This window comes from Myodes glareolus, chromosome 14, assembly GCF_982192425.1.
Source record: "Myodes glareolus chromosome 14, mMyoGla1.1, whole genome shotgun sequence".
Taxonomy (NCBI): domain Eukaryota; kingdom Metazoa; phylum Chordata; class Mammalia; order Rodentia; family Cricetidae; genus Myodes; species Myodes glareolus.
Window position 1 is genome coordinate 25,634,773 of NC_142039.1, and position 144,179 is coordinate 25,778,951.

General features: G+C 40.0%; 3 long non-coding RNA genes across 5 annotated transcripts; 2 read left to right on the plus strand and 1 right to left on the minus strand.

Annotated features, from left to right (window-relative positions):
• Positions 1 to 33,571: 33,571 nt before the first annotated feature.
• Positions 33,572 to 83,277, minus strand: LOC125417642 (uncharacterized). 3 transcript variants are annotated; one of them, XR_007237192.3, is made up of 5 exons: positions 81,080 to 83,277; positions 63,943 to 63,997; positions 56,565 to 56,770; positions 55,303 to 55,492; positions 33,572 to 37,494 (listed from the first exon to the last, which is right to left on the minus strand). It is a non-coding gene; the product is annotated as an uncharacterized LOC125417642 (long non-coding RNA). The 3 variants fall into 3 exon arrangements; XR_007237193.3 differs by lacking the exon at positions 81,080 to 83,277 and adding an exon at positions 64,399 to 64,564; XR_015005071.2 differs by lacking the exon at positions 33,572 to 37,494 and adding an exon at positions 47,042 to 47,117.
• Positions 48,970 to 54,896, plus strand: LOC125417643 (uncharacterized). The gene is made up of 3 exons (XR_007237194.3): positions 48,970 to 49,402; positions 49,660 to 49,926; positions 50,731 to 54,896. It is a non-coding gene; the product is annotated as an uncharacterized LOC125417643 (long non-coding RNA).
• LOC146891957 (uncharacterized) lies at positions 69,806 to 109,695 on the plus strand. The gene is made up of 5 exons (XR_015005068.2): positions 69,806 to 69,946; positions 102,855 to 102,988; positions 105,380 to 105,844; positions 106,448 to 106,678; positions 108,432 to 109,695. It is a non-coding gene; the product is annotated as an uncharacterized LOC146891957 (long non-coding RNA).
• Positions 109,696 to 144,179: the final 34,484 nt, after the last annotated feature.

Consider the following 144,179-nt stretch of genomic DNA (forward strand, 5'->3'; position numbering starts at 1 on the left):
GTCACAACTATTACTTTCCTCCAGAAAATAGTGTGCTATGGGAGACAAATAAAAACTGTTTCACTCTGCTGGATGCCACAAACCTCTCCCAACAAGCCCCTCCTTCTGAAAGCTGGGGTCTAGGTCAGGCTCTGCACCAAGGTAGACTTGGGTCTTAGTGAATGTTGCAACCTGTTGTCCTCAAAATCCCAGCTGCACATAGTGTGGCAACCATGAAAGTCCTTGCTACAGTTTGGATGTTAAATTTCTCACGCAGGCTGCTGTGATCATTCACTAGATCTCCAGCATGTGCTGATAGTTGGAGAGGTTGTAAAATCGCTGACCACTGGGACATGAGGCTTATAAAACATAATAATGAGAGAGACTTGAGTTATAACCCACTTCCAATCCGTTTATCTAGCTGCTTCTTGATCTTCCAAGATGTAAAACAGCATGCTTCCACCACCACTCCTCCATCCCACACAGTCATAATAGACTAACATTTCCTGAAACAGTTAGTTAAAATAAATTATCTTCCCTCTACTAGCTTCTTTAGGGTATGTTGTCATAGTGGTCAAGAGGAAGCCAACTGATAGTTTTAGCTGGTTTCCACTATTTCGATACTATTCTCTTCTAAAATTGACCCAAAGCTACAGGAACATGTAGACAAAGACTGTTTGATCATTTCCTGGCTTCCCAGACCCAAAATAATTATGCAGAAATTATAATAATTAAAGAATTGATTAGCCAATATCTTAGGCTTCTTATCAAGTAACACATATCTTAAATTAACCCATTTCTATTAATCTTTGTATTGCCTCATGGCTGTGGCCTACTGGTAAGTTTCCTGGTGTCTGTCTCCTTCGAATGCTACAAGGCATCTCTCTGACTCTGTCTCCTTTCTCTCTCTCTCTCTCTCTCTCTCTCTCTCTCTCTTTCTGTGTGTGTGTGTGTGTGTGTGTGTGTGTGTGTGTGTGTGTGTGTGTGTGTTTCCAGCCTGGCTATATTCTGTTAAGCCATTGGCTGAAAGCAACTTCTTTATTAACCAATGCCAATAAAACATATTCATAGAATACAGAGAGGAATCCCACATCAGGAACACAAAGTCATCTCCTGAAATTATTCCAGGAACAGCTGAAAGTGTTGCCCACAATTATTTAAATGCCTGATATTAGGTGACATTTTCTGGGACAGACTGAACACATTCATTCATCCCCAATAGAGAACTGACCACAGACCAAAGGTAAAATTCCATCCAAGTCTATATCGGTGAGCTGATGAGCTGACTGGAACATGAGTGATCCCAAGGCAGCCGTAGCACTGAAAAGTTCATCTTAGTACGGGATTGACTCAATGAAAGCCGTGTTCCAGGAGCTCTGTTCTTAGCTTGCAGGCAGGTTCCTCCGGGGAGACTTCTTTCTCCAGCCAGTGTTGCTGCATTTCTCTGTTTGGGAGGGACTTGCTGCCTCTTGTCAGAGGGTCAGTTCCAGCCAGTTCCAGCCATGTGTGTTCCAGTTATCTTCCTGAGTATTATGGGCATCCCAGGTCCCCCAAGGGTGAAATGTCACAGTCCGCTATATAGCCTGTGCAATGTCAGGATCTGAATGGATGAAGCAGAATTCACTTCTGAAACAAAGTCATCAGATCAGCAAAATCTGAAATTTTGCACATAGTTTAGCCAGAAAAGATGTTATAGACCAAGGTCGTCAGCTAACTGTTCCATCAGTTCAGTCAGTTTGCCAACTCAGCTCTGACTCTGAAATTCAAAATTACGGAAGGAAGGGGTTACTAATTAAGAATTTTATAAAACATAACAGGGTATAATTTACATAGAAGCAAAATACAGGTAATGAATCAACATCTATACCTGTCACCAAATTCTTAACTCCTATAAATGAGCCCAGAGGTACAATCCAATCTCCTGTAAATTACCTGTACTATACCTCTGACTGTAGAATGAAGAGATCATTTACTTCAGCTCCAGAAGGGACAAAGCATTTTCACACCAATGATTAGTTGGAGTAATACACACACACACACACACACACACACACACACACACACACACATGCTCATACACACAATGTTCATATACATATAAGGACATGCATACATACGTATGTGAATAAATGGATGCTTGCTCATTTGCTCTTTCAAATAGTGACTTAAACCATAGAGGCACAAAATATTATCTAACTGTGGGATTGATTTTTTTGAGGGAATAAAAAGTATGCCTATCAAGGGTTTGTCAGATACAGTTGTACATTTAGATAAACTGGATCATAGTTTTCTAATTTTAAGAACAATTATAAAGACGTGAATAGATACTGTATTGAGTTCCTGAGATCACATAATGCTGTGGAATAGCTTCCATAAAAGAAGAGCAAAAAAAAGCATTAAGCCTTTGCTATAGACGTACTAATAATTTCCAAGGTCAGATGAAAATGCCTCAGTTTGGACAGCAAAAATGAGGAAAAGAGTGTTAATTGTCCTATTATCCTTAACTTGGGAAGAATCTGAGGCTGAATTGCTGAGAAAGAAATTGTGTATATTATAACCCAGTCTATTCCAACTCAAGTAACAATAACAATTGCTTTCTAAATGCGAAATTGTAGAATTAGTTGCCGTTGCTGAGCAATTAGAAGAAGGTGCTCCTGAGGGAGCCAGGCTTTCATGCAGACCAGGGGCCACTGCTGTGTCTCTGTGTCCCTGAGCACTGACAGAAGGCATCTGTGTCTCCAGTCTGTCTTCTCTGCTCATAACCTCAGAAATAAAATATGCTTCTGAAAATTACTTAAAGACCTCTAGTAGAAAGGTGAAGAATTCCACTGACATCTTTATGGAGTCATATATTAAAGAAGTAAAGTCTACAGAGGGGGAAAGAGGCACTGCTTAGAAGTAAATGGCTTTGAAGACACCACCAAATTCAATGTAAATTAACACTAAATGTAATAACCTTGTGTCAGACCCTCCTAAAGGAAACACTTCTGTGAGTGTTTGAACTTGGAGCACACATTTACTGAAAGTACACAATAAAAGGCTACAGATAGTTGTGCATTTTGTATTTATAAGTTGTTGGTTTAAAATGTTGCAAGTATGGACAATCGATTAAGTTATAAAACATAAAACTGGGATTCATGGGCAAGTTATGTTCAAAACACCTGAGGTCATGCTGTAGGATTGATTTTATTTTTTCCTTTTAAAGACCATAAAACAAAGTTGTGGAGTTGGTCCCTAAAGCGAATGAAATCTCTAAAACTTCTTGGCTCAATAACTTGGTTTTCAAATTTCGGATGTGTACTCTTTACATTGAAAGAAACAATATTACTAAATTGACTTTCATTAATGAGTGTATTAAAACTTCCATATTCTCAGCCATATTGTACTCTTAAAGTTAATTAAGATAATTTTTAAGTAATTGATTTAAAAACACCTGTTGTAGTTTTGAAATAGGGGCTCTATAATCCCTTAACATTTCTCCCTTGATGAGGTATAGTCTATGTCTTCTACCTGACTCTGAGTGCTTGGAGAGCTTTATCAATAACTGATGACAGATGGGACACACCAGATCCTGATGCTGAGAAATTACCATCCATTCTACTCCTGTTAGAAGGAAGCACATGAAGGTCATGTAAGCAGATATCCCAAAGAAAAGAACCAAGGCTATCAACCATAGGTGAGCGCCAAGCAAACATGTAACAATGTGGTGGACCATGTTAGTCTGCAGTCTGGGAAGGATACATAAGTCGTCCTAGCTAATACTTGCAGTGACGATAAGCCTGTGCCTCCATCCAGGTCCTGCCTGGATTTCAAGCCCAGCACAGGGCGAACTGCCCATCTTTTTTTAAGTCGCTAAGATTAAAGTGATTTGGTAAACAACTTTAAGTCACTAGAAAGAGCTTGGGATATGGAACCTGGCTATGCTCTAACCAACAACTAAGGTAGGAGATCATGACTTTGGAGTGATGTCCATATCCTTGAGAAGACTCACAAAGAATCCTGAAGAGTGTCAATGTGGGTGTTAATGAAAACATGAAGGACCTCGAGGATAGTGTTAGCACAAGTCTCAGGTCTCATGGCAGCTATCTTTGGCAGTTGAGAGTTGTTAAGGAAATTGGAAGAAAAGGAAGTGTTGTGTTGAAGGAGTATAAAACTTAATATAGGGTTGGAGAGATGACTCAGCAGTTAGGAGCTCCTCTTGCAGATGACCTGAGTTCAATTCCTGGTATCCAGACTGAACAGCTTATGACTGCCTGGATCTTCAGCTCCAAGTGATCCGAAATCCTCTTTGGCTACCATATGCACTTGCACCACACACACGCATGCATGCACACACACACACATACACACACACACATGCACACACATATTTAATTTGAAAATAAAATCGATCTTAGGAAAATTTAACATGTCTTCTGCTTCCTAGGATCATATAAAACCACTAATTTTGCTGTCTGATCAAGATATTCCAGACTTAATGAGTGTATTTCCCACTTTCTCTTCTATAAGGTTCAGTGTGGCTGGCTTTATGTTGAGGTCTTTGATCCTTCTGGACTTGAGTTTTGTGCATGGTGTTAGATATGGTTCTATTTTCATTTTTTACATGTTGATATCCATGATTTTCTCATCCTTGCCATCTACAGATAATAAAAATATTCTCAGCAATAGAAATATCTCAGGTCAAGTCAGTTCTAGTGTAGGATGATAAGAACACTTATTAAGACCTAAGGCGGTTTTGAGACAAAACTTCACAGACTGCTTAGGTAGCCACATATGCTCAGAGGACATTCAGGGTACAGCGCTCACTAAACTGGATGGTGTTGAAGCATCTGCAAAGTTCTGATGCCATAGCACTTTCCCACCTAAAGGGCAAGAAGGGCTCGATGCACTTGTCTGTGCTCTGCTTTTCCTCTTTGCTCTGAATGCTCACCTGACTCACAACGCAGGAGGATTCTCACTATTGCTACTTCTGGCTGAACTGAACCTGGCTGAACCTGGCTATCAGCCATCTTCCTGGAGGAGGAAGATTGCATCTGAAACTTGCTGGAGACACACCTGCTAGAATCCAGTCACAGGCAGGGAAGCTTATTGGGGTTCATGCTCTTTTTTCACTGAGATATGCCATTCCTGCTTCCCAGATAGGGAATTTGCTCATTGTGGGCCCACTACTCCTACCTGGAGAGCTACTATGTTTTCTTCAGCGTTCATGAGCATCCGATTCAGCTGCAAACATTAGCTTTTTCCAGTCTTCATGGAGACATGACAGAGACAGGAGAATTGCCTCCTTTCCTTCCACAAATCCACAGGCTCCCTCTGCCAGGGTCTGCCCTTCTCTATAGCTGTGGCCTTTGCAGCTCTTCAGCGGGGCTCCCTGAAGCCTGCTGAGAACTTACCATTGTAACACCATGAAACTATTTCAGTGGGCATCTCGTTTCTACTTTCCCTTCAAACTTCCGCACTCCTTTTTAAATTTCTCCCATCTAGCAAATCAAACGTTTACTTGTATTTTTGTGGACTGTTTGTTTGTTTTGGTTTTGGTTTGTTTTATATCTTCACTCTATTCTTGGGAAGGTATGCCATGAACCCAATTGAAGAGTCTACTGTTTTATATGTACATATTTAAATTACATAGGCAAAGGTCAGAGATTGATGTCTAGGATCTTCCCCCAATCCCTTCTCCAGCTTTGATTTTGAGAGAGTCGTTAACTGAACTAACTGAGCTCAGCACTAATCCAGCTAGACTAGCCCGGCAGCAAACCCTGTAGATTCACCTGTTTGCTTCCTACAGAGTGGGGTTATAGGCACTCAGTTTTTATATAGGTGCTTGTGATTGAACTCACAGTCTCAAGATTGGATGGCAAATACTGTACTGACCTGCCCATCTTTCCACCCGCAGAAAAATATTAAATCTCTAATTCTCTAATTATTAAGTAGTTAATATGCAGTTTATATATATATATATATATGTATATATATATGACTTATCTGTCATAGCAATACCTATAGTAAGACAGAATTTTGTATATAATTTTGTATATAAGACAGTTTTTTATATAATTAAAATTGAGCCTGAAATTATTAATCACTATTGAGTCTGAAAGCATTAAATGGAATGCTAAAAGTCAATGTTGGTTTTGTATATATAATATGGCTTTCAGATTTGTATTTTTATGGGATTCTGAATGTGTGATCAAGTATGTCTCTGCCTCTTTATCTGTGTTTTGTGCCTTTTTATGGGTTCTTTTTCTTCTGTTGGTTTTGTCCTATCCTGACTTGTTAGATTTTGTTTTATCTTATTGTATCTTACTCTTATTCCTTAGATGCCTATTTGTTTTCTAATAAGAGACAGAAAGGGGTGGATCCATATAAATGGGGAGGAGAGAAGAAATTAGGGAGGAGTGGAAAGAAGGGAAACTATAATCAGACTATATTATATGACAAAATCTATTTCCAATAAAAGAAAAAATTAAAAATTAATATTTTAATCTAACTATGAGTAATATCTGTTGAGTTTGCCATCGCAAAGTTTATCTTTCATTGCTTGCTTTATTTTGGAAAACATTTTTGGTATCTTTACACAAAAATGGATTATGAAATATTCTGAGCAAAGCTTTCATTTCTGAGAGAAGAACTTCTGCGTGCAGAGCAGAAGATCAAGTCAGTCTGACTTCTCACTTGGGAATTACACAAAGTCCATCCAGACAAGGTTTCTATCGATCTGTTTCTGCATTGGAGGTTTCAGTGCAGAATTTCTTAGCTTCTTTGCTTTGGAGCCTATGGTGAGGCAACACGTGACAGCAGCAGTGCATGGCTCAGTCATTCACCAGGTGGCCAGGTTGGGAACGAGAGAGATAAGAAGAGACCAAAGTCTCTATCTCATGGAAGCACAGACCACCGACTCTGACGACCTCTCACTTGGCCAGCCCTCTCGAAGTTTCTTCTACCTCTCAATATCTCTGGGCTGCAAACAATCATTTAAGATTTGGGCGACTAGATGACATTGCTGATACACAAAACGGCAAATGCTGGCTTGAGCTGCTTTTTACTTGAGATAATCAGTACAAGCGGAATGAGACATCTGAAGTCAGCGCCACGAGAATGCAGCATGCTGCCTGAACAGACACAATGCTTAAATACAGTCAGAGTAGAACTAAAACAGCAGGATAATAATCCATAGGTCAGCTTGACCTGTAGATTTAGGTCATCTCTGAAGTGAATTTCTGTGTTAGAAAAGTTTCCTAAATATCTCCCCAACCTCCCCAGATTCCTGGGTTTGATGAGCATTGCTTCCCTTCTTGAGGCTACACACACATTTAAGCCAGTCCCAATTGCCTCTATATTGTAATTTGAGACAGAGTCTCAAGCATCTGAGGCTAGCTTCTAATTTTCTGTGCAACACAGCGTGACCTTGAATTTCTGATGCACCTACCTCTTCCTCATCACTGCTGGAATGATGGACACACAACACAAATCCCATTTATGGGATCCCAGGGTTCTATCCCAGGGCTTAGGCAAGCTAGGTAAGCATGCCACCTACTGAACTGCATCTCCCACCCCCCACCAGCTGACAGTCTTGAAGCAAATAACAAAATAGTAAGAAAAAGAAATGCGGGCAGAAAGAAATTGTAGGGCCTTCTCAATTGTAATAAGATTCATGACTGCTAACGATAAAAACAGTGAGGTAATATTTCAGAAAAAATACTTTAAAACAAAAATAAAAACACAAACAAGCAAGCAAAAACTCACAGATAGTATAAACATCAGGCATCTTGCTTAATAAGCACTCTTGTCCCTTCCTATGACCCAAAGCATCTCTACAGGACCTGTCCCAAATGAACCCAGAAAGCTGAGTGAGACACACTGGTCAAAATGTATGTGGAACGAGAGAAAAGGCGCAGAGAAACACAAGAGCTGAAAAGACAGTGGCAGGGATCTGTGAAGATCAGTGGGGTTCCACACTGATTTAGAGAAGCAGAGGTGGGGAGGGGAGCCAGAGCATGCAGCTGCAGGGGTGGCAGGAAGAGGCAGGGCTATCTTAAGGCCCACTTCCTAGATGCTGCCTGGACAGCATGATCCCTATCAGCTCTGGAGGAAGGGATGCAGCCCATATGCTTTCGATTCTCCAGCATTCTTCACTCTGCATTTCCTTATAACTGCCTCGCTATTTACATGACAAAGCCCATCGACCTGGGGTCACAGATGGAGGGGAGCTTATTACCAAGATTTAAAGCTACAGCAATGATTCCATCCCTCCCATTGATAAAAAGCTTCTAATCTGCATTTTGTTCTAGAAAGACAGACATATAGAATTGCCCTCACAATCTATAAAAAGAGAGGCATGGCCCTTTTGCTTTTTGGTGTTTGCCTTGCTTTTCCTTCCTGGATTGATTTCATTTCTTATCCTATCCTCAGCTTCCCTAACGTCTTCCTAACGTCTTCCCTAACATTGGATGTGGCATGTATCCTGTAAGGGATAAAACATAAGGGTGGAAAGACTTGTGAGGGACCACACGGAAAGGCAGGTTCAGAAGAGAACGTACTTAAAGAGATCTCACCCACAATGCCAGGCTCTGGAATCCACAGCAGCAGAGCTGTGACTCTCCAATATCTGGAGGTGCAGAGTTCACACCAAATGCTTCACACTGTGATCTGCTGAAGAAATCAAAGAGTCCTTTTCTGTCTGGCCTGGATTTCTGATTCCTCTTTAAAACTAGAATGCTGTGCTGGCAGGCAGCTACACCCCCCACCTTTTCCCCTCTCCTTTTTTTTAAAGTTATAAAAATAGATAGAGGGAAGAGGGAGAGCCCAAAATAGGATTTCATCATTTAATCAGAGAGAAATCCCACCAGCAGCCTGCCAGAATTCATATATGTACATTTCCCTCATAATCTTAAAAAAGCAAAAACAAAACAATCATAAAATCATAATTTGTATTTGACAAATTCTTTCTGAGCATGTCCTCTTGAAGCATTTAACAAGATATGGTCTTTTAAAAATTCCTACACTATCTAAAAGAAAGAACAGCTGGAGACTTTTTTTTTTTTACATAAAGGTGTTTAATTTTGTGTGCCAGGCAATAGCGATAGCAATTATAAAAGCTTCTATCATTAGAGGAAGAAACATCACAAACCAAGTTATTTTACAGCCGTTCAAAAGGTGGGTTACATTTATTCAACAATTGCTTTGCTAGAAAACTGCCTTTCAACATTTAAGATAATTTTTAATGTATTTTTTTCTTGGATTGCTAGTTCCTGAAATCTTTAAGATGAATTTTCCTACATGGCTGTTTACCGAATACTGTTCAGACTTTGTGGCAGTAAAAACTGCTCCCTTTGTGAGCTTCAGAAACATGTGGAATAAGGCACACAATTGGTTACTCTCCAAGGCAGTCGTAAGAAATGGCTTGGGTGGCATGTGCCACATGACTCCAAGTGTTTTACTTGCACCACCTCATTTATCCTTTACAGCAAACCACAAATGGATCCGTGTTTTTAATTTGCCCGTTTATGGGAGGGGGTGCTAAGACAGAGCAAGTGTCAATAAGACTCCTCAGTTCACAGACTTGACATGGTCAAGATGAGGAATTACACTCAGAAAGCAAACTCCGGAGAGTGTACTCCCATCCTGCAGGTGCCCTATTCATTCTCCCCCATTTATCCTCTGTAATAAGGAAGATTTTTCTCCATCTCATGGTTAAGTCCTCAGCCTCTCTCTGGCCCATATTTCACAATGAAACTAAAAGAATTACACGGAACAGGAAACCTTTGCTTCAAGGTAATAGAGTATGTGAGTCACTTTTCATTGTTGTGATGCTGCGTCTGAGAAAACGACTTAAGGGAATGTAGAGGGTTGAGTAAGAGTGGACCCCATAGACTCATAAATTTGAATGCTTAGTCACCAGGGAATAGAACTATTTGAAAGGATTAGAAGGATTAGAAGTGTGGCCTTGTTGGAATAAATGTGTTACTGGGGGCAGGCTTTAAGGTTTGAAAAGCCCATACTAGGCCCAGTGTCTCTCTCTCTGCCTGCAAATTAAGATGTAATTCCCTGTGACTGCTCTAGTACCATGATCCCTGACTTGATGATAATGGACAAAGCCTCTGAAACTATAAGCAAGCTTCCAGTTCAATACTGTCTTTGACAAGAGTTGCCTCTGTTATAGCAACTCTCCACAGCAATAGAACTGTGACCGAGACAGGGAAAGGGGCTTGTTTTGGCTTGCTGCTTCAGAGGTTTTAGTCCATGATCATTTGACCTCATTGCTTATGAACCCCTAAACAATGTGGGAGAACATCAGTGTGGCTTGTCTCTTGACAGATAAGGCACAAATAGAAAGATGGGAGCCAAGGACAAGACTAATCCTTCAATGCCATCCTTCCAGTAACCTACTTCCCTCAACCAGGTTCTACCACCTAAGAGAGCATGGGTATAGGAAGTCATCAATGGATTGATCCGTCAGTATAAACATTCAACAGTGAACTCAATGGACCAACCCATTGATGAAATTAGAGGTCTTGTGGACTTCCAATCACCTTGAAATTCTCACCAGCTAGCATGGAATTTTTCAGGTACGGCTTTAGAGTCAAACTACCACAATAGTCACATATCGTCCATTGCTGAGTATCACACCATTTCGTTTTGGGGATTCATCATACTGGTGCAGACATCCGTGGTTTGTTCTCCACGTATCCATCTCTGGAGCAGATATAAGCACAGTGGTCAGCTTATAGAGAGATAAGAGGGGATGTTGACTACAGGGCTGAGAGAAGATCTTTGTGGTGACTGAGACTGTTTCGGGTGGTGAAGGTACCTGGTTGTTACAGGTCAAATTCACTGATTTTTTTTTCCATTACCCTCTAAATTATTCCTCATTAAATAGAATGCAAGACAGGAAAAGGAGAGAAATCACTGTTTTACATTTGCTTATCTAAAATTCACCATACCCTACCTTCTTCTTCAGTCATATTTCCTATCAGTTTTCTGGCTTTCTACATCTTGTTTCAAACTCACTTGAAGGGTTTGTTTACACTCTAGGGTATTTAATTCTACTTTTCCATACAAATAGGCTCTTGTTCTCTCTGCTTTTCAGACCACAGGCCCACCTGCCCTATAAAAGCTAGCTTTTTGTTTACAACTTAGTGCTTACAGAAAATAAGAGTTTGGACCAGCAAAAGAACAACCAGCCCTGTGACTCAAGAAGGCCTTTCTCTGTGTCAGAGCTCGGCAAGTTTTGTTGTTGGTGCTGGGGGTTTGTTTGTTTGTTTGTTTGATACACGATTTTTGGAGCAGTTGTGGGTTCACAGAAAAATGTAAATTGTGACTCATCTCCCCCCTCAAAGTTTATGCCCAGCTTCCAGTACCCATACAAATAGTTTATGTTACTTCAGTGTCACCTTCCTTTCTAATCTCTGACTCCTCAAGGGCAAAAACTTTGCCAGTGTTTGTTCTATTATACCTCTATCCCCTTCTGTGGTACAGAGTCATTGATCAATGGGTATTTGACACTCGTCCCTTTGGTTTCTCAATTTAATCCTTAATCTAATTCAGTTTACAGGTCAGTAAGTTGCATTGGGATAACTAGTATTCATGTAAAAAGGTAATTAGTGTTTGTCAGGAAAAGATATAGCTACAAACACAAACAGTGGGTGGTTGATAAAGGTAGTCGTGCTAAGGATGGGGAATTGGAAGCTTTGAAGCTAAAAATGTCTTTTCTAACTAAATGAAAGACTATTTGAATCTATATTTCAACTATTGAAAAGGAGGGAAAGAGGAAGAAATGGAAGAAGAGAAGAAAAGAGGAACATAAGAAAGTAGGAAAGGAGGGAGGAAGAAGGGATGAGGAAATTCAAATTGTCTTATAAAATAATATATAAGATAATTTATGATATAGGCTATCTCCAGCCTCCATTAGAATCTTTAACTACATACATTGTTCACATATCCTCTCTTATACACATTATTAATACAAATTATATTCTCTCATATTTTCTATTTCATTTCAACCTGTTCAGTTATGTTATATAATGTAATATATCTTAATACTTGATGTTTTAGTCCATTTTTAACAGACTGCTTTGAAATCCACTAAATTAACAATATATGGGTTTTTTTTTAACCAATGTGCCTTTAATGAGAGAATTCACGCAATGTTGTAACTGGTATTTTGAACTAAAACCAGCTCAGACAAAAGTCTGGTTCAGTTGGTTTGTAGTCACTACGGAAACCAAACAGCCTTAATTTTAATTATGTATATTTCTATTCTAGAGTGACTTGTTTGATAGATAGAACTTTTTTTCCCAAGTTAGAGACTACAGTGATAGTAGAGGCTCAAAATAAATCTAATGGATAAATGCAGGAGAAACCTCCTCCAAAATGTTCTCTGAAGTTTGTTGCTACTCAAAGGAGCAGCTGTTCTCTCACTTCTGCTTAGAGGCAAAGGGTCCCTTTGCAGTCAAAAGGATAAAAAACCTTTAACTTGAATTATGCATCAGTTTAAAGCTCTACAATAAACAAAATATAAATCAGTTGTCGGATGAACTGCGTATTTTACTATCTGTTCCATCCTCCAAGACTCAGAGTCAGGTTCTGTCATAAGCCACCAACACTGTGACACCATAGCACAAGGACATTCGTGTGACCCGACCAAGTAGCTCTAGTGTGTAGAGGACCGCAACCACATTCACCATTCCAAGATGGCGCTGACATCCGGTTCCCCCGCCCGGTGAACAGGATAATGCGCATGTGTTGGTAAATTTCCAACGCTGTAGTCCCTGCCTCTCCCGAGGCGTCATCTGGGATGATGGGTAGCTGACCAATCTGAGAGTGACACGTCCGAGGCGGGGACTGTTTCCTATATAAGGGCTGGGTTCGCCTCGCTCTGGGTCTCCGCCATGTCGGCTTATGCTCTCGCTCTCAAGATGCATTAAAAGGCTGTTCTGCAGAAGGATCCTACGTGCCCTGCGTCGTTCTTGCTGGCAAGACAGTAGCACGGGACATCTGGTGCCGAATCCCTCGGGACGCTGAGGGACCCTGACAACTGCTCGCACCGCCGGAGACCCCTTGGACGCAAGGAGGATTCAGAACTGCAGGTCTGTATACTCAGAGAGATATGGCTTTTCCTGGATTTTTCGGTTTTGGGCTTGACTTGTTTCTGCATTGGGAAGGTTTCGTAGGGGCCTTGCTACCTCTTTTAGTAGTCCTCTTATTTTTCGCCAAAGACTGCTTAAAAGACGAATCCTGCCAGGCGGTTGCTGCAACGGAGGAAGTCCAGGATAGCATTTCAGAAACTGAGTACAGTGAGAGGTTAGGTGTGTGCACAGTCTCAAATAAGGAAAAAGGACCCTCCAGTGGTTTTAAGAAAATAAGAATGGGGGAGAAGACTGACTTACAAGGTCGAAAGATTTCTGAAACCAACAATAAGAAAAAAGGAAAGGACAGTAGTTTATATCCTCTGCAGGAGCTTGAAGCTCTGCAAATTGAAAGTGACCATGAAAGTGAGCATGAAAGTTCTGGCTCAGGAGAAGAGGCAGAAGAACTAAATACAGAGGAGGAGGCAGAATTAACCAGCGGTAGGGCCATGAGGTCATCCCAAAGGGCCCATCCGCCTCCTTACGAGCTGCGCCCTCGCCCGACTGCCCCTTCGGTGCCTCCTTATGAGGAACACCTTGGGCCAAAGACTTTTTCATTTATCCCTGACAAGGTCAAGAGAAAGCTGCACCTGGCCTTCCCCGTTTACGAAGGGGAAAATGGACAAGTGTATGCGCCTGTGGAGTATGATGTACTCATGTGTCATGAGGACTTACAGGAAGCCTACACATTGCTCATTAAGAGTTTACAGCTATGGGGTCTTCAAATAGCCGCTGAGAAGGTCCAGATTACAGACACTGGCCAATTCTTAGGTTCTGTTATTCTTCCTGAAAAGATTCTACCACAAAAAATAAAAATTTATAGGGACGATTTGCAAACATTAAATGATTTCCAAAAGTTGTTAGGAGATATTAATTGGCTGCGACCATTTTTAAAAATCCCCTCTGCTGATTTGAAGCCATTGTTTGATATCTTGGAAGGGGATACTCATATTACCTCCCCTCGGGCCTTGACGCCGGCAGCAGAAGCAGCCTTATTACTAGTGGAGGAATCCATTAAGGAGGCACAGCTGTGCCGTATTGATGAAACTCAACCATTTGTTCTATGTGTGTTTAAAACAAGAAAGCTACCCACTGCTGTGTTATGGCAGGATGGACCGTTACTGTGGATCCATCCGCATGCTTCTCCTAACAAAAGTATTGATTGGTATCCAGCTGCTATAGCTCAAATTGCCCTTAAAGGCCTTAAAATGTCTGTTAGTCATTTTGGTAAGCATCCAGTGGTTATGATAGTTCCCTATACCTCCTTTCAGATACAAACTTTGGCCGCCACCTCTGACGATTGGGCAATTTTGGTTACCACCTTTTCAGGAAAAATTGATAATCATTATCCCAAACACCCTCTGCTGCAGTTTGCTGCATGTCATCCCATTGTGTTTCCCCGAGTTACGTCTTCTACCCCGCTAAAAGACGGGGTGATGGTGTATACAGATGGCTCCAAAAATGGTGTGGGAGCCTATGTTGTGGATTCTAAAATATATACAAAGAACTTTTCTGCCACCTCACCCCAGGTGGTGGAATGCATGGTGGTTTTAGAGGTTCTTCAAAAATTTCATTGTCCTCTTAATATTGTTTCTGATTCTGCCTATGTGGTTAATGCTGTTAAATTATTAGAGACCGCTGGAATTATAAAACCTACTAGTACAGTGGCAGCTCTTTTCCAGAGGATACAGGACTGTTTACTAAATAGGAGAGCTCCATTTTTTATCACACACATAAGAGCACATTCGGAGCTCCCGGGCCCCATGAGTTTAGGTAATGATCTGGCTGATCGTGCTACGCAGCTTGCTGCGGTAGCTCTTGCCTCCCCTTTACAGACCGCTAAAACCTTTCATGATAATTTTCATGTTACAGCTGAAACCCTGCGCAAACGTTTTTCTCTTACCAGAAAGGAGGCTCGTGATATTGTAACCCAATGTCTCAATTGTTGCCAGTTTCTCCCTGTCAGACACACTGGCGTAAACCCCAGAGGGATTGCGCCTTTGCAAATATGGCAGATGGATGTGACTCATATCACTGCCTTTGGAAAACTTCAGTATGTGCATGTGTCAATTGACACATGCTCTGGCGTTATTCATGCCACACCACTTACAGGAGAAAAAACCTCTTATGTCATTCAACATTGTCTTGAGGCATGGAGTGCTTGGGGCAAGCCCACATCTTTAAAGACGGATAATGGGCCTGCCTATACTTCTCAAAAGTTTAAACAATTTTGTGCACAGATGCAAGTCACACACATTACAGGCCTGCCTTATAACCCCCAGGGGCAAGGTATTGTAGAGCGAGCACATCGCACACTCAAATCTTATCTACTTAAACAAAAAGGGGGAATATTGAAGGAATTACCCCCGACACCAAGAGTAGCCATTGCCATGGCTCTGTTCACTATAAATTTTTTAAATCTGGACGATAATGGCCAGAATGCTGCAACACGACATAGTTCGGATCCGCAGCGGCCTAAGGATTTGGTTATATGGAAAGATGTGTTTTCTAATGAATGGAAAGGCCCGGATCCCATCCTATTGAGATCCAGGGGAGCTGTTTGTGTGTTCCCACAGGACCAGGAAAATCCATTCTGGGTGCCAGAAAGACTGACCCAAACGGTGAGGGGTGACCCACAACACGCGGACTCGCCTGAAGATTTGGCTTCTGTTCCTCCTACCATTTTGCAGATGGATGACAACGGTTACAAAGGAGCAGCGATGGGGGATACTCTCAGCCTTCCTGAAGCCGACACCAGTCAGCCATAGAGTGGCAGTGTTTCCTCGTTTTTTTTTTATTTTGCAACCAATAAGACTCTGGGGCTCCCCTACCTTCTATTTATAAGCTTATAGGGTGGGGGTGGGAATGTTTGGAACAGCCCTATGCTGAGGATCAGTGTTTCTCCTCTGGATGGTCTGCTGACTCAAATCCCAAAGTCATAGGGACAAAGTGTGGTTATTGCACAAGCGCTGGCTGCCCTGGAACAGGGAACCTCTACTGATGTGGTTATCTATGCTGAAGCAGTAAGGTTTATGCCAACCAGCTCCTGCACCCCTAGGACACCTCTGTCCATTGCACAGGGTGGAGTGCTTGGCTTAGCTAGCCCTGAAGGTTGTCGAGCTAAAGAGCATCGCACAGAGAATGGCCCTCTCTGAGAGATATGTCGCCCTGCATAAGGGTTTCCTGCCGTATATTCCCTTTCCCAGAAAAATGGCAGAGGGCAGGCCGGATAAGTTCCAGGTGTCATGAACCTAGGGGCAGATTCCATGCAAGCCCATTATAATGTTTTCCACTTTGGGAAGTGCGACCTCTATCTTTGCCTTCTGAGGGAATTGCCTTTCTGCAAAGAAGTAAAAAAAAAAAAGGGGGGGGGGAGATGTAGAGGACCGTAACCACATTCGCCATTCCAAGATGGCGCTGACATCTGGTTCCCCCGCCCGGTGAACAGGATAATGCGCATGTGTTGGTAAATTTCCAACGCTGTAGTCCCTGCCTCTCCCGAGGCGTCATCTGGGATGATGGGTAGCTGACCAATCTGAGAGTGACACGTCCGAGGCGGGGACTGTTTCCTATATAAGGGCTGGGTTCGCCTCGCTCTGGGTCTCCGCCATGTCGGCTTATGCTCTCGCTCTCAAGATGCATTAAAAGGCTGTTCTGCAGAAAGATCCTACGTGCCCTGCGTCGTTCTTGCTGGCAAGACAGTAGCGCGGGACACTAGTGTACACATATGCGTTAGACACATTATCTGTGTGTTTCTATTGGATACCTGAGAAACTGACTCGATATCAACTGTTGCAGCAAGTATTTTCAGCAAGGACTTGGCTACCGTCTGAAGAATAAGGTTGAAATCATCTGTTTGGCTAACCTGAGACGTCTCTTAAGAAATAGAGGTGAGGAATCTCATATTAACTGATTTGAGGATTAATGGAGTATTTAGAACTCCATAAATGTCTCTAAAGTGGTTGACTGCATGTATTCATGATGAGATTGACTGCAGTTTTTAGATATCTGCAGGCAGACACGAATCTCAAATTCCTTCCCTTTAAAACCAACATCAGCTTGGAGAAAATGATCCTTCTACACTCGGCCTTTCTGAGTTCACAGGAAATCCTATCAAGAGTCATGAGTCTATTTATTTCTAATAAACTCTCTTCTGGGTCTCAGCATGCTGCTGCAAGATTATCGCTTCGAGAATTAAACTTAAGGAAACACTTAACTCTGACGATGGACTTTTAGGTGGGCATAGTGTATCGTCATCATTCTCTCTGTTCTCTTATTGCTGGATAAATATCTGTATGCTGCTCTTGTCTAGAAGTTTGCTCAAGGGCCACTTCCAAAGTGAATGCACTACACAACACAACTGACAAACCAGCCTCACACTTGATGAACAATTGAAGTATTTGTTTAGGAAGATACTCCATTGTATCACTGTCCCCGTTTCACTAACGTGGATTAATTGGCGCTATCTTCTCAAAAATAAACCCTCCCATTATGGTGTGGTCTGAAACGGTTGGCACATTTGGCTTCTCTGCAACTCATATAAAATTTCAAGTGAAATTTTATGCCCATAAAGAGATAGTAAATTGTGGAATCAGACAGGAAAGTGTGTATGGCCATATTGTTGAAATAGTTAATTCTATTCAATTTTTTAATGGGTTCTGAGGTCAATAATTTATCTCAAAAAATGTCTACTGAACGGTTCCAGCCCTGAGAGCTGGAAATGGACATGGGGTCCCACCCTAAGAAGCTATCTACAGTTGATTCCCACTAAAGAGGGGAAGTGCTCCTAGCTAGAAAGCATGCTTCCAGTTCTCATGACCACATCTCTGTCCTGAGTTTAGTCATCCTCTCTACAAAAGTTTGTTTCATTTGCCTGCTTCTTTTTTTTTAAATTAATGAGTTATTTAATTTACCTCTTTATGATGTTACTTGGGATTACTTCCAGAGCCTTGTATGTACCCTACCCCTGAGTTACACCTGCAACCCTCTGTTTAGTTTTTACTGGGACTGGGACTCTTCATGTTACCTTTGAACTCATTCTGTAGCCCAGGCAAGCCTCACTAAGTGATATACCCACCGGTGCCTCTACGGTAGCTGGGTTCATAGGCCAGACGCTACGTCTTTTATAAACACTTTAGCTTTGTGAAATTTCATTTCCACAGTTGACCACTCATTAGTTTCCCACTTGTCTTTGCGGTCTTAATTTCTATTAGAAGCTTCAGGCGGAATTTCTATCTCATCTGTTTTCCACTCCAACTGAGGAGCCCCCATTCTTCGTCCCGTGCTGTCAACACTGTGCTTTTCAGAATTCTGACACTAGCACCATACTCTTTTGCAAGCCTGCAGGTTTCATATCTGCTACACGTATCTGTCATTTCCTGTCATTTCCATGCCTTTACTTCTCTTCGATTTTCTTCCTTTCACCGTTTTCAGTCCTAGAAAATTAATTTCCCTGGCTTACCCTCCTTTCTTAGTTTCAGTGCTCAAATTTCACAGTTTTATGAATTCTAAAGTCACAGTAAACAACCCACACATCATTTTTAAGGTATTTTTAAAATTTTTTAAACAGTCTTTTTTATGTTACATACCAATCCCAATTCTCTCTCCCTCTGCTCCTTCCACTCCCCCACCTTCTCTCCACCCTAACCACAATCCATTCCTCAGAGAGGGTGAGGTCTCCCATGGGAGTCAACAAAGTCCAGCACATCAGTTGAGGCAGGACCAAGTCCCTCCTCCCTGTATCTAGGCTGATCAAGCATCCCTCCATAAGGAATGGGCTCCAAAAAGCCAGTTCATGCCCTAGGGATAAACACTGGTTCCACTGCTAGAGACCCCACAAATTGCTGAAGTCACATGACTGTCACCCACATTCAGACGGCCAAATTCAGTCCTATGCATGTTCCCCAGCCGTCAGTACAGAGTCAGTGAGCTCCCACTAACTTGGTTCTGCTGTTTCTGTGGGTTTGCCCATCAGGGTCTAAACCCTTTTGCTCATATTATCACTCTACCCTCTCTACTATTGGACTCCAAGAGCTAGGCCCAGTGCTTGGCTGTAGATCTCTGTATCTGCTTCCATCAGTAACTGGATGAAGGTTCTATGATGACAATTATAGTAGTCATCAATCTGCTTACAGGGAAAGGGCACTTAAGGCACCTTCCCTGTTATTGCTTAGATTCTTAGCTAGGGTCACTCTTGTGGATTGCTAAGAATTTTATTAGTGCCAGGTTTCTTGCTTACCCCATAATGGTTTCCAATATCAAGAAGATATCCCTTTCCTTGCTCTCCTTCTCTGTCCAACTCAACCTTCCTAATCCCTCATTTCTTCTCCCCCCTTCCCTTCTTTCCTCCCCTCTCCTCTTAAAACATCTCCCCTCCTCCTACTCTCCCACTTTACTTAGGAGATCTTGTCTATTTCCCCTTCCCAGGAAGATTTATGTATATCTCTCTTAGCGTCCTCCTCGTTTCCTGACTTCTCTGGGTTTGTGAATGATAGGCTGGTTATATTTTGTTTTATGGCTAATATCCACTGATGAGTGAGTATCTATCATGTTTGTCTTTCTGGGTCTGGATTACCTCACGCAGAAGATTTTTTCTAGTTCCTCTGTGGGATAATGCCCTCATACACTGTAAGGATTCATCACTTGTATCAGTTTAATAAAATGCTGATTGACCAATAATCAGGCAGGACATACAGGCAGGTCCACCACTAGGAGAATTCTCAGAAGAGGAAAGGTAGAGACACAGTCACCAGTCAGATGAAGAGGAAACAAAATGAGAATGCTTCACTGATAAAAAGGTACCAAGCCACGTGGCTAAACATAGACAAGAATCATGGGTTAATTTAACTTGTAAGAGCAAGTTAGTAATAAGCCTAAGCAATAAGCCAAACAGTTTATAATTAATGTAAGCCTCTGTGTCTTTATTTGGGCCTGAATGGTTGTGGGACTGTGTGGGACAGAAACTTCCGTCTATATAGTTCCATCCATTTGCCTGCAAATTTCCGGGTGTCATTTTTCTTTTACCACTTAGCAGTATTCTATTGTGTAAAAGTGTCACATTTTCTTTATCCATTCTTCAGGCATCTAGGCTGTTTCCAGATTCTGGATTTTTATGAATAATGCTGCTATGAAGAAATTGAACAAATATCCTTGTGGTATGAGTGTGCATCCTTTTGGTATATGTCTAAGAGTGGTATTGCTAGTGAGGTAGATTGATTCCCAATTTTTTAAGAGACTACCACATTGGCAGAGCCTGTCATTGGTTCCTGGCTACCCAGTCCCAAAATAATCACATGGAAACTTTATTGTGTGCAATAATGTTTGGCCAATAGCTTAAGCATATGTCTAGCTAGCTCTTACATTCTAAAGTAACTCATCTTCTTTAATCTGTGCATCAGCACAAGGTCATGGCCTACTGACAAAGTTTCAGTGTCTGTTTCCTATGGCAGCTACATGGCTTCTCATCAACTCTGCCTACTCTTTCCTCCTGTCTCCCCACGGCCCATGCTCAAAATAACCACACAGACACTATATTAATTAAATCACTGCTTGGCCTATGAGCTCTAGCTTCATATTGGCTAGCTCTTAGATCTTAAATTAACCCATATCAATTAATCCGTGTATCGCCATAAGACTATGGCTTTTTTTCCAAAGTGGCTTTACAAGTTTACATTTCAACTAGCAATAGAGAAATGTTCCCTTACTCTACATCCTCTCCAGCATAAACTATCATTAGTATTATTGTTCTTAGTCTTTCTGACTGGTATAAGATGGTATCTCAGAGTCATTTTGATTTGCATTTACCTGATGGCTAAAGATGTTGAACAATTCCTTAAATATCTTTTGGTCATTTGAGATTCCTCTGTTGAAAATTCTGCTTAATTCTATACCCCGCTTTTAGTCAAATTATTTTGTATTTTGATGTCTAGTTTCTTGAGTTCTTTGTATATTTTGGAGATCAGTCTTCTGTTCAATGTGTGGTTGGTGAAGATCTTCTCCTATTCTGTAAATTGCCTCTTCTTGTTGACTGTGCCCTTTGCCTCACAGAAACTTCTCAGTTTCAGGAAGTCCCATTTATTGTTTCTCTCAGTGTCTGTACTACTGGTGTTATATTCAGGAAGTGGTCTCCTGTGCCAATGTGTTCAAGGCTACTTCCCACTTTCTGTTCTGTAAGGTTCAGAGTAGCTGGATTTATATTGAGGTCTTTGATCCATTTGAACTTGAGTTTTGTTCATGTGGGTAGAGATGGATCTATTTGCACTTTTCTGCACGTTGACATTCAATTATGCCAGCACCATTTGCTGAAGATACTTTCATTTTTTGTTTTGTATAATTTTAGCTTCCTTGTCAAAAATCAGGTGTTCATCGGTGTGTGTGGATTAATATCAGGGTCTTCAATCTGGTTCCACTGGTCTACCTGTCTATTTTTGTGCCAGTACCAAGATGTTTTCATTACTATAGCACTATAGGAGAACTCAGTGTCAGGATGGTGATGCCTGCAGAAGTTCCTTTATTGTACAGGATTGTTTTGGCTATCCTTGGTTTTTTTGGTTTTCCACATGAAGTCAAGTATTGTCCAACCACACATCTTATCTATAATTTTGTGCCTTACTCTGAATCACTGTTACTCCTCTCACCTGGACAACAGGACATGCTTCATATCTGTGCAGATGTCTGCCTGCCAGTGTTCCTGCTTGTTCTTTCTACTGTCCCTTCCCTAGAAGATAAACATCCCAGGAGGTAGGTTGCTCTGGCATATTCCAACCCCACCTTTAAAGCATCTTTAGCTGAAGGAAGGAGCTTAGTATGTGCTCGTGTTCATCATTTCCCTAAAGATTAGCAAGAAGTCGGTGAACTTACAAAGCGTGTCATGTTGAATGTGAAGGCCTGCACATTCCCAGCCCTGCCAGCCCTTGTGAACCTATAAAATGAACGTGGCGAAATTGGTCAACATGCTGAGCACAGGAAGAATGTGCAGCTGTGGGGGTCCCTGGGTCTGAGAGGAGACATGGAGTAAAAGCAGCCTATCAGAGCCTCAGAAGTTTCAAAACAAAGCCATATATAACAACAACAGCAGCAAAAAAGAGCCTCAGAAGCAGAGTTAGAAGAGAGAGGGAAAGTGCCCTCCGCATGGCCAGTCCTGTACGTGTTAATAAATGCTGCAAGGAATACACACTGCTGGAATTTGGTCCTTGAATTTATTGTCCTCTTTAATGTGCCTTTGCTCTATTTAGCATTTGAAATTCATGGACAGTCATTCATTTTATTTTTATAAACATGTTTATTACACGCACCGCCCTTGTAAATGCATTGATGGTTCTATCTTTAGAGTCTGGGTCTTTCAAGTCTGTGCTAGGCCTTTTTAATGCTGTGAACCCTTTTCAAAGTCAATACTGAAAAAGAAATCAGCATCAGTTAATCACATTGTCTCTTTTATTTAACTTGTATTTGATGTATGAAATCTTTCCAGATGAATGGCAACATTTTGTTTTATTAGAGATTAGCTCCCACTACTGTTTTCAGAGAACTTTCCGGCTGGATTCTTTCCGCAGGAACTTGCTTTTAAATCAACCCTAGAGACTTCAAACTCCGAGTAGCTCAGCAAAGGGCAGGCGAAGCATCTGTCTGTTGCCGACTGAATCAGCGTTCTGCCTTTGAAGTCTTTCTGTTCTTGGACATATGCATCAGTCACCCCAGCACCTCCATAGCCTGGAACTAATGGGGCAGTATCATGCTATGAGATGCATACAGCAGAGAAATGGAAAGATTGCTTCTTGTTTTAAAAAAGCAGCAAAGTTCCCTTATTACAGTGACAGCTGCATCTTCAGGCTGCATACCCATAAGGGCATCTCCTCCAACACTCATCCATTTTGTCAAACTTTCTAGCTGCCTTCACCTGCCGCCGAAGTTAAAGCAGACCCAGGCTGGCTTCAAAGTTGCTACTCTCCTGTCTCAGTCCCTCAAGTGCGGGGTTACAGGGTTACAATACTGATGCACTCAGCTGTAGAAGACGGTAATAATTATTGCATTTTTCATCTTTATTGAGATACAATTAATGGAAATCATATGTAGTCACAATATATATTGTGATATATATGTATGCGTACACACATGAAATGATTACCACAGTCAAGCTAGTAAATACATCTGTTGTTCTATATTATTAACGTTGTGCGGAGGCACATGCAAATGCATGTGTGTGTGTAAAGCAAAATCCAGTCTTTTAGCAAACTTCATGAAGAACATATAGTATTTGCTCATTTTTATTATAAGCAGTATTTAATGTATGTGTGTGAGTGTGGACATGTTTACGGAGGTCAAAGGGCAAGTTTTGGTATCCCACAGTGGGATGTTGGGATCAAACTCAAGTCATTTGACTTGTACAGCAAGTCCTTTACCCACTGCGCCATCTCGTTGCCCCCCCCATCCACTATTATTCACCAGGGTCAGTATCATGAACATTAGTTCTCTGCAACATATTTTTCCTATAATTAAAATGTCTACCTGCTAATCAACATCTCCCCATCCTCCCCTCCCAAATCTTGATAGCCACCATTCTAAATTCTGCTTCTATGGATCAGTTTCTAGAACGTTAAGTTCAATAGGTAAGTAAAATCAACTGGAACTTGTCTCTCTATGCCTGACCTGTTTCTCTTACATAATGATAAGACTCTCCAGTGTCATCACAAATGACAAAATTCCCTTCATTAGTCAGACTGAATACTATTTTACTATGGGTAGACATTACAATAAGAAAACGTTTCTAAATGTCAACTAAAAAGAAAATGTACTCTCCAAAGGATTTATATCTAAGAATCATTTTTCATGTCGAGAAGGTTGGTAAACAGAGATGAAGATACTGATTTTATATTTTTTGTTCTGAACCTCGCTAGCCTGTAACAACTGAGCCATCTCTCCAGTTAAAGCTACTGATAATTGAAACAAAACAAAAAAACAAACAACAAACAAAAAACCAAGGATCAGTGTGAATGGAAATTGGATGTGTTTGTTTTTGTTTTGTTCGATATTCATAGATATATGCTCCTCAGTGGGCCAGCTGTGGGGTTCCTCTGAAATACTTTCTATGGTTGAAATAGGTAGGTCACTAATCCCACAGAAGCTCAGAGCACAGCTTGGACATACACGCTGTCTCATAGATGTCTTCATTGTGTAGAATTGGGCTTCCCAGCAGCGAGTCCTGGGCACCGCACGCTTTGTTCCTATAATGAAGAGAGTCCTGGGTGTCTGGGCCACTATGCCGACCCCATTCTATTTGTTCCTCATTCCGGAACTGCTAGGAAAGCGTCTTCACAATCTGTCACTGTAGTATGCAAACCCCAAACTTTCCAACAGGAAGAAGGCCGACCAATCTGGGCGGGATGAACAATGGCAGGCCTCTCACAGCTTTCCTTGTCCCTCAGCTGTTTGGATTCAAGGGCAAATAAGGTAACTTCCATGCCACTCCGAGCAAGACTGGGCAGTTGTGCCTCCAAAGATCAGCCCCTTACTGTTTCATTTTTCTCATACTGTGTCATATTTTAGCAACAAAGGAGACCGCTCCTACATTCTTCCACAGGACACCTGGAGTCCCGATCTACAGATTACGAGCCGGGCTCTAATTTGGACCAAGAGGGTCATCACACTGGACAGCAGGCAGCTTTCGCTGAATGTGATGACTGAAGAGCTGAAATAAAGAGGCAAAGCTGATCCTTTCTTTTCAGAGTGAAAATCCCCAGGTGGTGAAGAATCAAATGGCTAGGATTTTTTTTTCTACACAGATTAACTGAGGGCTACAGACATGATACAATAGCAATACCCATGAGTCCACACAGACGAAACTGGGGAAAGGAGAAACATCCATCTTGGTGGAAGGATGGGTAGAACTTGAAGAAGAAAGGGCACATGAGCAGAGACAGCCTCAGTAGCTCTGTCCAGCTGCTAGAAGGAGCAGAAGAGTGAGGGGATGGCTCTTGACAGGTAAGGCTGGAAACAGAATGCAGGTGTACGGTATCCAGTACGCGGGACTAGGAGCTAGAACCCAAGATCAGGATCAGATGAGCACTCTGGAACAGAAGCAGGACACTGGACCAGGAATAAGTCCAGAACACAGGAACAGTTTCTGGACCAAGACACAGGACCAGAAAGCTAGACAGGATACAAGGAACAGAACAGAGCCCATGGCTAGGGGGCAGGACCAGGATTGAGAACCAGTCAGGTCACTGGCCAGGACACATGACCAGGTTCCAGAAACTGGCATTGGATACATTCCAGGACTTCGTATCCAGGACCAGAACCATCAACTCAGGACCTGTGAACCAGGTCGCAGGACCTAGAATCCAGCAAGGAGTGAGAGGTGAGGAGGTTATAAACAGAAGATGTAGCTGCTAAAACTTGGAGGTGAATTAGAAGCCTGGGCCTCACTCCAAGGAAAAGACATCTTAGACAGAATCATAAACAAGGCTCTGAGGAAATGAATGGATCAGTGGGCAAAGCACATTCCTCAAGCATGAGGACCTGAATTAGACATCCAGAACCCACATAGAAAGTCATGGTGGTTTGTGTCTGTAACCCCAACACTGGGAGGGTTGAGACAGGAGGATCTCTGAGGCTTTCTGAACAGTCAGTCTAAGTCCAGGTTCAGTGAGAGACCCTGTCTCCATACAATAAAGGAAGAATAGCCAAGAAGACACCCAGCATCGACTTCTGGTCTCTCTGTGCTCATATAAACATATATACAGACACACACTTGTGCTTACATCCAACTGCACATGCGTGCAGGTGTGTACGAGCACACACACATGCACACATGCACAGCACACACGAGAAAGAGAATAAATAGAATCATAACAAGGAAAGAGCATTTCTTTTAGTTTTACAAACTGCTTGCTGAGTACAGCATACCTGAAGAGAATACAGGCATGGATGGCTATCTCTGAATTGATTTCAAGAAGACCTATTTGATTCTTTCGCAAGCACTTTGACCAGTCCTTGTAAACATACCATCAGATCTAAAATTCAAGGATAAGGCTCTTCTCCTCTCCCAGTTAGAGCCTACATTCTTAAAAAAAGAAAGAAAGAAAGAAAGAAAGAAAGAAAGAAAGAAAGAAAGAAAGAAAGAAAGAAAAAGAAAGAAAAGAAATACTAGGAGATAAAAAGAATGATACTTCAAATTTAGCACTGGATGTCTCTGAAGCAATAGCAAAGGAAATCAATAAAATGCCTAAATGGGTCTAATAGGATCTAGCAGCCAAACCCCATCATTTGTGTATTTTCTATGCTACAGTGGGTGGAAAGAACACTTTATAGCTGGCTGATTTCCCCCTCCTGTTCCTGTTAGAATTTTGTTCTTAGAGTAAACTTACACCCATCCCCTGGTGCCCTGGTTCAGGTTGTCTTGGCCTCTTCATTGCAGGTCATGTTTACCAAAGGTTTACAACTTGGCTGTAAATGCCAGTTGGCACCAAAACTGGAAAGTTGGCACGAAGAGTTTGGCATAAGCATTCCCGGAAGCATTTTTTTTTCTATCTAAATCCGAGAAAAACAGGCTCAGGTCATTTTCAAGTTATTTATGTTATTCATGCATAAATAAAGCCAAAGCCTGACAGCTTCAAACAGTTGTTTGCTTTTGCATGACTCAAAAATAGATTTGATCCAAGAAAAGTAACATTTGGTAAACAAATACTCCTTGACAAGCTGTTAAAAAAATGAAGGGAGGGGGGAAAGGTGGAATGAGATACACTAAAAAGAAGGGGAAAACAGAAATGCTTCAAGAGTCATTTTTTATATCAGAGAGCAAAGTCAAGAACATCACTGTTAAATGGTTACAAACATTTAGGGATTACCACAGACTCAAATTAAAAGTATAAATAAGCAAAACACAAACAAGTAATTTTTGTTAAGATCTAAGGGGCAGCTCATTCAAGCATACAAGATAAATAATATAGAATGATCCCAGGGGATGGAAACAAATGAATTTTAAATATGCTTTCTAAAAGCAATGGTATGTAAAAAGCATTTTAAAACTCAAGGAGAGAAGGAAGGAAAATGAGTAGGGAATTAAAGCATGTTGGTGTTATAAGGTTTTTTTTTTTAAGAGTTGTCAGTGTTTGAAGCCTTCCTTTGTCTTACCTCTATTAAATTAAGCTTAGAAATGCAATTTGTCGGCTATAAATTCCCACAGCCTGTGGCTGTGTTCTAAAGGGAGAAGGTGATGGTGTCAGCCGCTCCCCAAAGAACGTCTTTCTGGCAAACTTAAAAGTCAGCCTTGACGTCAAGTGACTCTGGACAAGAGTCCGCATTGAGTTCTGCGAAGTGTGGGCAGAGAGGACTTTCACTCTGGAAACCCTACTGGGGAGGAAGGACTGAAGAGACCGTTTAGGGAAAAATAAAGCCAAGCCAACTCAAACAGAAAGTAAAAATAAGTCAGCAGGGAAAGAATGTCAACTGTAGAAGAATGTAGCCAGTCTGCTGGGGCTCGTGTTCTGGAACACACGCTCTTTAGGCAAGGAAGGGTTTTCCCAAGCTTGCTTTGGTTGCTCTTTTCAAATGAGGTTTGAGCTATTGTTACTGCTCAAGTCAGGGGCAGTTAAATCTGTAGGCAAAATTCTTCTGGTATCCTCTACATAAGGTGATTTTGGCCGCACTGGGTGGAAGAATAGAATCATGCCATTCGATAATCGATTTGACCTAACAGCCTGTAGACTTAACCCAGGGCGTCTGCTCCAGTGCCAATTTAAGCTGAAAACACTTCTGGAACTGACTTCAAACTTGTGGCTCCCTTGAACTGAATATGCCAAGTTAATCTACAACTACATCTAGAATATGATAGATGTTCCTGGTGTTTGCTACCTCAGATAAAGTCTATAAATCTGTTTATTTATCCTACTATCAAGACTGTTGCCATGACAGTGCTGTGGTGCTGAGCATGCCAAGTCACATGATCTGTAGATCAGTGTTTATATCACAGAGCCACATAGTGCCATTGCGTACACTGAAAAGCACAAATACACACACAGGGTAATCCCTGGAGACTGTTATTTTCTATAAAGGAGAAGTTCTAGAGAATGTGGCCTGGACACCAGAGACCAGAGAATAAACACTTACTCAGCAGATAATAGGTTTCCTGGAATGGAGCCTGGAAGGCCGTCAGAATTTTCAGAATTGGCAATTAGTTCTCGTTATATTTTAAAAACGCATGTTTCACCTCAACTGACTAATCGTGGCTTCTTCAAGGACCTAAAATGGATTCACTTTTGAATTCTCAAGTCCTAGCACTGTGCCTGATATTGAACAGAGTTTCGGTAAACATTTGTTGAATGAATGAATCAGCAAGAGATACTATGGTATGACATCCTGAGTCCCACATCAATGCTATGATATTTGTGTCCAAGGATGAAGAGAGGGATACTTTGCTTTGACTTTTTTTGAAGTTTTTGTTTGTTGATTTTTCTTGTAATTTTTTTTTTATTTTAAAATGGTCTTTCAAGGCCCTTTGAACTTTGTATACACTCTAAGATCACCTTGAACTTCTGATTCTTTAAGTGCTGAAATCAGGTCTGTGCCACAGTGCGTGACTTTATAAAGCCCTAGGACAGTGGTTCTCAACCTGTGGGTTGCATCCCCTTTAGGAGAGTTCAACATTCCTTTCCCAGGGGTCGCACATCAGATATCCTGCATATCAGATATTCATATTATGATTCACAACAGCAGCAAAATTACAGTTGTGAAGAGGCAACAAAAATAATTTCATACAGATAAATATAAACCTATAAATATGAACATACACATATAATGATTGAAAAAGATATATCAAATTATCAATATATATTGATAGATGAGAATATAGCTATTGATAAATCAATCAATAGATAATAGTTGAGATATAACATAGATGATTAATATATATTAAAATGATTAGCAAATAGATGAGAGACAATAGATAGTAGATAAACAGATGTGTAATAGAAAGATAAATGGATAAGAGAGAGAGAGAGAGAAATGTTAGGTAAATAGGTGATTGGTAGATAGGTGAACAGATGTGTAATAGAAAGATAAATGGATGAGAGAGAGAGAGAGAGAGAGAGAGAGAGAGAGAAATGTTAGGTAAATAGATGATTGGTAGATAGGTGAGAGATGGTAGATAATAGATGTTTGATAGGCAGATAGATAGATAGATAGATAGATAGATAGATAGATAGATAGATAGATAGATAGCTTGTAGACCGCAATATTCTCAATGAAGATATTTTTAGAGACCATGATCAGACAGAACTAATAACTTGAGAGCTTCTAGGACAGTGTGCTTTCCAGCTAAATACTTCAAGGTCAAAAGAAGAGACATTTCCTGTAGACACTGAGTTTAAGTGAGTTAACAGCAATTAAGTGATTGATAATGGAAATTTGCAGAAGGAACCATCCTGGAGTGGAAGTTATCTTGTAAAAAATTTCTACCTCGTTTGTATACTGAGGGGAGAGGGTGTACATTTGAAACTGAACCCTAAGAAGTAAAGCTGAGAAAAGAAGGGCGGGACGTGCAGAGCATCAAAGGCCAGAGAACGGCATCTGGGAATAGTCTGCAGGATGCAGTCTGTGACTTATTCTCCAGAGCTGTGGACCTGTGAGTATGTGCCATGTGCAGGTATGTGGCAAGTATGTACTGGTACCTATGTTTATGTTCTCTCTGTCCAACCCCAGAGCATGGGAACCACAGAGAATTTGGCTGCCCCCAGATCAAAGTTCCAAAGGGGTTTTTTTGGTAACTTTCTTAGTGGTCCTTCAGTGTTACGCAGCACATCTTGGGAATTGAAAGAGAAAGTTAACTGCCATGTTTGTCTTGAAACAAACTTGAAAATGAAGAAAAGTTATGCAGAGAAATAACTTAGGTTTGGGAATCAGAGAAGCCTGGGCTCATGTTCTTCTGTGTTTGCAAAACTTGTCACTTTGAGCAAACTATATAATACGTGTGAGCCTCCAAAATGTGAGCTGTCAAATGAGGATCTTTATACCAACTCCTAGACAATTCGCAGGATGCCTCCAGCCAAAAATTAGTTATGAGCCCTCCTCCCCTCCTCTTATCCCATCTCTTCCAGCACCTATCTATTCTATCAGGAATTGTGTCACATTCTACTTCCCCTTCCCAATCTATGTGGAATCAGAATTAACAACTCCGCAACTTCCCCACCCTCTTCTAACAATTGTCTCTTTCCTGGACTGTGTTCTTATATTCCTGGCTCCTCCCTCTACTTCTCTTGCTTCTTCTGAACATACAAGTGGATAACGAGAGTAACGAGATCCTCTCTCTCTCTCTCTCTCTCTCTCTCTCTCTCTCTCTCTCTCTCTCTCTGTGTGTGTGTGTGTGTGTGTGTGTGTGTGTGTGTGTATGTGTGTGTGTGTTCACATTTGTGTGAGGGTGCTCTAGCTCATGTGTGCACATGAAAAGATCACAGGTCAATGTTCAGTATCTTCTTGTCTCACCCTCTTTTTTAATGTTTGAGACGGTCTTCCCACTATACGGGGCACTTGCCATTTTAACTAGACTGACTGGCTCACATGACCCCTGGGTCTTCTGTTGCCACCTCCCCCTATCCCAAGCTCTGGGGCTAGAGATGTATGCCCCATGCTCTGAGTTCTCATGGGTCCTAGTGATCCAAACACAAGTTCTCCTGCTGGCACAGCCTGCACTTTACCACCGAGCCACCTCCCTACTTTCTTAAACTTACAGGAAGTACGAGTTAGTGTCATCTGTAGAAAAGCAGAGCCTCACACAGGTGTATGTAACCTGCTTCACAGACAGGTGTGCCAGCGTAGGGAGCCTGTCGGAGCTTTTGTCTCTAGGTCAGTGCTGGGGGCTGTGAGGCTGCTGGAAAACAATTTGCTCTCTGAGCTTGTAATTTCAAGATAATCATATCTTTGCCCTGTAAATTATGAGATAACACGCTAGTTTAGACAGAAGAAAGATGAGGAGTAGAGAATGAGCTGTTGAGTTCCACAGTGGCTCCACTGTAGGGCTCGGATCATTGGCAGGCAGGTAGCGGCGCAAACCAATGACAGTGATTTGTGGAGAGGTTCAGCAAGGCTCCGGCAAGGTCGTATTTTCACAGCTTTATAAATGACTTTCTTCCTTTCGCATAAAAGCATTAATGATGTGAAGAGGTCACTTACATTTTATTGCATTTTAGGGGAAAATTATATATTACAATTGAATTTGCAAAGTTGGGTATTTTCAAAGGTCATAGAAGGCATGCCTCACAGCTGTGAGGAAGCATTATGAAGCAGGTGTTTTATTGGCAGTCTGAAGGTTGAATTTGGGTCTATTATCTACTTTTGATTTAATTCCTAGACTTTACATGTAGTCCGCCTCCCTTGGTCTTATTGCCTTGATGGCCTTTGATAGGGGTAAAGGCAATGAGCAGAATAAGAGTGTAAAACCAGTCACAATGTACCACCTCGGCCTAAGCCAGGGTAGGAGAACAGAGAACATTAATGAGACTGAGGTAGTAACTCCGTTTCCTCTGACAAAATGCAAGAGGGGAAAGATATGTGGTCTGAGCTGGAACCAATGTCTAAAGGATTCAGTCTGTTGAATATATAATACCTTGAATCATGTTTCCTGGCAACATGGTCAATTCTAAATTTTCCATGGCTATCTAATGTGTCCTGGCTACCTTTCCGGCAGTGTTACGTTTAAGCCACCCATCTTGCCAATAGTCTATGAGGGTTGAATTTCCTTTTAATAGATCAGGAAATTATAACTCATAGCCTAAGACAATACCAAGTAAGTACTTATGATAAGTGTCAAAGCAGGCCAGCAATTGCCGGTGTCAGTGACATGTAGGCAAAGAGAATAATGGACATTCACTGTCTTTATACCCTTGACACATGAATCAAAACATCAGCCCTATGGAACAGGTGCTATCATTATGCCCATTTTCCAGTGACATGGCACAGTTTGCAGAGTTTGAATGCAATCTGCCTACTTCAAGTCTAAAGCCCATGTAGTTCCTGGTTGCACGTAACTTAGAGTCATTGCGTTGCCCCCATGGAGCAGATCTAATTCCTCGGGATGCTGGTAAATACCACGTGCAGCTGATTCTGATTTAGGTTTTTGTATGTAGAAGAAAAGTCCAAGAAGAGCTACATCACAATCTCAGAGAAGACTCTTTGAAGATAGCAACTCATTTGGCTCTTGCTAAGAACCAAGCCAAAGGGAGGGAGGAGGGAACCACATATGCTTAGCAATCTGAATATATTTTCTGGTGAAAAGTACTGAATGGGCTATTGAAGTGCCTCTGCAGTCGAGCACAAGGCCTTCCCTCCCTCATCACTGTCATTCTGCTCCCCAGCAGCAATGTCTATACCTGCCTTATAATTCACGACTCCGTTTACTTCAGCCTGTTTTTGTTTGTTTGTGTGTTCATTTGTTTTTTTAACGGAGGATCTCTCATAGTTCCAGTTTGCTTCTGACCATCCTTTATTGAAGTGTACTTTTGAGCCCTTTATTTTTTCTTCCATTTCTACCTCCAAACTACTGGAATTTCAGGTGTGTGTCATCAGCTGGACTGCCCATTCCTCTAGAGCGCTGATGTCCTTCTGTTGATATAAATACTAAGATGAACTCAAACTTTGTGGCTTTTTAGCAAACACTGCAAGTTCAAGGGAGTCCTTTTCAGGTTCTTCTAGAGTAAAGATCTTTTTTTTTTTTTCTACTTCTTGCGGGCACATCATCTCGACAATATTTCCTCTGTGGTCATTTTACTCTAATTATCATACAGCTAACTTTGGTTTCCAAATGTTTCTGGTCCACATTCTCAGGAACATAAAGTCTTGAGAACCCTTCACAGAGCTGTCCCCAGTGACAGATATTAACTCCATCCCTAGTGTTCTAAGACCTTCCTTTCTTCATTGATCTCTTCTGCAATTATTGTTCTTTTCCTGGGAATATGGTTCATTTTGTTTAATGTATACTCAATTGCTTCTCCTTTGAGTAAAAAAATAATAATTCTTTCCCTTTTAACACTATGCCCAACGTAGACATTTAGTGCATGAGAATATTCAATGGAAATGAGCCAAGAAACTATGAAATCAGATTTGGAAAAATTCATCATTTTGGGGGTAAAAATGATTATATCTCTTCTGATCCAAGAAGGAAGGATGTTGATAAAGTCATCACAACATGAATTAATCAGATATTAAAACATGGATAAAGCATTTCTCCCAGATGAAACAAATTATGTAAGTTTTGCTTTCTGCTCCTAGCAGGCACAGTTCTAACTGGTCTTCTGAAACTGAAAGAGACAGTGACCCCCTTCCAAGGAAAATACATCCACACATCATTTTAAAAGTATACCTTCTGCTTTGCTCCCTCTTTTTTCTCCATTCTAGGATCCACCTATCCAACAAATTTATATGTTACTAAGAACTCTGTGTACTCTGAAGCCTCTTGAAGGAAAGTAGGTCTTTCATATTTATTTGTGAACCTACAAATTGTAAAAAAAAAAAATCTGATGGCTAGCAAGGCACGCTCTGTGTTTATTATTCATGACTGACATTTTTCTGCAGGTATTCTTTTTCATTTAGAATAACATCTTCAAGAATCACAATGATTTTTTTTATGTGTTATCCACAAGATACTTTGCAGAGAAAGCATGAAGAGATGGGAATTGCATTATATATTTAAAGGACACTGTGAAAAAATCTTTAAAGCATGTATAATTATATGTGACATGTATAAGGAGTCTAATTACACTCAAGTATAAAGTGTTATGGAAATCAATTATTGAAAGTTGGAAATATGCATCTAGTAATCCTGCTTTTGCTGTCAGGCACGTTGATTGCTTCTCTTTGATTGTTTAAAAATGGAATTGCTACTTTAGTCTTTAAAGGTTGTATACATTTTACACATGCACACACATGTTATTATTTCTTCCATTTAAACTTATTCAAAAGCTTAAAAGAATCAATGTCAAAGTAAAAAAAAAACTTTCTCCTTTGAGTGCTAACAAATGGACTAAAGGAACTAACGAAAATGCACCTGGTATAGCACCACAAGCATGGTTAATGTCATTTCGTTGGATATATAAAGACCATACCAGGTTACGTAAGGATGGGTTCTAAGCAAGGACTGACAAACTGAAAAGGTTACACATTGCATGTATGTACAAGCAGGCACAAAAACAGTAACGTGTGTGTTTATTTTTCTGAAAACAAATCAATAAATAGTAAATGCTTGATACTTTGGAGAGACAGTCTTTTTTTCTTTCTTTACCTTCATTGATTCTTTGTGGATTTCACATCATGCTTTCTGATCCCAGTTATTTTCCCGTCCGCTCATATTGACCCTCTGCCCTTGCAACGCCCCCCGCAAACAAAACCAAATTTAAAAGAAAAACCAAAGGCAAAACTAAACAAAGAACCAACATAAAAATTTAAAAAAAAAAATAATCTTGTCACGGAAGCTGTAGTGTGGCCCAGTGAGTCACACAGTGTACCTTTTAATTCATACATCTTTACTTGAAAGTGTTCATTGCTACGAGTTGGGTTCGAGGCCTTTAGTTTCTGCTACACCACTGGTAATGGGTTTTCTCTGGACACCTCTTGGATATCAGGTTGTTGTCCTGTGTCATGAAGATCCTGTTCTTCTGGATTTGTAGGTTTGTCCCTTTCACATGTTTCAACAGGTCATAGATTCAGTGGCTGCTGGATTGGGCCAACTCATAGCGCTGGTTCTGGGCCTGGGTGGTAGCTGAATTGGTCAGCTTTGTAGCTGAGAAAAGTCTCTCATCATCTCCGCCCAGATGAGCTCTCCAGCACTGCCTCAGCTAGCTCACCCAGCGCAGCCTACAGCCAAAAGCATGACCAGTTCTCTTGCTCTTGGACCCTCAGATCTGGGTCCCCCTAACTCATCACCAGGGACAGCACTATTTTGCCCTAGCAAGGTGCAGGGCCTTCTCTTCTGGTTGTTGTAGGGTGTGTCAGCTCTCCTGATCTCAGGCCCTCAGGGTCGGCTCACCTGAGTCCCCACAGCCACAGGCTGGCTCAGCTTAGGGTGATGCTTTCTCGTGCACTGCAGGAGAGGAGGAGTCTTAAGAGAGGTCATTTTATAGCTCTATCCTTCCTTTTGTTTCTTTTTTTCCCCTAATTTATCTGTAGAGGCCAGAAGCAGGTGTCAGACTCCCTCAAACTGGAGTTAAAGACGGTGTGGACTGCTGTGTGGGTACTGGGAATTGAACTCAGGTCCTCAGCAATAGCAGCCAGTGCTCTTCAGCACTGAATCATCTTCCCAGCCATACTCTATCTTATATATATAGGTCGCATGTTCTTAATTGTTAAAAATGTCAGAATTTATCTTAGTACAATCAATAACAACTTTTGTCTTTAACTCTATATTGAAAACACAAAACCAAGAAGATTTAAAAATATTTATGTCATGACTTTTTCTGGACTTTGATCAATAGATAAAAGTATAGCGTTTACTTTCATTTTGACTATCATATGAAGTTCTCAAAGTTTTATGCAAGTATTTTAACATCTTTTTCATACTTTTTAGACAAGCATCACTATTGTCTCCATTTCACTTGCAAATTGCTGTGTGATGTGAAGAAGCCACTTCAGGTTTAGATGTTCTATGCTGATGGAGATGTCTTTGGCGTCTTTAGCACAGGGATGTGGTAGGCAGGACATCCAGACTCCCAGTTTTCAGTGTAACAGGAATCACAACACATGGAAAGCACTTCAATGGGTACTTTTAAATTTTTTTTCTTTGAGACAGGGTTTCTCTGTAGCTTGGGATGCTGTCCTGAAACTGGCTGCTTTTAGACCAGGCTGGCCTCAAACTCACAGAGATCTGCCTACTTCTGCCTTCTTGTAACATGTTGGGCCTGCTTGTTTGTGTTTTCTGTCCCGGCCTGGTACCCCACAACCGGCAGGCCCCAGAGAAAATCAACCACACAAGAGGTCTCTATAAGTTATAATGCTGATTGGCCCATTAGGTCTGGCTACTTATTAGCTAACTCTCACATCTTGATTAACCCATTTTTCTGATCTATTTTAACCATGTGGCTCAGTACCTTTTTCAGTAGGGCAGCTTACATCCTGCTGCTTCAGTGGTCTGGGCAGGCGTGGGAGGAATCAACTTCCTCCTCCCCAGAATTCTCCTGCTCTTCTTGCATCATTTCCACTTCCTGTCTCGTTTTCCCACCTACACCTCCTGCCTGGCCAATCAGCGTTTATTTAAAACATGATTGACAGAATACAAAGAATTCTCCCGCACCACCTCCTGAGTGCTGGGATTAAAGGTGTGTGCCACCACCACCCAGCTTTTCAATGGATTCTTATCACCAAAATTATAGTCATCATTGTGGTCTCACCACTTGCAAACTGCACCTTCAATTTTTCAAGTTGAATTTTCTTTTTATTAAAAAACAAAAAAACTTTGAAAAGCAAAATAGTTTGGTGATGGTGGCACACACCTTTAATTCCAGCATTTGGGAGGCAGAGGCAAGTGGATCTCTCCTACTAGAGCTAGTTCTAGGACAGGCTCCAAAGCTACAGAGAAACCCTGTCTGAGGGGGAAAAAAAGAAAACAAAAGCAAAATGAAAAGATGCTCAAAAATGCTCAAATGGAGAAAAATGCTCACTGGTGTGCCTTCAAGATTTTAATGAGGAATTAATCTTGAGAAACACTTGCTTTCTGGGAACCTTATTGCCTTACCAGAACTAAACAATTTGAGGGTTTTTCTAATGGTTTCAGTCACAAGAACTTAGTACATCTTATGAGATCTTCATTCTCTTCAAATGAAGCCCCTCATGTGGGAACACTTCAGAAAAGTGCAACAGAAGGACGAGATAATTAAATTTTTAAAAAGATTTATACTTTTTTTAGTTGTGTGTGTGTGTGTGTGTGTGTGTGTGTGTATGTGTGTGTGTGTGTGTTTCTATGTTTGGTTATGTGCACAAAAGTGAAGATGACCAAAGAGGAGAAAAGAGAGTATCAGAATCCTGAATCTAAAGTTACAGGTGGTTTCAAGAGCCCAACATGGGTGTTTAAACTGAATTCTGATCCTCTGCAAGGCAGTGAACACTCGTAACTCCTGAGAAGTCTCTTGAGCCCCAAGGGTTCATTATTTCAGTATGGTTCTGTCTTCTTAAAAATACAACATACTATTTGACACAATTATGCCAGTTTGTCAACATTTTCAATTTCCTCACTTAAATTTGCTGATGATCCTTTGGCTATCAGATCTCTTCAGATCTTTTTCTTTGTTAAAAAGAAGGTGAGTGAACCATCTTGTTGCTCAGAATATAGATTTTTGAGATGGAAATTATGATTTTTGTACAGGAGCAGAGCCATCTTCCACTCATAGTTAGAGCCATACTCGCTTCCTAGAGAGACCTGGGAACCAAAAATAAAGAATTCAGGTAAAATTCACAAAGCATTCTTGTAGAAAAAAAAAAAAAACCTAGAATTCCCTACAAAAAATAACAGGCATAATATAGCCTCTTTGCTTCATAATCAGAGATTTTACAGGGTTTGGGGGCAAGAGAGTAGCTGTAGAGACAAGTACAGGTATTTCATAACATAGTCTACTACCAGCTACTGCTTTGTGTATTCATATCTATAATCATTTCATAACACTTTCCAGATTTCTTTTCCATTCATGAAACTTTCCAGAGGGCTCAGAAAGCAAGAATGAAAATTCAGAGCTACTCATAGATATGAAAACAAATAAAATATGGAGATAAATAATTAAACTACATAAAACCACCCATTTCATAAGAAAACCACGTATGCAAATTATGATTCAGTTTTGACCGATATCATAATTCTTGGCACCAAGAGAAGCCCCGGAGTCACGTAAATGAATTCAGAATCTTTCTCCACAGAACTCACTCCCTTCTTTCCCTTGAAGTCCTCTGTGCAGCAGCTGCCTGTCCCCAGCTCTGGAGTGACAAGAACCCAGGGCATTCCAGGCTCCCTGCTGCGTCCAAACCACCCCACCACTACCACCCCCTTCTTAGGTTTTCAGACCTTTGTGACTTCTCAAGTATGTGGCCCATCTGGATGCCACATTCTCAAAACTGAAAGCCACTCCTATCACTCTGGCTGAGTTCCACCCGGCTCCACACCCAGATACTTAAATTCCTTTGCAGTCCTGTTCTCAGAGACCCCTATTAATGGAATTTTACCTCAAAATCTGAAACTTTGGGCCATTTGCATATTCAGGACTGAGGATTATGCTACAGAAAACCAAGCCTTGTGTACATAGAAGGGAGGATAATTCAACAGAAAGAGGAAACCATAAAGGTCAATTTATTCCAGCTAATTTCACATTAAAGTGAAATACATAACCTGTTTTTATTTGGCATTTAGGTCATGCCACTTAGGAAATCCTAAGCACTTACAATATTGTAGCTTAATATATGACATTAAGAATATGTTTCTGTATAATATTTTATTCATACACACATACACACAAAGATGATGTGGGATCCTGCTCTGTATGCTGTGAATACCATTGGTTAATAAAGATGCTGCTTTGTGCCTATTGCAGCGCAGAATACGGCAAGGCAGGAGTTCCAAGCAGATAGAGGAGGAGAGAATAGGTGGATTCAAAGAGACGCCATGTAGCCACAGCAGGAGACAGACCCTGGAAGACAGACAGAACCTTATCAATAGGCCACAACCATGTGGCGATACACAGATTTATAGAAATGTGTAGCCAGGAATATACATAAGTGAATAGGTCAAGTAGTGTGGTAATTAATATAGTTTCTGTGTGGTTATTTTGAGTGTGAGTGGCTGGGAAACCAAAGAGCAGTCTCTACCAACACACAGTCTTGAAGATGAAAACTTACAAGTTTGAGAAATGTGATTTATAAGATTCATTTTAAAAGACTGATATTATTAATACATATTTTGCTTTTCCTAACACCTAAACTTGAGCTATGGCCAGGTAGGCCTAGCGGCATGTATCAGTAATCCTAGCACTTAAGAACCTTGAGTCATTATTATTATTACTATTATTATTATTATTATTATACTTTAAACAAGAGTCAAGAACCTACATACCATTGACAACCTAGGGACTTGGGAAGTCTTTTCCCCATAGAAAGACAAGTTTGTTTATAAATTAACCTTGGTAGAAATGCACAATCATTTTATACATATGCAACAGACACTGCATAATTCCATTTGTTCTGACCCATAAATGCAAAGGAACCTGGCTACTTCCCAAAAACAAGCCATGCTTTGACCTGGATAAATCAGAAGGACTAAACTGTGACTTTGAGAGACATCTAATTGTCCCATGTGTAAGTCCTTTTTGAGGTCACTGATCTTTGGATGAATAACTTTGTCTTTTTGACATACCTGAGCTAGCTGGGTAGAATTGGTGGCACAATCCAATCTAGGCAGAATCTAGTCTGTCTGCTGTGTCTTTCTGCTTCAGAAAAAACAACAACAACAACAAGAGCACAGTGAAGTGAAGGGTGAAGGAACAGCTAGACATGCATGGTCCTAGACACTGAAGATTTGACTGGAAGAATATGACAAACTGAATTTCTTGGAGAAAATTTGGTGACATTTTCTCATATCTGAAGACTTCAAGAAAGAAATGAGAATAAAAGGGGAGGAGGGAGGTCCTAAGTGTTTACATGAGCCTAGGACAGCTCATCTGAGGGTGAATTTTGGCCTGAGTCCAATGAACTGACCAGAAAGAAGAATGTATTCTCTCTGCAGCTTCTTCTCATACATGCCTCAAGAACCCAAGATAGATGACAGTGTTGGCTGTTTGGGGTCTTTGCCAATTCTCTCAACTTCTCCTTTTCTTATTTAGATAGGACTAAAATAATCTGCAATGGCCGTGCTCTCTCTAAATCCTGAATAGCCAAGCAAAGCACGAGGATATCAGGAACAGGGTATATACACACTGAGACCATGCCATGTCACATCTCAGAATAACAATTTCAAGAGTCTCCTATAAACAAATAGCAGAACTAAGATGAACATTAACGTTCCCATGACCTTTAAAAATAACAACTTTCAGCTTCTGGGACCTGATCATCTTCTATTTGGTCTAGTAAAAATGAGTAACAGCATTGCTTAGATATAAGGATAGGCTTGTGAACCATCATGGCCAGTCAAGGGTATGCCATTCACCCCTGCAGACAGCTATATAGCCACAAGTGAACCTATGACCCACAGTGAAGGAATATTAGCTGTACAAGGGGTCAGAATTGACAAGAAAGTATGAAATACCTTTTCCCGAGGCACTAAAAGCACAATACACTCGTCCTTTTCAACTGACAAAAAAAATCACATTTAGGAGCAAAGCCTGTGTTCCACGAAGCAGAATTCAGCGATTCATGTAGGGAAAGTGACTGTAACATGGCTGAACTTCTGTAGCTAGCTCTCTGACTCTGGGGATGCGCCGCGCCTAGAGTCACTACTTTACAAAAGCACAAACAGTTCTTTTTTGATTTATTCTAGTTTAAGCTGCATTTCTATCACATAGCTCCAAGACCTACAATTAGCACCCCACGATTTTTTTATGAAACAGCATGTTGTAGAAATCACATAATAACAAAAACTGCAGGCTATTTTCACAGAAGGTCAATATCAATCATGCAAAATGGCCCCTTATCAATTTACTACTCCTTAAATTCACACACACAGGAAATCAGTGCCCTGTTTTCTAAAATATCTTTGAGTTCTTGTAGGGAGGTCTTCTAATTAAATCATTATACAGTTTAATTAAAATGCCAGAAACTCATTGATTTGTCAAGAAGTCAATATGCATTTTAAAGCATTAATTTTTAAAAATTAGACAGAAAATCTAGAGTTTTCTTTTTTAAAATAAAAATACAGCATGGGATCTCCAAATTTGTGGGGTAGAATTATCATGTTCTATAATTCACAGGTGGCATCTATGCATATGAATGTTGTGACATCCAGAATGGCTTCTGAAGTTTTGATTTTGTTTTGTTGATTTGGTTGGTTATGTTGTTGTTTTTTTTTTTTGCTTGTTTGTTTTTTGTTTGTTTGTCTTTTTGCTTGGTTGAGTTTTTGCTGCTGTTGTTTTGAGACAGGATCGTATATCCAACTTACTATGTAACTGAGGATGAGGCTGAACCTCAAAGAATGACCCTCCTTTCCTCGACCACCAATGGGCTAGGACTACAGGTGTGTCTCCCATGACGAGTTTGATGCCAATCCTGACGAGCAGGTTATTTTCACAGAAACAAGAGATTATTTCATATAAACAGGGGGTGGGGTGGGGTGGGGATCAATCTGTCTCAAGCGAAGGTTTCTAAAGAGCAATTCTAGACGATAAAATCAACTGGAAGCTGCTGCAAATACCTTGGTGGAAAAGGGCTGTGGACACAGAAGACCTCCTCTCACATAGAAGCTAAGAAAATAGGAAGGCGGAATCAGGAAAGCAGAATGCAGGAATTGTGCTAACAGAGAAGAGAAAGGTCCTACCGAGATAAGAGAAAAGAAAGGGCGGGGGGAGGCAGTGTTGGTTAAAATCATTAACAGGAAATTCTCTATAAACCTTGTTGTGCCATTTCATACATAAAAGCATGGTTCAAAAGCTCCAGCAGGTAACTAAACACATGGAAATGTACGTATGACCGAGATTCCAAGGAGGGTAAGGAAGATCAAGGACGAGGGATGATTATATGGAAAATAGCTCATTGTAGAGAAATGTCCAACATGATCATAAAAGGGAAGAGAATTTACAAGGAGGACATGAGCTTTGTATTAGCATCATCCCAGGTAGCAATATTGAAGTGACTAACTAATTGTTATTAAAGTGCTACATTGCTACAGGCGACGTCAGGAGATGGAGCACCAGGGCACTTTATAAACTCTTCCCTTCACTCAGAGTTCTTTGAGATGAGGAGCCATCTGTGAAACTGCTTGCAGCTAAATGGGAGTCTTTAAACAGCTTATCTTTTGATAATGCTGGTTAATCTGGCCTAGCAAAGAATTTTTTTTATAACATTATACATGTATATATGTATCTATGTGTATCTATGCATATACATGCATACATACTCTTGCATATTTAGATCTTAAAAGTTTCAGAAGTGTGTGATTCATAAGCAGCATTTCAAAAGAGGAAATTTAGTAGTATCTTTGATTAACCCATAGTTTGCTTTTCCTAAAACTTCTGAGGAGAACTGAGTTATGACCAGGCACAGTAGCACACACCTGTAATCCTAGCACTTGAGAGACAAAGGCAGGAGAATCACTACAAATTTGACATCATTCTTATCAACACTGTAAAACCCAGGCTCAGAAACAAAACCACAGAGGACTGAGCTATGGGCTACTCCCTACACCTTTTTTTTCGAATGTGTGTGTTCAGATATGGATAAACACATGTATTTAGAAAATTCCTGCTTCACGTGTATGCAAAGCAGATTGGTGAGCAGGCTTACTGCAAATGCCATTTACATATGCTGTGTGTAGCTCCATTCTGGCAGCCTGATAACAGCCGAGCTTCCAAAGCTTAAGTATATTCTTGGAGTGACCCAATTCACTCAATCACTCCCCAGATACAATGAGAGGCTACTGAAGGGTCCCGGACTATAGCGGATTTGAGGTCTTTGTCCTTATTTCAGGATACCTTTGTTCCAGCAACAATAGGTGACATCCCACATAATACAGTGCCATTTGTACAACTGCCTGCTGAAACTTCCTGTTTAGAATGAGGCAGAGGGATTTCTGAAAAGCCAGGGGAGGCTAGTGAGAAAGAAAGACAAACAATGCTGCTATTTCCAGGATTTTCTCTTGCTGGAAATGAGACTAAATGTTTGGAAGTCAAGGGAAAGGACAGCGTTTGAAAGGAGAAACCAACATGACTAGGGACTTGTGGATTTCCACAAGTGCGGGTTGAGCAGCCTACTCAGGAGATCAGCATACATTCGAAGACAAGCGCATGCAAGCCTTCTGAGTAGCTCACATAGCAACCTGGTTAGTTTTCTTGAGATTTTAAGCTAGAAATAAAAGTGATAGTTTCCCAAAGATCATCAAGTATAAAAATAAAGCACAGCTTCACCTCAACAGTTTGTTTTCTCCCTTTTCCCTCTTCCCCTTGCTTCCCCTCCCTTCAAAACTTACTATGTTCTCAAGAAAGACTTTTAACTCCGGATCCTCCTTCCTATTTTCTGAAATTGGAAGGATATCCCGTGGTATCAGTGCATATGTTGCTGAGGACCGAATCGAGGACTTTATGCGCACATTATGCAAGCATTTAACCAACCAAGCTACACCACAGACCAAATTTTTAGAAATGTGGTTTTATACCATATTCTCTAGCATTTAAAACTTGTTAAATAAAGAGAGTGGAGCAAAATAAGGTTGTTGTTCTTTTTTTTTTTTTTTTTGCATGTGTACGTGTATGAGTGTCTCAGGGGGGAGCATATATGTATAGGTGACATCACAAGCCAGAAGAGGCTTAGATTCCCTAGAGCTAAAGGTGCATGTAGCTGTGAGCTCTCTGAGCCAATGTGGGTGTGGGGAACCAAACTCAAGTCCACTGGAAGAAGAGCAGGAGTTGGTAAGAGCTGAGCCACCTCTCTAGCCACAGGACAGCCTCTTAACAACTAGGAAAGAATAATGCATAGGATCTAAAGAGAGAGACAATATACATACTGATTCTTTAGTCTTCTAGTCTCGTGCCATAAAGGAATGCAAGAGATAATTTTCAGAAGATGGATCCTAATATGGGTTGGAAGTAATGAAAGATCACAGTTATTTCATTGTTGTATAGCCATGAGGCACTGGACATGAACTTTTGCTTCATTCTGCTTCATTAGTAGGAGGCAGATGACGTTAGTACCTGGTTCATTGAATGTGGAAAAAGGTCAATACGTAGAACAAATTTTCATCTTATCCCTTAAAAGTGAACAAAAGGGGCAAAAGAATTTTAAACATCCACTGAAAATTGTTGTATTAAAGCTTGATCCCCAGGGCAATAGTGTTTGGGAGTGGGGCTTTGGGAATGTAATGTTATCACAAGGGCTCTCACATGATAAATGGATTAATCCATTTACTGATTCATAACTTAATGGGGACTCATTCTTGACTTTTTGACTAATATAAAATATAACTTAATAGACTGCTGGGTGGTGATAGAAACAGTAGAATGTGGGACCTAGTTGGAAGAAAACTATTATTGGGGCATGCCCTTGAAGGTCATATGTTAAACCATTCTCTGTCTTTTCATCTTCCATCTCTCTTCCAGTCCCTTCCTCTCCTGGTTTTCATGAGATAAACTTCTCCCAGGATCTTTTTCTAACAAAGGTTCAGATTCAGTGGAGCCAAAGGACCGTGGGCTGAGATGTCTGAATCTGTTACTCAATTGCATTTATCCTTCTATAGTTTAAAATTTTAAGGTAATTTGTAATGGAAAGTTTGCTAGCACACCCATATTAATTTTGTTTGGAATCTTGGAATTTAGTTAAACTTGAAAATATTGGAGTATTTCCAATGTAATTTTCCAACAGAATTTTTTTAAAAATTTTTTTTGTGGATGATAACATGCATCTGACATCAAATGTGCCTCTGAAGTGGTTCTTGGTTTTATATGGAAAGCAAACAAAACTCAGTTGGGGTTTCTGGTGCAATAGAGATAAGTGAAACCATTAATCTGCTTCATTTTTATTTTAGGAGAGAATGTTCTTAAGATGGTGGCCCAGGAACACATACAGTTACAAAACAAGTTCCCTAACTCTCTGTAAGAGCTCTTGTTTATTTAGAAATTAGTATGTGACAGATACTGTTAATATTATAGTATCGATCGCTCCCACATCAATCCTTGAAGAGAGAAACCAACATTATTTTCATATAACAAATGAGAGAAAGTGGAGGCTGCCAGGAGGTCGAAATGCCTGCCCCAACCCACTCAGTGTAAAATGGAAAATAAGCAATAAAGCACAGATGGGAAACTCCAGATCTTCCATGGCTTCTCACCATGCTGGACTGCTTCCCAAGAAGGAATTTTCTTGTCAATTAGGATTTCATAAGCTGTGGATTCAGAAGACTGAGTCAAATCACACAGCTTCCAGCTAGGGGTTAGGATTACATGGTTGACATCTAAACTTCATGAAAGTTAAAAAATCTAGACCATTTAGACCTGGGTCAAGGCTTCCAAAGAGTTCCAGGCATATCTCCTGCTAACCACATGAAGATGTACAAGTAGAGTTTCTCTCTGAGTCACAGGAGCTCACCTATAAAATTAGGAAAATATGTTGAACTCTCTGAATGCTCAAGAAGATGAAAGACATCATTTACATATAGTGCTTAAAACACTGTGTCAAAAACAGGAAATGTTTTACACTCCTGGTACTCTTGTGTCCTAAATACCTACTAAGTGCCCATTGTGTGACTATGTTGGAAACCTCAAGTCACCTCTTTGCTTCACTCTAACATAATAGCCTCTAACTACAAAAATTTAAACACTTTTTTTTATCGCATTGGCTGTGTTCCATGGTGTAAACTCTCTCATCATGGCACATTGATGTTATCAATGGCGATTAGGAGACAACACAGCAGAAAGTAGTGAACAGTACTAAGCAGAAACTTCTTGGGTTTCCACACAATACACTCTTTCAGGTATTATTTTTAAGTAGAGCCTCTTCAATCAGTTCATCCATTCCTTTTTTTTAAGGTCTACTATTATTTAGTCAATAAACTCCATTCTTTACTTTGGGGATGGACGAGCTACAAGATAAATGTCTGCTTTCACGAAGCTTCAATTTCAATGGAAGACACCCACAACCCCCCACACCCAAGCGTGCACGTGCATGTATATGCATGCACACACACGAATGCAAACGTTTTATTGGTACGCTTCCAAGTTAGGGATCTATTTTGAAGACTGGGGAACCTTTAGGAGATGGAGTGAGGCTAGTGGAAGTAGGCCTCAAGGTGCATCTCTGAGTCCCACCTTTTTTCTCTTCTCTGATCTATTTTGTGTCATAGCTACCACTTCTTGCTCTTTCCAACAGGGATGTAATCTCTTTATACGTCCACTACTGCTACAGTGGAGACAGGGCTAAAATCCCTCTGCAGCCATAGATCAACACAAACCCTTCCCACTTAGGTTGCTATTGTCAGGTATTTAGTCAACATTGCACAAGAACACTAATAGTAGATCACAAATAAGTAAAGTGATGACTATCAGATCATTCGCTCGTAGGAAAGAATCTTGTATTATGACCTACTTTTAGACTATAAAAATGAAGCAGTCTTTCTTTCAGACTCCGTATTTATTAACTAATTCATTTTATGTATATAGTTGCTTTGTCTGCTTGCATGAATGTGTACCATGTACATGCCTCTCACCATGAATGATGGAAGGGGTAGAAGGTTAGATCCAGAGGGACTGATGCTACAGATGGTTGTGAGATACTCTGGGGTTTTAGGGAATTAAACCTGGGACCTCAGACAGAATATCCATTGCTCCCAATGCTTTCAGAAGCTGAACTATGTCTCCAGCACCCAGCTTCTATATTTTATGACACATAATCTCAAACTTCCTCCTACTGCAATGTGCCTTTCCTCTGAATCCATGCAAAAAGTTCATATCTTTTTCAACCAAATAATTTAGCCAAGGCAAAGTGTAGCTACCCTACACTTGAGCCTAAAACACAGAAGCTCTTCAGAGCCTCCATAAATTCCCTCTTGGTGCTGTGGGCAACAAGGTAGAAGGTGACCAGCATGTTCATGGCCAGAAACTTGGCTTCATTGACTGTATCAAATAGATTCCTTGCTAGAAAAATCAGAGTAAAGCTTATCAGAGGCAAAGAAACCAGGTACCCCAGGACACAAGAGAAGGCAGTGAATTGGCTTTTCTTGTATACAATAACCTATGTCCATGCCCAGAGAACACATCTGTGTTAATGAGTAAGTGAGAGACTACCATGAAGATGTCACAGAGTGAGTTGAATCAGAATCAGATGGAGTTGGTGGTTCTGTTGCTTGAAGAAGATGCTCTTTATTCACTTCAAAATGCAATCAGAAGCAAAAAGAAAAAAGCATTAGTGTAACCCAGTTAGAAGAAATTATTTGTGCATCTTAGAGAAAGGCCCTGAAGAGGCTTATCAGTTATTTGTTTTTTGGTCTCCTGAGAAACAACACTGGACAAAAAGAGTTGTGAGTACAGTCAATCATGGCTGGCAAAGCATAGAGTCAGAATGAAGCAGTTGGTCATATTGCAGCCACAGTGAAAAAGCAGAGAGAGATGAATGCTGGTAATTAGGTGTCTTTCTCTCTTTTATTCAGTCTTAGACTACAGCATATGCCATGGTGCCAACCACAATTGAGGTGAGTTCTCCCACCTCAGTAAACCTAATCTAGAAGATCTCTTACAAGCATACCCCAAAGTTTGTTTCCATGATAATTGTAAATAACATCAAACTGACAGTCAAGCAGGTATCACTTCAGTGAGACAGAGAGGATAAGGAGTCACCTTCAGGAGTAGTTAGAGGGCCCACGGTTTCAAAAGAAGAGCACAGTACACAGAGAGACTCTAACTTAACAATGGGTGCTGTCTAAACAAGAAATAAAGCCAGCAAACCAAAGCAAAGTAGACTCAGGGCATGGCTCGATGATGAGACTTATCAGCCAGGAATAAAAGTGAGGCTTGACTGAACCTTGCAACCATTCCTGTGTCTTGTCTGAACCCATCTTCAGATATTTTTCAATGGGATGCTATGGCTCAATAGAAGAGAAGCCAGAAGAAATAGGAAGCTTCTCAAGAAACTCCCAATCTGAATCATTGCTCTCACGTGTGAGAACCTTCTCTGTATCCTTCTCCTTAGACTTTGGATTCAGGGCTACCTCTTCAGAGGGAACATCAATAGTGATTTCTCCATGTGACCAAGGAAACTAAAGTCTGAATCAAAAGTTAGCAGACTCTAGATCTTAGGCAAAAGATGTTGGATGTCTGCTGCCAGTAAGCATTCTAACACACTATTTTAAATACGAAATAGTGTTAGACTAGCATCAATATTCCTAATTTGATACATAATGGGTGAATCAATAGAGTAGATGCATTTCACAGTTATACTTGTATAGCAGGTGAATAGAAGCCTAGCTATAAATAGTGAGTTGTGTTGGGCTACTAATTCCTTTTGTGTTCTAACAATATCATTACTCTACCTCAGGTTTCTCTGTAAATTCTACAATAATACATCAACAATCTAACAATGAAGAAGTACTCTAACTTGCATTTCTCAGGTTCTTCATGTACAAGATGGGATAATAATAATAAATGCTGTACCTTGCATTAAGAAGATTATATGAGTTACAATATTTTTTTACACTGCAGTACATGGCATCTATTAGTGTTAAATTTTAGCTAGTATATTTATTACAGATTATCACTCCTTATTCTTTATGGCACCCTCTTCCAAGACGTCAAGATCTTAAATACCCTCTACTATTATTCAAATCAAATTTCTGTCTCTAAGGAATTGTTTGGCTAAATGTACTAGTACAAATGGTTAAAGATCCTTCTAGAAGCTGTCCAACAAAGTTTTCAAGTTTGTCTTATTTCCTCCTGTTCAGTCCTCTGTAGAGAGGAGAAGGTCATAGCCAGTTCAGTCTACTCAAGGGCAGGGTATTCTGACTCTCAAGCTACCATGCTTTTGTGGTCTATTGCTCAACCACTGTTCGTCAATTTGCAGATCTCTCTGGGAAAACTAAGGTTTCTGTACATCGGTTTTCAAGGTTGGTGAAGAGAGACCAATCAGCACCAAACACTCTCTTCTGACAAAGGCAGCCTGTTGAAGAAGCCCCACCTCTGAGTCTGTGACTGTCCTTTTGGCTCCACCCCTATGCACACTGCTTCTACAGGGCACTTCCAACTCAGTTAGTTAGCTTCCTCTTTGATCTCCAGTTCTTCCAGGATCTTCACCAACCAAGTTCTTTCCTTGCCTTTTCATTTTTGTGTATTGACCCAGAGTTCATGTGTGTTTGTTTCAATGGCAAAATTATCCTTAACTGTTGGCTCAATCTTTTCCCTTGAAGACCACATGTCCTCTGAGAGCTAAGAAGTAAATGGCAGTCTGGAGGCTGGGAGGACCAACGTAAGTCAGATAAAATCCCTCAGCTTCTTGTGCTGCCCCTGGTGTAGGAACTACATTTGAACAGAACATGAAAGAGAAACAAGTCCTGGAAACAGAAACTAGTGGGTAGAAAGCTTTCTCGGAGATATGACTGGAAGCCCCGACTCTTCCCAGCAATCCATGCCTGTCCCTGTCTGCCACTGTCCAGTCAAGAACTGGTATGAATGAGCTCTCTCTCCCTCCCTCTCTCTCTTTCTCTCTCCCTTCCCTTCTAAATCTCCCTCTCTCTCCCCCTCTCTCTCCCTTCCCTATCCCACTCTCCCTTTCTCTTTATCTTATTTCTATTTCTTTCTCTTCTCTTCCTCCAAGAACTTCAGGCTCTTGATTTTTTAAAAGGTAAGGGGGAGGGGTCGATAGAATAAATCAATTTCCTTTTCATTTTTTTTTTTGAAAGGTTTGACCCATTGCTTTTCAGGAGAATCTTTTGAATGCAGGGATAATGGAAGCTTCTCCCTGCAGCCAAAGAAACTTGAGAATAAAAGCCAGTAGCAGACCTGCCGTTATGACTCTCTCCAATGGAGGTCAAGAAATAGAGAAACAAAAGGTCTCAATCAAGAGAAGCCATCTGAGAAGCTCCCTAACAAGCTCCCCGCTGCCATCAGTCTCCACGACAATATCTACTGTGCATGTACATAGGCAACAGTTGCAACACCAAAACCCATGACTCAGGTCATCATCTGTGGTAAGTTAATCAGAAAGAATCAAAACATTTAGGGAAAATAAGAAATATGACCCAGGTCTCCAGCTTGGTTCATTTTCTCAGTCACAGAAAGAAGGTCATGAATTCATAAGGAAATGCTGTGAGTTGGTGTGGCTTATCTCTCAATTTAAAGCAGTTCCCGGAGTTGGCTGAGAGAAGAAAAACATCACATCACCTATAAAATCCCCTCCCTCCTCTCCCTTGCAGAATTTCCTCACAGGTTATTCCATACCAAGAAAAACCAGGGCGCAAGGCAAGAGTGAGATAAATAGTTTTGAAGCAGTGGAAAGCAAATGAGGTATGAACATAGCCCCTAAAATAGAGAGAATTCAGACTTCCAAAGAGCTCATTGAACACAGGCACAGAGGAAAAGCCAAAGGGCTACAAAACAGAACGAATAAAGTAAAATGCAATTAAGGAATGTTTGATTTTATAGCCTTTTTAACATTTATATATTTATTTTGTATGAGGATGGGCATATTTATGACATGGTATGCATCTGGAGGTCAGAGGACAGCTTGCAGAAATTGCTTCTCTCTTCTCTCTTCCTACCTTCTCTCTTGTGACTTCCAGGGATGGAACTCCGATTGCCGAACTTGGCTGAAAGTGCCTTTACCCACTGAGCTGTCTCTCTCAGTTTAGAATTAAGCCAGGAACTGGTCATTCTCCATTTTAATTTTTTTTTTTTTGAGCTAGTCAAAATTAACCTCAATTGCAACAACTTATTTCCAGTGCTGGAAGACACACATGGCTCATTATCACTTATGGGCGTCTCTCCCTCCACAGATAAACTACTCTCTTGGCATCACCCATGCAAAGATCTCATCAGCACGTGGACGGCATGTGATATAAAGCACGTTCACAAGGGAAGGATTATCTTTTACTGGCAATCTGTGAGCACTATGGAAAAAGACGCTTCGTGATAGAATTATAAATGCTGGCCCATCAAACAAAAGCCTCATGTCTAAACCCTGGGTGAATATTGGATGCCATTTTTTTCCTGCTTGGCATTTTGATGTAACTATGCAATAATATCAAATAATTTCGTGTTTACATATGCCAGGTGACAAACTGCATATGTGCAATTACGGCACTTAGTAAAGAATTTTACAGGCATCTAATGCATAATGAAAATTCTGTATTGAAGTCTGTTTTTTCTCCTACAGTTTTATGTGTATTTGACACAGAATAGACAGGAGAGAGTCCTCCAATACTGGAAGCATTCACCAAGTCAGTTCTCCCATAACTTGCCACTGTGCATGAAGCCAGAGATGGAAGAAGCCTGCAGAATCACAAATGGAAAGCAGAAATAGGAAGGAATTGCAATGAATAGTATTGAAGTGAATTCTGTGGTATGAAAATTAATATTTTTGTTTGAAGCTACACTGGACAACAATTTTAGGTCAATCTGATCATTCAGAAATAAACCGATACCATTTAGAATACGATGACAGAGCATAGCACAGTGTGTTTAGCCTTGGCTTCCCAAAGTAAAATGAATGTAAACAATCATTTAAAGGAATCTACCTAGCAACGTGGAGCATATAAAAACTAAAAGAATCCCTTGATAAGTACCAGGTTTGTGTCTCAGAATTATCAAGATGATTGTTACAGATCTCTAAATGTGGCATGGTTGATTGATACTCTTCCTTGGCTGATTTAATTTTATTTATTCATTTAACATCAATATGTGCCTACCACTAAAGGAGGCTTTCTGATAATCAAAGAGCCTCTCTCCTGATACAATCTAAGATTTCTTTTTTTAATCTTTAATCCAAAGTCATGTAGTTTTATTTCCTAATATACATATTTTTCCAGTGGAGTATTTTCTAAAACATTTAAATAAATTTTATAATAATGGATCTGACAACAAATGCTCTAAGATATGCCTAAACCTGTTTACTTTAAACAAAGTTTATAAACTAAAAATTTTATATTGTTGAATAATTTCCTAAGATCTTAAAGAATTATTTGAAAATGTGATACATTCTAGTGTTTATTTATGTTATGACAGCTACACCTGAATTTTACATTTTCAAGCACATAAAATGTGGTTAGGAACTACCACCTGTATCAACAGTTGACAAGTGTCTGAGTTGTTTTCTGTACAGCAGGGTATATCAGTAGGCTTTCTACAGGAAATAGCATAAGCTGCTGTTCAAGAAGTTCTCAATGGTATTTTTAAGAATAATAATAAAATAAAAATAATGTAAAAAGATAGACCAAATCCTAACACTTTGGAATAAAAAAAAAAAACAAACAAACAAATAGAAGAAATAGAGCCCAAGACAAAGCCAAAGAAACAAGACATGCTTGTTGGTACTCCTAGCAATCTCATAAAAACGCTAATCTGGAAGTCATAATATGTACCCAAAGGGCCTGATGCAGACCTGCGCGGGCCTTGTGCATGCTGCCTCACGCTCTATAAGCTCATATGTGCTTTGGTCAGGTTGATTTAATGGGCCTTGTTTTCTTAGTGTCCTCTGTGACCTCTGGCTCCTATACTCTTTCTGCTTGCTCTTTTACAGGATTCACTGAGCTTTAAGGGGAGGGATTTAATGGCTGCTTCCAGCTAAATATTTCAAGGTCTCTCATTCTCTGCATAGGGACTGTCTCTAGGTCTCTGTAGTTGTTCCCATTTGTTGCAGAAGGAAGCTTCTCTGATGATGGCTGGACAAAGCACTGATCTATGAGTACAGCAGCATATCATTAGGAATTCCATTTTTTGCTACTCTTCTTTTTTCCCTGTTTTGTTTGTTTTTGTTTTTTAGAAAATAACAATATCTAGATTTGCCCTAGGTCTCTGAGATTTCTAGTCTCAGGCTCTTGGTAACCCAAGTAGTGTTGATTAGGACCTCTATCTCATGGAGTGGGCTTTAAGGCAAATCAGATATTGGTTGGTTACTCCTACAATCCTTTTCCATCATTGTACTAGCATCTCTTGCAGGCAGGACAAGACTGCTGACACTCTAATATGGCTAACGAACCATGACAAGTATTCTGAAGTCAGGGCTTGAACTGAGAGTTAATAATCAGACACTATGGGGTAAGACCCAAATGTAGCTCACTTTGTCTGACCTAGGACCTTCATTTTGCAAGTCATTAAATTTTATGATGCTATTTATTTTTTATTACATATATTTTTAGTGTGTATGTGTGTGTGGATTCCATAGTATCTATATGAAAATTAGGGAACAACTTTCAGGAGTATTTTTTAGTTCAATATGCAGGCCCAAGGAATCGAAATTAGGCCATCGGGTTTGAGCACAGCATCATTGCTCACTGAGCCATCTTGTCATCCCATGCAATGTCCAAAATCCTTGAAGACTCGGGTGAATTGTTGATTTTTTTCATGACCTCCCTATCATGGTTAATTTAGGGTTAATCTTCCCCACTAGTTTCAAAGAATGGTGTGTCTGCATATGGGTTACTTTGCAAAGGTGACCAAAATATATATGATTGGAAAGAAGGGCTGCGGCTCAGAGCTTTTTTAGTCCAGCTGGTGGCATGAAGTCTTGAGTTCAATCTCCAGTACTGAACAAACAAAAACAAATAAGCAGATAACAGTCCCAAGCCAGTAGCTGGATTTTCCCTGAATTACAGTGCATCTCAGCTGTACGGTTATTCATCACTGAGCTCCATCCACAAAAGCTCATTCTTTACATTGTCCTCCTGATCTGAAATGTGGCTATCTCTCTGCATTGCTAACTCTGAGTGTCTCAAGTCTTATTTTGTGTACATTCAACATCAAGGGTCACTGGATGCAGTTTTAGATTTTAGTTTAAAAGAGTATTTTAAATGTTATCTTATGAAATATTTTTTCTTTAAGTTCTTCCAAAGGCCAAAGGGAAAAAAATATACATGTTAATAAAAATAAAATTTATTTTGTGTAAATGTGAAACATTCCATTGACTATTTTTACAAATTCAATTTTTATTTTAGGATCTTAGCCACATTATGCTTATGTATTTTGAGATGTTTTGGTATTTCATAATCCCAATGATATTGTCATCGCCTATTATTACCCAGAAACTATGTTCAACATTATTTTTTTAATATCAAAATAATGAGAAGTGGAAGAATGATGATGGGAATCCCTAGGAAATGCTACTCTTGCGAAATACACCATTATTTTCCATTTATTCATTTCATTGCCCAAAAGAGACTGCAGGCTTGAATCAAAACTGTCGAGTATACATTTGTGGGTTTGCTGTCACTCTCTTTGGTTACAGTTGAGAACTCAGATGTTTTATTTTCAGTCTTCAATTTATGGGAAAGAAGAAAACCAATGGGATAAAATTGTTTAACATAGTAATTAGAGAATGAACGGAAAGAAAAACACATTAGCCTTCTAGACTCTAATGATGATGGCAAAATCACTATATAAGTGAACTTTTCTAGTCCTCATCTTCAGGTTGTAATAATCTATATAAATTTGCTTAAGCAAAAATTTCCTGACTGGTGGTTACTCTGGTCTAGGGGATAGGGCTGAAGGAAATTGGTGGGGTGGTAACAGTGTCTCAATTCAATGAGGAATGCTTGTATTAGTTATGTCTTTGAAAAACACATGTCTATAGCACTGATTAATTTTATTATGCATGAAATATGTCACAATAAAGCTAAAACCAGCAGTACTATATAACAAATTATCCCCAAATTTAGTAGCTTTGAACAGTGGTATTGACCAAAGGAATAAATAAAAATCATTTAGTCATTCAATTTGCTTAGTGGTAATCCTTTTGACAAAATAACAAAGAAGTGATGTCTCAAGGTCCCACCACCTTCTAGAGACTCCCGCCATCCTGCCATTCCTTGTTACGCTGTTGTTAGAAAACACTGTTGAATGATGAAGAACAATGAGAACAAAATTCCTGGGATTAGGAAGCACGATGCTTTCTCTACCACAGCATCAGTTCTCGTAAGTTAAGCCTCTGACAGACCTTAGCTTCATTACAGAATAACCACAAATATATTCTAAAAAGAGCTGGGAAAGAATTCTCTCTCTCATAGGAGCTCTCTCATCCTGGTAAAATATTGATGACAGAAGTTTTCATAATAATGCTAATTTCCACTGGTGTTTTACTCCTTAGAAAAAAAGTTCTTTGAAAAATATTTGTAATGGAACAAATACAAAAAGAAATGTATTTGATCCAGTTAATAGCCTTTCTGAAGTTAACCAGACAGCTCAACAAGTCTGTACATCCAGGATTGGTCTCTTCATTGAGATAAATTAGTTGGAATCTAGCATGTATTTTCTTGCCTTCAAGGACCCTGATTGATTTAACAACACACAGAATTTGAACACATTGTGTCTAACAAGCTAGCAAAAGGGAGAGAGGAGAAATATAGAAAACATACCACCGTTGCAGTAGGACTCTTGTCACACAAGGGTTGCTACAAAAGGGTAGTTGGAGAGAATGAATGCAGGAAGCCCATAGTGTTTCTGCACACTGACTGTGCTTGTTAAAATTGTCCAAAGCGAATTCCTTAGCAGAATAGCAAGCATTTCTCCCATGATGTTGCTCTGTTGTTGTGCACTCACGTCTTTCTGAAAAGAATAAATTTAAATGCATATATGTTCATCAGAAGCCATGAGGAAGTAACTTGTAATATCTCTCTCTCCTCTCTTTCTCCTCTCTCTGCCTTCCTCCATCCCTCCTCCCCTTACCCCCCTCTCTCCTCTCTCTCTCTCTCTCTCTCTCTCTCTCTCTCTCTGTGTGTGTGTGTGTGTGTGTATGTGTCTCCTTTCTTTCTCTCTCCCTCTCTCTCTCTTTTTCTCTGAACTATCTCATTAGAAACAGCATGCACTTTCTTACTTTTCACTCCAACAACTATCATCGGAATGTTTTCACATGCAAACACTCACAAAGTCCCCTTGTGACTTGCACACATTCCTCTTTCTAAGTACCACGCTCCATCATCAGTTTCCCTATGGTGCTTCCTTCACTCTTATGTAGCTACTGCATTTCCTCCCTTCTTTTTCCTCTTCTTCCCTAACTGAATGTGTCTCAATAAAGAACTCCATAAATGAGTCTCAGTAAAGTAACCAAGCTTGGAGAAAGAGAGAGAGAGAGAGAGAGACAGACAGAGAGAGAGAGAGACAGAGAGAGAGAGAGAGAGAGAGAGAGAGAGAGAGAGAGAGAGAGAATTCTAATGCAGCCCTTTTATCCAAAATAACAGACTCCAGCCACAGCTGAGAGGTTCTCATGGCAATGTGTGTTTTCAAAGTGTGTGATCCTTTAATAACTTCTATTCTCAAGGGGCCATAAATGATCACCAAGTTGATAATTTTATATATAAAAGGTCTGAGGACAAACAAAGACTGACAATTTGAAAGAACAGCTGTCAGTACCAAATTGAATCCAGTCCCATCTAAATATAATTGCATCCAATATTTATCTGACACAAAGAGAAAGGGAGGTAAGAGAGCAGCTGCGAAGTGTAAGCAGCACACCTAAGAAGGGTCTGTCAATAGATTTGAGAATAATGAATGTGTTATATTCTCCCTTATTTGATATTCTCTCAAGAATGTGGCTATGGTACCAACATATGTTCCTTTATGTAATGTTGTTAAACCATCACCGGGGAGGCAGGTGATAGCAACTTTGATTTCTGCTCACCTTGATCCCCTCAAATATTTTCTCTCCATCCCATCTGAGAGGACTGGGATCTCTCTGCTGCATAAGGTTTCTTTGTCTCCTCTGTTCTCAACACCACGCACACTTTATTGTGTTACTGTGACGTCCGTCGTGACTCTTCCACTCACTCAAACCTCATGGCTTTATTGCCACGTGCAGGTGGAAACTATCTCCTGCCTTTCCTGTTTCTGGGTCAGATAAAGATGAAAAATGTCCCATTTATTATCCACAGTCTTGGTTATCAGTCATCCAAGTGAGATCAAGCCACTATGTCCAACGTATTCCACACAGTACCTTGCCTTATCCATAAATATTCTGAAACAATGATCTAATTGTTGTCCAATGTCTTCCAAGTCATAAAGTTTTCTTGGTTTATCTTTTAATCCAAATGATATTCAAATATTAAATCGGAAGTCCTCATCTGACACCATAGCACAATTGTTTGCGTTCAGCCCTGTCCCCCTGACTTCTCTCAAGCTGCACATTCTCAGGTCCAGCTTGGCTACCTTACCAGTCCACCTGTCCTCCCTGAAGCATGCCTTCAAGTAGTAAAGTGACTCCTTTTGCAAGAATCTGTCCTTTCACCTACCTAGCTCTCTGGCTTGTTCCAATCATACCCTAGGAGGTCCTTTTGGATTCTGTCTTCCTGTTATCATAAACCACATCTTACCATATGTACCACTACAATTGTTTACAGGTGTGTTCCTACAAGGTTTCATGTGTCATCTACTACCGCTCAAGAGAGTGTTTTGGGAACAGTAGGAAACCAGTAAATACTTGTTAACCACCCTGCAATCTCATGACTGTGTGAAGCACTTCCCATATCAGTGCGTGGTCTGAGCTCACGGTCATTCTTACATGCAGGCTTTCTTTTCACCCAATACTCAAAATGACTGTTTTATTTGCAGCCAGATGTCTACAAATAACCTTTGCTTGTATCCTAATAGCGAGTTCAAATATCAATTGTCATCACCAAACTCTTGCTATGTTCTCACGGTGTCCTTTTTTTCTCTCCAACTCCAGTTGCTGAGGACATCACTGACTGCAAGCCTTCTGTCTCACACACAATCTCACAAGAAAGTCTTCTCAATCCTGGATCTCACCACTTCTCTCTCCCTTCCTGCTACCATTTGATGATATGCCTCCACTGTCTCTTACTAAGCCCACCACAATTGTGACCTCCAACTGAGAGTCCTGTTTCTCCTCAAGCCCCACAATCCCTTCAGCATGGCAACAACTGAGACTAAGAAGCCAACAGACATGATCATAACCATGGCCTTTACTGTCTTAGTATGTTTTTACCTCCCACATTTGTGTCTCTCGTTATTAAGTTTGTGCATTTGGTCTGGTTTATTCAGTAACTTACCCCTCTCAAGGATGATAGAAATTTTTATATGGTAGGCTCACTTCCACATCCCTAGTTCCTGCCACACAGGAATCACCTAGTGCATATTTCTCAGATTAGTAAGTGGAGTCCATTGCTTTCTTAAACCAAATATGTCATTGTGGCCATTTGACGTGCTGTGGATTCTGTGGGTGACCATGGTAGCTTGCATTGCTTTCTGGTTTTTCACTTCTCTGTGCCTTCACTTTTCTTTAGAAACTTGGTTTCTCCCTCTTCCTTCTAGTTACAGCTTCTGTGTGCTTCCTGATAATGCCAGATCACAGTCATCTCTGAAGATATAATCTGTTTGGCTAAAATCGCTTCGCTCCTGCTTGTGAATCATGAGCTCTTTGATCTCAATGTTCTTTCTAAGTTATTTTCAACTAAGTTTCAGTTGCCAGCAAAATCTGAATCAGAAGCTAGGGGCCATTCATACCTTGCTAAGAAATCCTCCAGAAAATATTTACTGAATATTGTCACTAATTATTTTATCAGAAATTCATGTTCTGCCTTTTAAATATTTACAAGTTAGCTAATCACGAGGGGGCTGTCATTATAAAAAGGTCTATGTGCCAGCATGCTGCTGTGGTCATTAAAGCCTTTCTTTCCTCTTCTCTTTTACTGAGAAATAGAAGAGCACAGAAAAGAATCAGGGGAAATGAGCAGTCGGGGGAGTTTCCGCGAGAGGCCTTTCAGAGTAACTTCATGGAATCCTGGCTACAGTAGCCAGTCCTCTGAATCCACACTGTCTGGGTAGCCTCTTAGAACTTCTATAGTACACTTACATAGAGAATGATTTACAATATACAGATGAGTAAAGCAAGGAAAAAATGTTCAATTGTTCTTGGGATAGCTTTTGAAACTCTTCACAACTCTTCAAATTCAAAACACAGAAACAAGGGGGGCATGACAGATAATGGGAAAGAATTTAAAAGAATATAGAATCATTAAGAAAAGAGACACATGAACAATAGCCTAATTAAACAGCAACAAAAACAAAAAGTCATTATGTTACTGACAGCTCATTCTAAATGGGTACAGATTCTGCACAGCGATATTATTTAGCATTTGGATGCTTAGAATATGGCAACCATCACGAACAGTTCTAATAAAATTGTGTCTTAATTCCTAGCTGGGTCTTGAGATGAACCATGATTCACTACTTCAAATGGTATCTAGGGCTAGTGAGAAGGCTCGGCGAGTCAAAACTTCTTGCTGAGTCAAGTGAGGACCTGAACTGACCCCCATATCTACATGTTCTAGTTTCATGTATATTGTTTTAATGAATTGCCCTGACAACGGGCAGTTTGGGGGAGAAAGGGTTGCTTTACGTTTAACCCACAATTCCAGGTTACAATCCATCAGATTCAAGGAGACAGGGACTTCAAGTCGCTGGTCCCCTCACTCCAGTCCACAGGGGAAGGAAGCAGACACATGCATGTCCATTTGTTGGCTAGATTTGTACTCATCTCGAATGATTTTTTTCACTCACATCATTCAGGACTCCCTTCCTAGGGAATATTGACCTCCACAATGTCCTTGCTCTTCCACATCAATTAATTTAATCAAGATAACCCCCCACAGACATGCTCACAGTCCAGCCCATTGTAGACAATCCTTCATTGAAACTCTCTTCCAAGGTAACTCTAGGTTGAATCAAACTCACAATTCATCACAACACATCAAGAGCCCAGTGTGGAAGACATGCTTGTGACCTCACTGGGGGCAAAGACAGAAAAATCCTGGGGGCTTGTGCCAGCCAGTCTGCACGTCACATAAGCAAGCACACCTTCAAACAATATGTCTACTCCATTTACATAAGTAAATTAAAAATAAGATAAATCTTTCAAAGTTATCTGAAAGTATTAGCAGCATATAATAGTCAGTGCCTATCACCCCAGCACTTGGGAAGATAATGTAGGATACCATTACTCTGAGGAAAGCCAAGGCTGCACGGTGAGTTTAAGGCCAGCCTGAGCTGCGTAGTGAGACCTTCCTTGTCTAAAAACCCAAAAACAGTAGATTTTTTTGAAGTTGTAAATTAAACATGTCCGCCTTGCATTTTAAGATGAGCTCTGGAGAGGAAATAATATGCTTGAGACAGACTGTCTGGTTATACTACCTCTAGGACAAAGCTGGCTGCGAAACTATGAGTTAAAAACCAAAGTTCCAGGTGTTCTCTGTGTGCCTGAGTCCCGTGTTTGCGGAAGTACATTAACCAAAACAGTTTATGGACTCAGATATCTAAGATCACACTCTTGAGTGGATGGCCATATTTTGGAACTCTAGATAGACTTTAAAATGCATGTATTAAGAGTTGGCTAGACTAATTAATCAAATAAAAATTATACTTTCATACGTCGATTACTGTATGTGTCTAACTATTTCTATATGTTGTAGCCAAATGCTTTTTATGGAGCAAGGGTCCATGATGTATATTTTTTTAGTTCCCAATGAAGAAACTAGTGTGTCCTTTATAAAAGAATAATGCAAGTTGCATTTAACTAATAGTAATTTCTACACAACTTAATCATTAAATGCATTTTACAAGCTATGTAGACTTCACATAGATGGATTTTAAATACAGTCATTTAAAAATTTACATTGCTTTCAGTTCACATTTCAAGTAAAATGATAATTTCCCATAGTTACAGAAGTCATGCCTCGTATTCCTGTAGGAATAGTACTTATGACAATTTTTCCTCATTCTGTTCTCATATAATCACTTTTGGGGAGTATGTCTTTTTTACAGAGAAGGAGCATGGGTTCATTTAAGGAAAATGACAGATTGCAATGTTGTACAGCTTACGTGGGGACAGAGGTAACCCTTAAACTGTGCATCCTGAATTTTCCTTCAGCCATCTTTTTGCTCAGTCTCTGTCTGAATTCAGTACTTTTTGATTAGGCATAAGATAGCTCTGATTCAATTTTATGTTTGCTTCTTTAATTGCGTCAATATGGTTCCTAGTCCCCCGGTGAAGTTTCTTCATCAGTGGAGCAGGTCCGAATACTGACGTCATCCCTTTGATGCATTCCAAAGAGCGGAGTGGAAAGGCGGAAGAGAATCGCTGTGAGGACAACACGCATTTCTCTGCTGGCATCACCAGATCTCAACTGTACAAACTTCACTCCCTCTCTGAGCCTCACACTTCTAATGTGTAAAAGAAGGAAATGATAATAAAGAACTGGCTTCACAGGTTTGAAAAGTTGATGAAATAAAACATTTATGCACAAAAACAAGCAAAAATGTGTAGTTTCACATATTTAGAAATTGAACTCCATTCAAGAGCTCTAAAAGAAGCCAAGACAGTATGCCTTTCTCAAACAAACAAATGTGCTGCATGCCTCTTCTGCCTCTTCTGTGCAGGATCTTAAACAGACATGAACGAATACAAACGTACCCATTTTCACTATCATTAAGATGCAAAGCATGTGGGATGCCCCACTGTGTCCTATGACTCCTACTATTTGCCCTGAATGCAAATAATATGCACAGAGACATGCAGATAAGGGAGCAAATATGTGCAGGAGTCTCCAAGGGATGAATACTCAGACACAGGCACGTCCTCAAGCAGAAATATGTTAAGAGGGCATTGCAGCAAAGATAAAATTAGAGGAATAATGGAGAGGATCAGGTGAGATTACTCTCATGCAGGCAGGGTTCTTTGATTGTTCAAGTTTTGAGAGACATGGAACAACTTCTGAACATCCATTGTATGAAATATTACTTATAGTGGGAGACTGCTCTTTTGCTTCCCAGATGCCCAGATCCAAATAATCACACAGAAACTACACTAATTACAACACTGTTTGGCCTATTAGCTCAGGCTTCCTATTAACCAGCTCTTACTTGTTAAATCAACCTATTTCTATGAATCTGTGTATCACCACGAGGCTGTGATTTACCAGGTAAGGTTCTGTTTGGCATCTTTATCCTTGGGCAGCTCCACTGCATCTCTCTGACTCTACCTACTCTATACATCTCTTCCAGCCTGGGTATATTCTGCCCTGCTATAGGCCAAAGCAGCTTCTTTATTAACCAATGGTTAAAAAAAAACACACATTCACACCATACAGAGGGGAATCCCTTATCAATTGTTTGATTTGCACTTTATTGTGATATAATGCTGATCTTTTAAGATCTTAATATAAAAGAGCACGGGAGGCAGCATTCAACATAGCTCTCAGTGGCCCCACCTCTTGGTATCCATGCTTATTTTGTTTGCTGGTATCATCTCCTTGAGTGTATGCTGTAGTTGTTGACTTGTTCTCAAGCAGCTGAATACCAAAGCCTAATGGGAGCTCATAGCTGAGAACGGGAAGCACGAGCCTCTGTTTCTATCTAGAGTGGCATTGATATCTCTTACTGTCTTGCTGACTTGGCTCTGAGCAAACACAGCTACATGTCGCTGAATCTCGTCTCTAACTAAGAGTTTATAAGAAACAAAGGGCCCTCAGTCCATCAATATGCAAGAATAATAGCATACCTGCCAATCATGAAGGCAAAATTAAAAGGAAATTTTCCCAGTTGAAAACTCAACTGGCAGACACACCTTCAGTGTGACTTGTGCCACAAGTACTTGGCTTAGATAAACTCAGATTTAGATCCACAGAGACTACGAGATAACAAATGATGTTGCTTTATATCACTAAGTTTGGGATGGTTGTTAGGAGGTAGCAAATAACTAACCTATAACAGAACAGTTGGAAACTACAAGACTGGCAGTTGTGGGCAAGCAGAAATATCCATGACTTGAACCAGTTTAGACACAGGGAAAATGACGAGATTCCAGAACTGTTTCTCGGTTGTTTTGCTTTAAAAAAAAAAGTTTTCTATTTGTCATGTACAGGAGAGATACAGGTTGGAGAGATAGCTGTACATGAAAACCAAGTGTTCAGGGAACAAGATCCAGATAGAATTAAAAACCTGGGGTTATAAATATTATGCAACATTTACGATCAAGAGTAGTAAATAGTCCTAGAACACAGTGGTGTTTCAAAACTGGGAAAAAGACACATGACGAAAAGAGAGAGCTAAAAGAAGACAGTGTCTTCTGGATGACACATGAATAAATCAGTTCACCAGCACGAAAGGAACTCACTGAAAGTATCCACAGAGACCACAAAAAACTTGAACATGATAGATGAAGTGAGTAAAAATCTAGTTCAAGTTGTCCCTTCAAATAGAAATAGTGTCTATATTCCTTCACTATGATTAAGTCATCTTCTACCTGCAAAGCTCGTGAGTAAATGTATAAAAAAAACAGTTCTATTCTTTGAAGACAAAGCCTTCCATTTGAAATAGACTTACTATCCAGAGTCTTGTGAATCAAACTTTCAAATTAAGAACTAAGCTTTCAAAACAATAGCCACTGCATTCTTGATACACACCAAAATGTCTTCTAGGTCCTTCCACCCCAGGACTCATTTCTGCCAAATAAGCAGATAAACAAAGGAACAGCATATTTTGTAAGGTCTTTGCTTTGTTATTGCTGCTGGCCATCCTGTTGAAACACGATTTGTGGTCCTACAATTTATGCATTGTTTTAAGTACAGACCAATCTCATTTCCAAATGTCACCCCCACTTTTCTCGTACTTCCTTGAACAGTGCCATCCTCTAAATGTTAGTCAGTGGAAATCCTTACAAGAGGATTGAAAGTGATTTCCACAGAAGCTGAAGTGAAAAGGAACAATTCATTAACTGTGGACTGCGACGCAGTCTCTCAAGTTTACGGCTAGTAGATGGCACATTAAGGCGCAGATGCTAGAAATCTGAAATAAGCGGCACAAGTGAAATAATTACACAAGGAGTGCTAGGTCTAAGATTTGTCACACTCTATGAACAGTAATACAACACACAAATAGAAAAGTCAAGGTTCATTGGGAAAGAGATAAAAATAAATTGTAAATATTATGAAATTGACAAGTGCCATATGCAATACAAATCTTGAGAGAATTATACAATATTTGATTACCTGTCCGATGTATACTTTGTTCTACTTTCATTTCTCTTGCTTTGATGAGATTCCCCTGAAAAAAAAAAAAACAGCTTAACAGAGAATGGTTTGTTTAGTTTACAGTTCCACCATTGTGGGAACGTGGAGACAAGAACTCAAGTAATAGTTACATCATACTTTAATCAAGAGCAAAGAGAGACAAAACAATAGTTTGCTTAGTTTCTCTCTACTAGTTTTCTCCTTTTTTATGCCCTTCCTAATGAATGTTGCCACCCACCATGGACTGTTTTTTTTTTTTTTTACATCAATTAAAAATCAAGATAGTCCCTGCCTTTCATGTCCACAAACCATCTCCATCTATGTAACTCCTTATTAAGACTTTTTAAGGGGTGATTCTAGATTTTGTCAAATTGACAGTTAATACTAACTAGCCTTATACGTGATCTGAGCAAAGCCAGGAGTGGAGGTACACACCTTTAATCTCAGCCCTCTGGAGGCTGAAGTAGGCAGATCTCCTTGGGCTCAAAGCCACCCTAGTCTAAAGAGTGAGTTTCAGGACAGCCAGGATTGTGTAGGGAAACTCTGTTTCAAAACAAAACAAAACGTAAACCTAATTGTACATCCTTGTTATACAATTCCTTTTCTGTTGGTTTGTTTGTTTGTTTGGTTGGTTGGTTGGTTGGTTGGTTGGTTGACTACTCTTTGCTTTCTCACCACAGTGATTTTGCAACATGATTACTTAGAGACATAAAAGAGAGAGTTTAATCTTCCCTATAACTCGTGACACAAAAATTATTTTATTGTGACTGGACGAATGTCTTCCTGACTTACCCCTTGTTGACAACCATTATTTTTCAGCTTTCTAATCAAATTTGGTGAAATATTTCTCAATTTCTTCCATATATATGTATATATATTTCAAATTTCTCAAAGAATGCTGCACTTTCTTATAATTAGCAGTAAATTGCTATTTAATATTTCCTTAAGAAACACCTGTTACAGTAAATTATCATTATAAACCATTGTTATGCACTGAATTTGTCATGTTAGAATAATTTATTTTGAGGTCATTTATAGTGCTTAATTGTGTTTCCTTCACATTGCATTCATTTTTATCTTACACTGCTATATATAACGTGAAGATGTAAAGAATAGATTGCATGTACAGTCACAAAGTCGGAAGCTTAGACTTTTTTACTTTGTTGAAACATTCTAAAATGACCTTCAAAACTGCCTTTATAGTGTGTGACATTGACATAACTTCCCCATAGACAGGCTTCAAAAATCCCCATAGCTTGCACCACCAGCTGACACGGGACGTTGGTACCTTGGGGATGTTGAAGTCAATTATGTCTCAATATGTAAGGTTATGCCCTTTATGAGAAGATACACACAGTACACAACCATGTGAACTCTCATAGAGGGATACCCAAGAAGTCCCCGTTTCATGGAAAATCAACCTATAATTAAATGGATAGGAAACACAGAAAGATTTAAATTATAAATTTGAGTTCCACAGTCTTGAGATGAAAAAAGTTAGGGGGGAAAAAAACATGACAAATTATTCCATTAGAATTCTAGACCTTTTCAATTTCTCTTTTAAATTCATGGCAAATCAAGTAAGCTGACACATTAGTCACTGGAAAAGGATAATTTATATGGTATAGAAGCATCTCAGGAGCATTTTACCCCAAACCCTTTTCAACTTTGCATTATTTGTGGTTTAACGCAAATACATAATTCACTCATCGGCTGATTCATCTGTCCTTTCTCCCCATTCTCTACCATCTTAGCACGACATACTGTCATATAGAGACCGAAGATACATGCTGTTCCCCCCGGGTCACACTCTAATCAGGGTGACAACCAAGTCAACAAAGGACAAAAACACATTGAAGTAAGTGCTGTAAAAGAAATAAGGTTAATTGTATTAACCCTGGGTACACAAGTTATAGGTTGCACATTTGAAAAAACAGCTCCTTTGTAGTCTAGTATCCCCAGATGCTTCTTGTCTCTCTCTGTTGCTTAGTCCATTATGATGTTAACTGAGATGTTCTATTAAGTTTTCCCTACCATAGTGGATTCAACCACCTGAAACCATGGGCAAAAATAAATCCTAATCCTTCCTCTTTAAATTGTCGCCGGTTAGTATTTTGACAAAGCAAGGCAAAAATAACTAAGACAGACCTCTGACATAGTTTCTCAAAATATACTAATTTGGGCTATCTTCTAATACAATGGTGTTAGGACAGTGGGACCATGACACACCTGCTCAGGATTCCTATGTAAGCGTTCTAGAGATCCACGTCTCCCTTGTCTCTCTTCTCCTAGCCTAGTGTGACGGGCTCACATGAGATCACTTCTCCCATCTGATTTTAGTATCAGAAAACACACGCAGTGTCCTACATCCTAGGGTAGTACACAGGCTCCATCACTTAATAAACAGTATCCGGGGCACAGTTAAAAAAGAACATGGTGAGTAGATGATGACACTGTGGCCATCTTTGAAAAACACAGTCTGCTGTGCTCATTTTCCTATTGAATTGCAAGAACTGACTATTGGGAATTGATTTTTCCTCCATTATCTAATAATCTGGCCATTAGAGGCAAAACCATTGACTTCGAAACTAATTAAATATTTAGCTCTCTCTCTCTCTCTCTCTCTCTCTCTCACACACACACACACACACACACACACACACACACACACACACACACACACTCTGCAGGAAAAGAGAGTCCTTAGATCTGCTTCTACTTCATGAGTGCTGAGATTAGAAACACACACCACTTCCAGAGCTTTTATTACATGCATTCTGAGGTTTATGCCCAGATTCTCATGCTTCTATCACAAGCACATTACTGTACTATGCCACCAGCCCATGGCTGACTTTTTAGTAGCTACTATTTGATGAATGAATGAAACTCTCCTGAGAACCTTGTTCTAGATTCCCCTTGTGAGGCCAAGTACTGTTTTGTGAAGGTTTTTGTGAGAGCAAAGCATACAGGCAGATGCAAGGCTTCTTCTGCCAGAAGTCATCTCAAGCCACTCTTTGGATTCCTTATTTAAGTTTCCTTGATCCTATACCAACACTCAGGGCTTTAAAGAGGAACAGTAAGAGACGGAAGTCAAACAGGAGAGTGCTAATGAGGCTAGCACTGAGCTAAGATGATTAAAGAAAGGATGGGGAAGGAGAAGCACCGATAATCTAAATGAAAGATGGTCACATTCCACTATCTTCTCAAAGTTTGACCTTTGCTTCATCTATAGAATATCAGGTTTAACTACTTCCCATTCCCCTTTCAAAGTTCTCCTTTCTAGTTGATAATCAGAAATATAACTTCCAGGATAAACAGAAACTAACAGTCCCAGGTTATTTTAATCTAATTCTCTGAAATAATGTTTCATAGACTTGATGTAGTTTTACAAAAAAAAACCCAAAATCTCCTTTCCACATTTCCAAGTATGTCCATTCTTACTTCTTTTTTTTCATTCTTATTTCTTAAGACATTTTGTATTTGTTGAGACTAAGCTGCTCCCACAAAAGACCTACGAATGCAAAGCTTCAGCTCTGATAAATGATATAGTCAACAAAACAGAGTGCACTGGTTCCTGACCGAGAAACACATTTGAATGTTGGAATGGGTGACTGGGTTGAAGCATCCACAGGCCTTAAAGTCAAGAAAGGATATTCATGTAAAAACATTCTTGCTCACTCATGGTGCAAAGGGAGGTCGATTTTTGTGGGTTTGAGACTAGCTGGTCTACATAGTGAGTTCTAGGACAAGATTACATAGGGAGAACCTGCCAATCAATCAATCAATCAATCAATAAGGAAGCCATGACTTGTTCTCTTCTGTAGAGTTTTGACTGGTAAAAATTTGGTTTTCAGAAAGAAATATACATCACTGATTATATGATTTCTTATTGTTTGATTTGAATCTATAAAGTATGCCACATGCTGACAGGTTGGGGGGGGCAACATATTAGTCTCTCTTTTTCCCTTTATCATGAATAGATTTTATAAAACATACCTTATCTGTCTTTAAAATTCATCAGTGTTAGTATTTATTCTATTCAGGAAAAGTCCTTTACTGTGGTTTGAATGTATCCACCAAAAAGTTCAGGTGGTAAACATTGAATTCCCGTAAGTCACAACCAAATGGCATTTGAAGGCAGGGACTTTCAGATGTAACTAGGGTTAGAAAAGGTAGGCTCCCCATGATGTCACTACTGACTGTAAAAGATGAGGAACAATGTTCCAAGCTAGTAAACCCACTTCCCCTCGATTTGGAATGCCATCTGCCTCTAAGGTGACTACAAGAAGCCCCTCAGGAGACACCAAGCAAATGTGGGCTTTATGTCCTTTGACCTTCCCAATCTCCAAACCAAAAGCCAAATAACCCTTTACTCTCTAAACTACTCAGGCTATTGTACTCGTTTACGGGAACTGAAAATAGACTCACATATACTTTTATAAACTTGAAGCATTGCTGTTTTTATGGTGTGTCACAGAGATTAAGGAGGCTTCGTGTGCCCCGAGAAAGCTTTCCACTGTGTAAACAGTAGCCTAGGAGAAAGCAGAAATTGAAACGAAGCATAGTGTTCCTAAACAGCGATAGCAAACGAGGTCTATAAACGCATCAACTAGCATTTCTGAAACATCGTAAAAAAGGGAGTGTCTGGGTTACTTGGGAGCAAGAAGAAACACAGAACAGCACCAGGTCTTGGTAGGACATAGTCTATGTGGAGACAATTAAAGTTGTCTTGATCTGGGACGCCATAGGTGTTGAAGGTGAACTTAATACATCTGTGCTGGTCAAGCAGAGGAAAAGTAGAAGCTGCTGTTGAAACGCCACTCACAAAAGCTATCCAGGTGAGGCTGGACTGATGCTTCTCATCAGGACCCTGACAAAGCATCTGAGCTCTGTCTATGCCAGACTGAGAACAGACTAGCCATTGCTGCTTTCTCTTGAGAACCTTAAGCTTTACACAGACGTAGAGATGAACGGGGGTAAACAGTTGCCTTGGTCCATAAAGTAGTCTTCCACGAACGGGAGGTCTCAAGTATGATTTCCGGCACCGATGAGAAAATGTCATGGTGAGAGACTGCACTTGCAATCCCAGCCTTGGAAAAGCAAGTTAGGAGGATCCCTGGGGGTTACTGAAAAGAAACAAGTTAGACATCTCCTGAGATGGGACATCTGAGACTGACCTCTGGCCTCCACATGCACATTTATACATACACATACACACACACACACACACACACACACACACACACACACGAGGGATGGTATTAAAGCAGTTTTCATTAGAAAAGAAAACTTAAGCAATTCTTTGAAAATCCTCCAAACTCGACAAATGTTATAGCAATTTCTTTCTCTTTGCTTTGCTACTAAATGATCATAGTATTTAAAGCTTAGTCTAGTGGGCAGGCAATTTATCTCTCTGATTATTTGACTTCACAATAAAACAATGGGGCTTTAAACTGTTATAAGCAGACATGATGAGGACATGAGCTCTTATTTTGGAATGATCCAGATGATCTGAGTCTAACTCAAGCTCTCTCCCTAACTGTATGACACAGGGCAACTTACTAACTCTCTTGAACTTGAGTACTCCATTCATAACCTAAAGATAATAAAAGCTCCCTTTGTAACTGTCTTAAGAACTAAAGACACCCATACATCAAAACACTTTGTAAAATAGGAGGCCCCAGGCAAGTGTTCTCCACGTTCTGTAACTGGACTGACTTTTACATTCAAGGTCATCTGTTAGGTGTCAAAGGTGAGGCCAATAACACCAGATCACTCTGACTAACACATTGAAAAGAATCATATTTAATTGCAACCTCAGTTAAGGGGAAGTCATCCAATTTAATCAGACTGTCTCTACAGAAATTCTCCAAGCGAGAACTAGTTCTAGGAGAGGCAGAAAACTTAAACGCTGAAACAGACTGAGTAGATGATGCCCTGAGATTTGAAAGCTGAAAGTAAAAGGAGTCCAAAGAGCATGCAGGTAAGCAACCTAAGAGTAGTCAGAAGGTGCATCGCCCTTGGGAGGGAGACTGCAGGGAGCACTGGAGGCTGTAGGAGAACGAGGAGGTACTGTGAAGGTTTACTCTGTCACTTTTCACATAGGCGAACTTTGAAATCAATCTTACTTAATTCCTGATATTTGAATGATGAGATAGACTCTAGATGTGAATACAAATTCTTTATTTTGGGAATTAAGAGAGTTGGTAGACTATTTGCCCAGTATGCAGAAAACTCTATGTCTGCTCTGCAGCAAGCACCAGCAGGCACAAATTTGGTGGTGGTGGTGGTGGGGGGGTTGTAGTGTGTTCTTGTAAAGCCAACCTGTAATGGGTGGAGACAGGAGAATCCAAAGTTCACAGTTATCCTCAGCTACAAAGGGAGTTCAAGGATAGCCTAGGCTCAATGAGACCCTGCATCAAAGAAGAAAGAGGTAGAGAGAGAGAGAGGCCAAGATAGAGAGACAGAGACAGATAAGAGATGGAAGGAAGAAGGAGGAAGGAAAGATGGACATACCAACAACAGAAAAACTAAGATCAGTTTTGGACATGAACTCATATTTACACTGAAATAAATCTGGTACCAATAGTAGAGTTTGTAAGACAAGTGTGGATTCAGATTTGTTTGTGGACTTGGATTCTCCAAAAGTGAGAAAGAAGCCATGAGCTGAGCATGCAAGAGTTGGAGCTGAGTTGGTGCCATGTTCACTAAAATGGAGTCAGTTGTGTGGAATATGGGTGTTCTGAGGCTATCAGAGACAGAAGTCATAAGAAAACCAAAAGCCCAAGTCGAGCCCTGGTCATTTATGGGAAATGACCTCTGATACCATCTTTCCTTCTATGAAAATGACCTTTTCCCCCACCTTCCCCACAACAACTTGCTAAACATTTCTCAAGTCATTAATGCATCAATATGAAACTGATACCTGTCACTCTCCCCAGCGTCCACAATACTAAGGGAGTTTGGACAATAGATGAGTATAGAGCAATGCATGTTGATGGTCATATTCATCGAAGATCAGCCGAGCCACTGTGACCCCCGACTCTCCCAAAGAAATGAATGTGCAGCCGAGTTCTGCTATCTTTACAACAATGTATTCACGATGCTTCCGATAACAAAGGGAACAGTGTGCACAAAAATAAACAGCGCTATAAAACAAAATTAAATCCTACAGACAGAAAGATTAAGTTTGATTATGGAAAAAATACTGGCTTACTCAGAGAATGACAATTTTAATCTGTTTCTTTTTTCCTCTATATTTTATTTACCTATTGTTTTTTGGAGGTGATGCTAGAGATTGGACCCCAAATCCAGGACCTTTCACATGATAGGCACTCTAAAACTGAAACATTCCAAGGGAGATTCCTCGCTGTTTATGCCAATATCTTAGAAATGACACTAAATAAAGCGGTGAAAATAGAGTCTGTCGATCTGTGTTGTACTTGTACACAGGGCTGGCCTATGTGCAGGAAAAAAAGAAGCAACGCTAGCAGTGTTAATAATACATGGATTGTTTTGGGCATTTTTCTCTATTGTAATTACATATTGCAGGTTTGAAACATTCAAACTAACTCTTTTTATCTAAACCACTGAAAGTACAGTCATTGCTTCTGTTAGCATTTTCAGCCAAGATGAGCTGTGGGTACAGAAGTAAAAGAGAAATGGGGAGGCTTACAGGAAAAAAAAAAGCATTCTTTCAGTTGGCAAGTAGATATTTGCAATTATAAAAATGATGTAAAGACACAAACATGAGTGGGAAAGATGGCACAGAGATGTTTTCTACACCCACATTTTTTTACATACCCTCTAAAAATTCTGTAACTCCTGTTTTACTGCCTCAAACATATCTTAATACTACTATTGGACTTATGTCAGGCTAACAAAGGCACTAGTTAAGTACACAGAATAACCAGATGTTCAAATTGATTCACTTAATTTAGCTACACGTGTTTATGAAGAGGCTACTATATATGGCAGGCACAGTAATAAACTTAGGGAATCCCTGACCACCCATGGTCATCTATGATCTTGCTCACAGTCAGTTTTTCCTTCTGCCTGCATTACAAACCTTCTTATCTAATTCTTTATGAGTCAAGCTTGGCTTGAGGAACAAGACTGTTTATGTCTGTGTTCAGCCATTGGTGGAGTACCATTGTGCAGATTGGAGAGTTGGTAGGTAAAGTCAGAATGGAAGTGATATGCAGATGTTGTGAAGAATGTGGGGAGGTTAGCTCATGCCTGGGAAACTTTAAGCTTTGAAGCCTCGTCAGTCCTAACCTGACACTGGCATCTGAGACTCAACATGACCAGGAAATTCTCCTAGAGAGAAGACTATCTGTGGCTTCACTGGAACTTCCCCTTCTGCTCTGAAGGCCTTGGAGTGGCTGGAGAGGGTGGAAAACAAATGCAATGAACGTGAGGCTGCATTCTGCAAAGCCCTTTGAGGCTGTGATAATGATCTGGTAATAATGGCTTCCCACCAAGTAATTCAAGGTATTTCACAGTTTGTCTGGTTTAACCAGTTAGGGTTGAGGAGAAGTACACCCTTCAGTGAGGTGAGGCATCTTGGAATGAGGCCTGGCCTTTACTGATAAGCAAAGTGGGGATGTGTCCTCCACCCCCATGAGGGTCTTTGCACACATCAGCCAGCCCGCATGAGTCACTTTCAACCCAAATTATATGCTCAAAAAGAAACCCTCAGCATGTATTCTCATTCCTCACCTGTTGCCAGAATCTGTCATTGAAAGCGAGCGAAGGGTATTTACGTTTTTAATCACAGTACTCCATATCTTAGTGTTCAAATTCTGTCCTGGTTCATCTGAGGCCTGCACGGAGCTCCCTGTGACGTCAGTAATAAGTCACCTATTTATCTCTACCCCCGCAGCTGCTGATCTGAAAGCAGAAATTTTAAGAGAAAGAGCATTAGAAATTCATCGCTTTCTTGTGTGTACAATTAGTAAGAGGAACAACCCAGAAAGAGGTGGAAAGGCAGAGGGAAAGTCCTCTGAGACACCTGGGTTTATGTAACTAACTCACTCACTCGGTCTAGGAATTCAATGGAAAAGTTAGAAATGCCTCCCGCACATCAGATCAATGTTTTTATAATCAGAAATGTTCTCAGTGCTAACACACACCTTCAGTTAAAGACTGCCGCAGCGAGTTACCAAGGGATAACAGGTCCAGACTCCGAGTTAACAAAACATTACCTCATCCACAAACAACTCCATTAACTGTTCAGACCCTAAGGTCAAAAATCCTTTTTCTAAGTTTCTGGAAGTTTCTCCACTTTCAAAGCAATTACAGACGTGACCTTTCTGTCTCCCTAAGAGCAGACAGCTCAAGGCAACTTTGTCCTAATCAATATAAGGAGAGAATCTCAGGACTTCTTTAGGATGTCTGAACAAAGAGGAACAGTGTAATTTAAGAAAAACACGAATTCAGACTTACATGGAGATAAATTTGAAGGGAAAACACTCAGCAAGTGTTTGTGATGAAGGAAAGAAACTTCTAGAAGCTAAGAGAAAATGGAAGCATGGAAATAAGACAGTTTGAAGGCATGAGCAATTTTTGGATGATTTGGGCATGACTCCCGTCAATTTAGAGGCAGAGAAACAAAAGTCATCTTCCACTTAGTTCAGATATCATGCCTTCCTTCTCTTCATAGTTAGAGCTCTGTCCAGACATCCTCTAATACAAAAGGAAAACAGTAATGACAGAGAAGGATACTGGGCCACAGTAGGGATAATCACATCAGGAGTTGATGCTGATATCATGGGGATGAATCAAAAACAAACAAACAAGCAAACAAAACAGCAATCCACCTGTTGAATGAATGCTTATCTGAGGGTAGCGTGGACACCATTTGTTGGAATGTAGTCATATAGATAAAGTGGCCGCCATATAGATAAGGTGGCCTGGTTCAACTTCTCCTATCTCTCCAAGAGAAACTGATTGTTGGGTAGCTTCAAACGAAAGAAGAAAGCTGAAGGATGAGCAGAGTCCAGACTGTCTCATGCATGTGGTGTTCTTCTTCTGAGTAGGTACCAGACAGATAAGGAAGATGGGCAGCAACTTGGAGTAGACGTTTCGTTTCTTTGAACTATGTTTAATTGCAGAAAAGAACCTAATCTGCCTGCAAGGATCAGTCTGCTTGGGCTAATTCAAAGGTCTTCTAAAGATGAGCCCATAAGGACCTCCTGCAAAGCTGGGTCATTTCTCTAAAGAGTTCTATAACCATAAAAAGACTAACAAGCAAACAAAGGTGTGGTGTGTACAGCTTTAATCCCAGCAAACAAGAGGCAGAGGCAGGTTGTTCTTCCTGAGTTCCAGATCAGCCAAGGCTACACAGTGAGATCCTACTTCAAAATAAAAACAAGACAAGAAGAAGCAGAGGAGTCAAGGTCACTTCAATGTCCCTAGGTGTGAGAGGGAAAAAAAATAGATCTTTAGAGAACTAAATGATCCGAATGATTCAAAAAAAAGTATGCTAAGTATGCTCAGATATTATTTCATTGGAGATAATCTGACTGGACATATTAACTTTAAAGGGAGCAGAACTAAGTGGAAGAAATCTTTCCTTTAAAAGACACAGAGTTTGCATTCAGTCTTCTGTATAAAACTATCAGCATTGTTTTGTGTGTGTGTGTGTGTGTGTGTGTGTGCGCGCGCGCGCGCGCGCGCGCACACACGCGTGCACGCACATACAAGTGTGCACATGTACACGCAGATGTTTGTGGAGGAGGCCAGGAGTCCATGTCACCTGTTTCCCCCATTTGTTCTCTTGTGAGCCTTGGTCTGTCACTAAACCCAGTAAATCCAGAGCTTACTTCTTTATTTGGGTTGGTTGGCCAGCAAGCCCCAGTGGTCCTGTGATTTCCACCTACTTCCCACTTCCACCCACATTGGAACCACAGGCACACTCGTGACCTGAATGCAGGTCATTTTACAAATGAGATGGTCCAGCCCTTCTGATACCATTTATCTAAGTATAAGAGTCTCAAGAATATTAACATGACAACCTTGTAGACATGTGAAAGAGATGCTGTTGGCTTCCTTTTTCTTGCCTTCTTTACTTACTCACAAAATACTGTAACTTTGAGAGTTCTACTTTCACTTCCCTCCCTAAACATATCCCATTGATTTCATCCCCTGCTTTCTTCTGAAAAGCCACAGGTTGATTTTAATCCCCCCCTTTCCTTGTGACGTCATTCCTTTTCCCTTGCACTTTGCTGTCTTCATGCTTCACAGGAGAAACATTTTTATCTCAGGGACAGGGAAGTCTATTGACTTCTCCTTATCCTCATTATTGCTAACCCTTTCTTTACCTAATGGTTTCTTTGTTGTTGTTTCCTTGTTATTGCTTGTTTGTTTGTTTTCCTTGTGGGCATTGAGACATTTTTCTATTTCGATCCTCAATTCCATATTCCCTTTAAGCAATACTATGCACCCATGGTTTCTGCCCCAGCAACCCCTCAACACCTCTGCCAAGTCCGGTCAGTTTCGCTTCCTTTCCAGGGCACCAGCTCCAAACACTGTTTCCAGTTCTCCAGCGAGAGCCTATTCTCACCTTCAGTCCACTACCCTGGTGGTTTCCACGTTGCTCTTTCCTGGACTCAACGTATTTGGAATTCCCCGACATTATGATACCCTCCATTTCTCTATATTTAGTGTGCCTGCACATTAGAATCACACCTCCAATTTTTAGTAATCTTTGTAAGGAATAGCGAGAATGTTTTTGTAAGACAATCAGTTCTGTGAACAAAAGAAGATTCTTCTGAAGCCACGTTTTTACATCAATAGTGCTGCCTCCCTTTCAGTCTTTCTAAGCCATGAGCCAAAGTTGCATCCCTTAGTCAAAACACTATTAATTGATTCCAGTTAACACAAAAGTGACATTCTAGTTTTTATTCTGTATCGGACTTGCCTAATTTATCATTGTTATCTCGCCAATGTTTTGAAAGGTGAACAATGGCTGAGTCATATAATCCTATGAAAGCAAAGTATCTCTGTGTTTGAGAAGTTGGCCTCAGACAGGAATGGTCTTTGCTGTGCTGGTTATCAACCTCCTGCCTCAGAACTGCATCCTGCCTTTTACCTTCAGCTCTGCAAAGCTGGAGGCAGGACTCTGCAAACTGCATCCAGTAAAATCTTCCTAAGCAGGGGACACTAGAAAGATGCTGCAAACTGGACGGGGACTCTAGTTCCTGCTTGCGGTCTGTAAATTTCCTGTTGACTTCCTGTTTCGATGAGCGTCACGCTAGTGAAGATGCACTGGAGGCCAACCCTTCTCTAGGGCAGGATTCGGCTCCAATTGTCCTGATTTGTAGCAAACCATTTTCCCCTGGCACCTGAATTCATCCAAGGATGCTATGCTGTGGTCCCTTTGTCATGTCTGGGAATGTCACAGATGCACCAGTCCAGTGTCTGAGCTCTTCATGCTGACTGCTAAGTCTTTCATGGCAGCTGCTGCATCGTTGTTCAGTTCTTTTGATGATTTATAGCTGTACTTTAATGCATGTCCACAAAGCTCTGTCTCCTTGCTGATTTCCCGATTATCATCGCCCATTGTACATAAACTATATGTGATTGGTGTTCCCAAGATTCACTTTTCCCTCTGTATCATACAGCCATGGTGGACATGGAAACAAGGCCATGTATGCTAGATAAATATTAACTCTAAATTTGTATGTTGTGACTCAAACAGTAGTTCCCTCTGCAGGAGAAAGAGGATGGATGGAATCACTAAATCCCAGAAAGAAAGCAGAAGGGAAAACTGAGATCATAGAACCTCACCCCCATGAGTCATAGCAAAGTTTTACAAAGCGAAATGTAGTTGAATAGCAAGCAACATGAAGGTCCTCATAAAAAGCCGAACCAAAATCTAAATGTTTGGTACTAAAATTAACAGGAAAAAGGAAAAAAAACAGCAGAAGCAAAGTTTTCAGACACTTCCCTGAAGTAAAGCATGACCTGAGATGGAGAGATGCTGTCTAGAGAACTATGGAATGACGGAGCATGAGATTGGAAAGGACTTATGGGGGAGAGAGATGGAATCAACAGCATTCTAGAGCCAAAAGATACCTCTTAAAAATAAAAAGAAAGAAAGAAAATGTTAAGGTTTGACAGTGTGAAATAAATATATTTGTCATGCTTCAATTAATTTATCAGAGCCCTAATTCTCAATGTAGCTGTATTCGGAGACAAACATTTTTGTAATAAAGGCTAAATGAGGTCCGATGGGCGGGGCCCAGATCAAATAATTAGTGTCCTTGAAAGAAGAGACAAGAGAGAGCTTGATTTTTCTCCTCCATGTTGAGGACCCTCTTAGGAATGCAGTCTTTAAACTTGGCGGTGGCGGTACACCTTTAATCCCAACACTTGGAAAGCAGAAGCAGGCAGATCTCTGTGAGTTCGAGGCCAGCCTGGACTACAGAGTGAGTTACAGCACAGTCATTACACAGAGAAACCCTGTCTCAAGAAACAAAAAAGAATGCAGTCATTAATAATTAAGGAAGAATGCTTTCATCAGAAACCTAAAGGAAGTTTTAAGCTTGTATTTACAGACTCCAAAACTGTGAGAAATGAATTGTTCTTGTTTAAAACACCCAGCCTGTGATGTCTTGTTGTGGCAATCAAGCCTTCTAGGATCACCGGAAAACAGGTTTTGTCACAGCTCTGTTTATATGGCTAAAGAGTGTGCTTAAACATTGTTTCCTAACCAGTTCTTACAGACACTGTCTTCAAATTCTTGATCTTCACAAATCTTATCAAACAGATGCTACCTGACTTTGATACTAAGCCTTCTGTAAAGTCTAGAATCTTAGCATGAAATTGAAAATTTAGGCTAGCTGATCATTTGCAAATATTATAAGATCAAACCAACTAAGCGTACAATTTTGGTTAAAAAAAGTAAGAAAATCGACTCATAAAAATTAAAACACTTAGAAATGATCGTAAGGCTACTATAGCGAATAGTGCTGTTCTAAAGTTCATTGTTTTACTATGCATAAATTATTGTGCTTAAGACATGCTTTTGCATATGCTTATTCTTATAGTATCCTGTGTGTGTAGGTGTGTGCTTATATATGTGACTGTGTCAGAGAACAGGAGCTGATGTCTTTCTTGATTGTTCTCCACGTTAATTTTTTAGAACATAGTCTCTCACTGAATATGGAGTCACCAACTTGACTAGAATGGCTAGCTAGAGGCCTCTGGGCATCCTCCTGTTTCTACCTCCCCCGAGCAGGATCACAGGCTTGCTCTGCTCTACCTTCATTTTTACACAGCTTCTAGAGGATTAAATTCAGGTCCTTATGGCTGTGCTGCAAGAACCATCTCCCCAGCCATCACTTGCTTCTTGAAAACGGTCATTATAATATCTTCAGTGCCAGGATAACTTAAAACATTCCTCCCGTGGAGCTTCTCCAGCTCTTGGGAGTTCTTTTTAGCTTTTACTGAGTAGATCTGCATTTTTTCTGCTTTCAAGTGGGATGGGAGAGGAGGGAAGAAGAAATGATAAGCTAATAATGCAAGGCACAGAGAAATTAAGTAAATTTCTGAAGCTCAAACTATTTTAAAAGGATTGAGTGTGAGTTTGCAACTGAGGAGTATGACATTCTAGTTAGCTTCTTAATCATCCTCCCAGACTCTGGGAGGGCTGTTCGGTTGTTCTGGTGTTGCTCTGTATCTTTGCCACACATGATATGGTATCACGGTACTACAATTTATCTTTACGCAGGGAAGATACTATGAATGCCACATTGCATGAATAAACTCTGGAAATCATCCAAAAGACTGGGAAATCTCCTTTTGCGTCTTCCTTCAAGTGTGCTCTGAACCATTATTACAGTGGGCTAAGAGTCCACTGTACCAGGGAGAACCATCTAATCTAGACAATGTGTGTCTTAGACGATTTGAAAGAGTAGTTCAGTTTCCTTAAACCAACTTTGCTGTTTCTCTCTCTCATTGTTCTGTGAAACACAGCATTCACGCCAAGGCGTCAACACTATCAGTTGTACTGTGAGATAAGATTAGCTTTGTGTGTGCCTTTATGTGTACTTGTATGTACACATGTATGCCTGTAAGGGTGTAGATAAACATTAGGTATCATTCTTCAGGGGCTTAAAACCTTCTGTTTTTGAGACACGGTTTTCATTGGCCGATTTCACAAGGCTAATAGGGCAGTGAAGCCCAGAAACCTGCCTGTCTCCACCTCACCAGTGTGAGATGGTAAGTACATGCTACCATACCCAGGTTTCCACATGCGTTCCACAGTTTGAACTCAGGTCCTCCTTATTGCATGACCAGCACTTTACCAACTGAACGATCACCTGAGCCTTAATTTTAGTCGATATGAACCAGAGAGAAATATACATATTCATTTGTAAATGTCTGTCATGGGCGTAACTATTTTTATTCTTCCTTGAGGTGCCCCAATCCTCTATATACTATTCATTGAGCAGAGCACATTGAGAATTATAATTTTGCACTGGAAGTTCAATATAGAATAGTTCAAACACTGTTTGCACCACATATTCCAATGCACTGTGTACATTGTTCTGCAAGTACCTAAAACTATTATTTATGAAAGCTCTGTCTGTCTGTGGGTCACATCCACAGAAATTAATAGAGATTAACACCCTTGAAATCTGACTTGTCATAAACAATCACGTGCCACTGCCAGGAGTAATATACCCATTACTTATTGAGCACAAGGAATGAACTGGGTAGTAGCCTACATATTTCATGTTTGTTAGTTCTTTTGCTTCTCACTATATGAGCGTGGCATTGGTTTTACCCACATTCTTGATATGTGTTTATATGAGTTTTTAATGTTAGTTGAAAGTCTCTTCCATGGTAACCAAGCCATGATTAGAAAACAGGCTGGCTTCTTCTCCAAAACGAACAGATTTTCTTACAACTTCCTTGCAATTCAAGAGAAGAATAAAGACATGATGATTTATTATGAGACCAATACTAGTTGAGAAGAGATATTCAACATTAGAAGAAAAATGAAAATAATAGTTTCCATAAAGCTATTAGAAACCACAACTCATTTCATTCTTGGAATATTATATAATTCTCTAGACAATGAGATCATAAACAAGAAAATCCCACAGGCAAAATCCCCGAGAAAGTCCTAAATATTTGTTTTAGAACTTTTAGATATATTTCTCTTTATAATTATGATCTCAGACAAGAGTCATTTGCCAATAAAAGATTTCCATGTAAGAAATATTGCTATAACAACAAGTATTAAAGTGCCAAAAGTGTTCTAAGGAAGTTGAGAACTTAAGTGTCTTTTTATACATCAACATAACAAAAGAAAATGACAGCATACTTTCTTGGAGAATTTTAAAGCATTAATTACATTGTCAGAAGTGAAGATTACATCATACAGGCAGCCTCTCCACTCATTCATAGATCAAACATTGTCTTGCTAATTTGAATATTAACCTGCTTGAATAATCAATTTTCATTTTGTTATATATTTTTCTTATGCAAATGAATCATACTGTTCCAAAGACACAGAGGTCTCAGAATAACTGAACAAAATTCAGTGACTGACCAAATGCACACAGCTCTCTGTCTGCGTGATTTGTCCTTTGTGCCACATCCAATCATCAAAGGGATCTTAGTGATGCAAACCAGCCCCTTTTCTTCATCTCACGAGAAAGCCAAGTTCAATAAGACCTTCTGGTCTTATCTTTTCAGAGATCTGGAATATGCCCAGGACAGAGCGGTCTGGGGACCACTGCTACAGGCACTATCCTTTCCCTAGTCTTGACAGGTTTGAGAAAAATCTATGATTCGTGTTAGTACTAACCCTTCCTAACCAAGGTGAGCTTGGTGAACCAGCAGCTTTGGCATGTCTTACCACCAGCCACGCAGGAACTTGGTCCACCCCCACACCTGCTGAGCCAAGACCTGCCTTGCAGTAAGGTCCCTAGATTATTACTCTACAGAAAAGAGTGGAGAGTTATTCAGCTTAGCTTATATTGTGAGGATGGAACCATGGTACCTTCTCTCTCACTGGGGCTTTCTATATTTTACCTTGGCCAGGCGTTTAGGGGACCCAACATAGGAAGTGTAGTTTGGGGGAACTCCGAATGCTTACCACCTGTGGGCTGAGAGAATGAAAACTGTCTGCTACGAAGTGTCAGTTGATGTTAGGAGGTGTGGCAGAGAGCCAAAGCGCCTTGGCCAGGTGTGAGACTTCTGTGGACGCAGCTCTGTCCAGGACAACAGAAGAACCAGGCTCAACCGGGACCCATGCAACAAATGAGAAAAGAAAAACGTGAACCATGTAACAGAAAGCTATGGCTTGGGACTATCCTTTACTAGTCAAAGGATATGGATCCAACTAATTTCCCAAGCATTGTGGGGAGTAGCTGGTATTTTTTTTTTATTATTTCATAGAACAGGAAAGTGAAACTCGGGGACATTTTAAACAGTATCAGAAACATCTAATAAGTTACAAAGCTGCCTTACCTGCCTGCCCCAAGCTCAGACTCTTGCACAAAGGTGGTTATGAATTTGAATGTCAACTTAAATCCGTTACTGGATCCTCTCCCTTAAGCAGACTTTTTTTTTTCTGTATGCATGCAAATTAGTATAGTAAGTGCACATCCCAGTCCCTTTCAGTGCTAAGTGTAGTAGGGAAGGCCCAGTTTAAATACATTCTTAAAGGAAGACACATCCAAAAAGGAAGTGAAAAGGAGCTTCCGAAACCACATGTTAAACTGGTCAGAAAGCCAAATATAAAGTTTCACTCCACTGAGAGGTCTTGTCTGAACATTTTGCAGGAAAAAAGCAACACACCCCTTCCTCCTCTAAGAAAAAGCACTATCAACATTTCCTCTCACTTATGTATTACCAGTCTTCTCTCCATGGGCAAGCTAACCCTCACCCTTAGAAGTCAAAGACTATCAATTCAATTAAACAAAGCTGTCATTTCAGACAGGCCTTGAGAGATCAGGGTAAGATTCTAGCTCATTTACGAAAGCATCCAAGAGATTTCCTCTCCAGAAAAGAAATCAGTGGTAATGATAAGCAACTTTATAAAGAAAAATCCTTCCCAAACCTTCTAGAATGGCTTTTCTCTTTTGTTCTAAGCTGGCAAACAAGGAATTCATAAAGATTTTCCTGAAGTCTATTTCACAGCTGTGCCTCAGCAGTGGAAAAATAAAAGGAAAAAAAATGGCAGAAATTACTTAAAATGCAAAAAGAGCAAAGGGAGCTATTGCGGTGGGTTGTTACAAATGACTTTGGAGATCTGGGGAGGCTAAACCCTCCAAGTGCACTGAGAAGCAGTCATTTTATCTGAAGATAGTAATCCTCTCCCCGAATTCTGCGCATGTATTAGAGTATCCTCTTATTAAATTACAGTGTTTTATAACCAGTGAATAAAATTGGTATCATGTTTACTATGCAAAAATCCTTGCTATTTTTCAAATGGATGTATATATTTTAATATAAGATTGAAATTTAATATTGAAAGCACCAAGCGATAAAAACCAACCCACCTAGTTTCAAGCCCTGCTTAAATTATTTTTTTTTGAAATTTTGTATCTAATAACATAGTTCAATAATACTGAAACAAGATTAACGCTATGATACTATTTGTTTAGGAAACCCAGAACGTTGCTATGGAAACAGTCTCTGCATATCTATGGAAACCGAGTGTTGTAAATAATGATACTGAAAGGGGAACCTTGCAAAGTTGCCCGTCCATTCTAAGAAAAAGAAAAGTGTGGGGCTGCAGAGCAAGGAAAAGTATATTTTCTTATAAAAGGACAGCACATTGTTATATTCGTTTTCTCATGATAGGAGTTTTAATCTAAGATTTCGTAGTTTGATTCTTTAGTAACGCGTCAGTTACTGACTTCCTGTTAATGATCCAAACAAAACCGAGATACACTTAATGTGAAAATTTACTGAAAAGTTTTCTCCTTCAACGTATGAGTCTGATAACATTTTATCAGCCAAATCATTTTTCCCACTAATTCCAAGGTGGGCAATATTGCAGAAAGTATATGCTTAATTTAAATAAAATTCCAGAGTATAAAGTAATAGTTTTTTAAAATCTACTGTTAACAAACACTACACTGCTGTAAGCTGGGTTATTAAAATAAAATTAGGATAGGACAAGGTGGCCAAGCGGTTGAGACAATGGCCTCTAAAACAAAACTGAGGTTTCCTTTTACAATGTGAATATATGACACCATTGTTGGAATGCGTGTGACCTTGTAGTGATTTAAGACTTTGATTCCCTGAGTAAGTCATGTCTGGCTGAAAGGTAATTATTATTTCTTATTTTCCTTTCATCTTCTGATGTGGCCAAGACAGCTATCACCGAGAAAATAGCGGCGCACATTGTAGAATGAAGAATGTTACTAAAGAACACAATATGTAGAACAGCAACACACATAAAAACAACCAAACACAATCCTGCCTAAGCCCTTGCTTGGCAGTAATACATGTAGAGTCCATCTGCACACTTCTGAGTGCACGGATACTCGTTTCTCTTGAAAACATAAGTGAGGATGGTATTGTCAGCAGGGTAATCCGAGTGAAACATCGGAGAGGAAGGAAAGGAAGCTGGCGTGTGGCCTTGACAACCAGATGAAGATACAGGTTCTAGTCCACCTGGTGGAATCACAGCATCTCAATCTCTCCTTCTCTTTCATCCTTTTGTGTTTAGCTCCATTGCTAAGAGTCAGGCAGAGAAGGACCTAATGGTCCTCTGGGAGCTGAAAGCCACCAGACTCCTAAATTGCTACTTTGTAGAGTCTTCTAACATCTTGACAAATGACTCTTTCAGGTTAAACACAATATGTTTCTTAGCTTTATGTTTTTTATCTAAGATATTTTTTCTGTTTTGTTACCTTTGACTTGGAAATCTGTTTTTTTCTTTTTGATTTCTTAGTACAGACTGGTACTATTTACTTAAATAACTCAATTTAAAAGTAAAGTAATTTTGAAATGCAAAGACTGAGTGAGACCATGGGTTTTCAAATGATGTTTTAAAAAGAGGGAAAGTAGAGGATTGGCTCTGGAGCCACTGCACACTCTGGGCCCCCATAAGACCTGCTCTACTTTTTTCAAAGTGTTAATTCCACTGTTTAAAAAAATAAAAATACAAAAATAGTATGTGTTTCTTTCCAACTTTTACAGGTCTATGATTCTCTGGTCATTTTTAAATAATTATTGAACTTTAAACTAATTAAAGAACTAGGGATATAGCTCAGTTAGCAGAGTGCTTGGTTAGCATGCATGAAGCCCCGAGTTCGATCCCCACCATTGCCCAGAACACCTGAAACTCTGGCAGTCTGGGGGTAGAGGCAAGAGAGTCAAAAGTTCAAACTTATGCTTCCAGGCCTGGGGAACTCGAGGCCAGCCAGAGCTACATATGTCATTATTTTACTCGAAAATATACATTTAAAATAGAAAGCTAAGGAGTGGCTTGGGAAATAAAACCTTTCCACATTTCTAAGTATGAGTTCCTGGGTGTGGCTTCCCAGAACTCATGCAAAGCCAGATGTGGGTAGTGCTACGATGTGGTGCGAGAGGGACCTTTGTGGTGTCCCATAGCAGGTTGGGTCCAAACCAAGGCCTACTTGCCATAAGCAGAGGGGTGACTGTGCCAGGTTCCCAAGGAATGCCAGGACACTAACAGGTAATGTATGTCAGTAGTAGCAGTTCTCCTATGGCAATGTGGGAGGCAGAGAAGGGAGAAGGCCTGAAAGTTTTTAGGACAGGTAGCCTGCTATCTACAGCAGCTAAGGAGAGAGACTGTCTGGATAGGGTGGAAGGTAAAAACTGATATTCAAGATTGTGTCTTCTTGCCTCTGCACAAGCACACTGACACACACACACACACACACACACACACACACACACACACACAAATGTAATAATATATAATAATATATAATAGCAAGACCATGCTCCTCTTCAGAGGACATTAGCTATCTATAATGCAGAGCTCAATATGAGTCACCACATATTTAAAAATATGAGACATTTACTGAATATCTGTCATATGTCAAGAATTCTCATCAACTGGGACAAAAAGGGCCCAAAACCCCCATAATCATAGCAAAAACGCAGAAGTTGCCTGTATTCTGGTTGACTCCCTAAGCAAGTGGCCTGTGAGGTCGCAGGAGCCCATGTTCTTATGGCTAGCTATCATTCTCTGTAGCCAGTGCCAGTCATCAATGAGTTTGGTTTGGTTTGGTTTGGTTGCTTTGTTTGTTTCTTTTTTTTTATTTGTTTGTTTTGTTTTGTCTTTTGACAAGGTTTCTCTGTAGCTTTGGAACTCTTGTAAACTAGGAGGGCCTCGAACTCACAAAGATCCGCTTGACTCTGCCTCCCAAGTGCTGGAATTAAAGGCATGTGTCACTATCACCCTGCTGAACTTGTGTTTTTAAGTGTAGGCAATGAGGGGAAAAGGAGATGCCGGACGGAGTCTTATACCCCAGGATGTCATCCTAGTTAGTATAAGCAGATGTAGTTAAATACCAGACCAGGTAACTTGAACCTTGGCGCTGTATTAGTGCAGTTCAGGAGTCTGACAGTTCATTAAATATCAGGGAAAGAGTTGAGTCGATTTCCAGGGGGTTTCTCTGCCCTGATTGCATACTGCCACCTTCCAACTCTGTCCTCAGTTGACAGGGTAGGAGAAAGAGAGCAGACTCCTTCTTTGGGGTCACTAATGGGCCAGGATGTATGGCTTCTTTTAACCATAACTACTTCCTTCCTCATGTCACTACCCTAGAGATTTAATACATGAATTTGGATGTAAAACTATTAAATCTACTAAAATTTTAGTCTATTTTTACTTATATGATTTACAAAAAAACTAGAAACAAGAAGAAATTATTAAATTGCAAGTAGTTAATGAAAACCGATATATCTACACATTATTAAATATTTCGTGACTCTCACATGACATGGCAAAGGCTCTCTGTGTGGAATAACTGAACATTCACACATAGTTTGCATGGACACTCTTTATTGAAGCCCATGTGAAGAAACGGACCACGCTTAGGAAAAATGACAAAACAAAATTCATGAAAGCACCTAACAGAGGTAGTCATTAGGAGCCTGAGTATTTGACAGTTTTTCTTTCTGCGCATATGCATTTTTCAGTATTCTTCCATGAATACTTACCATTTTAAACTGAAAAATAGTTTTAACTATCCTATTAAATTTATCGTCATTTTTAAAAATAACATAAACACAAAGTCAAATGTTTTCTAAATTATTCAATTAGCAAATGTGTATTCTTAGGTTTATAAATTTAAAATGTACCAAATTATGAAATTTGTTGCTGAAAAGTCAGTATTAAAGTTCTCTTGTGAACATTATTGTTTTTATTTGTATCTGTCTGTGTGTCTGAGGGAGAGACAGAATATGTGTGTGTGTGTGTGTGTGTGTGCGTGTGTGTTTATGTCTATGTGAACGTATGTGCACATGTACATGTGGGTGCATGTGAGTGCCAGTAGAGGACCTCAGACACTTGCAGATTACGGCACAGGTATTGTGAGCTACAGGATCTAGGTACTGGGATCTGAACCCTGCTCTACATGACTGTGCTCTTAGTCACTGGAAGACCTGTTCTGAAGTGGCTTCCCTTACCTCAGGGCTATTTAACTCTATTTCCTGGGGTTAACCTCCCAAGCAACATTTTTAAACTATGAAACATGGGCCTCCAATATTGCATTGGGAATTAACCAAAATTATCCTCTTTAATTTAGGAATGTCTTTGCAAGAGAAATAACTGCCTCCAAAACTGAACACACTAGTTCATAATAAATAGAGGCTGCGTGTCCTGGAGCATGTACGTGCCAAGGCCTAAGCTCAAGGACAATGTTGTAGAGTTGGTTCTTTCTTTAAAGTTTTACGTGGATTCTGAGGAATCAAATTCAGAGGGCCAGGCTTACACTTCTGTTTTTACCCACTGGGCCATGCTGCTGAACCCACAGTGCCTTTTTAGTATACAATTTTGTTTTTGTAGTAAAAGAAAGCAATTGTGTCACCATGGAGATGATGAATTTTATGTGTCAAATTGGCTGGCTTTGGAGCTCAGATGTATCATTAAACATTATTTGAATGTTTCCATAAGGTGCTTTTGAGTGAGATTTGCATATACGGTGGTGAGCTTTGGATACAATATATTATCCTTTATAATTCAAAAAGAGACCTATCCCAATCAGTGAAAGAGCACAGATTAAAAGGATGGGCCTCTCAAAGCAAGAAGAAATGGCCAGAGACAGTCTTTGATCTTTCCCAGCGGTGGCTTTTCCTGTGTTTGCATTTAAAGTACTACTCATGTCTGTGTCTTTAGTGGTCCTGTTCTCTCTAGAAGATTTTTGACTCACAAAGGCTTCATAATCATCTGAGTGAAGTTTTGAAATTTATGTATGTATGTATGTATGTAATCTGATCTATCTATCCACCTATCCACTTCCTATAATCTATAATCTATCTATTCAATATATTATCAACCTTTTTATCTATCATCTACCTAAGATTTATCATTCTATCTGTATATCTCTTTCTATCATCTACTTATAATCTACCCTCTGTCTATGCAGATGTCTATCTACCTACAGAGTATCTGTTCATTTATCTATCATCTCAACTGATGAATCCATGCTTATTATTAAAAAACAGTATTTTATATCTTGAAAAATTCTCCCTCCATCTCTCATTTCACCAGTAGGAATAGACATTTTCCTCTTCATTCTGGACTACCCTTTTTAATCTTCTATAAAGTGAACACTCTTGGATCAAAGACACTTACAGTATGTTTCTCAACGCAAAGGACAGATGCACTTGCTGCCGATATTAGGACTGCATCCTATGCCACAAGTCCATCTTCTGAAAAACAACTCTTTGCATGTGCAAATTCATGTCATTTGACCGTCTCTGAGTCATGCCTTGGGACAGAGGATGGGGAACTGAAGTTGCTGACACTCTGCCTGTTGTTGTTGCTGAAGTCATAGAGTCTTATATGTCTTTGAACAAAAGTAGTCACAACTCGGTTCTGCATCCATGTAACTATGTAAGCCAACAAGCAATATCAGATCTTTCCCAGTTATTTTCAGTTTACAAGAACTATTGCAGAGGTTATATACTGAAAATCTATTCACAATCTATTCATGGTGGCTCAGAAACCCTATTTGCCAAAGGTGAAGTCTCATTCTTCTCCATTTAGTGTAGGTTAAACTAAATGAATTACCTCTCAGAAGTAGAATGTGGCAGAAGAAATAGGGTGTGATATTTGAGGACTTTTCTAAATGTCTTGAGGATTTCGTCCCTCCTTCTCAGCCTAATTACTTTGTCTCAATGAATCTATTTGCCACAGGTAAGCCATAGAGAAGATTCTCCAATTCCGTGCTAGCCTCTAAAGGGCTGGCAGAAAGCTGTGCTAGGCAGGCTGCACAACTATGATGGAAGTAACTGACCAGGGAGAGGAATGCCTGTACTCTAAATTTCCTCATGAACAATTAAATCGCAACAAGGTAAAATACATTAATAAATAAAGATTCTAAGTTTAGCAACAAAATCAGAAAACCCATTCTACCCATTGATCTGGTGCAATTGTGACCAAGTCACTAAAGTTACCTGATATGAAGGTAGCATCAGTATTCTACAAAAAATCATGATAGTTATTTGATATTAAACACAAAGCATAATTGTCCAGCTTGCTTTCTGTTGCTATGACAAGCATCATGGCCCAAAGTTACTTGGGTAGTAAAGACTTTATTTTACCTTAGTCTATCATCAAGAGAGGGCAGGGTAGGAACTCAAGCAGCAACCATGGAAGAAGGCTGCTTACTGACTTGTTCCCTCTGGCTTGTTCAGCTACCTTTGTTATACAGTCCAGGCCCATCTGCTTAAAGCATGTACTACCCACAACAGGGTGGGCCCTCTTGTGTCAATTATCAAGTAAGAACATGCCCCACACACATGCTCTCAAGGACAATCTGAAGGTACCAATTTCTTAATCAACGTTCTCTCTCCATAGTCATCCTTTTCGTGAAAAACTCAAGTGCACTCATTCTCTCTCTCTCTCTCTCTCTCTCTCTCTCTCTCTCTCTCTCTCTCGCATTTGCTGCATATAAAACATTGTTTAAAGATATTGGGCCATGCATATAAAATTCTAACTCCTTTAACATATATTTACCACTTGGCACCATGCCTGGCAAAAGAAAAGTAATCATCAAATCTTTTCCTGTTTGATTTTTTTTCCACCCAGCATAGGAGATTCATGGCTGCTTATGTGGTCTTAGCTATCATTTCCCTTCTCCTTGTCTATGATAAATATCTTCTTGTAACTGTGATGCCTCAAGAAAAAACCTCATCCATCCTTTAGGCTCACTAAGCAACAAGCATTAAAATTAATCATGCAAATGAATATTTAAAAGTTACTGTTAGCTAGTTTGATTTTTTTTTTGAGACAGAGGAAACATCTTCACTTAGTCAGGGTCATGAGAAGGGGAAGGAATGTCATTCTCACCCTAAGCAATCTATTAACACATCGGGTCTCATACCAAAGACTTCAAACATTGAGTCATGCTCTCCAAAATCTGAACAGAGGAATCCTTTGGAATGTAAGGGAAAATATTAAAATTTTATAAACATTTTTATTTGATTCATTGAACTAATGTTTTTGTGTGTGTTTCATAAGTTCAGAACACAATAGAAGATATATTCCAAGTCTTCTGTTTTATAGATACAGATATCCATAATTTCTATAGGAATAAAATGCCTTTGGAGGTTGATGATCAAGAACTTTTAATAGTAGTGTAAGTTTCCTGCAACCATTTAGAGAACTCTGCCATAGATCATGGGTGAAGTTAAAATTGTTGCTGACACTTGGTCATTAAAGAAACTGAAACCAATTGAATTTCCCAGATTACAAGAGCGTTTCTCAAAAAAAGAAAAGAAAGGAAAAGGAAAAAAAGGTATGTGATAAAGTGGATTGGTTTGAAGACTATTACAAAATTACAGATAAGAGGCATCCTTTCTTTGAGACCAAGCATATCTGTGTAGTGACCACTGAGAGTGAACGGTGTAGAGCAATAACCAAGTGAAAACTATTCCTGAGCCAAAGACTCATAGAAGGTTATACTGGGACCTAGGATAGCACCTGTCTCTGCTGTCCACAGAGAAGAGGTTTTTGGGGCTCTCCTCCAATTCTAGATCATTTAAGGAGCTGCTATAGCACAGTCAATCTGTATGTGTATCAGGTAAGAGGGCCCAAATCTGTAATTTCAGCCCTGGGAAGTCTAATGTCATAACATTGCAAATACAGGACCAACCTCCAGCTATAGATGGAGATCTTGTCTAAGAACAAATACAAATGTAAATTAACTAAGAAATTTGCCTTGTGTTTCTGAGACAAATGAGAACCTTCAGAGTGACACTTACCATGAAAACTCTATCAGTCATTCATTTGTATAAATCAGGTTCCTAGTGCACAGTCGAGACGTGGAGAAAACAATTGGTGCGAATCGCCAAGATGGAGAAAATAGCATGGAATACAGGGCAGCTTGCTGCTGCACTTCAAAACATTGTTGGGCTTCTTGTGGGCACTGTTAGATGTTTGTTAATTTAAAGGTCAATTTCGGTATCAGCCTTTCAATTTATTTTAAATAGTGTTTCCCATTAACATGTTAGAAACACTAGGACAATTCTATCGTGTTTGTGTGTTATATGTAAGTGTTTCATTCAAATGGATGTGTGCACATGGATGTGCAGTTGTACAGATGTGTGCATGCATGTAGAAAACAGAGGTGAATATAAGATGTCTTTGTGTGTGTGTGTGTGTGTGTGTGTGTGCGCGCGCGCACGTGTGTGTATGAGCACGCGCAGGTGCTCTTGAAGGGAAGAATAAGGCATCAGGTACCCTGGAGCTGGAGTTACAGCAGTTGTGAGGCTCAACATGAGTGTATCACAAGCTCTGGTCCTCTGCAAGATCACTCACTATGTGCTTTAAATCTCTGAGCCACCTCATCAGTCTTCTTACTTTCCTTTTTCCGACACAGTCTCTCACTGGACTCAGAACTCATTGATTTCACTAGTCTGCCTAGCTCATGTCTCCACCTACCCCTTTGAGGTTATATATGCTCCCTTCTGTATTTTTTTAAAACATGGATTCTAGGGATTCAAACTTAGCTCCTCATACTTATACCAGAACTTTATCTGCTGAGCCCTTATTCTGGCAATTTTTAATTTAATAAGAGAATGTATAGAATTGGCATCTTTGAGAGTAATCATAGGCTAGAAGAGCTCCTCAATCCTTGGTGAGTCTAAGAAAAACAAAAAAGGGATGGAGTAAGCATGATACTCCTGCATCTCACCCATAGCATATCATAAGGGATCCTACACACCACCTGTAGGATGACATCCTAAGGATCCTATACATCACCCGTAGGATGACATTCCTACACATAATCTGTAGGAACCATTCTAGGGATCATATACATCACGCCTAGAATTCTAGGTGCCATTTGTTCAATATAAATGGAAGGACTTAATGAACAATGAATAATTCTGGTGTCTCTCACCGTTGTTAATGACCAAGAAATTATGCAAAGCATTACAGATCACTAATTATTTTTAGTGTCACATCGCAGTGTTCAAAATTTCTAAATGAGCAATAGTTTCATTGTGGTTTGACACTGTTGCCTCCTCTCGCTATCTATGAAGTTTTAACTTACATGCTGTGAATTCCCTCTAGGGAAAATAAAACCATGGTGATGAACTGTGTCCCATCAGATTAGAGTTGAGTGAGCTGCTAGACACACAGCACAGACAAATAAAGTGTGACACAGAAAATATGAGCAATAAGCTTATGCCCACTGATAGTCAGTTAGTAGAAAAAAGTTGCCCAAATGAGTAAAGATCGTTTGAAGAACTCTAATCCAATTAATAAATCCAATGTTTCACAACATTTTGTGATTGAACATTGAAAAATCACTTGACATTAAACTCCACAAATGCAGATTGTCCAGAATAAAATACAATTGTCCTCAGTACTTTTAAGGCCTGAAGTCATTGCCAAACAGAAGAAAAGTTCCCCCAAAGTATTTCCATGCATGGGGCATTTACATGTCTATGCTAATTATTGGGTTATAAGAGAGCCACCAAGTAAAATTTTGCATTGTACTTTTCCATTGTTTAAGTTTGGATGTAAAGCAGAGTAAACATTGACCTGGCTGAAAAATTTGAGCCCGATTACTCTATCCTCCCTTACCATACACATACATTTACCTACTCAGACATGTCTGCTCTACTCGTGAATGCACACATTCCTGCAGGTCACATCTCATCTGACTATCACAGAGGACACGACCTTGACCAAACATACCTTCTTGGGGTTCATATTTTGGCACCTCAATCTTGCCAGGTAAGTCTTGGCTTATATTCCTTTCCTTCTGCCTGAATACTAGTTGCTTGGATCATTTGAACAATTCTTAGAGCCTCCAGTCCATGATTTGTTTTGTCTTGCTGTGGTGGGCCTCACAGAATCACTCACTAAATACACACAAGGTTTTATTATCAGTTACTGGAGGATGTGGTTTTGATTTGTTGGATATCTGGTCCATTCTTTTGCTAGGATCACTGTAACAAAGTTCCACAAACTGGATGCTATGAACAGTGGACATTTATTGTCTCACAGCCCTGAATGTTAGAAGTCAGAGCAAAGTGCCCACTGGAATTAGTTCTTTCTCAGGCTGTGTTCTAGCCCTTTCCTCACTTCTGAAGTTTGGCTGGAGGACTTCGACATCCCATGGCTTGCAGGTGAAACAGCGCCATCTCTTCTTTCATAAGTACATGTTTTGTTCTTTCTATGTACATGCCCCTGTCTTAGTCGTCTGGTTTATATAACCACCAGTCATGGCGGATAGCAGCTTTCATAAGGACCTCAGTTTAGACTAAACTTCTCAGTAAACACCCTGTTCACAAACTTGGTCACATTCTTAGATATGTAGAATTGGGGCTTCAAGATGTGCATGAGGCACAACTCATCCCCAATGTCTAATAAAGTGTCTATTCCAGAACATACCCCTCAACCCTGCCAATGGCTGACTTGAGTTTCCAGACCCCTCTCTGACTGAGATGCTAACGTTCTAGATAATGAACATGATACACATGTTAACAAGGCTCAAGCTAGTGGGAAAAAAAAATCACAATTTGTATCTAAATTTTGGCTTAATAGTTCCTTTAATAATTTTTCTTTCTTCTTTTTACTCGTTTTATGTCCCTGAGATTACAAAGGCAGAAATCATGGCCCTTTGCTTTTTTGTTCGTATATTGGCAGAAATAAAATACTAAGAAAGTTCTGGCTTTTGTCTTTCTTACTTTTAAAAATCTAAAAGCACACTTAAAATGGCCGCCATAACCCAAAACCACTAGGTTTTTTTAAAAAAAAAAAAAAGGAAAATTCCCTTCTCAAAGTCACATTATTTGCTAAAATAAAATCAAGTCCTTTTTTCTTTTAATTTCAATTTCTTTTATCTAAGAGTTAATGAGTTCACCTGGGTTTAAGGAGATTTGTAATGGATTTTTAAATCCTTACTATTATTATTTTTATTATAACACTAGGTTATTAATACCAAGCTAAAAATGTCACTCAACATGCAAAATGAAGTGCTAAGTATCTTTTAGCTTTTAAGAAGTACATTATATAAAGAGTCCATTATGGAAATAATCTCAGGTTATAGCCAGTTCTCAAAAGACCTGGGAAATAAGATTTTTACATCATAGTGTTACAGGCCATTAGAAGAAATAAATTTGTAAATCATACTAAAGTTCAGCCTAAGAAATGCTTCTCAGAGAACAGTGACAATTTGTACTAAAATCATAATCTATATCTATGACTGTCACTTAAAGATAAAATTACTAAAAGTCAATGATGATAACACAAACTTCTTCAGGATTTGCACTTCATATGACCTGCCAGTTCTGGAGTGGATATAGGACAAGAAAAGGCATGATTGCCATCTGTCCACTGACTGACATTCCTAGAAAATGGCAAATATATGGAATCATCTCCTCAGCCTGTCCTCGCAGAGATGGGAAGAGGCAAGGCAGATGCTCTCCCATCCACAAAACAACATGCTTCAGGTATCAACTGTGGTCAATGTAGTGTCAAGAGAAAGAGAAGGAAAGGGATCAGGAATCCTTCACTGGATAAGGGAGAGTGATGAAGCTGCCTCATTTGCTTCCTGGGGAGAGGGAGGGGCTCCAGGACTGTATCAATGGCTCCAGATATTCTGTTGGAGTGAATGTGAATAGTGAGGGCGGGGCAGACAGGAGCAGATGAATTCTTGTAGGACCCAGAACACCTGTGCCTATGACCTTTGTGAATGGAATAGGGATGACACGGTGTTGTAGAATATTAGTTTAAAATGTGCTACATTTGTTGATGCTGTGAAACATTTGTTTAATAATGCAAACATGTGTTGCATTTTTTTATGTTGCATTTGTGTACCTCTGTGAAGCTGTGTTACTTTGCCGGACAAAAACACCTGACTGATGTCATAAAAAGCTAAGCAGCCAAAAGTTTGGTAGGAGAGGGGGATAGGTGGGGATGCCAGGTCAAGAGAATAAATAAGAGGAGAAATCTAGGCCCAACATCAAGGAGCAAGAAAAGGAGGAGAGAGGACTACGGGGGGGCAGCCACCCAGCCACACAACCAGCCACAGAGTAAGAAGGGAAGAAAGACATATAGAATAAAGAAACGTTTTAAAAAACCCAGAGGCAAAATATAGAAGAAAATAAATAGGATAATTTAAGTTAGAAAAGCTGACCAGAAACAAGTCAGGCTAAGGTCAGGCATTCATAGTTAAGAATAAGTCTCTTGTTTGGGAGCTGGGTGGTGGGCCCCCAAAAAGAGTAAAAAAGAAAAAAATCAACAACAGTGTGGTTTGTGACTCATATTTTGACTCACATTCTTATGAGAATGAGGAAAATTCATCTCACTTCCACTATGTAAAAAAAAAAAAAAATCATTGTCCCTAGCAGAGTGGGCTTATGGTGCTGTATGTGATTGAATGGGCACCAATATTACAGAGCACTGCAAATAATAGGATTGATGGTCTTGATCATGCTAATGTCTCCTATCCAAAACTGTGTTCCACTCAATACTATGAAGCAGAGCTTTGTGCATGTGTATATTTAAAACGTCTTTCTTTTAAGTTTTTAGTTGAATGATAAATACAAAATATAAAGCTATTCAAATCCAGTAGCTAGAGAGGTCATGGGCCCAAAGGGGAACACATTGCCTTTGTTTCCCTAGATGGACATGTTGTCAAACTGTCACTTAATTATTGATATTCATACACATAGACTCTGACCACTCTAAGTCTAGAGCACAAAAGTTGATTTTTGCAGAGAGCAATGATTAATACCAAGACTCCTCTGGTCAAGGTGCTGTAAAATAAATAGCAACTACCAAGGAAACCTTGCAGAAGAAAGAACTGAAGAGCTACGGGTTGGGGAAGGGTGTCATAAAAAGATACCATTGAGGTGTGACATTGTTATTGCCGTCCCGAACACACGGCAGTCATGGATACCTCTTGAGATTGGACCTTTCTGCGTTCCATTCATTCCTGTGGGGCTACCGTCTGTTAATTACTGTGGATGTGGAGAGTCATTTTCTCTAATGATGCAGCCACTGAATGGGACTAGCTAAGAAGAAGGGTTTCGGTGAGAAAGGAATGGGGTACCCGAAGGTAAAACTAGAGGAACAAACACGGTCACAATATATTGGATATACTCATGAAATTTATCAAAAGGAAAAATAATAATAATAATAAAGGAAAGAAATTAAATTGCATAGTTTAGAATTCCAAAGATGCAATGAAACTGAGCATTTCTTCCTTAGAAAATACTTTTAGAATAATTAATCATACAAGACAGTCGGGCTTCTGACTTCAGACTCATACCTCCTTTCTCTTTTTGTTAACCAATATCAACATTTCACAGATTAATCACCAGCTACACTAACAATGCTCTGTAGGCCATAACTCAAACAAACACTATTAATTCACAGGTTCTGAAGGCTGGAAGACACTGCAGAGCATCCGCATGATTTTACACAAGGAACAGAGTTGACCTGGGACTCAGATTTTCTGATATTTTCTAAAAATGTGTCCAGATTCAAATCAAACTTGCCATGGGATGTAGACATAAATTCAACTTTTGACAAAAATGAACCATGGTACTGATACAATAATAAACTTACTGTTTACTGATTACATAATAAACTTACTGTTGTATATTAACTTTAGATGTCTGGTTTGAGTTATCAAATAAAGATAACAATACTGCAATCCTTATAGGATCCAGCGAAACAAAGCACAAGATAATTACTTGGACAGTATTTATTAAAATGAGATTTTTATTTTAATTTTTTGCTTTATACTATGCCAATTATGATATGGCATAGTATATGGAAAGTGGTGGAATATGCCAACTTAATTTTACTTATAAACCTTTATTCTTTATATACAACATAAATGCAGTGGTCTGTATGTTATACACTGAGTCTTTCTTACCTTTTCTTTGTGCATAATGAAACCACAGCAAGAAAAAAAAGACAATACATTATTTCTAAAGATGATTTAAAGAAGTCTTTTAATCTAAAAGCAAGAGAGTAGAAGCACGTATGCATGTGTGCATGTTCTCCAGAAAAACAAACTACAAATGAACACATTTTACTATATTAAAAACACCCAATCTATGCACTTAATTACTTTTTTAATAAATTCAATTATACTTATTACTACTACAAATTTTTGCAATACTGGTAAGAAATTTTACAGAGAAAAGCATGTCTTTGTTATTTGAACCACAATTATTTTTAAAACCTCCTAAAGGAACGGAGTAAGAAGAACAGACATGGGTGGGTGTGGTGACACATGCCTGTCATCTCAGTATCTGGAATGCTGAGTTAAAAGGATGGAGAACTAAAAGCCAGTCTGTGCTGTGTACCTATCTGTCTATTTCTAGAAAAACTATTTAGGTTTTCATAGGTTTATGAACCAGGTATCTTTATACTAATCAGAACTGTGTTGAACCTCAGTCACTGATACATTCTGAATAACAATAAATGGGTTTCTTCACCTGCAAGCTTCAGGAATATGACTAATTCTACATTGCATCCCCTACTACATAGTTTCACTTTCTTCATTTCCAGATACCATCTGTAAATCACAATCCAAATCTATGAAATGAAAAATTCCCGAATTAAATGATTCATGACTGTTTGATTGCTTATGATGAGTAGCCTGATAGGTCTCATGTACATCCCATTGAGTACACCTTATCTACTCTGTATGTGCTACCTTCCCAAAAGTCACTTAGTGACCATCTCAGTTACACTGTTGAATTTCATACGGTAATATTTGCTGTCAGGTAAGCCTTACATAATGGACTATTACTACATCTATGTAATTCACTACATTTCCCTGTATCATCCAGGATGTATCATCAAATATCGGGGTAAGCAAGTGAGGGCCATTTACAGTAGCAGAAGAAAACCTTTCTGGATTTGTGCAACAGCCAGCAGCTCAAGCTCTGCCCCTGAAACGCCATTGCTGTGTTGATAGCGAGGCTGCTCTCAACCAAAGCTGAACGAGACTGCTATCCTCTCTCCTTCCTATCTCTCCACTCTCTTCCTTCTCTTTACCTTCCTTTTATACCTCATTCACTCGGGTCCACACCTGGGTTTCCACCTCAGACACTCTCACAATCGCCGGTCTATGTTTTCTCACAGGTGTTTCTTTAGATAAATTTCTTGGATTCTGCTTCTTTGAGACCCCAGACTGGCATGGGTAGGCTCCACTAGACTGCAAGAATGAAGCAAAAATAAAGACAGCTTAAATCCAGAGATGAATAGCACATAAAGGGTAGAATATTTTCTCTTGATGGTGAGAATCAAGGAACATTCCAGCCAAAGCTTCTACAGATGCCTCACAAAACAGAACAAAATAGAACTCATGAGAGTACCTTGTCCAGGACAGATGTCCTTCAGAAGATGAGCAATAATGGAGTCATTGATATGGTTGAACGTTATCAAAAGAAGACTGACTAACCAAGGATAGCATAGAGGTTCACTGCAGACAGACAGTGAAAAGCTAAGTGATACAGAAACAAACATAATTATTAACTGCCTAGGAAACAGTACGAAGACCAGGAAAATCATAGGAAGGACATCGATACAGAAACATGAGGCCAAATAGATAATACTGCTTTATTTCCCATGTGGGAAATCAAGAGATGATTCCTCGAACTGGAAACTGGAAACCAAATAACAATAGCAGGGTGGCGGATATAGCTCTGTTAGAAGTACCAAGAGGGTACTTAAAAGGTTTAAAACTACTTGCTTCTAGATGTAGGAGTATTAGAAAGAGGCCAGGCATGGCTGCTTTTCTCAAAATAAGTGGGAGTGCATTGCACACAGTCGTTTCATGTAATCAGCTGGATAGAACAATTCCTTTCCTAAAACTTCATGTATGTAAAAGTTATATTAAATATAGTCAGAGCAGAAAACATTAGCCCATTATAGAGAGTGTCATACCATACTAGAATGACTGCCTTCAAATCCCAACTTCCTCCTTAAGTAGAGTCACAGGCACTGATGATCTGGATTTCAGAAACACGCTCTCTGAAGGGAAAAATGCTCAGACTACTTCACAGGAACAATGTAAGGATTAGTGTGGAAACACACAACCAGCACATGCTAATGCCTGCCGGAAGGATGAGCTATCTGTCTGTACACAGTTACGCCTCTTCTTTTTAAGGGCTTCTGCTTAGGAAGCATACAATGATGGGGAGAGGGTGACACCGTGCATGAGAACACAGCACCTGGAACCTGTCGACCTGTGTCAAAATCCCTATGCATTACTTTTCACATCTATGACCTTGGGCATGGGCTTAAACTTCTTGGTAGCTATTTCTAGCAACTATAAATTATTAAAAATACTAGGACCATTTCCCTCTTTATCTCCTGGGAAAGAAAAAAAAAGTAAGCACATACAAACACACAGGATAGTGTAACCTGTGCTTAGCAGGTAGTAAATAGCACACATGATGCTTTCATTCTTTTCTCACATCTTCGATCTTTGAAAGAATTTTTTGTGAATATATTCCCTCGGGTCTTTTGCAAATCTAGGTTAAGTTAGACTTGTAACAATGACAAAAGTTAACTCTCTTCAATGGGAGAATGATTTTTTTTTCCCACGGAGTATGAAAACATTGAATTCACTTGCCAGCCTCCTTATAAGTGTTGTCTAGGGAGCCAGAGGTCAAATTACACCCCTATCACTCACCAGTTGTGTAATGTTGGACAAATTAAGAGATGTGTTTGCTTCTATTCCCATCTCTGTAAGATCAGCATTCGCTAAAACTTAGCTCATAAAGCTATAGTTGGGCTTTCACCTGGCATTGTGTGTGCAGTACTTATTGTTATGCTCGGCACAGAATAAGTGGTCAGGGAATGGCAAAGGTCAACTGCACTACTAGCATTAACATTACCGAAATGTTTCTCTCCTTTCAAGTACTTGAGCAGAAGATACATCTGGCTGAGCAACTATCCAAAAATATCTATTAATTTCTGATTCTTTCTATTTTTATTTCTGTGTTAATGTACTTGCTCAGATGCACAGGTGTGCATGCACATGTATGCACAGGCCTTCCAAGGCCAAAAGGTCTATGTCAGGCTTCTTCCTCAGTCATTCTCCATTTTGAAGGTTAAGTCAAACTATGCATCTGGAGGGATGTTAGCGAGTGAAGATACCGCGGGAGATCAGAGGCTTCAGACCCACACTGGACCTGGGCTCCAAACTGGGGTCCTGTGGAAGAGCAGTATGAACCCTTAAACACCGAGCCATATCTCTTGTCCTTCCATTTTATTTATTTATTTATTTTTTTGAGACACGGTCCCTATCTGAACGTGGGGCTCATCAATTGGCTAGAGTAGCCAGGGAGTTCCAGGGCTCTCTTTGTCTCCACTTCCCCAACAGGGGAGTGACAAATGTGCGCACCCAGACTTTATCTGTATGGGTGTTCACATCCTCGTATTCACTTGAGATGTACTTCACCCGTTAGTCTAGCTCCCCAGAACCCCTGGTTTCTTAAATGCTCAGATATTTGACATATTTCAAAGAAGTCAGCCACTTGTTATTTATGTACAGCTTATGGCAATAAATGCTTTGAGTCTTTAAGTATGTTAGCTGAAATCTACATTTAAAACATGAACTCTAAGGTTCTTGTGTGTGTGTGCGTGTGTGTGTCTGTGTATTTGTATATGTCCTCTACTGCTATCCTTGTTAACAAGTCATGTTTAAGTATCTATGTTCTGCAATTGAGAAAAATAAAATTCACAAGACTATTTTAAAGATTTTTTTCTAAAAATTATTATGTGTGTATGTATGAGAGCATGTGGGTTTGGGCATGTGAGCACTGTACCCACAGAGGTAAGGAAGGGAGGTTATATTCCCTGAGACTGGAATTTCAGGTGGTTGGGAGCCTCCCTGCGTGTTTGGAGCACAACCCACATTTTTGCAATAGCCCTAAGTTCTTTTAACTGCTGAGCCACCCTCCAGTACACACTAGCATTTTTTAACGCTTCCTCCATGTCATGGATCTGGCTATCTTGCAATTCATCTCAGAATCAACACTGAAGATTATTCTACTTCCAAAATAAATGGCTTAAACCAGCAATGCCCAGTAATTTGGCATATATCTTTGGATTTTCTTTTTTTTGCCATTTTATTATCTATGTCCTCAGTTCAACTATATATATATATATATATATATATATATATATATATATATATATAAAACATGTGTGTGTGTGTGTGTGTGTGTGCGTGCATCCTTGTGTGGGTGTGCCTGCATGTGTACCTCCAGATGCACTATTGAAATGTTTTCCTCCATTCAAACTGTGAACAGGAGATGTATATATTTGAGAAGTCATTATTAAAATCGTATATCCCTTTCTTATTTTCTCTTGTGTGTGTGCATGTGTGTGTGTGTGTGTTCATCTATGAGTTGAGTGTTCTGTACTTTGTTTGAATGCATTACCAATTTTGTTAAATGCAGAGTATTTTCAAACAAATCAAGTTTCATGGCCAAGAAACTACCAAAATAAACTACCCAAACTAATCTTTTGTAATGTTACATATTTTTATTACTGTTCAAATGATGATTTTTGTTTTGCTGAGGAAGAAAGGAGTGGTCAAATTATTCAGATCATGGCTCATTTTCCCCCATTTCTCTCTGTGTGTCGCTCACTCTGTCTGTCTGCCTTTCTCCCTCTCTACTCTCTCTCTCTCTCTCTCTCTCTCTCTCTCTCTCTCTCTCTCTCTCTCACATACACACACGCACACACACATACACTTTCTCTTTCTCTCTTTCACAGGGTCTCTCTCTTCTAGCTCAGGTTGGCCTCAAACTTACTATGCAAACTGGCATTGAATTCTTCATCTTCGGAATGAGCCAAAGGGTCCAGTTTTTCATGGTGGGGTTTCATGGCTGTTGATCAAGTTCTCTGTAAACTGAGCTGCAACCCACCCCATATAGTAAATGTATTTACTTGCTTTTGCTTTCAGAGACTGGCTCTATGTCCTGCTCAGTTCAATGATCCAAGGTCTTCCAGCTGTCTGTTATAAAGTGTTTTTCAATCCCACATTATGGCTTAATAAAATGATAACATAAACTAAATTAAATATCTTTGCAAAACTCAGACTCAGTAGATAATAATTTGCATAATAAATTTCTGAACATTTATGTTGAATCAGCATAAAATGTTCATATGCATAGTGTGAACTAACACATGCTTTAACAGTTTAGTAGAAACAGTAATTCATGATTCACTTGCCTCCAGGAAGAACCTTAATTTAAACACACAGGGCCATTTTTGGTTAGAAACACAAATTAGAAATTCTTTGAATTGTTCTACAATAGAGAAATTCTTTCTAGGAACACAACCACCACGTGCTAATCTCTTGCAGTGTTATTCGCTGATCATATTTAAATTGTTATCTTTTTGTGGAGATAAATCTCATGTACCCCAGACTGCCCTCAATCTCTGCAGCCCAAGCAACCTTGAATTTCAGATTCCCCTGCCTCCATCTCCCAGGTACTAGAAAGAGAGCTGCATGCTACCAACCTAGCTTGACTCCAGGTTGGGAATGGAAGCCAGGGCTTTTTGCTTGTTTGGCAAGTACTCACCGAATGGAGCTACATCCCAAGTCTCTCAGTGAGTGCAGCCTTGACTTGAAAATCCAATTACAAATTAAATACTGAGGACAAAAGAAAATAATGTTGTTCTTCCCCCATAAATTTATTCCATTCTGAGAAAAAGAGATCTGTGGAAGTACAGATGCATCCTCTGGCTCAATGGCTTTGTTTTTCCATTTTTACTACGAAGAGATTAGACTACTAATAAAGCAGGCAGGATGAAGAAGGCTGGTGAAGTGTCAGAGAGCTTGACAGGATTTGAATTCTAGGTTAATAAACACCTTCCATTTGAAGAAAATTAGAGAGTTCCTTCTGTAAAAGCTGAAGGTCAGTACTCCATTTTATCTTGATTTGAAAGTTGAAGGTTAGATCCCGAGATAATTAGTTCGAGCATTCCAGAGAAAAATAAACACCACCCACCTATCTCAATATAGCCAGGATGCTATGCATAATTCTTATTTTTTTTCCTGTTGATTATGAAACGAAACCAGAAACAAAGTCTTTCAACACTCAGGTACAAACTGGCAAACTATCTCTCATACATGTAATTTGCCTAAGACTCAGAGGAAGTAGAAGAAATACATCCTTAGTTCTAACTGCAAACCGCTTCTACTCTCTGACAGAGAAGGAACAGCATTGTCAAGAGCCTCCAGGAGGAAGAAGACATCCTTCCCTTTTGTTAAGGAAGTTGAAGAAGCCACCCTCATCTAAGATGCTGTAATGAAATGCCACAAGCCCGGTGCCTCTGTTAGAGGAGGTCAGTGTCTAACCCCAGTGGTTCCATTCCTTAGCCTCTTAGTTTTAACTTAAAAATAAAAGCTAACAGAATTTGAAAAGAAGCAAGATAGTTTTATGTGGAACAAAACAATAGTACCGATCAAAGAGAGGTAAATGTCACTACTGACAGTGAACCACATAAGGGAAAACACTCAAAAACCCAAGCAAGTTACAGCCGAGGGTCTCGTTTTATGGGGTCTGAGGAAAAGAGGAGATGGTTTCCAAGGACATAGTTTGGGTGGTTCTTTATTTTGATTAATAGATTACATAATCACTTCTCTGCTGTGTATGTAGAATCATGTGAGTTCCCAATTTTACCTAAGCATAAGATGATAAATAGTGGGTTCTCCCCAGAAAGTCCCTAGAAGACACAGCTTGGCTTTACTGCACATGCCCCCAAACTGGCTCAGGCCCTTCTACTCTTTGTATCCAGATGTGTCAGGAATACACTTGAATAGAAACTGTCAATTTTGACTGCTCCCTGAGATGAAGAGACTCATGTTATTGTTCAAAGATGGGACTACTTTGCAGTGGTTCTCAACCTGACAACTCCTTTGGGGTTGAATGATCTTTTCACAGGGGTTGCCTAAGACCATCAGAAAACACAGAGATTTACATTTCATAACAGCAGCAAAACTACACTTACCAAGTAGCAATAAAAACATTTTTATAGTTAGGGTTCCCACAACATGAGGAACTGCATTAATGGATCATAGCATTAGCAAGGTTGGGAACCATTGACTTAGAACCAAATGTATATGTGGCTTGAGGGGCTTTGCTGGGTGTGTGGTTTGGAGAGGGTGTGTGTGCATAATATTTGTAGGTGAAGGTAACTAGGCTGCCAAGTGCATTATTATGGGGGAAGGGAGTATATAGCCCAAAAACCTAACAGAGGTGCCAAGTTTCTAAAATGCCTCCTTTGCTTGCCTGTCTTGACAGAAACTGATTTCATCGCAGTTCTTGACTGCTGATTTCTAGGGTCATGTTGCTTGCAGGGTCGATGCCTTCTCTTCCTCACAAGGCCTTTCCTCTGTTTACAAGGAGGAAGAGAGCCCTTCGGTAGCCCTATGTCCTACTGGATCAAGGCTTCATTTTTACAACCTCATTTAAGCTTCATTTTGCTGCCTCCCCAAAGGCTTCATTTCCAGCTCCAGATAAGCAGGAGTGAGCGCTTCGGGGTATGAATTTTGAGTCCTCATCAAAGCTAATCAAGAGACTGTTTTTCTTCTAATGCACTCTCACCTGAAAGCTCCCTCTGTGACACAGATCTAATTACAGGTGTCCAATTTATAAACAGCTCTGGGAGAGGTAAACAGGGGCAGCATTCTCCTGCGATGCCAGCTACTACATTCACTGATGATCAATGAGACTCAGATTCCAACTGTGGAACCACACCCCTGGGTCTCAGGGACGTTAAGGGAAATAAGAAACAGCATATTCTGGGCTCTGTTATAGTTGCAGTTATTCCTCAACCACTGTCCTGCAACATAACATTCAGATTCAAGATCACTGGCAGAATCAATTGCTAAGCTGAAAAGTACGTTCTTGGTAGTGTTTTTAAAAAAATCATTTATGCACACACACACACAGACACACACACACACACACGCACACACTCGCGTTTTGTCTGCATTCATGTCTGTGCACCATTTGCAAGCCTGATGCCCACTGAGGCCAGAATAGGGTATTGGGTCCCCTAAAGCTGGAGTTACAGTAAGTTGAAAGCTACTATACATGGCTGGAAATTGAACCTCAATTCTCTGAAAAGAGCAGCGATACTTTTTATTGTTCTTTTTTAAAAATAATAAGATGTTGGGAGGTCCCGGGCAGCTCGCGGAGCAGCTGCTAGTGGCCGTGGGTCCCCACAAGATCTCCAGGCTGGCAGCGCCATGTGGCCTGGGGAGTCAGGGTCCCCGGGGGAGCGGCAGAGTCAGGCGGCTGGATGCGGTGGACGGCAGAGTAAATGGACATAAGGCTATACATAAAGCTAAACATTTATTACTTAAAAAAGGGGAGACATAGACAAACATAGAGAGAGAGGGAAAACACATGTGCACACGGTAAGAGACGGACAGGAAAGAGAGGAGCCAAGATGGCAACGAGGTCAGAAGTAGCTGGGGTGGGCGTGGTTAGTTCTTAAAGTGTACCAAAGGAATAACACTTTTAACCAGAGTCATGTCTCCAGCCCCAGAAGTTTCTTTTCTTTGAAAAAGAAACTCCCATGAATTTTCAGAAACTAAGAATATCAGGAGCTTTCTATCAAGAATCCAAGAGCATTAAGGAATCACCTATGAAGTCTGGTTGAAGTCTAGGAATGAAGCTCAGTAGAATGCTCGCCTAACATTTACAAAGCCATATGTTCTATCCCCAGCATGGCATAAACCAGGTACAGCGGTACTTTAATTTCAGCATTCAGGAGGTGAAGACAAAGGGCTAAGAAGTTGAAGGTCATCCTGGACTGTATAAAGAGTTTGAAGCCATTCGGCACTACACAGGAACCCGTCTCAACAAAAATCCTCCGGTTGCCATGCGTGAAGACATGCTCTTACCGTTCCAGCACTTAGGAGGTTGAGCCAGCCTGGCTACATAGGGAATCTGAAGCAAGCCTGAGTTACAAAGCAAGTCGGTCTCAGAAACAATACCAAAAACAAGACCAGTTAATTAGAGCTCTAGTCAAAGAACTCTGCCTTAGAGGCGCACCGCCTCTCCAGGCAGGGTAGCAGACAGTTCTGGGACCCAGCTGCAGAAGTCTGCAGAGCGGTTGGCGAATGCTCTGGAATGCAGCCTGTGGCTGTTCCATGAATTTTCCCTCTGCGCAAACAAGCTGGCTCTAGAGGTAATCACACATACTCACTTATTCCCATTAGCAACCCCCAAACAAGCAAGTGACTTTACCCAAACAGCAGGAAGGACGGTTATTTTTTGAATGTGCCCTGTTAAATATGTTTCACAATTTGTGATTTCTCAATAGCAAGAATTGGACAACTGTTTGAATTACAGGAGGTTTCAGAAGCAGACAGACCAAGTAGGGAGAGAGCCAAGGAAGAGCAATGAGTGCTTTAGAAATGAATGGAAGTGGGGTATTCTTATTCATAGAATGCTAGTACCACTCTTAGAAAGTGCTATTGAAATTGAGGTTAGGTTCAGTGTGGCCACGTAACTTTAATCCCAGCACTGGAATAGGTGTAGGGGAGGGCAGAGGCAGACAAATCTCTGTGAGCTTCAGCCTGGTCACCTGGGACATTCTAGGCCAGCCAGAGCTACAGAGAGAGACCCTGTTTCAAAAGAATAAAACAAAGCAAAGCATAACATGAAATACTAAGTTTAGGAGGAAACTAGTTGTGACTTTTGATGATTATCAGAGGAACTGAGTAGATAGTTTTCTCTCAACATGTTTGGCTTCCTGAATTTTTTTTTTAATAAATATGTTCCCAACTAGCCCTGAGGAATGCAACCTGATCAGTACCCAGGGGAATAGAGCAAGTCACAGCAAGTCAGGGAGGCAGAAGTTTCCTGATTTTCCATAATGACCATGTAGGAGCTGCTGTGAAGATGGACAGTCTCATTCCCATGAAGGTACCTCCTGCTGAGTCAGTTTATCAATGTGACATAGCGGGAAAACTTCACAGCCCTGTGTATTTCTACCCTCTCCCCTCTCCGGATACCAGAGGTGAGTGTACCTCCAGCACACCCTTCCCAGCTTCCTCTTGCACAGCCTCCAGGGTCCACATTCACCCTGCAGGTGAGCTGGGTTTAGAAAAGACACAGATGAGGCTCTTGGATAAACAGGCGGCAGGCTAACAATTACAGGATTGCCAAATAAGGCTTGCTTTTTCAAGCAATAATAAGGACACCTACATTAATGCCGTATTTCCCAAAATGGGAAGCGGGGGTTGACAGTTGTCAGGACACATGCTTATTCAACACAGCTGTTTCTTCTGAGGGGTATCTGAAGTCAGCAGTTCTCACAGATTGAGGTAGCTGCCTCTCAATGCACAGGATTATTTCATAACTTAATTTTACTTTTCAACATTCCAAACTACTGACAAGGCACTGTGATAGTCAGCCAGTGCTTGAAAAAGACACAGCAAGTCAACTGAAGGAAGTATTTCCTTGTGAGAGTCATTTCTTGAACGACTCCTTTCATCTGGAAACCAGGAAGTGAGTCAGCTTTACTAACTCCAGTCCCCTGGTTGGTGTTTTGTTATTCATCCGGACTAAGAACATTTCTTTTTTTTTTTTTTTTTTCCTGTCCACAGAACCCAGTATGACCAAGCAGGCAGGTCACTTGTTGAAATCTCCTCTTCAAAACATCTACAGGTTCTGTTGTCAAGGATCTTAACAGCCTCTGCTTGGAGAGGTGCCTGGCTGGTCACAAGACTATGACTCATCAGCGTTAGCTAAACGCAAAGCCCAGTTGACAAAATCCATGATGTCATTCCTTTTCTATGTATCTTTAACATAGTTTAGATACAGAAGTCCTTGGGTAATAGGCAAAGCTTTCAAGTAAAAAGAGCATGTCTGAAATACTTAGAGGAAAAACACCTTGTTATGTCTGAGTAACAAAGGCAATGCAGGCTCCAGGATTCTGGGCTTGTCGTATTTGCTGATACAAAGAACTCCACAAAGTTTTACAGTGTATAAACTAGTCACTAGGGCTGGTTAAAGATTAACTCAATTGAAATATTTCGGGCTTGAGTAACTACTGAGGATTGCCAAGTTTGGTAGTGCTGAAACCTCAGCAACTCCCAAGAACTCTATTCCTTGAGGCCCAGCAAAATAACCTGCAGAAGAATTTTAACATGTTTCAAAATCAAGAGCAAATACTAAAGGTGTGTGTGGACGTGCGTGCGTGCGTGCGTGTTTGTGTGTGTGTGTGTGTGTGTGTGTGTGTGTGAGAAACGTGACCATCAGTAACTTCCCACCTTCTTTCTGGTCTTTATGTTTATTTAAGAAGCAAATATAACTTCTACTGTAAATAATATTAACAATGAAGTGTCAAAAAAAACAATCCAATTTTCCTAAGAATCATCCTTAAAGGGCAAAATATAAAAAGCAAAATGGATCAAATCAGCTGACCTTACCTCTGTGTTAAAATGTAATGTCAGGTAGGCAGCATAACGGGGTGACATCATTGTTTACCTAACCTATTACTGGTCCTGAAAGAGTATTAAGGAAACCTCCATAGCACTAACACAGATAGCAATCTGTCCTGAGAAGCCTAATCACTCATTTTAGCACAAAGCCAGCCAATAATAAATAAAGAATCGGTGATTAATTATGCTGACCTTACTGCTCCTCCGGATGAATTCATTTGGGAGGGTGGTGGTGGCAGGAGTGTTTCATTTGGGAAAGGTTTAGGTTCATGTGATGAAGTGATGCTTTCAAATTGAGCAAATCATTGTTTAACTTCCTTTTTCCAGTACTGCCTGTTCACTTCTGGGAAATCTTAAGAAAACACAGAAACATTGTCAATGTCAAAAGCGGAAGTCAAGGATTTGAAATGTGATGGTACATCCTGCCCATCGCCAGAAGCAGCACTGGGATTAGAAGAAACTTTTTCTGTACTCATTGTAACTTCATTTTTTTCCTTAAACCTCATTTGAAAATTCTGACTGCCATTCAAGATTAGTTTCCCAGACTCCTTTATGTTAAGGTGGACATAGAACAGCAGTTTTTTTCTGTTTCCAGCAACACAAATTCTTATGGAGGATAGAGGACAACCTCAGGTTTTGGTTCCTTTTGAGGGTTTATAACCCTTTGATGCCTTTGAGACAGTTTCTCAATGAGTCCTGGACTCATTTAGGCTGCCTGACTGACCAGCAAGACCCAGGGATCTTCATTTCTCTCTCTGTCCAACATTGGAATTACAAGAGTTGAGCACCATACTTGGTACTTTCTATGGGTTCTGGGAATCAAAATGAGATCCCCATGCTTGTATGTCAAGTGCAGACAGAGGTAGGACTCCAGATCCTCTTCTTATGCTGGCCCTGCTCCATCCCATAGGTAGTTCATCCTGTTCTTATTTCCCCAATTTCACTGTGTGCACAAAGTATTTCCCTCTATGGAGATCTCTTTACCAAAATGTGTTCAAACACAAGTTCTCAAGACTTACACTCCTCCTAAGTACATTAACAACACAAGACATATAATAGCTCTTTGAACAGTTAAAAAAGCAGCAGCCTGGTATGAGGAGGCAGGAGGATCCCCCAAAGGCCAAGGGACTTAAACAGAGTTATTCAGCTGCTTTGTTCACATATAAATTATTTTTTAGAATCAAAATGTGATTAAATATTTGGCAGGATTTTTTTCAGATTAGTAGGGTATGTATATATAGATACAAAGTTTCCTATACAAGCAAATCAATCAGATCACATATGTTATTTATTTAATAGCTTTCTTCCATCAAATGGTGTAAACTCAATCATTCTTCTGAAGGAAACAAAAGTCCTAGTAGTCATGGCGTCTGGTCAATCTGGGAGGCCAAGAAAAGAGATGTGCCAATTATTACCAAGAAGAGCAACACTTTTTCTCATCTTATTGTCCTTCAGCATAAGCATCCCTCAAATAATTATAACTAACTCACTTTCCATGTTTCAAAGAAACTGCCAGGACCACTCCACAGAAAGAAGTCTTCTACTTCATGTATGTTAATAATATTTTATTTATTAAACAAAATTATATGTATATGTAAGTCTTGTTTTTGTTTATTTATTTGTGCTTGTTTTCCAGAGTTTTCACTATGTACTACTGGCTAGCCTGAAATCCACTATGTAGATGTGTGTGGTCTCAAGCTTGAAGCCTCCTCCTGCCTCTTCCCCCTCAGTGGTTGAATTAGAGGTGTGTAACACCATGCCCATCTCGACATCTTGCTTTTAAGTAGGATTTCACATCAAATTCTCAATGGATGTGGCATGTGGTTTATATGTGTAAGAGAAGGAGCTTGCAGGTTTTTAAAAACTCTGGAATTCAGGACAGAATAACTATCATTCTCTGTTTTAAGAAAAATCGTTCAGCCATTCTGAGAACTGAGACACAGATAAATAACATACAATCACTTCTTCGACAAATTTAGGATGTGATGATTGATCCCTTTTCAAACATCTCAACATCAAAAGGGTGCAGAGGCAAGGATTTGCTCCAAGATTTACTTCTATTGGATCATTCCTATTTTAAACTATAGCCATTTACTCTGAATAAAATCCAAAGCTGTTTATTTTCTGAAGCACATAGAGCCTACGTAATCAAGGTCTAGGAGTTCTGTGAAAACTAATCTAGGTTGAAGTGATAATGAAGATGAGATTTTGTAAGCGGAGACTTCTTGTGTGTTTCCCAGCTGCCCAGACCTGAATAATGACAAAGAAACTATATTAATTACAACACTGCTTGGCCGATGACTTAGGCATGTTTCTGGCTAGCTCTTATATCTTAAACTAACCCATTTCTATTAATCTGTGTATCATGATGAGACTGTGGTCTTCTAGTAATGTTCTGGCAGTGTCCTCATTTGGAAGCTGCATGGAGCCTCTCTGACTCTGCCTACTCTCTCTCTCTCTCGATATATATATCGAGATATATATATATATATATATATATATATATATATATATATATATATATATATCTGTTCAGATTTTCTGCGCTGCCATAGGCCTAAGCAGTTTCTTTATTAACTAATGGTAATAAAACATTCACAGCATACAGAGGAAAATCCCACATCAGTGAGAGGCAACTAATGTCCCAGGTAGCCACTTTCCAGCAATCTAGGCTTTCATACACACATATGCATGCATACACATACACACACACACACACACACACACAGAGAGAGAGAGAGAGAGAGAGAGAGAGAGAGAGAGAGAGAGTTTTACGTCCTGAGGACACAATCCAAATCTGCGAATCACTCAATAGTTGTCTAAAGCTAGTTCAGAGCTTAGACTTATCTTCCCCTTCCCTTAACCTTAGGAGCACAATTCTTAGCAGGATTTTATATGGAAAATGTTATTAAGTACAGGAGGGGAAATACACCAGAGATTCAAAACCATCCATGAAACAAGCACAATATGTGCTTAGACTTATGAATCCTTAGATCATTAACTCATGCTGGACAAAGAGGTTTTATTATGTACCATTTTAAAAATATTTTTGATAAGGAAACACCTGATGTTTTATCATTTCCAGTCTAAACCTAACTAGGAAAACAGTGCATTGCTGGATAATTTTGGTCCCATCATGTGTATCATCAGAACAGTGCTCTCCAGACTAGAAGGAGAACTTAGAGGTCAAGAGCACTTGTTACCCTTGCATAAGACCATCTGTTCCTAGCACCACATCGAGCAGTTCACAATGGCCTGTACCTCCAGTTCCAAGGGATCTGATTCCTGCCTCTGGCTTTCTGCATGCCTGCAAACAGGCGGCACACAGACAGACAAGAAGGCATACAAATATGCACATAGAAAATTTAAATTAAAGAAAAAGTTTAAAAACCACTACACACTTCCATACTCTTGGCATGGTGCTGAACAACAAATTCCTTTGCAAGATATTGGTGTTTGCTGTAGAAGGAATTACAGTTGATCTGTGCAGGCCTCTTAACCTGAGATGCAAATTCATGGTAAATAATGGAGTCCTAAGAGGTAATAGGGGCACAGGCATCCAAATTCTACAATCGACCTTTTAGAAATGTTTTATTAAGTAACTTATACAATGCTTAAAGATAGTCAGATCATACATACTCTGCTCCATCTGTGAGGATGTTTCAAGACCCTTGAGTATATTAAGCCACTGATAGTAAAGAACCACATGCATGCATTTATACATACATACATGCAAACATAAATACATACAAACATACATGCATACAAACATACATACACACATATGATATAAAACCATATACATCATCATAAATAAAATAAAAATATGTGTGATGACTATTCTTGGTTGTCTACATGGTTACACCTGTAATTAACTAAAACCCAAATAATGGGGCACCCCTATAAGGGAATTTTTTTCTTAATTAAATCATTTGAAGCAGGAGGTCCCACCTGTAATTCAGATTTTTTGAGGTGGGAAGACTCATCTATAATCAAGGCCATGCCCTCTGCTAGAATCCTATATAAAGGACATGGAAGAAGAAAGTGCTCTCTCTCTCTCTCTCTCTCTCTCTCTCTCTCCCTCCCTCCCTCCCTCCCTTCCTCCCTCCTCCCTCCCTTCTCCCCTCTTCCTTCCTCTGCCTGCTTGTTCTTGATCTTGCTAGTAAGTCCATTCCTTCATTGGCATTACAATCTACTTGATTGGGACGCTGGGATATACTGAAAACCAGTTGAGACAGCCAGCCTCATGGACTGAACAAGTTCTGGATTCATGGATCTTCCATTGATAAACAGTCATTGTTGGACTAGCTAGATCACAGCATGTCAGCCATTTAATATATCCCACATATTTGTATGTGTATCTATTCTATAATTTCTCTTTCTCTACAGAACCCTGACTAATACAATATGAGGCATTGTATAGATATATATACCAAAATCAGGCTTACTTGAACACAAGCATTGTGATACCATGAACACAATTCTGATAAGTAACTAATGAGCAGGTAGTGTATACAACATGGATACACTGGATAAAAACGGCTGGTTCATGTCCTCCCATACTTGGACAAAAATGTGCCATGTTACTCAGAATGTTGTATAATTTCAAATGCATTAATAATTTGTTTCTAGAATTTTCCACTTAACATTTCTGAACCACAATTGACTCAAGATAGCTAAAACCATAGAAAACCTAAGAGAAACAGGTTGATAAAATAGTACTATAGCTAGTGCATACATTTAAGTTACATGATAAGTCAGTGTTTTCTACATAGAAAATTGCTCTTTCCCATACATACTTAAAAGTGGGAAATTGCCCATTCTTTCTGGTTATGGCTCATCTCTATTAAATTCAAAGTAAGCTAAAAATCAGTATGATATTGCAAGGTAAAAGACTACATAAGACCATTCTACCTCGAACCATTATTTACAATAAGAAAATTAACTGGAAAAGATGAACCCTAGTCATAAAATTTGTTGGATTTAAACACTGTGCCAACCAGCTCAGGCACACAGCACTGAAAGCCTGTAGTCTGAGGGAAGAAGAAATTTTGTTAATAATGAACATATTATTTTAAGATTTTTCAGCTAGTAATAGTCATCAGAGTAACTTGGGACTGTACTGAAGTATTCCTGTGGATAAGCTGGGAGGAGAGAAACACAGTGTGTATACAACATTTGAAGCATTGGCCCAAATAGATCTCTGTTGGAGAATTAAGGGGTGCCTACCAATTTTGAATTTAAAAAAATCTGATGATCCAACATTTTGTATTACACAAGTCATAGCAATGGTTTACTTGAAAAACTGACATTAATCTCCTCCCCGGAATGCCAGCATTTCATCATAAATGGCTATCCCAGTAGCAGGACAAATGGACAGTCTGAAGAGTTGATTTTCCTAATGATGTTTCCTTAGCCCAGATATGGCCTAAGAAATGAAAGAGAAAGAAGGATATGAGATTTAATCACCCTCAAGGGACTGATTACACAATAAAATGTGCTAAAATTTCCAAGGAAAGCAGTTATTACACTGTTATAAACTTAATAAATGTGCCTAATTCCACTTCAAAAACTCACCACTAAAGAAGCGATAAGAAAGCACATTTTATTTAAAATAGCACAAACCTATTTTTCTGCATCCTTGGGAGTCATCGGAACTCAATCCAATGACCCTTTGGGTGAAAAACATCCACAAATAATAGCAAAGCCATTCTAATAAGACAACATCTGGAAAACAAAATTAAAATGTGAGTCCGGTGCTCTTCAACACAATCACATAAAGAACACATGAAAATTAAAAATGAAAAAGTAGATTTGTGGGCTTTTCCCCAAAGGTTAGCCAAAACTGTCTCTGTGTACAACCATCACCTCCCCCAAAGGATTAGGAGTTTGAAAGTGGCTGTGCAGTGAGGTGTCAGGTGTGAGAGCAGTGTCAAGTTGGAAATTCTTGGGCTTCCCCTTTCTATAAAATATTGTATGAGATCAGTTTGTTTGTTTGTAGATGTGTGTGTGTGTTCATGTGTACTTATTTTTTCTCTGTAAAAGAATTTGTCCATGATTTTATCAAAGGAGTTTTAATTTGAAATCTAATCTTTCTAAAATATCCAAACCATGTCATAAATGAGATGTTGTTGAATTTTGTGAAAATATATAACGTCCTAGTTTTGTGAGTGGAAAGAATCTTGAGGAACACTTGTTGAGTTTCGCTGCTAAGAACATGAAAGAATATCACACTGCATTGCTATTTCAAGTCTGCCCATTCAGTCTTTTCAGAAGTATAAAAGACTAGGTAGCATATATATTTGAGCTCTAGTGAGCACAGGGTCTCTGCCACAACTATTAGCAAATCACGATGGAAGGAATCCTTGAGCTCTAGTGAACCAGTTGCTGCCGTTTTTTAATACAATATTGTCCATGCTTATGATTGCCGACAGTGAAATTTTCTATGGCTTTTCATGTGAACTGCTTCTCACAATTTATTTCAATCATTTAAAATGTAAAAAACGAAAAGGAAAAGAAAAGAAATTCCAGTATGACACAAAGCATCAGGCTGGAACTTCCTGAGGACCACACTCCTCCCACTCTGAAGGCAATGCTGTCTGTGAACGCAGGGTCTAGTTTTGGTATTGATTTCATTTGTGATGTTTAGTGACTGATGTAGATTGGGAAATGGGAAATTTAATTGTTCATCAAAATGCCATTGAGTTGAAAGTTACTGTGAAAAATACTCCTGACCTGCAGAAAAAAATAACCATTTTATTAATCTGTAAGATCTAACTTGGAGTCTTTAATCATAGTTCCAACTAATTTAATCTCAGATTTTAAAAACAAGGTCTCACATTACTTAATTCTCCAATTTAAAGTTACAATTTCGGGATGTTAAAATGGGTTAATCAGTGTAGGGATTTCTAGCTACAAATAGAGAAGAAAAATACATCGTTTTAATTTCACAGCAGCCATGAATACGGTCACATGGTGCTATTTAGCACCTGTATGACTTTGGATAGGTTTCTTAACCATTGTGAACCTTCAATTCTCTATCAGTGGAGGGCTATACAATTTTATTATATTATTATATATGTTTTGTTACTACCTGTATGTTATAAAGAATATTCAAGTTTTCGATAATGATCACAAATAACTTGTCTAAAATATTAGAACACCTGGGCACAGTGATTCACCTTCAACCGAAGACTCAGAAACCTGAGGCAGAAGGATCATGAATTTGGTAATCCTGGATGATCAGCTACCTAGGGAATTCGAAGCCCTATCATGACAGAGAGAGAAAGAGAGAGAGAGAGAGAGAGAGAGAGAGAGAGAGAGAGAGAGAGAGAGAGAGAAGGAGAGAAGGAGAGAAAGAGAGAGTTGGACTGATGACTAAGCAAATAAAACATTTGTTGTGTAAGCATGAGGACCGTAGAATTTGATTCCCAGCACCCACGTATGTGCTAGGTGTGTATGACAGCATGTTTGCAACCCTAGCTTGTATGAACTATAGACAGGGATCTCAAACTGGCTGCCTAGACTAAGAAAATCAGCCATTCCAGTTCTGAGTGAAAGATCCTGCCTCAACTTACACAGTGGACAGCAATTGAGGAACACACCCTGGATCAGCCCCTGACCTTCACATGCACACACACATGACAACAGTCATGTATATGCAATGCCCATATAACTACACATAATCACACAAACAAAACACAATTCCAAATTTTGGTATAGAAATTAACATAATTTAGTCTGAAAGTATCATCCAGCTAAGTCACTGGAAAAATCATTAAGTCTTTTTGTTAATGTGTCTAAAACTTATCTTTTCACAAACTCAAAGAATTCTTGTGAGCTCCAGGGAGTCAACTTGGATCCACCTCACACAGGTCAGATGCGGTGTCAACCACACTCTAGGTCAGTCCTGGCAATCAACAGCTGAAGCATCCCCATCTTTCCCTGGTCTTGGGAATCCCCTCCCCCAATTACTAGAACCTAAGAAAGATTTTTGCCCTAAAATTAGCTTTATCTTCTGCTCTTTCAACATCTTGCCATGTCCAAGAGGCACCAGACAGCCTAAACAGAGCCTGGACAAATAGTCCTGAACTTAGTCAGCACCCCAGCTTTCTCAGGTCCCCCAAAATATGACACACCCCTAAGTCAGCAGAAAGCAGTCTCGAGAACCAGGAACCCTCATTTCCTGACCCCACTTGGTATCCCTAACTCACTTTTCATAATAAACAAAATGGAGGACTATCAGAATTTCCAGCATCCTCACCTAACCAGTCCCAGGGTCCTACGCCCACACATGCATTGTTCAGTATCCAGGCAACTATTAAGTCAGTCTAGGGTTCTACAGCTGAATGTCACTATGTAATCTATGTACATTCGCTATGTGACTGTTCGTCTCTGTACACATGTGCTAAGACTCTTTCAAAGAGCTTCTGTCTCCTCCTCCCTTCCCCCTTTCCATTTCTTTCACCCAATTTAAAAAAAAAAAACCCTCCATGTGAGTCCTGTGGCATAATGGTGTCTCTCTCTTTTTCCTGCCATTTTTTAAATTATAACAGTTTCATTCAAATGAAAGCAAAAAAACAAAAAACAAAAAACAAAAAACAAAATCCATTGTTTTCAGGAAGAAAAGTTGAATAAGAAATCTTTTATTTATGTTAAAGAAAACCTCTTGAATCCGCGTAAGGAACACCCTCTTTTTCTCCCCACTTTTGTTCCAAGGCACGAATTACAACTATTGATTTCTAGTTTGCTCCCATGTCTCGTGTCCCTGTACATTTACATCCATCTCATAAATTACTGGTAAATTAGATTTTTCCAAAGCCTATCTCATTATGCAAGCCTACCACTCAAGAATTTCCAGGGTGCTATTTTGTTTTCTACATTGAGTTAGCATCTCCTATCCCTTCCAGAAACCTCCTTGTTGCAGCATAATTTATGTTTCCCATCTTCTTGGCCATTCTTTAGCTTGCTCACTCTCTTATTGCACTTTTAACTATTTCTACTCTGTTTATGCTCTTTCCCAAAGCCAAACATTCTCTGCTTTGTCGTTGAGAAGTTTCCATCATACCGCTTTCCTCAAAGAATAACTTTGCTGAGTTGATGTTCTCGCTGCTTGATGTCTCAACCAATCTTTCCAATTCCCAGTGACATAGTCTCAACTGAAAATGAATTTAACCAGCAGTCAATTTTGATGTCTAAAAAATAGGAAAAAATGGTTATGCCAATGGCTGGACCAATATTAATTTTGGCAAACAATTTCCAACAGTTTTGTTATAACAATATATTTCACAAGTCACAGGACTTGGCTTGCAAAATTACCAATTTGGCCTCAAGTTCTTTTTGCAGGGCCCAATGATAAATAAAGTCAAATATTTTCTGGGTATGTCATTAAAGGATCTTGTTTTAATTTTTGAAAGCTGGATAACAGTTAGCAATGTCTATCTTGAAAATGTTCCATGGGAGAATTATTGAAAGTACACTTCCTGACTTGAGTGTTGGGTGTTCAAACAGACCTGCCATTTCACTTTGAATCACACCCAGCAGTAGCCCAATGGCTATGACCCCTCTCCTTTCAAAGACTATGTGGACTACTACTTAGGTATGTAGTCAGTTTTTCATTTTCATAAGAAAATACGCCTTCCATTCTGATCAATTTAACAGTAAATAGAGCTCTTACTAGCAAAAGAGAGTTTGTGGAGACTGACCATTGTCAGAAAATATCATTTCTATGCCTCTGGCATTTATTTAAAAAGGGGGGGGGGGATACTGTGCACTGAGAATTCCAAAAGGAGATGTGGTTGCTTTGTCCTTCCAAGTATTCTACATTATTTTCTTAGAAAATTTTTTTACAAAACTGCACATTTGGCCAATGCCATTTTGGTTTTTTACTGAAATTATGCCTGCCTTTTTATGTTGTCTGAATTGATTCATAATAAACATCCTTTTGGGCTGGCAAGATGGCTTAGTCATCAAGATCTCCTACTGCTCTTGTGGAGGACTTTTGATTCACAGCATCCACATCAGGCAGTGGACAACTCCCTGTGACTCCAGCTCCTGGGGATCTGATGCCCTTGGCCTCTCTAGACACGTGCACTCATGTGCATATACATACATATATTTTATATATATATATAATTTAAAATAATACAGTTTAAAGACACACACACATATATATATAATTTAAAATATTACAGTTTAAAGGAAACAGCCTATCATTCAACAATAAGAGAATAGAAGATAAAATAAGCTTTATTAAAACATTAAATTCCAAAGAACAGTGAAACCAAAGATGATATCAACACAGATAACTGTGAAAAAAAAGTAGTGCTGAAAAAAAAACAAAGCAGTAAACAGCGTAACACAGAGACCAATTCCAGTTATATGAAATAAAATCTTTCAAAAGTCAGTAATAAATTATTTACAGGTATCTTGCATTTAGAAGTCCAAAGAAAACAAGCAAGCAATCATCACAGACTCCATTTATCTGTTTTTGTTATTTTACAGGACTGAATTGAAGCTGGAGGCTGCATTGGATAGGAAGTGCTCTGCTGTTGAGCTAAGTTGGGGTTCCCTGGCCAGATTCTCTTCCATGTATGTTTGCTTTTCCATTTTGTTTTGAGGCAGAGTTCTTTAAGTCGCAGCGTCCAGCCTTGAACTTTGGAGTCTCCTAGCTCGGCCTGTGGTTGGGTTGTATGTCACCACTGATGAAAATCTTCATCTGTGACATCAAGGGGACCAGCTAGCCTCTTCTCCACGTGGCTATGACCCAAACTTAAAGGAGGCGATATAAGCAATGTGCTTAGTCAATGTGCTTAGTGCAGCAAGAGGCATCTCAGGCTGATCTCCAAACTGATGTGTTCTGCTTGCCTGTGGAATCAGGACACATTATTTCTCATCCGAGTTAACCAGCTCCCAGGGGCTCTCTCATAGCCAAAATATTGCTATAATATTTTAATTATTTTTACTTTTGCTACAAAATATCTCTAAAACTTCACCTTGCTTATGATGTTTCTGTGTTTGTGGTACGCCAGAGCATTCTTTACCCTCTGGAGGATACCACTAGGCCCTCTAAGTGGCCCTCCACCCACAACACTATTCTTACAGCTTTATAGACTGTCTGTTATGATAGGTTTCCATTGAGCACGTAGAGTCCCAACATGCTGAACCTTGCCTTTCTTTCCCACGGAGAGGGTCACAGTGTTCTTCCTCTATTTTCAAATTTCCCCTCAATCTCTGACCCAGGGTCATCTCTTCCCAGCAAAGTGTCACTTAGTTCTTTCCACCTGCAGCACCAAGTAAATGCTTCTAACAAAACCCACCTCACAACTTGTTGCCAGTGACTATTCACACTACACCCTTCCTGAAATTATCTTATTTTGTATTTCAAATTATCAGGGCTTCTGAGCTAAGCATCCATCCATGTTGAATGGAGGACTACACTGAAGAATGCACAACATAATTATAAAAAATGTACATATTTGCAGGACTCTAATTCTTTCAGTCCATTAGAATAAATGCTGACAAAATTACAATAATGCAATTTAAGCATTTTAATATGCTAGAAGCCCAATGTATTCGTACTAGACTAAAATCACCATTATCCTCCATCTAATAACATCATCTGCCCTCTCATTTTCCTGAACAACCCATAATCACTGTGGCAGATTTGTGATGTATTGTACATAGGAAAAAGTAATTTTTAAAAATTATTTCTTTTACTTCTTGATATTAAAATATAATTATATCATTGCCCCCTCCCTTTTCTCCCTCAAAACTCTCCCATATACCTCACCTTGCTCTCTCTCAAATTATCATTAATTGCTTTTTTGCTCTCTCTCTCTCTCTCTTTCTCTCTCTCTCTCTCTCTCTCTCTCTCTCACACACACACACACACACACACACACACACACACACACACACACATGCACTGTATAATGTTATCTGTATGTATGTTTGCAGGACCTACCATTTGGTGTTGGATAGTTAATTGGTGTGTTCTTCCTTGGAGAAGACTATTTTTTTAGAATCAGAGTTAAATCTCCAGACTCATCTCTGTAAAAGGTGTATAATTATAAAATGAACACTGGGGAGGCAGAGACAGGTAGGCACCTGAGGCTGATTGGTCATCTAGCCTAGCTTGTTTGGCAAGCTTCAGGTCAATGAGAGACCCTCCCTCAAAATAATCAGAAGTTACCTGAGAAATGATTCTTAAGGTTGTTCTCTCTGGAATCTGCAAATGTACACATACACACACATACCTTCACACACACACACACATACACACACACAAATGAATGAAAAAAAAAACAGTGCGAAATACAAGAATGTCTCTAATGCAAATAAGCAGAGTAATCAGGTTAAAAAAAAAAAAAGAATTCCCAAACAAGGTCCTGAATTCCCTTAGGAGTCCCTAAACAATTTTTGTGGTTCTAGTGTCTGTGTGTTAAAAATTGACAGAAAATTCCCAGAAAATTGTTTAGGTTTAGATATGTTGAGAAAACCCTATAGAATGTGATTAAACTAACAAGGAAGATTGGAGACACTCACAGATGTTAAACCGATATTACCAGTCATTCTCAAGCTGCATTGCTGTTTAAAAGTAGAGAAGATACGTTCTATAAACGTCATTCAACTGATGGAACTTTAGTTTAATTTGTAGGCTATTCAAGACCAGCATGACATATTATGGTATATTGTTATGAATAATTATTGCTACCATTATTGAAGCATGAATAGTCAATATAAACATAGCAATTACTTCACTTCTGGAAATATTATGCTCATCTAAAACATAGAATTAATTTCACTCTCACACAAAAATTAAAGTAAATTAAGGCACAAAGAAATAGAAAGTAGCAAAGCCTATGTCTTAAGCACAGTGCCCACTTCAGGGAAAGATGGCTCTCAATAGACAATACAAATCATTTTTGTATCCTATTAATTTGTTTACTTTTACGGCTAAAACAAGTTTGATGATTTGTAAGAAACTAACATTCAATTCTGTGATAGTTGTGTGTTTATTTCTCTGCTAATTATTTCTGGGGGGGATAAGAACGTTAAATTTCTTAGTGTTAATCAAATATAAATGGCTTTTGACCACATCATTGTGAAGGATCTCATGAGTTCCATCTTGCATATTAAACCCTAAGAGAGCATCAAAATGCCATCTCCCAACAGCCACTAAGTACCAATGAGTATGAATCAAGGGTACAAAAAAGGCCTTCAATAAAACCAAACAGTTCTGTAGTGGTTTCCAGCAGGGGAGTTCTGCAGAGCAAAGTCAGAACTCTTATGTTTGTCTGCCCTTAATAGAATACCTCTGATCCATTGGGTCCAGCATCTATAAACTTGTTTTAGCTAAGTCTTTTTGTTTATAGCATAAATACTTCCTAGAATGATGTCTATGACTTCTGTCTGCCTCAGTTAAGCAGGTCACTTAATAAATTAGAGTTTCATTTTAATTAAAAATGATGGTTGTTGGACTGGAAATATACTAAGTTGGTAGAATACTTCTCTAGCAAGCATGAAACTCTGGGTTTGTTCTGAGCACCACATACACCGGCTGTGATGTACAATGTTTTGCAGTGCCAGCACCACAAAGGAGGGGCCAATAGTAGCAAGAGTTTGAGATCATCCTTGGCTACTTACTGAACTCAAGGCCAGTCTGGGATATACATGAGCCCTTATGAAAAAAAAAAAAAGGGACCCGGGTTGAGGGTGGGGATAGAGGCTGCAAAATGGTGCAGTGGGTGAAAGTGATTGTTTACAATCAGGGTTCAGTCATGGAAACATACATTATAAAAAGAGAAACTGACTCCTGCAAGTTAAGAAAATTTGATGTTTTTCCAGAGGACTCAGATTTAGTTCCAAGCACTCAACTGGTGGCTCACAACCACCAACTGTCTGTTAATACCAGTTCCAAGGATCTGACACCCTCTCTGGCCTCCTTGGATCCTGCACACACATGGTATAAATACATATAAGCAAAACAATCATGCAAAACAGTCATACAATGGAAGAAAGAAAGCATCTTCAACAAATGGTGCTGGCATAACTGGATCTCAACCTGCAGAATAATGAAAATAGATCCATATCCATCACCATGCACAAAACTCAAGTCCAAATGGATTAAAGACCTCAATATAAATCCAATCACACTGAACCTGATAGAAGAGAAAGTGGAAAGTAGTCTACATACATGGGCACAGGAGACCACTTCCTACGTATAACCCCAGGAGCATAGTCAATAAGAGCAACAATAAATAAATGGGACCTCCTGAAACTGAAAATCTTCTGTAAAGCAAAGGACACTGTCATTAAGACAAAAGGCATCCTACTGAATGGGAGAAGATCTTCACCAACCCCACATCAAAGGTCTGATGTCCAAAATATATAAAGAACTCAAGAAACTAGACATTGAAATTCTAAATAACCCAGTTAAAAAATGGGGCACTGAACTGAACAGAGAATTTTCAAGAAGAAGTTCAAATGGCCAAAAGATACTTAAAGTCATGTTCAGCTTCCTTAGCGATCAGGGCAATGCAAATCAAAACAACTTTGAGATACCATCTTATACCTGTCAGAATGGCTAAAATCAAAAACACCAATGATAGCCTATGCTGGAGAGGATGTGGAGTGAGGGGAACACTCATCCATTGCTGGTGGGAATGCAAACTTGTGCAACCACTTTGGAAATCAGTGTGGCAGTTTCTCAGGAAATTGGTAATCAACCTACCTCAGGATCCAGAAATACCCACTCTTGGGAATATACCCAAGAAATGCCCAATCATACTACAAAAGCATTTGTTCAACTATGTTCATAGCAGCATTATTTGTAATAGCCAGAACCTGGAAACAATCTAGATGGCCCTCAATGGAAGAATGGATAAGGAAAGTGTGGAATATATACACATTAAAGTACTACTCAGTGGTAAAAAACAATGACATCTTGAATTTTGCATACAAATGGATAGAAATAGAAAACACTATTCTGAGAAAGATAACCCAGATCCAAAAAGATAATTATGGTATGTACTCACTCATTAGTGGACTCTAGCCATAAACAAAGGACATTGAACCTATAGTTCACAAGTCTAAAGAAGTCAAATAGCAAGGTGAACCCAAAGAAAAACATATATAGATCTTCCTGGAAATTGGAAGCAGACAAGAATGCCGGGCAAAAGTTGGGAGCATAGAGGTGGGGGTAAGGGTGGGGGTGGGGCTGGGAAAGGGGAGATGGGGAGAGAGAAGTGTGAAGGTAAGGATTGGGGAGAGCTTGGGGGACTGGGAGGGCTGAGATGGAGGAAGGGCAGATATAGGAGCAAGGAAGAAGATATCTACATTAAGGGAGCCATTTTAGGGTTGGCAAGAGACTTGGCTCTAGAGGGAATCCCAGGTGTCCACGGGGATGTCCCCATCTAGGTCCTTGGGCAGCAAAGGAGAGGGTGCCTGAACTGGCCTTGCCCCACTATCACACTCATGATTATCTCGAATATCACCATAGAATCTTCATCCAGCGATGGATGGAGGTCAAGACAGAGACCCACATCAAATCACTGGACTGACCTCCCAAGGTCCAGTTGAAGAGCAGCAGGAGGGAGAAGTTGAGCAAGGAAGTCAGAACTGTGAGGGGTTGGTCCACTGAGACAGTATGCCTGATCTAATGGGAGCTCACCAAAGCCAGCTGGATTGGGACTGAAGGAACATGTGATCAAACGGGACTCTCTGAATGTGGCTGACAATGGAGGCTGACTGAGAAGCAATTGACAAAGGCACTGGGACTTGTTTCTACTGCACATACTGGCTTTTTGGGACACTAGTCTATTTGAATGCACACCTTCCTAGGCCTGGATGGAGCGGGGAGGGCCTTGGACAACCAAGAAACAGTAGTTCTTCTGTGGAAATGTTACTGGGTTTATTAGGGGGGACTATACAGAAGGATACAGAGCAGAACTCAAGACCTAAATGATTACATCTGGCTCATCATTTCCCTTCCCTCTTTGACTTTGCAGGGCATCATGGCTCCCTGCCAATGCCAACTGCTCATCATCCCGTAGTCCACTTCAAGAACTGCTCTGGAAAGCATCTTCAAGTGTCAAAAACTACTAGCACTCCATCCATCTCCTACCTCCTATCTCCTTTCCAGCCCTTGGATTAGACTCTCTTTGCTCTGAGTCAAGGAAGATGCAAGCCTTAGAACATTTAATTATGCTGACAAATACATTGCCAACTTCAACAACCATTCTCATGCCCATTTATCAGTCCTAGATATAAAATTATATTTTATGTTTGCTCTCTACCTTTGTTCTCACAATTATTCACAAGGTAGCTAGTACTTCCATCCTCCTGGTAACTTGGCAGTTAGAGTCTAAGTAGATTAAATAGCAGATCCTATTTTGAATGTCTTGAAGGTGACTGAATGTTGACACGACCACGTAGGCAGCATGCAGGGGGCACGTTACTCCAAGTGAATCCCAGGTAGTCTCTCTTTCAGAATAGCCACTTACAAAAGTCCTGATGCTACCCTCTTCCTCTTGACCTGCTATCAAGTCTGATCTGGGAGATCCTTGGGAACACTTGCAGTATGTTTTAGGATATTTAGTGGGAGAATCTAGTTCCATTCCACTTTAGTCAACCACTCTTTTGAAGTATATTCCAAGGAATTTACAGCATGAGAAAGCCCAAGACAAGCCTTGAGACAACCTGGCCTTCCAGACGGTCCCTCTTTTTGTTTATTAATTTCTACCCTACTTGCCTATACCTTTATTTTCTATCCCTATAAACATTCTCCTTCTTTCAGTGGGATCCCCAGCGAAGCGCTTGTGTCTTTTAAAGGACCCGCCAGACACTATCTTCAAGAACATCTTCTGTCCATTGATTTCAAAATCCTTTATACTTAGATTAACACCTTTAGACAGACATGAACCACAGACTCTGCACTACTCGCCACTATTAGAACACAAAGACGGATGGAGCTCTCAGTTTCACTGAGAGCCAGACACTCTTCCTTAAGCTTCATTCTAATCACTTCCTGAGTGTCCACACTTTCATTTAGCAAAGTTAAAATGTTAAACAAAAAGGCCTGACCCTTATATTGTTATGGTCTTCATCCTGAAGATATGTCTAGCCATATGATGCTTTTAAGTTCTAGTCTCTACCTCTCCATTCATAAAATGGGAGTATATTAACATTAAGGTACATTTACTGCCTTGGAGCAATAGTACAGGAAATGATTTGCTCATATAAAAGTTACTAAAATGTGAATTCTATCATCAAACAGTTATATATGAAGGCAAGGCTCTCCGCCCCCTCCCCCGGAAATTGACTGTAGGCCATTTATTGTAAATACGAATTCATTTATCTATTTTCACCATTTAATGCCTTGACTAAGCAGATGATTGATAAGCCCATGTTGAACTAAACAAAGCTATCTTGCTTCTCTGCATGCACTGACTTTCAAAAGCACAGAAAAAAACCTGAAAGTATTTCAACTGCATTTTCTTCCGAAAGCCTATGCTCAATCCAGGTGAAGCTAGACATAAAAGTAAATTTCGAACTCAAGTTTTAACACCCATGCAATCTGAAGCCTCTTCATAAATGCAGGACATATCATTAGGCTAACAATATGTGCACAGAGACTGCATATTCTGAAAAGGAAGAGATCAGATTTCACTCAGAATGAAAGCATGATTTCCTATGTTCCTGCTATGTCATGAGTCTAGAGAAACAGGTCCCTAACAGGCAGTGTCTTTTATCCATAAAAATAATCTGCTGGATGTATTTTGTTAATAAGATACACAGTAGCTCTCCGAAAATGTTGACACAGATGCAGTCACAATAGAAAACGGGAACTTATCTTCCTCCCATTGTCCCAGTCTGCTGCCACGTTCGCAGACTGTTTTCCATGTGTTTCCCCGTTAAAGCTAAATCATGTCAGCATGAATATAACAGAATTATAATTAACTTCCCGAAAGAACGCTGATCTCAGACAGAAGGATTCCATTGCCAATACCGAGACGATCTTTGTGTGTAAATAGGGGGAAAACGCAGCTCCATATTCCCCAATGCTGTTTTTCTTCCTGCACCTCTTAACCTAAAAACTCAGCAAAGGACATTAAAATCAGTCAATGTTCCATGTGCAGAATACTATAAATAGCCAGTCATCAAGTCCGTATTCAGGATGCAAATAAGATCTCTAGAGATACCATGCGAATAGGAATGCCTTTTACACTCTGGCCACATTTTGCAGGAGATTTCTTTGTTAAGGACAAGGATGCTTCGGCTGTAAATATTCAAACACTCTTCTGCCGTCCTCCAAAGTGATTAAAATCTAGTCTCTAATGGCGAAAAACGGATGTCCTGGCTTGCACATTCCTCCATCTCTGTATTTGGCTCACACACTAGTACCAGTTTCATTTTTTAAAATCCTTCAGAGCTCTGTGCAAACTGTTGCATTTCCAATGTCTGTGTTGTTTACTCTCAGAGTGGACTGGGGTCTGTTTTCTGGGACCATGTTGTCTAGCATGCTTATTTGGGTCAGCAAGAAACAACCAAATAGGTTTTATGGAGCTGATATTAGATTAGTAATCATCGAGATTCTGAGGTACTATTTGGATAGGCAATTTATTTTCTTTTTAAGATCTATTTATTTATTTTAATTGTATGTGTGTGTGCTTGAGTGTGTATAGATGTACCACATGCAAGTAAGAGCCCATGAAGGGCAGAAGTGGAGGCCAGAAGAGAGTATAGGATCCCTAGAACTGGAGTTCCAGTCAGTTGTGAACTGTCCACTGGGGTGCTAGGAACAGAACCCCAGACCCAGTAAGCACTCTTAACCACTGGGTATTGTCTTCATCCTTGTAACAGTACATCTGGATGCCTGAAAATAAGGAAATACATTTTTACCATGACATATCTTCTTCCCTCGTTTGGTACTTCATCTCTTTTGTTTTAGTTTTTGCTTTTGTTTTTGGTTGTTTGGCTTTGTTTTGTTGTAGCTTTCCTTTCTGGTTTGTATTTTATTAAATGATCACTGTGCTCCAGAGATTGTGATAAAATTTGACACGTGTGCTTTCTACAAATTTTATCTAACTTTTACTTAAAGAAAAGAAGCTTTCGGAAGCTACGAGCTAAGACTTTCCTAATGCTACCCCATGTGCAGAGGCCTTAGAGTCAGCAGTCACAAAATGTCTGCATGTGGTTGGTCCTCTTAGGGTGGCTGTAAGATAACACCTGAGACTAAAAACTTTGTAAAAAAAAAAGGGGGGGGCGGTTATCTCAGTGTTCTGGAAATCCAGGAGAATGATCCTGTCATCAGCTTCTTGTGAGGACCTCTTTCTTGGTAGAAGGCACAACATGGCAGGAACACATGATGGGGAGAAGACAGAGTTCAAATATCACACACTTAAAGGTTAGCTCATCCCTCCCTCCTAGCAACCAGCTCTCAAGAGAACAAAGCTAGTCCTTTCAGAACTGCGTCCATTCCTCTGAAGGGTGTTGTGCCCCATCTCATCACCTCTTAAAGGTCTCATCATCCTGGTGCCACTCCATTGGAGACTAAGCTTCATCCACATCTACCGGCAGCAAGGTCGGGCAAAGTCCCCTTGGAGGACTGGCACGATGGCTCGCTCTTGCCGCAGTAGCATCCAGAACGGAGCGCAGAACCCCAGCACCCACGCAAAAGCCTGGAGTGGCAGCGTGCATCTGCAATTCTCTGCAGCTCTCAAGCAAGTTCATCGAGCTGAATTCAAGAACTCCGGGTTCGTTAACTCACCCTGCCTCCAAAATTAAGGTGGATAGTACTGAGGAAGATACACAATGTCAACCTTCAGCCTCCATATGCATGTGCACACACACACACACACACACACACACACACACACTCACACAAACACACACACATACACACACACACACAACAATCGCTCCATGCACTGTTAGATGATGTCATTTCTTATTACTTCCCTGAAAGGTAATTCCAAGAAATGGTATAAAACTACATTTAAGATTTAAAAGCAATAAAAGTAGGCATTCATGGTCACTTAAATCTAGTTCTAACTAAAACAATGATTGCCTAACAGACTTTCATAGCAACAGAATTTCTTAGAACCACAAAGCATGTTAAAATTGTGAATTTCTTTAAGAGAAAAGTAAAATAAAGTGTCTTCCCCATTTTTTTCTTTTCTTTTATTTTCATTTCTCCTTCCCCACAACAAGATTCATTTTGCAGAAGGCCTGGATATGATATTCTTTCTAAAAGCTTAATGCCTCCGAGGAACGTTAACCTGCAGCCCAGTGGGTCTCACCATCTCCAGCACTAAATACCTTTGATTGGTTAAACTGCAATCACTCACTGGTAGGCTTTCCACTTTAAATATTTACCAGGAAGGCCTCCTTTGTGTCTGAGCCTGTTTTAGGCGTTGGGCACCAAGAGATAAACAATCAGGTCCTCTCCCTGATATTGTTGACTTCCTTACTCCCAATTTTGCAAGCCCAGGCTTAGAGGTAAATCCAAGGATTGAGATGCCTCATCTGGGAACATGGAACCTTTGATGGTCTACATCCCCAAATCCTAGGGTGGAAAAAAATTGATACTACACCCTAAAGGAGAACCTGCCCTTGAACATTCAAGCATATAAAACATTGATTGACCCTAGTACTGCTATAGTAAATAGCATCTCCAACCACGTCAGACCGCAAAAGCTTAGAACATTGCCCAGGAAGCTATGAGAAGTAGGAGTACAACAGAACAGACCCTTCCAGAAACTTCTATGTGTTCTGTACACTCAGGCACCAACACCAGATAGCGAAGTCTGACTTCTCAGGAAGTCTCCTCCCTGATTTTGCTTCAGTGACTGGAGGCTTTTCTGCTTTGTTTGTCCATCTTTCTGATTCCTCAATGAAGTGTAGCAGCTTTGTATGCTTGGGATTTAGGGGTGAAAACGTGAAGTTCTTGAGTTGCTGGCATTCTTTCCAAGCATATTCACCTTCTTTAGGCCTCTCCTGAGGATAAAGCAGTGCCTCTTCTCTTTTTCAAAACCTACACAGATCAATTCTTTAGACTCTATAATGAACAGAAACTAAAAGCTGAACACCATGTCCTAAGAAAAGAATCTATTCTTGAGATCCTAGTTGCATTTCTGAATGGTAATGGTCAGAATTTGGTTTTCATTTCGGCTGAGCAGGCTACTGCTGATGTCATTTAGCTTTTACTTTCAATTCTTGTTATAATTTAAAGTAAAACGAATGTGTGGTTAAGGAAAATGCCCAAAGGTTCAGTAGCAAATCAAACAAAAAGAGGGTGGGATTTCCACACACTGAATTTCCTAGAGTGCGCCTGCTGCTTTAATGTTACCCACAGCACAAAGAACACCCTGGACAGCTTTGTTTAATGCTTTTATAATTTGTTTACTATTGACTTTGTGAATGTGCAAGAATTTCACTCACGCAATGGCATACAGTTATGGCAAGTCTATCTGTGGAAGTTCTGAGCAGGGGTCATCCCATTGCTCTATCCACATGTACAGCAGAATTACTCCAACCTAGAATACCACAGATGTCAACAGGAAAACACTTGATGTCGCCTCTTGCAGTCCCAATACAGCTTTCTATTTCTGCCTTCTTCTCTACCACATGTATGCCCACAGGCACAACAGACATACATTTAGCCACATGTACATTGACTAACATATGTACACATATGTGCAATCATACACAAATACATAGATGCATAGGCACTTTTAGTCCTATAAATAAAAATCTATACACAGACAGATTTCATGCATTTAATTGACATGTGTGCAAACATATATGTTTGCACACTTATCTATATACTTGTGAACAAAAATGTACCTACCCAATACATATATATCAATATACATGGATACACATTCACACATTTGTGACATAGACATAGTATGCATGCACACATACACACAGATAATTGCAGACTCATGTTCACCCAAAGATGCATGGTCCCTTATGTATGCATCAACACTATCACACACACTTACCTATATATGTCTATGTGCAGAGACACAAATATATACACACACTCATTGACACAAAGTCAGGTGCATATCCATACACTCGTGTGCATATTCATGAGCAAAATGCACTCACACATGCACATATACATCAGCGGCAGATACATGTGCATGTACTCAGAGTTACACATAGACATATACACACAGACAATTGCAAAGGCACACACAGATACACACAGGCCCACATACACACTTGTAAACACAGGCATGTATGCACCTATTTTTTTTTTTAAGTTTTTTGAGGGCCATGTTTAGGCTGTTTCACTTCCTAAGAGTCCAGCTGAGGCTTCTTGATGTCTTTCCTCTGTGGAGATCCGTGCCAGATGCTGAGTCTGGTTTCTCAACAAGGTCACTGTGGTTATAGTTTTGCAACAGCAGGAACAGACTTAAGATAAGCCTGCTGAGGAATGAGGAGCAGAGCAGGGGGTCTGGAAAGAGATAAAGGAAGGCGCTGACCTACCTGACCTCTGGCCTCCCCTCTCCCTCAGACTCACCACCTCTGACGCACGGAGACTTGCCTTAGGTTTTATGAGCAGCTGTGCGGTAAGTAAATAAAAGGCAAGGTGTGTTAGGGGAGCGAGTCTGTGACCTGTAACCCTGAAGCATGACTACAGAACAGTCTTCGAGATCTAGGCTAAAGTTGCCATCCCACCGTGGTCACCCGATGTCCCTAACACTCCCTGAGCTGAGTCTGTCTGCTCATCCACTGTTCGACCCTCTTCCCCTTCCCTCTACAAGTGTGTTTCCAGCAGCTTGGGCTCTGTTCACCATCAGTGCCAGATTCCTGCTAACCCGTCAGTCTTTGCTTCTCTTTTCTCATTTTTACTGAACCTTCACCTATGGAGAGCTTAGGTTGAATTTAAAGGGGTGTGTGTGTGTGTGTGTGCGCGCACACACGTATCTGCTTGTCTGTGTTTGTGTAAATATGATATGGTGTATTTGGAGAAAGACTGTTTATGACTTAAAAACAAACAGGTACACTGTATTTTCTAAAGAAAATCAAAGTGACGCTCTCCAACAGTCAGAGAAAGCTGGGGTTACCTTTCAAATGTTTAAAAACAAAACCAGGCCAAAAACCCTCTTACTACACACAGGGGCTCACACCATTCTCTTCCTCCTCTGCCTGTTGTCAGTAGAGCAGCAGCGGCAAGTTGAAAGCATTCTTAAATTTATTTTTTTTCAGGGTCCTGGTGGGCAGAAGGTGTTGGCATGCAGCCTAGGGGCTTACCCTGCTTTTTAACAGGTTTTGAGACACTACAGTCTCCAGAGAAGTACTGTGTGGAGCCAAAACAGGCCAGGTCCAGAGTGAAGGCAAACTGGCTGCATTAGATAACCTTGGATTCTGTCCTTCAAAAGACCTTGAAAAGTGAATCTATTATACTATATATTAGAATCAATCACTAGGACTCTCCAGTAGAAATTAGTTGAACTCTGAAATATAATGGTTGCGTTGGTACTCTTTGAAACAGTGCTAAGATATTAGAGATTGACAAATCTTAAAGGAATCTTCCAAAACTTAGATATTGAAATTGTCACTTCATAGTACCAGACAGGTAGACTTCTGCCTTAATGTTCCATATTTCCCTCATTCACATCGATAGTCTACATTGTAGCTTTAAGACTGAATGGGCTGGCAAAGCAGTAAATGTGGGAACCTCCGTTAGTTTATTTATAACCTGAACCAACGTTGTGAGTCAGCCACTGTGATCAACACTATGGCCACCAAGTTAATCAAGTGGTGGAAGCAGGTAAGACCCAGAGATACCTCAGTACTGTGGTGTTACAGGTCCCCGTGGGTTACTTCCTGCCTTGGCTGTGCCACATAGGGTATCTGCTGCCTGAATGATGGATATTTTTAATGTCCTGCTTCTGAATATGTATGTCTGTATTGCAGTAACATTATCCACGGCATACATAAGCACACATCTGGACTTTATAACAAATGTCATCTTCAACACCAGGCTAACATTTGGAGAAAGTCTGGGAGTTTAGCTCACTCTTAACTCCCTAATAATTTGCAAGGCTCTACAGGTAAATCCATACAGTGTGGGTATTGATTTGACAATTTTCCTATCATTAGATTTTTACCATTCTACACCTTTAAGTTTCCCTTAAAGTGTTCCTCCTCCCCGAATTTAAAGAGTTTCCTCATTCTGCTCCACAGGCTGTTTTCTGTTGCCCCCTTCACATGACATCTTCTCCGCATTCTTCTAATGCCTTGTTTAGGGCAAATTGGATTTTTCCAATGCAGCCTCGGGTTAAAGGTCTGCTGAAGTCAAACATTCAGTCTAAATTCCAAGGGTTTTCATAATCCTGCGCACACGGCCTGCAACTTTACCTCCCCCTCAAGCAACCCACGCCCCTCCTCCCTAAGGTTTCCTAATGATCTCACGGCCCAGGCATTTGGCCCCTGAGCTTTGGCCAAACCATTCCAGATAGGGAGATCTGGAGAGGGGCAGCTGAAGAACTCTGCTGGGAGGGAGTGGCGCTTGCGTGTGAATCTTAATTAAAGAGCTATCAGAGACAAGATAGTAAGAGGATCTAGCCGCAGACACAAAGGATGAAATGAGAATAGTAGGAAGATAGTATATTTCAATTAGTTTACAATTTACCAGTATCTATAGCTCATGCTCAACACTATTTTAACTGAAGTTTACTGTTATTGCTTTTTTGGTAAGGCATACTGGCCGCCATTTCTATTTGATGTCTGGTTTGAAGATAAAATATTCATCTTTTACCTAAATAAAAGTCATAGAATAAGATTATTAACTTGTTAATCAAAAAGTTTCCCTAAAGATTGGAGAGCACAGTGGGAATAAGCAGGATTTAAAGGGAACATTGCCTGTCAACTTTTATATTTTTATTTCTTTGAAGTATTTTGTTTTTGAGAACAGTTGCTAACTGAACAACAAGAAAAAAATCTAAAGACAAAAATGCAAATATCTACAGATAAGAATACATAAATACATAAATGCAAAGAAGACGACCAATTTAGCTATTGTTCTTATATTCAATATTCAAAGATAGAAGAGTATTGCTGACCTCCAGAATCGTCAGAGAGCTTCACGATCATATGAAGACGACTATGTGGGACACAATGAAGTGTTTTACAAATCCTTTTCTCAAATAGCTAAATAAGCAATGAAAACTCCCTTTTTTTTGACAGTGACAGATAAGTAGAATATTTTTTTTAAAAATATTAGGAAAAATTACATAGCAAACAAAACACCCAGTTTTAGATACCGTACCTCACCAGTGAAGAGGCCTGAAGAAGGCCATCACGTTTTTCTAAGCCTCTGACTTTCCTTCTATCTCCCAGGTACGTGGTCAGTGTGCACATCCATGCAGTTCTGAGGAGTGTCCGCGAGATAAGAAGGCGGAGTAAATCTTGAAGAGGCCAGTAATAAAGCATTCTACACTCACTCCTAAAATCTCTGTGTCCTACTTAGAAAAATGAAATCTAAATTGAAACAATGAACCAAAGATTTTCTTCCCCTCCTTGAGATATGCAGGGTACTCATGGGAACTGCCATGGCTCGCAGACCAAAGGCAATTCTAGCTGTCTTTTAAGACTCTCCATTGTGACACAATCTCTCCTCCCATTACAATGGGAGGGTTTGTGACCAGGACACCTTTCTTTTCATCTAGACCTTTCTTTTTGAAGATCACAGGGCTTTAGGTTTTGCTTAATCCCCTACACATTTGGCCAACTATCTAATCAGAGTAGCTGTTAGCTTCCTACCTCTCTTTGTAAAGAAGAGAAAAGAATAGTTGAATTTCTCAGAAACTAAGCTCGATTAGAATGATAGTATGTAACATTCCTCTTAAAACGAAGACCCACACAGAAGAAATGGAATTGTGACCCAGAGACGATTGTGACCCTGTATCCAGCCACCAAGAAAAGGATTCCAGATCACCTGACCTGTAGGTGACCACCACAGTAGGGTGTGCCTCTTACTTGAAACTGCTGTTTTGTTTGTTTGGTCCTTCTGCTTCCCCTTTTCGGTAGAAACACTAAGAGTCTTATAATCCATGTCAAACGCTATGTTTAATGGACCAAATGTCAATATCAAGAAGCAAAGTTCTACTCAGAGGAGAGAAGTGAACAAGAAATTAAAGAATGGAGTTATAACAAAAGCATGGACTCCCAAGGAAGGAATTCACACAACATCTGAGAAGGCAGAGGGAAAGAGGAGAGAGGGAGGGAGGAGGGAGAGAGAGGAGGGGAAGACAACATGGCATTTTCAGAGAAAGCAGTTTTAGCATTGTTTTGTTTGTATTTATTTTTTGATTTTGATGCAGAGGGGAAGAGGGCGAATGCTCACTCGAGGTCAGCGGTTCATACCTCCTCGGAGTTGGAAGCACGTCCTGAACTCAAATAGGAGCCTTGAAAGCTGACAACCAGATGACACGTACGGATTCCACAGGGACAGATGTCATCTTTAGGTGCTTTCAGTGGAATTTTAAAGACAGCACCAAAGTTGCTGAGGACATCACAGAAAAACCACAGCTGTCTGTCTTCCAGAAAATCTTGGGGTAACACCATGAGTTAGAATAATATACTCATAATTTATTTGCATATAACTGTAAACTCAGTGGTCATATTTCTAAAAGCCTTCTTAAGAAATATTTACATGTTTTACTGTGACCCTTCAGAAAGGAAGTGAATTTACAAAATTATGATGTTGACATCTGTACATCACAGGATCTCAATGGATTGCTGGGAAGTGCCCCAAAAATAGCTTTGAAAAAATATTTTTTCATTTGTATTTATTTATAGGACATATAAGATAAAAAAATGAATAAATTTAGGAGAGATGGGATTGACTGATCTGAATTTCAACAGCAGAAGAGAAATAGGATTACATTTTAGGAGGTAGGGACATTCAGTCCTTGCATCCCAGAACTTTTGAAGGCTATAGTCTGTTTGTTGTTGTTTCGTGGCTTTGTTTTGTTTTGTTTTTATCATAACAACTTCATTGCTTGAAAGCCTTTCTAGCTGACTACGACCCCCACGATTGAACCGCAGTCCTTCACAAAGGGAAAATCACCAATGTCTGTTGCATTTAACTCACTCCAACACTGAACTTCCCTGATGAGTGATGTAAAAACTAGCATGAGCCTTGGACTGGGAATGAAGGAGCTCGTGATCCAACCAGATTCTCCGAATGTGGCCGGATTCTCTGAATGTGACTGGCACGGGGTCTCTCTGAAAAGCCATTGACTTGTTTCCTCTGCATATACTGGATTTTGGGGATCCACTGTGTTTGGATGCTCACCTTCCTGGACCTGGAGGGAGGGGGGAGGAACTTGAACTTCCCACAGGGCAGGAAACCCTGACTGTTCTTAGGGATGGAGAGGGAGGAGGAGAGGGAGTGGGGAGAGTGGGAGGGTGTTGGGAGGAGGGTCAGAAATGGAAACTTTTATAAATTAATAAACTTTTATAAATTAAAAAAAACTAACATGAGCCTGAGAATATTTATAGAATCTTGGCATATCCTGGGAAGTACCCAAGTCATGCACAAACACATAGAGACCCCCTTTATAGCTCTTTATGTAATTGAGCAAGATGTCTTTTGAAGGTGCATGCAACTACCAAAAGAGGTGATGTGGCCTTACTATAGGCCTCAGAGGCAGGAAAAGCACAGGCATGGGACTCGTGGGATCTGGGGATGGGTCATTTACATTTGAAGGAGTGGATTCCAAAAGGAATCACACTGTAGTGTGTGACTCACCTCCCAGCTCCTGATGGGACTGGCAATTCCTCCTGCATTATATTTGATATCTTCTCATTCAAACCCCTCTTACCTAGTCTGATTGTTTGTCTTAACCCAAGCTCAGCAAATTATTTCTTTTGCTACCAATTACTCTAGACTAAGCTGTATGGCCAAGTAACAAAATTCTTTCCCCAGTCAAAATGCTATATTCAGACACACTGTGCTTATTTTTGGTGTTGTCCTTTGGCAAAAGAACTCTGTGCAGAAGTGCTGGGGCTCCAGGGTTCTCAAGCACTATAATACTTCCTCCAATTCCCTTTGCTTCCTTACTTTTTTTTTTTTTTTCCAGAAAGTTGCTAACGCTATGGTCTAAGATTTAGTGGTTGAATTGGTAGCTTCTGAAGCTGGACTGTGACCATCCCCTCCAGTCAGATGTGGCAATGCCAGAAAAAAAAAAACACAGCATCACAGGACCAACAGCAGAAAAAGTAACAAAGGTTGGGGCTACTCTCGGTCAAAAGAAGCGCTTAAGGGTACTCAAGTTGTAAAGTTGTTCACTCAACTCAAATCGGCCTTGAATGCTTAGCAACACTTTTTTTCTAGCTGGTTACCTCTCTCACTGTGCTTAACCTCATTGGTCACTATGATGTTGCTTTTAGAGACTTCACTACGGGGGAACTCAGATTTTCAAGGTGACATCATGTAACAATAACTTGTCTTAGGTTCATCTCAGAGCAGTTGTAGGCCCCCCAGCTCACCGAAAAACAGAAAGGCCTTTCCCAGATGTAGGCTGCTGTGATTAGTAACATGTCTCTGTGCACTGTCACCAAGGCTGTAACAGCAGGTGATTGCCCCAAACCCGAATCCAGTAGATCAGGACAACCTTGGGTTAGGGCCACAAGTTGACCAAAACAAAAGAAATTAGCTCCACACCACCTGCCCTAAATTGGCTGGAAGATGTGACTGATTACATTCCATCAAGTGCTCAAGCCATTGGAGCCCTAGAACTCAACCTGGTGAGTTCCTTGGGACTGTCTACCATTGGAACTTTGGAGTATGAAGTAACTATTGTCAAGAAATGGTCGTGATCTGGAAATTACATTTACCCTAAAGACAAGCTGATTTTTAAAAAGAAAGGAGGGAAGGAAGGAAGGAAGGTAGGAAGGAAGGAAGGAAGGAAGGAAGGAAGGAAGGAAGGAAGGAAGGAAGGAAGGAATCTACATTCCAACAGAAATATTGGCATGGACTGTGATGTTTGCAAGGGTTTATGTAAAGAAAGGTGCACGATGTGCTCTCTGCTCTAGAAACCTTCTGTACTGGCGCGTTTTGAAGTAAGATGTGTCGTGTCTGAAATTTCAGGGAACTGTAAGCTACAATGGTTATTTTCTTTCCCAACTGAAACGCCCATGAATTCCTATCTTCTATGGAACAATGGAGGCTTTCTTTGCCCCGTGTTTACTGAAGGCATCCCTTAATCACTTTGAGGAACAGTTCCCTCTTTTTCTACAAACCTTGAGATCACAGGCATGTGGGGGTAGGGATAAAAAAGGCTCTTGTTTAGTAATAAAGCCCTAATTGGATTAGTGGTATCACACTGCAGACCTGAGCTTCATTTTGCTATGTGAATGGAGGGAGTTTCCAGAGTGGGAAGCAATACCATAATGTCTATGACCACCTCACTGAAGACCAGGCTGTACAAAACACAAAAATAAATAAGTCAGTAACTCAATCAGTCAATCGACCAATCAATCAATAATCTCTTCCCAGAGTTCAAAGTCTGCCCTCTGGCTTGCTTTAACTCTCCCACTCCCCTTCCTTCTCCTCCACTTCTTTCTTGAAAATGAGATTCTTCTGACAGAAACAGGGATTTTCTTCTCAAACAAAGCAAGCTGATACAATTACGCTGCCAGAGGACAAAGAACAGGGAACCCTCTGCCTCACAATGCTTCCTTCTTCTTTCAACTGAGAAGGCGTGGTGACACACTTGTCATTCCAATGCATGGGAGACCGAGGCAGGACGATCAGATCAAAGCCAGTATAAGCTACATGACAAACTAGAGGTTACATAAAACCCTGTATCAAAAAACAAGAAGCAAAACACCTCTCAAGTCTGTTGAATGAAGCAGAGAAATGGGAGTCAAAGTCTCCCATTGGTAGACATGTCTAATGGTATACCGCCACCGTGGAAAACAATATGAAAATTCAGCATCAGAACATGGAAGGTGGTATCACCATATGACACAGGTTTTCTGCTGCTCCAGTAGCCTGAAGGTGAAACGAACCTAGCGCCTGTTAATTGATGAAAGCACAAACAGCAAACAGCGCTTAACGTAAACACCTGGTGGAGATTTTAAAAGGACGGAGATTCTGAAGCGCCCTGAGTAGACCTTAGAGAAACATGACACATGAAGTGAACCCCTCACAAAAACGGTGGGTACTGCAGGAGTCTCCTTATATGAATTACTAAGGGAGGTCAAAGCACAAATATAGAAAGACAAACAGTCGTTGCTCAGGACTGCATAGAGGGGAAACTTGCTGATTAATACGCAAGGATTCACTTCCTCAAGTCTATGCCTCTTCGCTTTGACCTTAGTTGAATATGTGACTGCTTCTGCCACCATCTCATGCTGGATATAACACAAAGGGACCTCAAATTTAGCTCTTAAAGGGCTGTCCAGACTGTATACAATGTGCTTAAGACTCTTTCGGAGTAGAGAGAGTTGCTGTGGTCAGCTGAGCTGCCTGGACTGTTGATGCAGAAAGTCACCATATGTGTTCCACTGGATAAATCCAGCTGGACTCTTCACTTGCGCTTCCTTGTGCAATTACGTGAGATGTCCATGTGAGAGCCGGACAAGTGAATCGACCCCACGTTCTCTCTCTCTCTCTCTCTCTCTGTCTGTCTCTCTCTTGCACGTGCACATGCGCGCACATACACACACACACACACACACACGCATACACACACACACATCTATAAGGAAAATTTTGATTTATATCACAAAATTTGGGAAGGGAGTGTAAGATGTTATACAGTGAGTTCACACCTTCAGACTACTATAACAAAATACCACAATCAAGTAGTTTATCACCAACAAAATCTATTTCACATAGTTTGAAGACTTAAAATTCAATATTTGATATCAACAAATTGATGTCTGGTAATAATTCACTTACTGATTTGTAAATGTCCTAAAACATCTGTCACACAAAGCAGGATGGGGTAAGTTTCTATCTATGTGGATATAAGTACACACACACATGTGAGTACATGTCTATATTTTGTGCATGTGATTGGGGTACACAATCTATGTGTACACTTAGAGGCCCCAAGACAAGCATTTCCCAGGCACTGTCCACCTTTATTTTGATACCGTCTCTTTCACTAGTCTGGAGTTTGCCAAGTATACTAAGCTGGTTGAGCTATCAGATCCAGGTCAACCTGTCTCTGCCTCCTGAGTGCTGGGATTATAAGCAAATGGCCCTTTACTCTTTTTGTTTTTTAAACATGGGTGTACAGATTGGAATTCAGGTCCTCATACTTTAAAACAAGCATGTCACCAGATGAGCCATTTCCCCCATTAATCAACAAGCAAAATTTGGAGAGTCACAAGCATTGAGGCTATTGTTTACTATATCTATACCTACAGTGACATAGAAATAGCCACTCAGAGAAAAGAGGGGTACAGCAAATAGAAGATTTCAATGTCAGTGGGGAAGGAGAACTGACAACATCCAACTTCCTGGGTTTTCTGAAGAAAACTGGGAATCTGAAAGGAAAAGCAAAACATGTAATATGTAAAGAAGCTGTTCCTGGGAAACTGTGCTTTAACCCTGGTGCTAATTCTACAACCGCATGTCACAAGGCATCATTGTCACAGTGATCTGCCTTAGGGGTGGCTTTCCTCCTTGTCCCAGCCTGACAGTGAAGGGCTGCATCCTAATAAAGACAGAATAACATGAAGTCACTTAAGCTGTCGAAGTGTGTTAGCTGGCAGATGCTCACCTAGCTCACACAGATGTGCTCTGTCACCGTGTGACTAACGCTCCACGGAAATGAGAATCAAGTGTTAAAAATTCAGAGTAGTAGAGTCTTTTGAATAGCTTCATATTTTTGTTTTCATCATTTTCATCTGCCCCCCCCAAAAAAAAGGCTGTCAAACATGTGATTATCTCACAAGGGCAGAGGAAAAAAAAAACCTAGTTTTCTGAGACTTCTTTTTCACAGCACATTCAAGTCTATAAATTATATGCTAGGAGCTGGGGGTGTAACAGAGCTGCTGATAGACTACTAGCCTAACACTGTACCTGAAGGCCCTTGGGTCACTTCCCAGCTCCCCATAGAACCAGGAAATAGTGGTACATTCTTGCAATCCCAACGCTCATGAGGTGGAAACAGGAGGATCAGAGGTTTGAAGTCACCCTCTACTACAAAAAGAGGTCAAACTTAGCCTGGACTGCATGAGACCCTGTCTCAAAACAAAAACAAAGTCTAACCACAAATTGCATTAGGAAATGTGATAGGGTTTTGACCGCTTCCATAATTTTAAAAATTATTTGTAATAGAAACTGTTAGTGTTCTGTGCATGAGAATGTATCTATATATCTGAGTGATCATGCTTCTTAACTTTACTTCAATTTATTATTAGCATATAATTCTATAATAAATTATAACAGTGACATTTTGGCATAGGCATACACTGGGCAGTGATCAAATCACGATCAGCCTATCCGTCACCGAAAACATTTATCACCTTTCTAAGGCTACAGAAGAGAAGGTTCTCCTCCAGGCACCTTGACCTAACCTTCGATCATATATGTGCATCTGTTAACTGGTTAATTTTATCACAAGTTCATCTTCTCCTTTGTCACTTTATTCGGAGATGTTATAAACATGCAGCCATCATCATTATCTTTCTTATTTTGTCACAAAAAGTCAGAAGTTTTATGTATAGAGTCATAAAATAGAGGAAACTCACAATCATCAAATGTACTTTTCTCAGTATATTCTTCAATTATTTCACACTGTGATCCTCCAGCACTCTCCATGCTACCAGAGGGGTTGTTAGAAACTCTGGGTCTCACTGAGTTGGAGAGTCAGCTCCAGATACCACCAAACCCACTGGAGAAATTCAGCCTTACAATTCTGTTTCTCTAGAACCCTTCTTGATACTACAGTCTGTATTAGTTGGGGACATAGTTGAGAAAAAGGAATATATAAATTGAAAGGTCATTTAATAGGTGAGTTTTCTTGATATGGTCTGGAAACTCCAACCATGGCTGCCTTGCACTAGAAAGACCCAGAATTCCAGAGTAGTTCATTCTATGTGGCTTGCTGTCTCAGCATTCCCAGTCTGGCACTGAAGGCCTGGGAGATGCCTAGAGAGCTTCTGGTCTTCAGTCTGTGTTGAAAACCCAAAGAATCTGGTTCTAAGATCAGGAAATGAACAATCAGGAACAGAATATCAGCAGTTAGCAAGAGTGAAGGTGAGTAGGCAAAAAGCCAATGTTCTTTTCCTTGGTCCATTTATCTAGGCTGGCACGAGAAAGTGCTGACTGCATACGTCTTTCAGTTTCAAATAATCTGATCACAGAAGTCCCTCACAAGAGTGTCTAGAGATTACATCTTAGTGGATTCCAGATAGAGTCAAGTTGATAACTAAGAATAGCCGTCACCATTGGTATGTCCCATAATTCAAAAGTGTATTTCTTTATGTATGTATTATTGTATGGGGTCTCATTGTGTAGTCCGGAGTGTCCTAGAACTCATGACTGCCCCCCCCCCGCCAGTCTCCCAAGTGCTGTGATGCTAGGTATGTGCCCTCACAGCTGGTTCAGTCTCAGTCTTCTATTCTTCTTAGGCTTTCCCTATTTGCAAAGGGGACATCAATTTTAATCTACATACATTTCTATACAATGGTTACTTATATGATCTTAATATACAAATACTCATTTATTCATCAATATTAGATATGAATATATAGTATATTCTTAAAAGAAATTAGTTTTGCTAGTTGCAAAACAAGTTGAAAGCTCAAGCTAGGTCTAGTGACTTGAAAAAATTAGTGCAACTTTGTATCCAAACAAAATATACTGAAAGACCTGGGGCTGCCTCTAAGTGTTGGAGCACTTGCCTAGTACGAGTGAAATGTGAGAGGCATGGGGCTCAATAATCAGTATTAAAAAAAAAAAAAAAAGGTAAGGTAGGGACCTAGGTTTCATGCACTATAATCTTGACAGGGACCAATGCAACCCCTTGATCAATACATCATGCTGTCCCATAGAGAAAGATACAATGTTCCTCTCTCCCCAGGGACTCCAACTCCACAGTAAAACAAGCAGCACACCTGTCCTGCTTCCGCCCACCTCTAGGTTGTGTGACTTAGGGTAACTTGTCTCTCCTTTGCTCATGCATATTTTCTAGTTTTTTTTTTTTAAGAGCAAGAATCGTCACCTAATTTTCAATTAGATACAATGACATTTAGCATTACCCAGGACTTTTCGCGAATTCCCTGTTCTGGATCCAGTACACATTCTGAGTCGCTAGCTTTGGGGTTGAAGGAACTTGGCAGAATACCACATCGTTTGGGGCTAATTTGAGATCTGTCTGGTACTTGGTTACCATCTGTTAAAATAATCTAAACAATATAGGATTAGAAGCTGGATGAGAATCACCGAAGGGTGGCTTGAAGCAATGAGAAAAACAAGTCAAGAATTTATAGACACTTTTATTTCTTAGTCAACAGATGTATTTGACTCATTTGTATTTAAAAATGTTGGCTTCTCTCTTCCTCTAAATTCTTTTGCACAAAGATACGAGCGCTCTATGAATATCATCTCAGTAAAAATGTGCTTGCTCCTCCTGTTAGCAATGTGAGCATGTAAGGAAATATAAGGAGACTCTACCACAACAGAAGAGGTAGGATGTCGACCTGACAAACAACCCATACTTAAAAAAAAAAAAAAATGGCTAGCCTTAGGCAGCGTAAGACAACCTTCAAAGTCATTATCTTTCAAAATATCCAAACATGTGTTGTCAAATGAGAGAAATTTCTCAAGATTCCTGTCTACAGTTCTATACTGTAATAACGTCAGCCAGTTCTGTATACAGCTGGGTAACAAAACACCCCAAAACAGAGTGGCCTAAGCGATGGATTATTATCTCACTGTTCCTTACACTCAGGAGACCCAGAGCAGCTAAACTGGGTGGAATGTTACAGGAAGTCTTAGGAGGCTATGTGGAAGACGTTAGATACAGTCCACAAAAGGACTGAAGAATGCACAGGCACTGTGACTCACTCCTGGACTGCGCAGCAGGGCTGCGTGCCTCAGGGGGCTTGAGAGTCCCAAAAACACGTCTGCTGGCTGATGAGTCATCTTGAGTGACTGACCAGGAAGAAACCACGTTCCTCTACTGACCAGGTCTGACAATGGCTTATCATCCCCATATCATATTCCATTTGGTGCAAGTGGGTCCTGAAGTGTCCACTTCACACACAAGTGAAGAAGAATTAGGATCCACAGTTAGGGGAAAGACAGTCAAAGAACATGTACACTCCCAACATCTGATAGAGGATTATGTCAAAAAAAATTTCTTGCTTTTTTTTTTAAGTCAAGGGAGTAAAGATTCAGCCCAGTGGTTGAAGCGACTCAAGTGGACCAAAGGGCACCTTGGGACTGAAATTGAAGCACAGTTGGTAGAGTGCCTGTCTAGCATCCACAAAGTCCTGGGATGGATCCCCAGCAAAGCATGAAATGCTTGCGGTGGTACATACCTGGAATCCCAGCATCTGGGAGGCAGAGGCAGGAGAATTAGAAATTAAAGGTTATTCTCGGTGTCTTTGCTTGTCTTCCTGTTGCTATGATGAAATATCCTGACAAAATCCACTTGGGGGATGGGTTTATTTCAGTTCATAGTACCAGATTCCAGCCTATCACTGCAGGGAAGTCACAGCTGCAGGGGCCGGGGGCCAATGAGAGGCCACACTGAGTCTGTAGCTAAGTAGCAGAAAGATGAATGCTTGGGTTTAGTTTCCTTTCTCCTTTTCTCTCAGCCCAGAATTCAGGCCATGGAATGGTGCCACCCATAGTGGGATGGTCTTGTTCCCTCAAAGTAATTGTGACAATTTACCACAGGCTTGCCTAAAGGTCCATTTCCCAGGTAATTCTAGATTCTGTCTCGTTGGCAAGTAACACTACCCACCACGGTAGGATCTGCAGGTGAGAGAAGTGAGACTCTAGCTCAAAGCTGAAAATAAAATGAAACTGCTGATCAAAGAAAATAAACTGAGCTTCTGAGATTTTAGGAAAGTAAG